Source organism: Lytechinus variegatus, chromosome 2, assembly GCF_018143015.1.
Source record: "Lytechinus variegatus isolate NC3 chromosome 2, Lvar_3.0, whole genome shotgun sequence".
Lineage (NCBI taxonomy): Eukaryota > Metazoa > Echinodermata > Echinoidea > Temnopleuroida > Toxopneustidae > Lytechinus > Lytechinus variegatus.
In genome coordinates, this window is record NC_054741.1 from 31743816 (window position 1) to 31887994 (window position 144179).

At 35.0% G+C, this 144179-nt stretch overlaps 5 protein-coding genes across 5 annotated transcripts in view; 3 read left to right on the plus strand and 2 right to left on the minus strand.

Annotated features, from left to right (window-relative positions):
- Window positions 1–1628: 1628 nt before the first annotated feature.
- LOC121409740 (multiple epidermal growth factor-like domains protein 10) lies at window positions 1629–27558 on the plus strand. The gene is made up of 16 exons (XM_041601647.1): window positions 1629–1676; window positions 5085–5190; window positions 6234–6350; window positions 6876–6905; window positions 7660–7755; window positions 8653–8757; window positions 9192–9221; window positions 9988–10086; window positions 11140–11274; window positions 18938–19066; window positions 19857–19973; window positions 21845–21877; window positions 23805–23921; window positions 25309–25406; window positions 25647–25715; window positions 27487–27558. Exons 1-16 carry the CDS (start codon window positions 1629–1631, stop codon window positions 27556–27558), a joined length of 1401 nt encoding a protein of 466 aa, XP_041457581.1.
- A 998-nt stretch (window positions 27559–28556) lies between these two features.
- On the plus strand, window positions 28557–31327 carry LOC121407858. The gene is made up of 3 exons (XM_041599090.1): window positions 28557–28743; window positions 29952–30118; window positions 30574–31327. The coding sequence occupies exons 1-3, from the start codon at window positions 28578–28580 to the stop codon at window positions 30691–30693; spliced, it is 453 nt and encodes a 150-aa protein (XP_041455024.1). The 5' UTR covers window positions 28557–28577; the 3' UTR covers window positions 30694–31327.
- An 8200-nt stretch (window positions 31328–39527) lies between these two features.
- LOC121407859 (zinc finger CCHC domain-containing protein 14-like) lies at window positions 39528–81806 on the minus strand. The gene is given in 16 exon segments (XM_041599091.1): window positions 39528–40244; window positions 41784–43316; window positions 43640–43893; window positions 44165–44253; window positions 46472–46733; window positions 47257–47317; window positions 47899–48229; window positions 48232–48722; window positions 49330–49469; window positions 50783–50837; window positions 50840–50860; window positions 56977–57043; window positions 58954–59025; window positions 61146–61219; window positions 79131–79272; window positions 81188–81806. Coding segments are annotated over 16 exon segments (4155 nt in total). The 5' UTR covers window positions 81686–81806; the 3' UTR covers window positions 39528–40179.
- A 9684-nt stretch (window positions 81807–91490) lies between these two features.
- LOC121407860 (syntaxin-16-like) lies at window positions 91491–104922 on the minus strand. The gene is made up of 9 exons (XM_041599092.1): window positions 104723–104922; window positions 102100–102191; window positions 101397–101449; window positions 100699–100805; window positions 98072–98234; window positions 97187–97302; window positions 96172–96315; window positions 94454–94534; window positions 91491–93759 (listed from the first exon to the last, which is right to left on the minus strand). Exons 1-9 carry the CDS (start codon window positions 104801–104803, stop codon window positions 93655–93657), a joined length of 942 nt encoding a protein of 313 aa, XP_041455026.1. The 5' UTR covers window positions 104804–104922; the 3' UTR covers window positions 91491–93654.
- Window positions 104923–107932: 3010 nt separating this feature from the next.
- LOC121407862 (putative phosphoenolpyruvate synthase) overlaps window positions 107933–144179 on the plus strand; it is a 46606-nt gene continuing 10359 nt past the window's right edge. The window contains exons 1-32 of the mRNA XM_041599093.1: window positions 107933–108010; window positions 114070–114410; window positions 115903–116159; window positions 116657–116725; window positions 117426–117539; window positions 118017–118126; window positions 118481–118536; window positions 118811–118863; window positions 119646–119776; window positions 121522–121669; window positions 122405–122466; window positions 123384–123517; window positions 123926–123982; window positions 124780–124868; window positions 125599–125726; window positions 126927–126997; window positions 127436–127500; window positions 128801–128871; window positions 131184–131260; window positions 131562–131679; window positions 132324–132424; window positions 133058–133129; window positions 134546–134652; window positions 135353–135425; window positions 136066–136158; window positions 136519–136593; window positions 137294–137389; window positions 138169–138297; window positions 139628–139712; window positions 140752–140840; window positions 141187–141345; window positions 142060–142119. Coding sequence (XP_041455027.1) covers window positions 114105–114410; window positions 115903–116159; window positions 116657–116725; window positions 117426–117539; window positions 118017–118126; window positions 118481–118536; window positions 118811–118863; window positions 119646–119776; window positions 121522–121669; window positions 122405–122466; window positions 123384–123517; window positions 123926–123982; window positions 124780–124868; window positions 125599–125726; window positions 126927–126997; window positions 127436–127500; window positions 128801–128871; window positions 131184–131260; window positions 131562–131679; window positions 132324–132424; window positions 133058–133129; window positions 134546–134652; window positions 135353–135425; window positions 136066–136158; window positions 136519–136593; window positions 137294–137389; window positions 138169–138297; window positions 139628–139712; window positions 140752–140840; window positions 141187–141345; window positions 142060–142119 — 3255 coding nt within the window. The 5' untranslated portion in view covers window positions 107933–108010; window positions 114070–114104. The remainder of the gene's footprint in view (window positions 108011–114069; window positions 114411–115902; window positions 116160–116656; window positions 116726–117425; window positions 117540–118016; window positions 118127–118480; window positions 118537–118810; window positions 118864–119645; window positions 119777–121521; window positions 121670–122404; window positions 122467–123383; window positions 123518–123925; window positions 123983–124779; window positions 124869–125598; window positions 125727–126926; window positions 126998–127435; window positions 127501–128800; window positions 128872–131183; window positions 131261–131561; window positions 131680–132323; window positions 132425–133057; window positions 133130–134545; window positions 134653–135352; window positions 135426–136065; window positions 136159–136518; window positions 136594–137293; window positions 137390–138168; window positions 138298–139627; window positions 139713–140751; window positions 140841–141186; window positions 141346–142059; window positions 142120–144179) is intronic.

The following is a 144179-nucleotide window of genomic DNA, read 5'->3' on the forward strand; positions in this document are numbered from 1 at the left end:
CTTTTCAATTTCCCCTTCTCCTGTATTAATATGATTTGCAGTTTTTTTTCTTTCTGTATCCTATTGTGCCAAAATGTTAAAGTTCATTATACAGATTTGTATATATTATTTTGTTTACGTATGCATGGTATGTGCATGGTTGTATGGGTGTTAAGGTGGTTGTGTGTATGTGTGGATGATTATGTAAAGTTATGTTGAAGATTGATTTAAAATGGGATACAATAATAATATATGTAGGTTGATTTATGTTTTCCTGCAAATCATTTATATAGCCATTTAATATTAATTATTATCAAAATACATAGAGAATTGGGGACTTTCTTTTTTCAGATGTAAAAGTATAATTTTATGGAGTTTCATTCCGTCCTTATTTGCTTCAGTTCTTGGTAAATATATATGTACTTTTTTTTCTTGCATATCCTTTTTGATATGAAATGAAGATTTGTACTTTGTATTTTTTTTTTGTATTTACCTGCATTTTATGTACATGTAATTCATTTGAATGAAATCCTAATAAAAACATGTTGAAAAAAAAATGTATAAGCATCTTGTTTTTCCACGTATTGGCAATAATAAGACATCAGAAATGCGAAACAAATGACATTCACGAGTAATGCAAGTTTGTAATGCCAACAAGGTCTTAATGCACTTTCCAAATTTTTGGTAGTCATCTACCTTCTTCGGGGAAGATTCGTGAATATATATGTATATTTATACATACATATTTGAAACTGAGCCCCTCTTAACCTTTTGCTTCTTTACGTCACTACTGAGAAAGTCAGAGAAATATTTAGGGGACAATGATGGCTCTAGCGGTCTAGCTTCACCGATGCATTACCGACATGATCAATAATTTGCATAGGTGTGAGGTATAAACTCAGAGGTATGAAACCTTTGTTTACCGTTTGAGATATCTCGATTACAATGAAGAGTCTATGGCAGTCACAATCCATTAGGAGGTTGGATTTCGAGAAAGTGGACGGGCCCCAAGGCAAGGTGTGATATTACACTTCAATTGCCACATGGGATATGAAGATCTGTAAGAGAGAAAGGGGAGGGAGAGAGAGAGAGTGAGATAAAGAGAAAAGACTGAAGGACTATGATAAAACCACTGCTCCCCTCCCTAGAAAAAATACATACATCTGTATTTTTTCTAGGGAGGGGAGCAAGTACCCAATCTGTACACCAGTAAATACTACTACTAATATTACTACTTCAACAACAACAACAACAACTACTACTACTAAAAACTACTACTACTACTACTTCTACTACTACTACTCATTGGCGGCGGAAGGCAAAATATTTAGGGGGTCCACCTAAAATTTTGGGATGGACATTGGTAAAAAAATTTGACAAGCAAAAAAAAAAAGGTTGTCAACAAAAAAATTTAGTGGGGACCGCCCCTCCCCACCTCCAACCACCCGCATACCACCACCTTTCCTACTACTGCCATTACTACCACAACTCATTTTTACTACTACACAGACCTATTCTGAAAGAGAAAATGATAATGAAGATCTAAATAATAGACAGAATAAGGAGAGAACATAAAAGGTACATGCAATGAAAACCAGAAATACGAGAAGAAGGCAAGAAAAGGCAATAAATTGAACCAAGGCGGTTAAATGCGGGCTGGTGGTGTGAAGCTGAAGGAGATATCGTACATTGTACTCGTAATTTTTAAGCATCTACACGAAAAGTTGTGTAAAACCCGTACTGAAAAGGATAAACAGATTAATTTTGTTAATAGACAGGAATTTAAGAAGAGGAAATAAGTAAATATGATATAGATAAATACATAATAGATTATTTACATCGATCATGCATAAAGATCGTGCGAATACAAATGGGGAAACTTTTCAGGCCTATTCTACCGGTTTTATATTTCAGCTTTAAAAAAAACTACTATGATAAAAGAAGTTATTTAACATGTTTGAGCTCAACTTCTGACTGTTATTTGTTGATATAATAAATTATAGTAAACTCGCTAAAAATATCCTGGTGTATCTTTTTCTCATGCTTTTTTTTTTCTCTCTCCCCTCCACAAAACCCTCTCTTCTCTTCTCGTCCTCTCTTTCTATCTCCCCCTCTCTAAATCTATATTAGCTCTCCCACTCAATTCCTCTCTTCTCTCCTCTGTCTCCTCTTTTCTATCTGTCTTATTCATTTTTTCTCTCTATCTATCGTATGCATCTATCTATCTTTATTTATCCCTTCTCTTCTCTGTATTTCTATTTTGTCATTTCTCTTTTGATTCTTTCCGCTTTGCACTCTTCTATCCCATCGCCATGCACACTCACACTGATTCCATTTTATGTTTTTAATTTTCTTTCTTCTAAGCTCCCCGACACCACAACCCACCCCTTCTCTCTCTCTCTCTAAACTGTCGTACTTTCTCATTCCTCTCGCAACCAACAACTCAAAATGTTTCGAACCTTCCGCTTCCAGAGAGATATTCCCGACCTTTCGTTTGAGGACGCGGACGCTAATTTACAACGGTAGTTGATTTTGGAAGAGACTTTAGGGCCCGTCGTAAAACTCTGGCCGGCAATGCAAATTGTGTGACATGAGATTTTTTTTTTCGTTTCGCATCTGCGACGGATACGTTCAATATGCGTTTCGTGTGCAAAATTCTGGTTGCTACTATGGTAACAGCGATATATCCGATTGAGGACGACTTTCCAAATCAACATTTGACTCCTCCTAGAGCTCGAGAGGCCGTCCGGGGGGCCCGCTTCCATTGATAGTGGATACTAAGAGCGACTACGCGTAAAAGGGGACAGAGTGGGCAAGTACATTACGTATAGACCTATGTAACGTTATAATTAAAGGTGTCAAAACGATGTTTAAATGCTGAAAAAAGGATACATATCCAATAATTGTAGGGTTTCACACTTGTTAAGAGATGCATTTTCATAATCTGGAAAATAATTAATTGCTTCCCTTGTTTAGCGGGGTACTGTTCGAAACCCCATGGTCGTGCCTGGTATCCACTCATCAATGGAAGTGGTCCCCCCGGAATTCGAATCTAATCCACATTTCTGCGGAAAGTAAAACATAATGCCCATTACATCGTGTGCTAGAGGCATATCGTTTGTGTAGAAGGGGTTAAACAAAAGAAACAAAAGAAACCCGCGAGGTCAACACGTCCCTGGTCAAACGTATTGCATGCTGTGTACATACGTGTATCAACGCATGCGAAATGAAATGTTCGGCTGGAGAGGTTAATCTAACCCATGAAATCAATTGCCAGTGATCCACCAATAATCCACATTAAATGCAATATCGATTCGATGGACTGTAATGATCTATATCTAAGCCTTCATTCAGTAAGTTTTTCCTCTCTCAATATGTAGTCGATTTTTTTGAAAAACCACTTCTTATCCATGTCATAATTTATTTTAGGTCCTGCATTTCGAATATCTCCAGCCATCAGTCGCAATATACATGCACATAATTATGGTGCGGGTGTCGCGGGAAAGGATTTTGCACACGAAAGGCAGATCTGTAGGGCCTTTAATCCCCCGGTAACACAAAGCTTAGCATTGATTGTAGAACAGTTTTCTACGTTTGATTCTATTGACTATAATGTACAATCAATCTTAAAAATCAAGTGTATGATTAAGCGTTAACATTTGTGTTAGGGGACCCTAATTTTAGCGTCGGTGAAGATTGCGAAAGGTCCCAATTAAACGACTCTACTGACACGCGATAAATCAAACATGCTGTCCACTAACAGCAACTTGTTTTTGTCAGCATAATTGCCTAATTAGTCTTTGCACACTCCCATTGCACAGCGGTCGAACCATGTTTCTCAAAGCTGTTGCATCTCTGGGATACATTTAATTTTAAAAAATAAACTCTATGGTCAAAGAGTCAATTTACGCTAACTCTCTTGAGGATTAGAAAAGAAATCACACAATCCAACGTCACTCTTTCTTGTCAGTTTATGTGACAGCTTGCTCGTTGGGCCAAGTTAAGTTTTTAACACCAAACAGCCCTGTATTAATTTAACTAGTTTTCTCTGTTGAGAGCTTGAGATAACTCCTTTATTTACGATTGTTGCCTAACATCTGCCTAAGTATCTTGGAGTCCCTCGTCTCAAGCCATCGAGCCATCATCATGGGTATCTTACGTACGTTCATCCTCGCCGTTTCTGTTTTGGCGTGTTTTTCTCCTCTCTGAGGTATGGTGTGTATAATTTACTTGATAAGGATGATAGATAACCTACACTGTTAAAAAAACTGATGCTACAGAAAAAAAGAAAGAAGAATTTGCAAAAAGCAATAACAGAATCATTCTGTATATTCATAAAACATGAATTTTTCTGCAATTTAACAGAACATGTCTGTTTAAAATGGGGAAAAGGGTGTTTTATTAAAGGAAATTTGTAAGGTTCCATACACCAAGTACCAATTTCCTTATAAGATTACGCAATCTGGTAAGATTACAGGTATTCTCGAGACTCTGCTGCAGGAACTTCTTTATTTTGAGGATAAATTTTCTAACAGTGTAACCCTTTATTATGCCAGTACAAAATGTTGGTATTTATAATTAATAAGTGAATGTGAATAATTTGCCATCTATATATCCATGATTCATAACACAATACATGTATAAAGAGCTGGCAGCCGTCTTTTTGGAGGAGTTTTCAAGCATTTTTGTGTGTACTTTCTGTAATTGGTGAGTGGAACCAACGGAGTCGGCTCCACTGCTCAAAAGTAATAGAGAACTTTGCTCTGAACACAATAACATTAATAAATACACTGCCAATGGTGTAGGAGAACAAGGATCCATTTTCATAAATACTTGTAATCATAACAAATGCACAATTTCTATATCAAATTTGCTATCAACCAATCAGATTGAAGGATTTCAGTTGCTCTTAACTGTTATTGTAAATTTGTTAATACAACAAGCGGTACGAAATGAATTTTCAGGTCTTTTAAGTCACGATGACGTTCACGATGAATCAATAGTGTGAATAATTTGTCAAAGAGTCGTTGTTTCAGCGATAGGATATTTTGTCCGACAAAGCAATAGCGTAATTTTCACGATTGTTTGACAAATATCATTGCCAGGCTTCTGTTATTTGCGATGACGATCTGGTGTGCGAGCACGGTGTCGTTGACGAGGAGAATTGTGGATGTAGTTGTAGCAGTGGATGGTGGGGAGATCGATGCGATGGTAAGAGAGAGAAAAAAACACAAACACTGATGAAAAATATCAATATTTCATCATTGACGCATCATTTATGTCCTATATCGACTTCATTGTGCGATGTGCCTCTTGTGGCGTTTTCCTTTCCAAATAAGTTTCGACTCATTTTTTTTTACAGAAACGTACTAAAAACAGTATTTGTATGGCCTATTGTGTATTAATGTTTCATTAAAACAAATTTTGTTACTTCACAAGTTCACATTCATTTGCATAGAATTTTTTTAACAGTGATATACTACTTGCCATTTTCACGATTGCTCTAAAAGTTTGGATTAACCCTTTTATTAAAACACACTGTAAAACTGTTGTGTTAAAACTGACACCAGTTGGTGTTAATAGAGGACACACCATGAGGTGTTAAGATTACACCCTAGAGATGGAACATAACACCAATTAGTGTAAATGTAACAACCCAAGATGTTGTGAATATACATGTATATAGGTGTAACTAACACCGGTGTAAAATACCTGGTGTGGTCCTCTATGTACACCGGTTAACTCCACAGTTTTTGCTGTGCAGGAACAGAGGTGAACAAACGTGGTAGATTTTTATACACTGTAAAAAATGAAGTGCTAATTCAGCACTTACAGTGCTTGTATAGTGACTGCACTGGGAGTGCTGATTTTCTAGTTCAAATTTAAACTCGAAAGTTAGCACTCTTAGTGCAGTCACTATACAAGCACTGTAAGTGCTTAATTAGCACTTCATCTTTTAAAGTGTAATTATATTCCTAATTATATGAGAAAATATACATGATTTAGATAAGTTTAAGACTTCCATTAAAAAGTATCTGTTTAACTTGTAATGAATTCAATGCTCTTTACTTACTTTCTAATTTATTTCCTTAATATCATACAAGTGCATAGGAACATGCCTAGCTATGTGTTATGCGTTATAAAAGAACTGATTATTATTATTAATTTGACATATATTAAAAGTGCATTTAGCACCTTTTGGAAGTAATAGTTCCTTCTCTCCTTATTTTTTCTCTCCATTTTTTATCTCTCAGATAAGTGTATAGATGATCGTGGTGAAAACGCGTGCAAAGGATATGCACATCTCTGCAACAACACGCAATATTCAAATTTTGTTCGGAAAAACTGCGCCGCCACGTGCGAGTTCTGTGGTAAGGAATTATTAAAATCAATGAATTCAATAATAAAAACAATCTTGATAATTTCTTTGTTTCTAATTGATTTAGTTTCTCTTTAAAACCGGAACTCATTATTACTTATAACGTTAGCGTCATGCTTTCATCACATACCGTTGCGTCAATAGGGGGAGGGGGGTGGCGACGGCCATCAATCAAAATATTTGGGGCACAAATATCGATTTACCCCCCCCCTATAATTAGAACGACTTGAAATATTCATCATATGTGATGCATATATATATATATATATATATATATATATATATATATATATATATATACATGTATATGTTTTAAAGAAGCATTGGAAATCACCATAAGCCGTTAAAATTGGCATAAAAATATTATTAAACATTCACAATTTTCATTTTTGACATTTTTTCTCTCACTTTTACCCTCCCATCCGAAACATGGATCGACGCCCCTGATCACACAATAATTATGAATTTATTTTAAAACTTTTACAATAACTGATTTTTATCTCGTATCGATTTACAGAAAAATTTGGGCCTGGCTCCGAAGGTTTCAGTAAGTACATAAGGAAGGGACATTAATAAATCTTAGTAAAATGATCATTTCTAAGGGTCATTTTTTACATCATGAATATTTACCTATGCAGTATTCTTTTTTGTAACAATCTATTTTCAACGACCATACCTTTGACCAAGCATATATTATTTTCATGTTTTAAAGTTGTAAATCAAGTTAACTGTCTACACACAAACACAGAAATATGATATTGAAAGTAGTTTGCGATTCATAGAACATTTAGTAAATAAAAACAAAATGTTGAAATTCAAGACAACTTTTCTAATTCATGGCCCTGGGAAGCGGGGTGCTAAAATTACCTGGGGTGCTGCCAATACACTTTAAAAATGAAGTGCTAATTTAGCACTTACAGTGCTTGCATAGTGACTGCACTACGAGTGCAGTTACTATACAAGCACTTTAAATGCTAAATTAGCACTTCATTTTTTACAGTGTAGTAAATAACACGCGCGAAAATGTGCAGCATGCTAAATAGCAATAATTTAACCAAAATAATCTTAATGTGATAGTGAAAACCCTTTAAAAAATGTATGGACCAAAATGACCTTCATTTTGTAGTGGAAACCCCCTTTTTTTTTTTGCTTTATAAATTGAATTCAGTACCTCCTATTAAAAAAATCGTTCCCAGGAGGCCCTGTTCTAAATTGCATGTATGTATAAACATTGAAATAAAAAAAAAATAGCATAACTTCGATTGAAATAAAAAGAATTGATTTTTTTTTGTTTCAAATAGTTTGTGATCTTCGATGCTCCGAACCGGGAGGAACGGTTAACGCAGTAACATGTACGTGTGAATGTGCGAGTGGCTGGTTTGGTGAATTCTGCGAGGGTAAGTTTGCTGATAATCAAATCATTGATCGTGCAGTGGTAGGCCTAATATTGCAGATGTATGATTTTTTTTTCTCCAAAACTACTAAATGCTGCATATGTTTTCCCTTGTACAAAAACTGTGATTTTTGTTTGAACTTTCTTTGTAGGTGCGATGATTTGTTCGGAATCATGATGACTTTTCTTTGAAAGAAAAATTTTGATTTGTAAAAAAAAATGTATTGATGAAAGTTTTGAAGATCAGAAAACCAGAAAGTAAAATAAAAATTCAATTCTTTATGTATATGCATGTCATGTGTAATTCATTGTGTAGATGTGAAAACAAGTGAGGATATATTTCACCAACTCTCTCCCCCGCCATTAACACATTCTTAACCAATTAGATTCATGCCCTTCACTCGGTGATTGGTGAGTTTAAGTGTGTACCTATAAAGTGTTAGATTGAAAATATCACTTTATAACTTATTCAATGCAGATCAAATCAGACCACAAATTAACAAAAGGCATGGCATTCCCATGATGCACTGCGCGTTTGTTGACAAATCCCCCCCAAAATAGGTCATATTCCCCGAACTTGATCGCGCACCGATGTTGCGCACCGGATATTTACTTGTACTACTAGCACGCCTGCATGCGCATCTTTTGTGACGTCAAAATGATTGTACACAATCACAGAGCCTCAATGACGTCACAACTTTGTACCGCACAAACCATTATGACGTCACAATGAGGAGTTACGAATATTCCAGCAATTAAGCATACAGTAATCCATTAATGGTCGGAACGGTTTTGAAGTATCATTGTACAGTCCATATAAACATTTGTTATGTTTTCTTTTTAAAAGTGTAGAAATATAAATTGTCATATAAAAGTAACTGGACTCTTTGATTTAAAACAGATAAGTGTGAGGATACGTCTTCAAACTGTCAGAAGTGGGGCGTGGAACAATGTGCTACGTCACAATCAGTTATTCGTCGTTGTCCCGCTATGTGCGGGGTTTGTGGTGAGTCCACGGTAGTGGTATTTTAGCCTTTGACTCCGGGATCCAAAGATAACTTGGGCATATATGATTTCCATGATTAGTTTATTTTTTCGTTAATAGTCTTATATCATATTTCTTTTAATTAAAGATAAAACCTTTCCCTGATAATCTCGAATTTATCGTAATGATCACTGATAAGTTTAATGTTCTTTGTACTTTAGGAAACTAGACGTTTAATACAAGAAAATAGATCCTACATTTATATCACTTTTGTATTTTCTTATTTATTCAATAGCTATCTACAGCAATTATGGTTTTATACTTTGATTTATCATTCATCTATTATTTATCTTTTCAGTTTGAATTATGCAACAACAAAATCACAAATGGACTGATCTTTACTTTTTCATGTTTATGTTTGTTATTTTCTAATTTTATATAAATATTCTCTGTAGAGGAATTCGGTCCTGGATCTCCAGGATTCGGTAAGTACTAGCATTCATGAGGACAACTCTTTCCCTTTCATAAACAATAACAAAGTAATGTTTTTTTAATCATTTATATTTTTATTGAGTACTCTGATTCACAAAGTACATTAGTTGATTATACAAGTTAGATGGCAAAACAAACTGTTGAAAGTGCTGCATGTGTATACACTCTAAAAACGAAGAGCTAATTTAGCTCTTATAGTGACTGCACTTCGGATTGCAGATTTGTCTAGTTCGAATTTAAACGAGCAAAATCAGCACTCTGAGCTGCAGTCAAGGCACACTTTAAGAGCTCAATGGGCTCTTGGTTTTTTTAGAGTGTAATCTTATCATGTTTTGCAGCAATAAGATATTTAGCTTTTTACTTCATCTTAATGAAGGAAAAAAGGGAATGGAAGTTAGGCTTTTGTTTTCTAAACTTATATAAAAGCGAATACAGAGAAGAAAAAAATAAACAAAATAATGTTATAATTCACTGATTGCAAAGATTTGAATTAGGCCTAAATTCAAAGAGTACTCCGAGGAGCATTTTAAGAATGGCGGCTTCAATCGGAGTTTTATCCGATTTTTATCTGATTACATCCCAAATTTATTAGATTGAATCAATCAAACTTGGTACAATAAGTCTCAAAATATTGTGAACGGGGACGAATCCAAATTTAGATTACGATATCCCCGTGTATGATATTGATTGCTTAATATGTTGGATAATTGTCTGAAGTAACATTTTAATAGTGAATCTTTCTTCTCTTTTCGTCGGTAGTTTGTTTAAAGGACTGTGTCAATGGTGGAACGTTAATCGATACAGAGCATGAATGTCGGTGCTTGTGCGCTAAGGGCTGGGAAGGAGATCAATGCGAAGGTAAAAACGATTAAATAAATCTCTCAAACTTTATAAGAATGTCGGGGGTCGCGGAAAACTAAAAAGAAAGTTTACCAAGACGTAAATATAACCATCTGAGTGTGATTTTTTTTGCATTTGCATGGTCAGCCCCCCCCCCCCCCACTTTCAAAACCGTTCCGCGTCCCCTGTATGTTAATAGCTTTTACTCCTTTCAGGTATCTGCAAATTTGTCAGAAAATATTTGTTCTAATAAATGACATTTTCATGTTTCGAAAATTGAAAATACACATGTTTGTCATTTATTCGTTGTGGCCATAGCGGCTCTGTCTAGTCAAAATTATTGATCTAGTGACGTTAAGGATAAACTAATACATGATTAGAGTCGATATCAATTTTTTGTCACTATCGATGGAAATGAAAAACTAAGTTTATGTTATATTTTGTTTTATTACAGACTAAGTAATTATCCAGTTGCAGACTCATTGAAATGTCATATTCTGTAACTTTTTTCTGTTATTCATGTATGCTTCTTCTCAACTTCCAATTAATATGTGATGTTATTTTCTGTAATATTTTATTAAGATTGTGTAAGTGTATGTTTTTTTTTGCATTGAATGATCAATATAGACTATCAAAAAATCTGAAATTATAAAGCAAAATTACGCACAGCCCATCACTATAAGCTTGTTATAAAAATAGAATGATGTTCTTGCCATTTTTAGTTGTTTTGGTAAGCCCAGAGAAGCCGGGTGGGTTCTAAAATAGTACAAAATAATGAATATGTTTTATGATGATAAATAATTGTAATGATGACATTTGGAAAGTGTTCAATACTCAATGTAAGTATATTATTGTCTTTTCACAAAATAATGATTGAAATCTGAAATAGAACGTTATTAAATTTTCTGTGCATATTGAACGTTTTCTCTTCGTTATGTTTTATACACTGAACAGCTCTTATGACATTTCACAATATTTTTAGCCGCCAGTTTATGATGTCACATTATTGATAACACAGTGGAACTGTAATCTAAAATATTTCTAATATCTTATTTTTTTCTCTCTTTACAGTCATGTGCAAGGACAGCGTCAAGAAATGTCAATATGACGTCAACAAGCTAAACGGAGGCTCATACTACCGATATGACCAGTGTTTCAGTGAACCCTATGTTTATGATAAATGTCACGAAATGTGCGGAAGATGTGGTAAAGTAAAATCGATGTCGTAAAGATTCAGTATTATGGAATTCAATAAAGTTGGTTTCTGTATTATCTGCGGTTATAATGTATGAGGCTATATCATTGCTGCCTTTAGTGGAAGCGTCGTGGTGTAGCGGTTCTGACTCTTGCCTTGTAATCAGAGGGTCGTGTGTTCGAATCCCATCATGGCCTAGCGTCCCTTGGTAAGGCGTTAATCCACACTTTGCCACTCTCCACCCAGGTGTTAAATGGGTAGGATGTGAAAGCCTATATGTAGTATGCCTAGCAATTGGGTCTTGTTGGAATGCTCCCCAGGGAGTGGAGAAGGTACATACATTGTATGCGGGCATGCAAGCATCCGATGACCGGGGTAATAATATGTCTGTAGAGCGCTTAGAGACGTCGTTCCGATGTATTAAGCGCTATATAAATGCGGAATATTATTATTATTTATTTTCATTTCCTTTGAATTCTTATCCACATGTTATATATCATTATTATCATCATAACCATTTACAAAAAATACGATGTTTATGTTTATGATTATTATCATAATAATTACCATTTTTGCTATCATTATTATTATTATTATTGATTAGTAGTAATAGTAGTGGTGGTGGTAGTAGTAGTAGTAGTAGTAGTAGTAGTAGTAGTAGTAGTAGTAGTAGTAGTAGTAGTAGTAGTAGTAGTAGTAGTAGTAGTAGTAGTAGTAGTAGTAGTAGTAGTAGAAGTAGCAGTAGTAGTAGTAGTAGTACTAGTAGTAGTAGTAGTAGTGGTGGTAGTGGTAGTAGTAATAGTAGTAGTAGTAGTAGTAGTAGTAGTAGTAGTAGTAGTAGAAGTAGCAGTAGTAGTAGTAGTAGTAGTAGTAGTAGTAGTAGTAGTAGTAGTAGTAGTAGTAGTAGTAGTAGTAGTAGTAGTAGCAGTAGTAGTAGTAGTAGTAGTAGTAGTAGTAGTAGTAGTAGTAGTAGTAGTAGTAGTAGTAGTAGTAGAAGTAGCAGTAGTAGTAGTAGTAGTAGTAGTAGTAGTAGTAGTAGTAGTAGTAGTAGTAGTAGTAGTAGTAGTAGTAGTAGTAGTAGTACTGGTGGTAGTGGTAGTAGTAGTAAATACCAGTCAAGAGGTTGAATTCAAACATGATAAATAACTTCTTTTATCATAATAAGTGAAGAAAACCTGAATAGTAGTAGTAGTAGTAGTAGTAGTAGTAGTAGTAGTAGTAGTAGTGGTGGTGGTAGTAGTGGTAGTAGTAGCATCAGCAGCAGTAGTAGTAGTAGTAGAAGTAGTAGTAGTAGTAGTAGTAATAGTTTTATCATTACAATTTTATCATTATACTTTTATCATCATATACGTACTTTAAACATATCATAATTGATATCATAAATGTATTTGCTTTTATCTGATCGTGGCAATTCAAAATTTCATCAGTATCATCATTACCCATATTGACTGTAAAAACTGGTGCAAAAATTGACACCAGTTTGAACAAACATAATTCTTTTAAAAAGAATATGGCAACTGGAAAAAAAAACAAGGTAATCCCCATTGCCTATCAGAAAGCACCTAGTTGCAAGACCCAAAGTTAGGATTATCGTTAAGGGTGTTTGCGTGCCTATGAACAGATGAAATGGGATAATTATCTCAATAGCATTTGTCAAAAACAGATTGAAAATGGATTGAAGCATAATCTTTAGAGAGGATCTTAAAGCTGATATATGGGGTAGAAACTTTTACATGCTCTATACTTTCATGAAGGAAACTTCAAATCATTTGAAGTCACCTGATTAATAGCAAAGGTTTATTATTTGAAACCTGTTTGTCATTTTATTATAGTTTGTTTGCATGAATTTTTGATTTATAGCGATCATATAAATATACCAATAAAGCCTACTATAAAGAATTAGCATTTATATAGGATTTGTGAAGAAGTATTTGTGTATTATCAATCAAAATAAGATCGACACTCAAAATTATATAAACTGATAGATATTTATATTTGTATATTGCTCAATAGTTGACTGCTTCAATAAAGCAGATATGAAATATTACCACATTGGGTTCAGACCCAGACCCATACACATGAATTGCAAAATAATGAATATCTAGTGGTAGAGCCGTGGTGTAGTGGTTCTGACTCTCGCCTTGTAAACAGAGGGTCGTGTGTTCGAATCCCACCGCGGTCTAGCGTCCTTTGGTAATCCACACTTTGCCACTCTCGACCCAGGTGCTAAATGGCTACCCGGTAAGATGCGAAAGATATTGTATGTTTGATTTTGCCAGCGCCATAATGTGGCTGCGATGAATGCAATGAATGCTCTCCAGGGAGTGGAAATTGTTCACTTTTCGTGCTTGATTGAAATGAATCCAATGACCGGGGTAATAATATGCTGTAACGCGCTTTGGGCCATTCTGGAAAAAGCGCTTTATAAAAATTGGCTATTATTATTATTATTATATCTAAAATTGTGTACATCAATAAGATTTGTTAAAGCACTCTATCAAAATCTTAAGAAATGAATAACCCAAAACACCTGTCGTTTATTTGTATAATATGGACGAAACTTAATGGAAAGTGGCTGGCAACATCCCGAAGCTAACTATTCTCATTTGGTTTGTTCATTCATTTTTGAGAACTGTCCCTCTGCGATCTTTCATGATATGCCTGTTATTCTTTTCCACTCTTGCCATGCTTACCGTTCGATTTCCCAAACGTATATTAACACAAATGCACTCGTTTTTGCGATAAAATCCGGTAAAGCAGCGCCTCATTTTCCCCGATCATTAAAACACCCTAAGCTTCCAGCAATTTATTTGGGCCAGCATTCTTATTTTTTTTTTACCAGAGCAATTGTCTAGCTGGGGATAAAGGAGAAGTACACCATCAAATTATTAATCCTTACAATTGTAATTGGAGGCTTATGTTACTTAAGATTGATAGGTAACTGGAAATTGGGACAGATTTCCCTCCCAAGTTATGCAATTACATCAACCTACCGTTCCCGTTTTCAAAGTGAGATACGCAACAACACAATACCCAATTACTAGGTATATAGGAGATTGTGTAATATTTTTAATAATGATTGTAAATGCGATTTATTAGGCGTTGAGAAAGTCTCGTTAGAGATAGTCAAGGCGCACAAGACAGTGAAGGGGAAAGCAAACAAAATATGGCGTTAATAATTTCATGATTTCATACACTGTAACAGTGGCGTAACTACGGGGGGGCATGGGGGGGCACGTGCCCCCCCAATCGGCTGGCCAAAAAAAAAAAAAAAAACGGGGAAAAGGAGAAAAAAGAGGGAGAAAGGAAGAGAAACGTAGTGGGGAAAGAAGAAATTATTGTTCATTATAATATGTTATATTACATTATGTTATGTTATATCACAAAAAAAACATTTTTTCATCACTTTATGAAACATTATTTGCTCAGGGCCTATGTCTTCATTGTTCGTGGTGCTCGCATAGACTGTTTAACGAGATCTATAACCCTGTTGTACTAAAACCTCCCGTTTTCATATCAATATACTGTACGCGAGTACGCCAAATATATTTCCTCGCAATTCGAGTTATTGTTTTATGTAGTGACATTTGCTTCTTTTCATGACCACTTAATGTGATTGCCCTATTTTAAGGTCTTAATATAAAACATTTCCTGTCCGTGCTAACGTTCACATTAGTTGATTGGTGAGATGTCTGCTCTTCATAAATTCCTAAAATCAGTCCTTAAAATGTCAACTTTTCTGATCTCAATATTAAAAATTTTCAGCTCGCGCTTCGCGCTCGCATCATTTGGTAAGTGAAATACGTACGGTCTTAGTGAATCCCTGCAAACAAGCCTCTTCAGGTTTCCTAAATTTTCAGCTCGCGCTTCGCGCTCGCAATTTTTATTTGTGAGATGCGTATGACTATGACAACAAAATGTGCTTCATGTATTTAGATGTAATTCTAACAAAATCAGCAAAGGACGGCATTATAGCACTAGATGACTATGATGAGATATGTATACTCTAAATGGATTCCTAAAATATAGTCCTTAAATGTCCCTGTTTTGGGTCAATATATAAAACAATTTCAGCTCGCGCTTCGCGCTCGCATTGTTTCTTTCTTTATTTATTTATTTAAAAATCTTTATACAGGATAAGCATGTTCAGATAATATATACACTGTTTTTCAACATGGTCCTGTAGACATAGTAAATATCTAACAATGTACAGAAAAGGTGCATTAAACAATTCAAATTCAGGCAGAGTAAATTATAGTAAAACAAAATTGAGTAACATAGGTATTAACAAACATAGATATATAAAAATAACAAAAGATATCATACATGTGCACTGGGTTATGAAAACCAAACTGAAAGTTGAAAACACAAACCGGCATAAAGAGAGCGGAGAGAGTGTTACGAGAAGTGTGTTTTCTTATATTTCCTTTTAAATGTATCAATTGAAGTTGCATTCTGGAGTTCCGAATCTAAACTATTCCATACATTTCCTCCTGCATATCTTAAGCTATTCTTAAAAAACTCAATGTTCGGTTTAGGTATAACTACGTTGAGCGAATTGGCAAATCTTGTATTCATTGGATGCCTATCAAAAACCATATCAATAGAATTACATAAACGTATCGGAGCATGTCCATAGACACAGTTATACATAATACATGGAAGGAAATAATTTCGTCTTTTTTCTAAAACCTGCCATTTCAATCTCTTAATAATGTCAATACCATTATGAGTATAATCAAAATTCTTTTCAACTATTCTTGCTGCTCTTTTTTGTAATCTAAACAAAATTTTCCTATTACTGACAGAACAGTTCCCCCATACCGAACAAGAGTAATCCAGTATGGGTTGAATTGTACAATTATATTTGATTTAGAACATTCGTATTAGTGAAATTACTGACCTTTTTCAAAGAAAATAACTTAAAAGCTAAAGATTTACTTAGGTTCTTTACATGAAAATTCCACGAAAGATTCTCATCAATTTCGATTCCTAGATACCTAATATGTTTTACTTGTTTTATAATGTTATTATCCAGATATATGTTTAATTCTTGAGAAGATTGTGTGTTTCGTTTTAATAACATAGTATACGTTTTGTCGACATTAACTTTTAATTTATTTCTCTTATACCACCTACTTATGTTTTCAAGATCAGACTGTAATTTAGAAGTAATGACTTCGGTACTTTTATCAGAAATATAAATAACAACATCATCTGCATATATATTGCATGAGCATGATAATAAACATTCACTTAGGTCATTAATAAAAACAAGAAAAAGTAGGGGACCCAGGGCACTACCCTGGGGAATTCCTACAGAAAGATTATTAAATTTAGACAATTTTCCATGACAATAAACAGTTTGTTTTCTACCTAATAAGTAATTAGTAAACCATATCAACTCATTATTTTTAACACCATATCTTTCAATTTTTTCCAATAGGATATTATTATCAATACAGTCAAAACATTTAGATATGTCCAAAAAACAAGTACCAACCATCTCACGTTCGTTGAAAGAATCATACCAATCATCTAATATCTTATGTAAACATGTAGTTGTCGAATGATTAGGTAAAAATGCATATTGGTCAATGTTTATGAAATTGCGTTCAAGATAGGAAAGAAACTGACTTTGTACCTCTTTTTCAAGTAATTTCGCCAAATGGCATACAACAGATATTGGCCTGTAGTTAGTCATATCATCCAAATCCCCTTTACCTTTATAAATTGGAGTGGTTCGAGCGATCTTCCAGTCATCTGGTATAGATCCGCTAGATAGGCTTTCATTAAAGATTACCCTCAATGATGCACTTATAAAAGGAGCCGCTATACGTAATAGTTTGGTATCTAAATTTAAAATGTCAAGATTAGAGTCACTCGGCAACTGTGAAAGGATCTTTGTTACCTTTTCACTAGTGACACACTGGAATGTAAAAGTATAAATGCTGTCAGGATGATTCCAAACAAAAGCATCGTTTTTAAAAGAGTCTGAAATTGTCTTGCCAACATTCATAAAAAAAATCGTTAAAATCATCCCCATTCAGGGAATTGGGTATATCATTATTTTTTTTTTTGTTTCTGTCCTGTAAATTTATTAATTTCTTTCCATAATTTCTTACTATTACCTTTAAACATTTCAGTTATATTATTAAAGTACTCTCGTTATTTAGTTTTAATCAATTTTGTGATTTAAGTGAGAGGTACGTATCATGATTACAAACAAATTGCTTATAATGTCCCTTTTTAGGTCTGAATATCAAAAATTTTCAGCTCGCGCTTGGCGCTCGCATTATTTAATCAGTGAGATACATATCCGTTTAATGGCACTGCATGTCCTTAAAATGTCTCTATTAGGTCAGAATACCTGGCAACTGAGCGCGCTTCGCGCGCTCCCTAAGTGACTCAAAAATTTTGCTGGTGCCCCCCCAATGCCGTGACCCACGGTACGCCACTGCACTGTAAGAAAATATTGGATAAAAATTATATTACCACGAGGGAAATTATGTGTCCAACCGATTTGGGGCAGTATTTTACCCAATGCAGGAAGCAGCTGCGTACCTAGGATTTTCCAAAAGGGGGGCAATTTTTGGGAGGATATTTCGTCCGCGAACAAATTTGACAAGCGAAAAAAAAGGTCTTCAACAGCAAATAAAGGCCATTTCGTCCCCCCCCCCAACAAAAAAATTTACAAGCAAAAAAAAAAGAGAAAAAAAGGTCTTCAATTTCAAAAGAGGGGGCTCAAAGGGAGGGGCACGTCCCCTGGATCTTGTGACTCGTCGGGGGGGGGGGAGGGGCAGGGGTACGTCCCCTGCCTGAGTTGTGACTCGTGCAGGGGGGCAGACTGCCCCCCCCCCCTTCCGACGAGTCACAACCTTAGGTACGCTAGCGGCGGGAAGCATATTGACCAGTATGGTTAAAAAATAAGCAGCAATTACTTTAGAATGGGTATAATTTTCATCACACCGGATAAATAAATATAAATGCCTAAAAGAAATGCCTAATGTTGGTTGGACACATTATTACCCTCATGGAGCATTTTTACCAAATATTTAAGAGTGCTTACCGAAAGTTGGATTATGGGGTTTTTGTTTTGTTTCGTTTTTATTTATTTATTTATTTTATTTTTTTTTTTTTTTGGGGGGGGTGCTTTCGTCAAACTTGGTAGAAAACGATAGGCTACATTGGATTTATTGTTTCTCTCTTTTTCAACGTGTTTACTATACTATTATGCTGATTATTGTTGCCAACTATCCTTGCATTTCTTTTGTCCATTTTCATGATCTAACTATAGTTTGCCAACATTAATTCTCGCTATATCGCAATTCATATTGAGAATGGGGAAAATGAATTAACGCAATCAAAGTTATGTGGAACATAGATGATACTTGAAATTATAGATTTCCATTTTAACTAACACCTTTGACACGGTTCCGCCACCATAAGATAAATGGATTGTTGCACATCATTCTACAACTTATGTTTATATTTGAGAACTCTTTTATTCCGGTTTCTTACTGATTTCCGTATAGCTCAACTTCAGTTTCCGTTCATGTTACAGCCTTTTCGTTGTTTTGTTGCCTGGAATGACTGGAAAGACAAGTTTGGTTAAAGTTGCAGAAAAATTTGTGTTTGACATTTTTAAAAATATATTTCTTTCGCATTTTCCAGAGAGTTTTGGGCCGGGGTCTCCTGGTTTTACATGCACGCTGTCCTGTCTCAACAACGGTACACTAATCAACAATGCAACTCATTGCTACTGCCAGTGTACAGACAATTACATCGGAGTTAGATGCGAAGGTAGGAATTAAAAGTACTTGTACTTTTCATTTTAAGATGCCAGAGAAATAATATGATCATTACTTCCAGTAATGGAGAAATTGTAATGTAAAGGAGGTCATCCCGATGGCAAGATGACCCGAATAAACTGTATAGGAAAATTACATAAATATGAAGGGTTATAGAGAAAATGACAGTGTAGGATTTTTAAAGATTCAATTTGCGATGTCGCATGCAAGCAGGCCGCCATGTGCAAGACAATGTCACCTCATACTAATTTCCATTTCTCAACTATTAACACAGGTTTTACATGTACATTAATTTCAATCGGGCATACACAGCAAAAACTGTGGTGTTAACATGGTTAACCGGTGTACATAGAGGACCACACCACTCATTTTACACCGATGTTAAATTTAGTTTAACACCATAGGTGTTATTACAACACCTATGGTAGTTTCATATACACTCTTTGGTGTCATGTCAAACTCTACTTTTCTCTAGGGTGTAATTTTAACACCTCAGGGTGTGGTCCTCTATTAACATCAACTGGTGTCAGTTTGAACACCACAGTTTTAACAGTGTACCATTTCATCTACGTTTTTAGGGAGAAACATTGCCACTGACGAACGATAATATCATTGATAAGACTTTATGGGATTTATTCATAACACATTGGACAGTTGCTGGTTTCTGACGTTGCAAACATTACTCATATCTTTCAATTCTGTTGTTCATGGATGGATTTTCGTCAAATCTGCAATTTACTGGTTAAAACATGTGTCTTGTATGCATGTTTTATGTTTTTTAGCTGAATGCAGAGATCTGAAGAAGCGTTGTGGACGGACTCGGGCTTCTGACTGCCACAACCCGGACTATATCCCTTACATGAAACAAAACTGCCCTGTCACATGCGGACTTTGTCATGGTAAATCAAAATGTTTTAAAAAAAAACCTTACACCCCCCATCTTGGACCTGTTGCATAAAACTTTTTACCTGAGAAAACTCAGGTTGTTTTTACCAGAGTTTTTGCCTTGTGTTAAAGTCAATGGCAGAAATCAGACTAACCTTGGTTTTCAGTTTTTACCAGAGTTTTCTCTGGTAAAATGTTTATGCAACAGGCCCCTGCATGACTGTTGCAAGCAGAAACTTCCCAGGAAATATTGTTATCTAAGGATAAATGTGTTCCTTACTCCAGAGACGTAAATCGTGTTCGCATTATTGTCAAGAATGGCATTGGAAGATAAGAAGCGTATTTAAAGATTATTCAATTAAAAAAATATGGAGAATTTGGTATCTGAATAAAGAGAATTACAAATGAAGTAAACAAAAATTGTATACTCTAAGCAATCATGTCAACAATGCCCTTTTAAATGGCGAGTGCCCTTTATCCTATTTTACAATTATTGCCCTTTTGTGATTAACATGAATTCTAGTTTTCTCATTTTTTGTTCATAGTGAAGGTTAAACCTGAGTGCCTTGAGCTCTATGATCAAGGCATTTAAGACTGTATCAAATTTAAATTGGCCCGTATTCTGAAGTCGGGTTTAACTTAAACTCAGGTTTAAAGTTGTGGTTTAAGTATGGGAAGCCAATTGTTACATAAATCACTTACAGTAGAGATATCATACTTCAGCTCATTTGGCTATCAAATCATTCATAATTGTCTTGAAAGTACAAATAGATGATTGTCTTCTCTATCGATGAATCAGGAAAGAGCACAGTAAACATAAGAAACATATAACTTAATGCAATTTTAATGCTTTTGGCTTCCAATACTAAATCTACAACTTTAAACCTGAGTTTAAGTTAAACCCTACTTCAGAATACGGGCCATTGAGTCCACTGATATCAGCAAATCCCACATGATTCGATGAAAAGGGGTGTCGTAAGGGAATCTGGACAATACACTAAATGTAATTAGTTGGAAACATAACCTCTTCAAAGCGCCACAGGGACATCTCAGAAGGTGTGAGACTCCATGGGAATGCTGGATGTCTGATATACATGTATAGAGTGTTAAGGCACGTCAGGGTACCGTCTTAAAAAGAGTTGCGATTGATCCGATCAACCGCAACTATGGAAAGCCAGCAAAGTCAACATTTAAAAAGCATGTTTGTTCAATTTTTTCTAGATATGAATATATATATCCATTAATTCATTGATTTCTTGACAAGTTGGTGTGTTCTCCTTTGTTTTTAACGGACATTTTGCAAATTTCCTGTAGAAAAAATTGTGACACTGATGGATTTCCTTTGTAAGACGGGCCCCCGGTGTTATACCTTACGTGCCTTTAATTGCAAGTGCCAAATCTCCTTCATTTGCACTAGACCTGACTTCTTAACTATAGTTTTACATTATATCCCACGAATCGTGTTCTTTTCCTATCGGCCAATAGCCGCAATTTGATGAGAAAAGTTTCCAATAATTTTCATTTTAGACGTTAGAGCCTTGTAAAAAAACATTCAGTTGCAATTGCTAGATTTGCCGTTTTAAGGGTGCCTTTATCGAGTTTCTAAATGGAGTAAAATACAATAAAAAGCAGAGAGCACAAATCACGAAAATATTCCTTTATATAATAAGCTATGGTACACCTCTTCCATTAATAAAAAATAGGGTGTGCATCGTACTTTCTATAAAGTAGAGGAATGTCCTGAATAATTATTTCCACATTTCCGCAAAAATAATTGATGTCATCGAATCTTTGAAAATAATCTGTTATAATGATTCTTTGATGCTGTGATATATGAATTTGGATTACGAAATTTGATCAATTATTTTGACATTTCCCCCCTTAGAATTGGACACAAGCTGGGGTGACTATTTTCTTGGTAAGTTATGGTAATTTTCCCCTATTGATGTGGGAACTGCCACGATATGAATATTGAATTATTCCCAAGACCATATTCAATACATATTCAGCCACTGATTTTCATGATGGTGATCGAATACATCAAATATATATTTATAGGCTTCCACTGCACTTAGGAAGAAGAGAGGGTGGTAAAACGAAAAAGAATCTTGCCATCCGTTGGAAAACGTTACGCTTTGCACGTGTTTCATTTATACGCTCTTTATCCATCGAGCATCCGTCCACTGTGTTATGTTCGCCCATTCTGGAGCGAATGAAAACGGATGGAGCCACCTCGAAATATTGCTCATCCCGCTGTATCCAATATAAATACGTTTTGTGTCCGTCGGCCAGTGGGAACAGGCCTTAAAATGTTCAATTAATGAAAGGATGTAAGCTTCAATCGACTTTTTATTATCGTGTTGTAACTTTTGCATTGTATGTGCTACGAACACGTGTTGAGAAGGGGTTGAATAAACGGTATATCTACCACCCCAAATAATGTTTGTTTGTATTCCATCATCATTATGAAATTTTCTTGTCTAGCAGATTTTAATACATCCATTATTGACAAGTATGCTTCTCTTTTAATATAGGTCGTTATTCTTGGACAACAATAACCCCTCCCTAAACAATTCCGCATGGTTTGACCATTCTCTTTTCCACATTTTGTCAGTCAAACAATATTTGTTGAAAGTCAAGGGTGTAGAGGCGGGGGTGCACCCTCCTGCTGAGGTAGAGGAGTTCTGACACTCGCTGGCAAGAAAAACAAAATTTGTACACCTTCTTCAGCTTTCAACAGCTGATTTTCCCAAACTCGAGTTCCACCTCCCCAGGTTGTACACCTCCCCATGCTCAAACCAGCCTATACGCTCTTGAAAGTAATAAGGTTAATATCATTAACCCTAAAAAGACTGGGGGATGGGCTGATTCAGCCCCCTCGATATTTTTCGCAATAAATCTGTAACGCGAAGAGTTGGTGCCGCGCCTTTCCATTACTTTTTTTTTTTAAGTCTTGCGCAAATTTTGAAACCAAATTTGCGACGCCCGGGTACGTGGTTCCGAAATTACGCAACATTTCGTAAGTGCATGTTGACCCAAAATTGCCCCAAAACGCGAATTGTGTACAAATCCAAGCATATTGTTTTTTTTAGCCAAAATTCATATATGTATAAATATTTTTAACTTTACTAATCGAAATCAATTAATTTCATCTTGTTAATGGTCAGAATAAAGTCGCCGACGATTTCTATTGAAAACACCCCAATAAAAAACAAAAAGTCGAAAAACACAGAAATAAAAATTTGAATAAAAAATTTGCAGTTTAGAGGCCTTATTTAGTTAATTAGAGCAAATCTTTGATTTTACGAATAAGTTAGCATAATTAAAGAATCATGAGATTTTGGGGGAAAATTTGATCTTACAGTCTTGGAGATTATGACATGGATAACGCACCTGCCAATTTTTGTCGCGAACGCGCGGTCGAAGGCCGAGATCATAGTCTTCTTAGGCATCAAAATAGCCCAGTCTATTTAGGGTTAAACAATGACAAAGAAAATCCATTACGATGTATGCTCGACGTAAACAAGGAATTTGTTTCGAAATTTAAAAAAAGAAAAAAACATTTTCCAAAAAATATTCTCGAGACATCGTATTGACTAATTTTTATAAGAAATAAAATAATAATAAAAACAAAAAAATATAAATAAAATAAAAATAAATGGGTTGATTTGACATTTGAATTTGGAATTGCTTCTACCGGGTTAAACGATAGAAATATTATCGATGGGGAAGCAGCTAAAATCCATGTGAAAGTTAGCAAATTAGAAAACTAATCTAACCGAAATTCTTTACTTTTGATGGCCCTCACGGACAAGAGATCAATTGGTATATTTCTTTTTCTTCAGCAAATGCCGAGACACCACGGAGCGCTGATGAACTCCTTGAGGAGAGAGCCCTCAACGGCAAATATCGCACTCATCTTGGTGAGGGCATCGAGGTGGTGTTTCTAATAGATAATTCAGGTATGAAAAAATTAAAAGCCTCAATACTACTTCTAGTTCTGATTACTTTTACTCCTAATTCTACATCTACTTGTACTTACAAATCTACGTCTTCTTCTTCTTCTGCATGTCCACATCTACTTCTACGTCTTCATCTACTATACTTCTACATCTACTTCTATATAAATCTATGTCTACTTCTTCTCTATACTTCTTCATCTATTTCTACTTTTACGTCTACTTCTACATCTACTTCTACATCTACGTCTACTTCTACTTCTGTATCTACATCTACTTCTACATCTACTTCTACATCTACTTCTACGTCTACTTCTACATCTACTTCTACATCTACTTCTACGTCTACTTCTACATCTACTTCTATATCTACATCTATTTCTACATCTACTTCTATATCTACATCTATTTCTACATCTACTTCTACATCTACGTCTAATTCTACATCTACATCCACGTCTACGTCTATTTCTGTATCTACTTTTACATCTATTTCTACATCTACGTCTACTTCTACATATACTTCTACATCTACTTCTACTTCTGTATCTACTTCTACATCTACTTCTGTATCTACTTCTACATCTACATCTATTTCTATACGTCTACTTCTACATCTACTTCTATTTCTGTATCTACTTCTACGTATACTTCTACTTCTACATCTACATCTCCTTCTGTAACTACTTCTACATCTACTTCTACATTTACATCTACTTCTACACCTACTTCTACATCTACTTCTACATCTACATCTACTTCTGTAACTACTTCTACACCTACTTCTACATCTACGTCTACTTCTACATCTACTTCTACATATACGTCTACTTCTACATCTACTTCTACATCAACGTCTACTTCTACATCTACTTCTACTTCAACGCTTGATTCCACATCTACTTCTATGTCTACTTCTACATCTACTTCTACATTTACATATACTTCTACACCTACTTCTACATCTACGTCTACTTCTACTTCTACGTCTACTTCTACATCTACTTCTACATCTACTTCTACATCTACATCTACTTCTATTTCTGTATCTACTTCTACTTTTACATCTATTTCTACATCAACGTCTACTTTTACATCTACGTCTACTTCTACTTCTACATCTACTTCTACATCTACTTCTACGTCTACTTCTACATCTACTTCTACATCTACTTCTACATCTACTTCTATTTCTGTATCTACTTCTATTTTTACATCTATTTCTACATCTACTTCTATTTCTGTATCTACTTCTATATCTACATCTACTTCTACATCTACGTCTACTTCTACATCTACGTCTACTTCTATTTCTGTATCTACTTCTTCTTTTACATCTATTTGTACATCTACGTCTACTTCTACATATACTTCTACATCTACTTCTACACCTACTTCTACATCTACTTCTGTAACTACTTCTACACCTACTTCTACATCTACGTCTACATCTACTTATACATATACGTCTACTTCTACATCTACTTCTACATCAACGTCTACTTCTACATCTACTTCTACTTCAACGCTTGATTCTACATCTACTTCTATGTCTACTTCTACATTTACTTCTGCGTCTACATCTACGTCTACTTCTATTTCTTTATCTCCTTCTACGTATACTTCTACTTCTACATCTACATCTACTTCTACTTCTGTAACTACTTCTACATTTACTTCTACATTTACATCTACTTCTACACCTACTTCTACATCTACGTCTACATCTACTTCTACTTTTACATCTACTTCTACATCTACGTCTACTTCTACATCTACGTCTACTTCTACATCTATGTCCACTTCTACATCTACTTCTACATTTACATCTACTTCTACACCTACTACTACATCTACGTCTACTTCTACATCTACTTCTACATCTACTTCTACGTCTATTTCTACATCTACTTCTACATCTACTTCTACATCTACTTCTACATCTACATCTACTTCTATTTCTGTATCTACTTCTACTTTTACATCTATTTCTACATCTACGTCTACTTCTACATCTACTTCTACTTCTGTAACTACTTCTACATTTACTTCTACATTTACATCTACTTCTACACCTACTTTTACATCTACGTCTACTTCTACATCTACATCTACTTCTACTTTTACATCTATTTCTACATCTACGTCTACTTCTACATCTACGTCTACTTCTACATCTACGTCTACTTCTACATCTACTTCTACATTTACATCTACTTCTACACCTACTACTACAACTACTTCTACTTCTACATCTACTTCTACATCTACTTCTACGTCTACTTCTAAATCTACTTCTACATCTACTTCTACATCTACTTCTACATCTACTTCTACTTCTACATCTACTTCTACATCTACGTCTACTTCTACATCTACGTCTACTTCTACTTCTGTATCTACTTCTACATCTACTTCTACATCTACGTCTACTTCTACATCTACTTCTACATCTACTTCTATATCTACATCTATTTCTACATCTACATCTACATGTACGTCTAATTCTACATCTTCATCCACGTCTACGTCTATTTCTGTATTTACTTCTACATCTCCTTCTACTTCTGTAACTACTTCTACATCTACTTCTACATTTACATCTACTTCTACACCTACTTCTACATCTACGTCTACTTCTACTTCTACATCTACATCTACTTCTACATCTACTTCTGTAACTACTTCTACATATACGTCTACTTCTACATCTACTTCTACATCAACGTCTACTTCTACATCTACTTCTACTTCAACGCTTGATTCTACATCTACTTCTACATCTACGTCTACTTCTACATCTACGTCTACTTCTACATCTACATCTACTTCTACATCTACTTCTACATCTACTTCTACATTTACATCTACTTCTACACCTACTTCTACATCTACGTCTACTTCTACTTCTACATCTACATCTACTTCTACGTCTACTTCTACATCTACTTCTACATCTACTTCTACATCAACATCTACTTCTATTTCTGTATCTACTTCTACTTTTACATCTATTTCTACATCTACGTCTACTTCTACATCTACGTCTACTTCTACATCTACATCTACGTCTACTTCTATTTCTGTATCTACTTCTACTTTTACATCTATTTCTACATCTACGTCTACTTCTATTTCTGTATCTACTTCTATATCTACATCTATTTCTACATCTACTTCTACATCCATGTCTACTTCTACATCTACGTCTACTTCTATTTCTGTATCTACTTCTACTTTTACATCTATTTCTACATCTACGTCTACTTCTACATATACTTCTACTTCTACATCTACTACTTCTGTATCTACTTCTACATCTACTTCTGTATCTACATCTACATCTATTTCTATACTTCTACTTCTACATCTACTTCTACTTCTGTATCTACTTCTACATCTACTTTTATTTCTGTATCTACTTCTACGTATACTTCTACTTCTGTAACTACTTCTACATCTACATCTACTTCTACATATACTTCTACTTCTACATCTATTTCTACATCTACGTCTACATCTACTTCTGTATCTACTTCTACATCTACTTCTACATCTACTTCTGTAGCTACTTCTACATCTACTTCTATATCTACATCTATTTCTACATCTACGTCTTCTTCTACATCTACTTCTGTAACTATTTCTACATCTACTTCTACATCTACTTCTACACCTATTTCTACATCTACGTCTACTTCTACATATACTTCTACATCTACTTCTGTATCTGCTTCTACATCTACTTCTATATCTACATCTATTTCTACATCTACGTCTACTTCTATATCTACTTCTACTTCTGTATCTACTTCTACATGTACTTCTATATCTACATCTATTTCTACGTCTACTTCTACATCTACTTCTACTTCTGTATCTACTTCTACATCTACGTCTACTTCTACATCTTCTTCTACATCTACTTCAATGCTTAATTCTTCATCTACTTCTACGTCTATATCTATGTCTACTTCTGTATCTACTACTAAGTATACTTCTACTTCTACATCTACTTCTACATCTACTTCTACACCTACTTCTACATCTACGTCTACTTCTACATCTAATTCTACAACTACTTTTACATCTACCTCTGTATCTACATCTACTTCCTGCTTATTTTTAATGTTAAAATCTACTTATACTTCAATTTCTTCCCATGTTTCTAGATCCAGAGTAAAAAAATTAGATGTATAATTAGATTGACATGCAGAAGATATAGATATGATCATGTAGAAACAAAAGTGGAAGCCCACATTGCATGTTGAAATAAAAGTGATAGCAAAAACGGCATGGGAAAATATAAGTGAAAGATGTAACTTCGGAAATGTATGAGGTGGGAGCAGAAGTATATCGTAGTAAAAGTAGAAGTATGCATAAAATACAGAAATAAGTAACATCAAAAATTAAAAGAACACATGAAAAAAAAATGATATAGGCCTACAAGTAGTAGAAATATTAAGAATAGATGATGTCTAAGAAAAGATTTAACGAGTCAAAAGAAACGTAAATATGTATCATCTCACTCCCTCCTTCACCCTAACCTATCTCCCCCTCTCTCTCTCTTACCCCACTCAACCCTCCTCTTTCCCCCTCCCCTCCCTCTCTCCCCCCACAGGTAGTGAAGGTGCCGATTATTTTGAAGTCAAGCGTGCAATGCTACGTCAGTTCATAGATCGACTTGACTTTGCCACAGAGGGAGGCATTCGCCTTCTCTTCACCACTTTCGCTTACACCATCCGAGTGAAGAATAATCTCTATGACATCATCGCGGGTTCAAAGGAGTCGGCTCTAGGTTCCCTCCAAGAGATTTCTTTCGAGGGTACGTATTGATAATAAAGCCCTATCTACGCCTGAAATCCCTTCATTAAATATAATTACTCTAATCGGGCTTTGATATTACGAACTCTGAAATCTCAACTAAAATCCACTCTAATTAATATTCTCAAACTCTTATCTACGCCTGAACTGAAATCCCTTCATTAAAATATTACTCTAATCGGGCTTTCATATCATGAACTCGGAAAACTCAACTAAAATCCACTCTAATCAACAATTAATATTCTCAAACTCTTATCACTCAATATACCATTTTTATCGGTTATTAGTACGGTCATTATTAGTATGTTTTAACCCTAACCCTAAATTCTCAGCTTAATTCCCCCTAATAAAACATTAGTATGGTATCAAATAGCTATCACATTACCCAAGTTTATTATTAAACTCAAATCCACTCTCATCAATTTTTTAGAGTATGGTCACGAACTCTAATCACTCTACTTGATTCTACTCTAATCAATAATTAGTATGTTTTCAATCACTACTCCTTCAAATCAGTCAATTCCAGTCACACCAATCAAAAGTATGGTCACAAATTCTGAAATTCAACTTCAGTCACTACCACTCTAACCAATAATTAGTGCCATCTTTAAAGGTCAAGTCCACCCCAGAAAAATGTTGATTTGAATAAATAGAGAAAAAATCAAAATAGCATTATGCTGAAAATTTCATCAAAATCGGATATAAAATAAGAAAGTTATGGTATTTTAAAGTTTCACTTATTTTTCACAAAAGAGTGATATGCACAACTCAGTGACATGCAATGAGTCAGTCGATGATGTCCATCACTCACTATTTCTTTTGTTTTTTATTATTTGAATTATACAATATTTTATTTTTTCACAAATTTGACGATTCGGACCAACTTGACTGAAGGGAGGAATTAATCGTTGTTTCACTTTACAATGAGGAGAAAATTAGAATATTTCATATTTCATATAATAAAATACAAAAAAAATAGTGAGTGGATGACATCATCAGTCTCCTCATTCGCATACCCACCAGGATGTGCATACAACTGTTTTGTGAAATTAAGCAAAACTTTAAAATGTCATAACTTTCTTATTTTACATCCGATTTTGATGAAATTTTCAGTGTTATGCTTGTTGGATTTTTCTCTTTTTATTCAAATCAATTTTTTGGTAGGGTGGACTTGTCCTTTAATCAGTCTTTTGTTCTGCATTGGTTCAGGTGGAGAAACTCGCCTTCGTTTGGCACTGCGGACTGTCATGAACAACATCTTCGCGCATTCCCGGACCAACGCACGTCAGGTTCTTTACGTCATGACAGACGGCCTGTTTGCTGATAACGACTTCCCAGAGTCCAGCGCCTCCAAGCTCCAAAAGAGGGGCATAGAGGTGATTTTTTTTAGTTTTGAGTTGCAGGATAAGAATGGGTTTTGTGATATTGTTCTTAAACATAAGCCTAATGAAAGAAGAAGACCTGCAAATTAATTAACAAATAATCCTATAATAATTATGCCCAGCTTGTAAAAAAGAAAATTTTGTGAAATGTCAATGATTGATATTTAAATGCAATTTACGAAGTTTTTATGTATATTAATGACTTTGCTGAAAATATCGGATATAAACATCATTGCTGAAATATTTTCTGTAATATTGTATCACATTTTTCTCTTTGCTCTCTCTCTTCTATTACGATGGCCATTCTGTTAGCATCACTTTTTTATTTGATTTCTCCAACTAATCATGTTCTTTTATGATGGTCACCATCATAATCATCACTATGGTTTTTTTGTTGGCAATATTACCATCACTATTTTATCAATTTCTATTAATCATGTTTCTCTTAGGTTTACGCATTGCCGACCAACGAGTACTATGATGACGATACTCTGGCAGCTCTCACAAGCTATGCTGTCAATCACGTTGTCTTTGTCAAAGATGCAGACGACATCCCATTGCCTTATTAACGTCATCCACCTCTTAAAGTTCGAGGGTTTACATGGTATCTACAAACAGATCTTATGATTTATCCTCTAAACTTTTCCATTAGCCATACTGTCCCACTAGAAATTGATTACAGTGGATTGTCTTATGAAGTCCTTGATCTACACATTCAAATTTCACTATGTTGTAATCAGCATTTTAAAAAAAGTAAGTAGTGTAATTACATGTATTTTGTGGAAGTGTCATTTGGTGGTAAGAGGATGTACGTCAACCACCTGTATAATTATTTTGTAGATAAAATTTTAGGTTATACATACTTTTGAACTGGATTCACATCAATGACAACAGTAAAGTGCATCATGCCACCAAAGGAAACCAATGATTTATTATTATTATCTAAAGCACTACAACAGTACATTTAACTCCATTTATGTAATATGAAATAAAAAGGTCAGTCATTAAAGAGCAATGAAGAGTTTGAAATTTCATTAGCAATGTCAAATATGCTGAATAATTAAAGATTGCATTACGATACGACGGCCCTGTTTTGAGTTCTATGTCCATTTCTTATGTTACTCATCAGGACCCCATCTGACAAAAAGTTGTGATTGATCCAATCAACCACAACTATGGATGGCAAGCAACGTCAAAATATCAAATGCAAATTTGTTCAAAATATTTTCTAGATATGATGTATATTCATACATAAATTGTTCTATTGAAGATTCAGTGTGATTCTCTTTGCTTACTATAGGATATTGCGCTAATTTCTTGCAGAAAAAAATCATGGTATGGATGGATTTGAATACAGTCGAGATTGATTGGATCAATCGCAACTCTTTGTAAAACTTGTCCAAGAGTGGGTAAAGGGTCACATATTAATTTTGTTTCTCATTGCTCATAACCTGCCGAGTGTGAATTTGATGTATTTAGGTAAAAAAAGGAAGTGAGATTCCACTCTCTATCAATGCTGAATTTAAAGTAAAACACATTGACTTTGATATGTATCAATAAGAGCTGTTCCCTTTCTTAGCCCACTGTCACATTTGTTCTACGATGTCCATACTGCGAGTCAAAAACAGCCATTATGATATTTTTTGTACCAGCTACATATATGTAGTTGTAATAAAAATGAATAAAACGGCTGTTTTCGACACGCAGTACCATCGTCCTTAGTAGCGCAAATGTGACCAAAGTATGGGGAATGCACTGAATTACTTAACCCAATGAGAGCAGGTACTGCTTTCATCCCTTCAATATCATGACATTGTACTTCTTAACATAGTGGCCCATATTCTGAAGTTGGGTTTAACTTAATCTCTGGTTCAAAGTTGTGGTTTAAGTATGGATAGCCAATTGTTACATAAATCACCAACGGTAGAGATATTATTATTATATTTCTGCTCATTTGGCTCTCAAATCATTCATGATTTTCTAGGAAGTATAAATCGATAATTTTCTTCACCATCGATGAATCAGGATAGAGCACAGTAAACATACAACTTGATAAAAATTGACACTTTTGGCCTCCCATAATTTTAGCACAGAGCTGGACCATGGTCTAAGTTAAACCTGACTTCAGTATACGGGCCATATTTATTCAAAATGGTGCATGATGTGAGAGACCAAATGTTTTATTTTCAAATAAAAAGGGTATAAAAGGGTATGTAGAATACATTTCAATAAGACATAAGGAAATTTTACAAAATGCATCATATACTTGCAAACCCATACTAGATTCATGCATCTACCAGTAACGACATGTATCATTTTGCTTACAAGTGGAATTCTCCCATGTGACTTTCGCTGTCATACTTCTTCTATTGCAGGACATCTAATAAAGAGACAGGAGGCTCACTGCGTAGTATTCTCATTATTTTATTTTTTTTGGTTTCATTTTTTTTCTCAATCAATAAACAAATACACTGTACAGGTACCTGGCAAAGATAAAATTATATATTTTTTTTCTTCATTTTGTCTGTTGCAAGATGAAATATAACCACCCTCTGAAAGTGATTGAGTGTTCTCTTTTTTTAAATCTTAAATCATCCACACTGTCATTATCAACAACAAAAATACTTCACAAATGTGGCATGACAACTTAAAATACTGCAACAAACAGAAAAATAAACAAGTCATAGAATATTCTCACTCGCTCTCAGTTTCTCACACACTTACTCTAGCACTCGCGACTTTTCAAGTTTTTTTTTCCTTTGAACTTCTTATATTCTATTTACAATGTACAATCTTGTGTTAAATTATAATACATGGAGCAAGTGTAAGTGCAATGAATATCAGTGATGTTGTAAACCTCACTTTCATCCACGGCCCCTTCATGTCGGAAGTACTGCCATTGTTATCCTTTTCAAGAAATGTTTTTGTTCGTTTTAAAACTCTTCACAAATATAAGCAACAACAAAAATATATATAGTTTTGTCTCTTTTTTTGTCTACTTTATCATCACAACACTTATCCTTTTTAAGTAATGATCACACAAATAAAATATTTGGCCAGAATACAGCTGTAATGAATCTTGAAATAAGAGTATGAGTGGTTGTTTTTGGCATATGATTGAGATGTTCTAGCTATATTCAGTTGTCTGCTATGTTGATGTGTCCTAGAGTGTGGCAAAAATCATATAAAGCTTCTATAAAACTCAAATAAATGAAAATGAATTAGATTTTAGTCAAATGGAAACATGGAAGTTACTTCCCATAAATTTTTAAAATGAAACGGTAACCTGGGATAAGACGAAGTGACAAATTAAATATAGCAATCCAAACTGTAGTTTGGATGTTCTAAAAAAAAAAGGAGATAAGTGTGAGGTAATGAACACAGAAAAAAGTGAGGACATGTTTGCCTTGGTTCATTATCTACAACTGAATACATGGGTACATTACAAAGTATACACGAACAACTAGTTAATAAAAATACTTTGATTAAAGCCAATATGCTGACAGAGAATCAAAATATTACCATGATTTTTGTCCATATTTTTTCCCTGCAGATGTTCACAAATATTTTGAAAAATAGTGACAGTATCCAGGTTACAATAGACACTATGCAAGTGGTAGTTATCACTTATACCTTGGTCACATTTGTTCTACGGCGACCGTACGGCGAGTCGAGAACAGTCGTTTTATTCATTTTTATTCAAACCACCTATATGTAGCTGGTACAAAAAAAAATGTCGAAACGGCTGTTTTCGACTCGCCGTACGGCCGCCGTAGAACAAATGTGACCAAGGTATTACTTATGGACAAAGATCCTCATTAGCAAAATGGGGGAAAATTAAATTACGTAATAAAACAAAAAATCAATCTGGTTCACCAAACAAATGATTGCTTAAGACATCGAATACATTGCTGTTCTTAGATCTGTCCCACAAACTGAAATAATATTTCACATTGACAGATTTAATACGTTAAAAGAATGCACTGAGCAAGATAAACTGCACAATATCAAATCTGTCAAGAGTGATGCATGGATATAAACTCTGTATTCAACAACATACTGTTCGTAAAGTGACGGCAAGAAGTAACAATATAATACATCAAGTATTCAGCTTTCAGATATCAATAAGCAAATTTGCACAAAGGTACTAAAACATATATATGATCAACTGAAGATTGCTTTGAAGGAGAAATCAATTCTCTCCAAAAGGAATGTCTTTAAATGAAAATAATTTTAAGAAGTTCCTATAATAAACATAAATGAAGAATACTAATTTTGGCACCCATCAGTTTCCGTCGGTATGAAAAATGTGCTACTGAATTCTTGGTTTACAAGTATAGGAGGCAGACAGTTGTAAAGGAATAGTTGAAATTAACACTTCAAAGACACCATAGCAGACATATTAATTCAGAACACAATATCAAGAAATGTTCCAGGAAATACTAAACGTCTTCTTAAACTTGCTCTCTCACACTCCACAAGTCTAACGCCTAAGGCCCATTTAAATGACGCGACGAACCAGCCCCATTATGTTAATGGACAGACAATAATCTGTGAAATCTCACTAAAAGAGAGACTTGTCCAAATCTATGTAGAAAACAGAAGTTACGTGATCCATAGCTTCTTGAAATGGGGAGGTGAAAATGCCCTCTATCTCTGCAACATCTCGTTCTTATCCAACTGATTTGCACACTCCAACCGTTGCGAATGTTTGTCGCGAAACATCAAACAAGCCATGACAAATATGATCATCCATTGCATACAAATTTATCTGTTATTGATATTCATCTTACATTTAACACAAATTCATACCTTTTCAAGTTTTTATGATATTTAAGGTGGATCCAAAATGTTATTTGTTAAAGATTCAATAATTTTAAAAAGTCAACATGGATTCTTATTGTCCATTAAAAAACTTACATAAATTACACTTTAATGATATAAAATTTGGTTGTTAGCTAGACATTACGAAGCACCATATATGTAACCACCTACTGTTGGGATATGTGCAGTAGCAATACAAGCCATAACATCTTGGTACAAGTCAAAATTTCTCTGATGTCATCAAAGCATTGACCAATCAAATGCTCAACTAAATGGTCATCAATATAGTGAGCAATCATGTCAGCAATTATGTCAATAGAGTAACCAATCAAATGCTGAGTTCTGTGGTCATTGATAGTGACCAATGCTTAGCTTTGAGGTAATTGATGGAGTGTTTAATGAAATGCTTAAATAGCTCTGTGGTCAAGGACTGACCAATCAAATGCTCAGCTCAATGATCGAGTGTCCATTGAAAGCTCGGCTCAATGGAGTGACCAATCAAATGCTCAATGATGGATTGTCCATTGAATGCTCAGCTCAATGATGGAGTGTCCATTGAATGCTCAGCTCAATGATGGAGTTTCCATTGAAAGCTCAGTCCAGTGGTCAATGATGGAGTGACCAATCAAATGCTCAGCTCAATGATGGAGTGTCCACTAAAAGCTCAGCTCAAAGGTCAACGATAGAGTGACCATCAAACGCTCAGCTGAATGGTTAATGATAGAGTGAACATCAAATGCTGAGCTCTATGGTCAACGATAGAGTGACCAATCAAATGCTCAGCTTAATGGTCAATGATAAGGACCAATCAAATGCTCATCTGAATGGTTAATGATAAGAGTGACCCATCAAATGCTCAGCTCAATGGTTAATGATAGAGTGAACATCAAATGCTCAGCTTAATGAGAGTGAACATCAAATGCTCAGCTTAATGATAGAGACCATCAAATGCTCAACTCAATGGTCAATGATGAAATGAAATGACCAATCAAATGCTTAGCTCAATCGTCAATATTGGAGTAACCGATCAAATGCTCAGCTACTACCCTTCATCCAAAACTAATCAATATCAAGTCACTTTGGAATAATTGATACTGAAATATCAGGGCATTTCAAAATGAACCCATTTGTAGACCTTTTTCACCATACATGAAAATTAAATCTTACAAAAAATATTTTCAATTTCCAAAGAACTCAAAACTACCTTCACTTAAGATGGTAACTCTTCATCCAAACCTGCCATTTAGACTAAATACAAACAAGAAAATGAATTACAAGAGCAAATGGAACAATCTTCTATACCCATCTTCCCATTTTGCATACATTTCAAAACAAATTACAAAGAAAAAAAATGTAGAAAAATTAGAGTGGTTACATATTCATAAGGCAGTGTCCAATACGGGTTTTAATCGAATAAATTGCAAAAACTTACTTTGACACAATACACCAGGGCCAACAATTGATTTCTTGGTGTTCTCCGCAGAGCAATTTTTTTCACAGACTCCAAACTTGCATTGAGTCTTGGGCAAGTTGTAGTAAGTTTACAAAAACCATGTGTCTTTTAAGTACCATTTGATATGGCTGAATGCACCAATCAGGGCCTTGTTTTATAACATTCGTACTCCATTACAAAAGCTGAAACTTGCTCTCCAGACTCCACCGATCAAACTTCATGATTTCAGTAGCTTGTAACAGAAGCTTGTAACTTGTACCTAAGTACAAGTTATAATGATATGGCTCCCAAATCAATATCATCATCATCATATGCTCATGGAAATGTGCAACAAACTACTTCATATAAAATTTCCTTTTGTCCATTTCATACTCATGTTCAACTTGACTTGACACACGGACAATCAATCACAAAGAGAACATATTTTTCTAAAATAAAAAGAAAAAAAATCTTTGTAAGAATTCACAAGAAAATGTTGTTTTAGTGCTTTAAGTTCTCTCCCTACTTTCAGCATATTGCATAATAAAATATACACACGAAAAAAAAATAGATCACATACTCTCAAAATGACATCAAGATTGTGCAGAGCCATGCCTGCCTTCATGCATAGCATGATTTGAATAAAATCACGTGATTTCCTCCAAGACTCTCTCAGGTATTCTGCCAGATAAAAACTTGCCTCAACATGGTATATATATATATAACAATACAAAGAGATGTAAAGAAATGAAAACACTACCAAAGAACTTAAGATTGATGATAAGCCAATTATTGTCTCTATGATACAAAGAGAATGTGAACGAATGATTCAAGTACAGTCATCCTAGCAAGGCACTTCTAATAACACAAAACAAAGAGTCTTATCCATCGTTTGAAAGAAGATTTGGGGCTTGTCGTTTATCAATCTCCTCTAAGGATAACATACATTTTCACAATCCGTTCCCTTAGTATCCCTGAAATAAAAAGAAAAAAAGTTACAAACTGGCCTATGTTTATTACAGTCAAATAATAGGGGCACTTGGAATGGAAATATCCCTAACACTAGAATTTAGTCTTCTGAAGGACCTTTTTTGTTTCTCTAAGATACCATTACACTTATATCAATTTATTAATTAGGTTAATATACGCCACAAAACAAAAAATGAAATTTACAATGAAACCCTGCTAACTGTAGTTTAATTTCTTTGTAAAACAATGGATCAAGGGAAAGCTTCTATAAAATATAACAGCCAAGGACTTTAACGAGCAAACAAAAGCAACTACACTGATTCTCTTTCAAATAATAGACTAAAGGAAAGCTTGAATAAAATAACAGTTCTGGACTTTACCTACAATTTTATTCCATTAATATGTTAAGAATTTGTGTAGCCGAGCGGTAACAATAATCCTGCCAGAACGTTTGTGGACCAAAAGTATTTACTCTATGATATTACTTGTGAATGTAATTGACACATTCGTATTACATCCCTCTGGCATTTGACATATCTTCTGAATTTTTGCATAAAAAATAACTTAATCCAAGATTCACATGTAGGTGGGTTATAGAATTCATTGTTTGAAATGGAGATAAATCATTGAACCCCCTAAACAGATTGCCTTTCCAATTCTGAAGCACTGTTGATGACTTTACAATTGCATCATCATCATGCACGGTTCAATATTTGGAATCATCAGCAAAGTAGTTTTGGTTTAGAATTGTAACAGAATACCATGGCTACCCCCAATGAAAGTGTGTAGGTATTGGCATTTGTATGATAACAGAGAAATGGAAAAACAGAGGGGGGTCAGGGTTTTTTTGGGTGGGGGGGGGGGTTGGGGAAGTGCGGTAGGGGAACGTGACACAGACTACAAAATTAAAGGAAAGAGATGAATAGAGACTGAAAGATCGATTATGACACATATTAAAGGTAGAGGTGTAGTAAAATGTCCTTTATCTGCCCCATATCTTCATAACCTATTAACTTTTTTTTAATCCCAATATATTTCATGAAAGTAAAAGACCATTGGATAGAAAATAGATTTGCTCTCAATGATTAAGACATGGCCTCAATAGAAAGCATCACCACAAGCACAAATACTGATGTAATGTGCAACTCTCACAAATATTACTCACTTTGAAAATTTGAATCAACCCCATAAATAGTCACATACAATTAAAGGGATAAACATTCAATTTGGTGTTGAAGTCATCATTTTTCAAATATTAGGCATGTCAGCACAGCAGCATAATTTGACAATGCCTCCTTTTTGTCGCAAATGCATCATTTCAATTATCATCAATTTGTATCTCAGATACACGAATACAGCCTCTTTCTTGTATAAGAAGACTATGAATACTGTTAACCTTTTTTTTCATTACGAAAAACGATTTTAAGATCAAAGGACATGTATTGGTATAAACATCTGAGATTCATTTTTATATAGTCATTACAATGTACAAGTGCTTCACCAAACTTCGCTCATTAGAAAAAATGTACAAACTGTATTGTCGAGCCGGGCATATTACAAAATATAAGAATTTTCCTGTGAAAGTTGCAAATATATATGACAATTGGCTTTCAGTAATGGATATTTCAATTGCATGAAAAGGTGTATGCAACATGCATGTTTTCAAGTGACACAGAACCGACACTGACACGTTGATTGGCGCCATCTACAGTTGAGATCAGGAGACAGAGCCATAATATCTACCCACAATGCATCATTTTCACAGGCACAAACTTATTCTGCTTCTGGCCCTGAAACTCAAAGTTAGTGATTGATCTTAGGATCGATTCTTAAACTAATTGAATGGATCATCATGTGCCATCAATCACACAAATCAAATGTAAATCGGTCGCTAAAGTTTGTGGTATGCGGTCCACGCTTTTCAAACTAACCCACCCCCTCTGAATGAAGCTGATGCATTGTGGGCAAAATGGCACAATTTCTCAATCTTATCAATAGAGGGCACACTTTAGTGTTTATACATAGTGTGGCATTTAAATGTGGAGATATGGTGAATTCCAAAAGAGCTGTCTTTATCATAATAAGGTATTTATAACAAACTTGTGATACATATAAAACTTTATTCATCAATTGAATATAATATTCTGATATATCTACAGTGATTTTTTTTTCAAAACAAATGTCTCAAAGAAAAAAACTGATGATTAGAAATAATAGTGGTTTGGTGTCTAGACCTTTCTTATGCAGTACCTCAAAATTCCACAATAGTGCAATGACAAATAACAATTCCCATTTCTGTTTATGGAAATTCATAAAGTAAAAACTATAAGTAAAACCAATATTCAACATAAAAAACAAGCTGATTAATCATGATTCTTATAAGATTTGTCCTGTTTGTAAAATGAAATTAACAATTCATAAAAAACACAAAAATTAAATTGCTATATCAAGTACCAACTTTGCATGAATCTCACAATTATTTGCACCTTTCAAGAAAAAAATATATAATGGCCACACTCAACACCATCTTTCAAACTGTCCAATCAAAGTCTTCACGTTTGAGGAACTTCTGGAGGAAAGTCAACGGAGTTACGCTGCTCTCACACTTACTGTGTGAAATACTGCACAGACGAATAATAAATATTACTGGCAAAAAACCCCAAACACTTTTAGTAGTCAACATCATGATAAACTAGCCTTGCTTCCAGCAAGATTTTTCCATGATAAAACAGTGGTTAGGAGAAATGCCAAGGATTATGAAAAGCACAAAGATGACCTATCCATTGGAAGGAATATAGAGCCCCTAGGGTTAGGGATGGTTGATCCTGTGTTAGCTATCAGATGTGCTCTCAGCCAAGTCTGACGTTGATGACTTGTAATTCAGCCGGTAGTGACCTGCAGATGGACGAATGAAATGAGAAATAAACATAAAGCTATTAAGCTCTTAATTCATGCGTAATTACAGATGAACTTGGTTGAACTTTTCTAATGACTTACAACACAATTTACAAATTTGAATAATAACAACTGTAATAGAGGTAACTTTGGCTAAGTTGAATCTGTTGGGACCACAGAAATATGCTGGCCTTAAGGTATATAACACAAGTATTACATTATCTGGGGTCCATTGCAGAAAGAGTTGCATTTAAACGTAAGCAAAAATCATTCGCAAGTCCCAAATGCATACTGTTGATTGGCTAAAAATCAAGTTGCGCATGATTTTTAGAGTTGTGATTGATTGCAACTCTTTCTGCAAGGGGCCCCAGGTGTATAAAATTGCTTTGACTTGAGCAAATAGTCAGCTTGTGCAAGTTTACCTGAATCTTTAATTGTTTATTTTTTTATATATTAAAAATACCAACGTGGGTCAAATTCTTTATGTATTTAATTGATTTATTGTACTTTTTTAAAGTTGTAGACCATTTTATTTGTTTCATACACCCAGAATTCATGAAGAACAAATGATATAAGAAATATTAAAAATGTAATTCAGGCATAATTGTGTCAGCATATTTTTACTCCATAACACAAGTGTTTCAATTCACTAACAATATTTAACCCTAAATCTCCCGGGGTATTTTGATTCTTGTCATTCCCGGGGAGGGGGCCATCATTATGGCCCCCCCCCTAAGATCTCGGCCGCCGATCGCGCGAGCCACGCAAAAATTTGCACGCTGGTAGTGTGCGATATAATCTACAAGGCTGTATGGTAAAATTTTCCAAAATAATGAGATTTTATTTTATATGAATTAATTATGCTAATTTATGCATAAATCATACTTTTTGCTCTAATTCACTAAATAAAGCTCCTAGAATGCTAATTTTTTGTAAAAATTTTCTTTGTAGCATTCTTAACAATCGTAATTCAAAAAAACTTTGGTTTGGAAATAAATTTCTTATGTATTTTATTGTTTTATGAATTTCTTATGTATTTCTTTGGTTTTTTTACTTTTTGTTTTTTATTGTTTTTTCAATGGAAATTGTTCCAGACATAATTCTGATCATAAACAAGGCAAAATTAATTAAGTTTAATCAGTAAAAGTAGAAATAATGATACATTTATGAATTTTGGCTAAATACGCAATTTGCTTTGGATTTGTACATGAAATCACGTTTATGAGCAATTTTGGGTCTGACATGCACTTGCATAATGTTGCGTAATGTCGTAACCGCGTACCCGGGCGTCACAAATTTGGTCTCAAAATTTGCGCGAGACTTGAATGTAAAAAGTCAGTGAGCTGCGAGGTGAAAAAATTTAGCGCAGCAGATATATCGCGAAAATTGTTGAGGGGGGGGGCCATTATGCCCCCCCACCCCCGGGAGAATTAGGGTTAATGGTACATTACATGATAAACTTAACTGTTAATAGAGTACTGTACCAAAGTAAGCTGCAATGTAATGTCAATGCAAGTAAGCTGCAAAGGTACTACTCACTATTATGAGTGATAGACTCCATGGTGGCTTCTCTGCATTCACTAGCTCTATGTCCCTGACCACCACAATTGAAGCATGTCATCTGTCCTTTCTTAGATCCACCTGCTCCCCCTCCACCATGGATCCCATGTCCTCTATGACCCATACCACCAAGTCCACTGAGATACATCTGAGCACCTGGAGGCATCATACCAAAGTGAGGGTTCCCTCCGTACATCATGTCCGGCAAGCCACCCTGGAGGGGCGAGGGAGGCATCGGAGGGGGGTAACGTGGGCCGTTGCTGTGGGGCATGCTCGGCGGAGGGGCATTCCTCATGCTGTTTGGGGTTCCCGGAGGAATCATGTTGCCCTGGTGGTAGTAGTTGGGGAAGTTGAGCTGGCCAGGACCGGCGATGTATGTTGTCGGCTGGTTGAAGTGGATCATGTGGGAAGAGGAAAGGTTGCTGCTGCTACTGCTGCTACTGTTGCCATTACTGTTGCTGCTGGGTGCACTGGTGGAAGGTTGATGGTTGGCTTGTCCACACTGGCCATTACAACCACATGATGTGCAACTGTTGTAACTGGACAGATTATTGTTACAAGGTGTGCTGTCAGAGCTGATTGCCAGGCTTTGCTTGGATGAAGTAACATAAGTAACCGATGTGGGTGCTATGTAGCCGTCTGTTGTGGGTAGTGCAAGGGAATGAAGATTTGGTAGCAGCTGAATAGTGCCAGAGTTGTGAACAGTCTTAGAGGTAGGGTTGACCTGTTCTTGGGGCTGTGCATGTTGCTGCATTACTGACATGGGGACATCGCTCCTTGACTGTAAGGTTCCTGCAGGTATAGGAGGGGACGGTGAAGCTATTGATCCCCTTGCACCAGGAACGGCCTGCTGCACTACAACTTTTGATGTCCTAAACCCTCCTCCTTCCCCATCACCTTGTATGTACTGCACCGTGTGAACACTCTTGTTGCCCTGCTTGATATGGAAAACATGTGGGGTGAAGGGTGCGCCAGCTATGACGGGACTGTCTAACTGATGAAGCTGTCCAGGGTTTCCATCAGGACTAACAACCTGTGGCAGCTGCTTACCGATCACCACCGTGTTGCCAGCTGGCAGAGGCTGCGATGGCATTGCATTCATCCTCTGTTGCATTTGATGAGGCGGTTGCTGATGCATGTGAGGTTTCTGTGGTGGAGGCTGCAGCTGAAGTTGTTGGGGTTGCTGGTCATTGTTTGCAGATTGTTGTTGCTGCTGCTGTTGCTGCATTGGGCTAACCGGAGTCCCTGCCTGAGGTTTGATAGCCACCTGTCTGGGTTCCCCTGGAGGGATAGGAGACCTGTCCCCTTGCCTGCCAGCATCCACACCTACGGACTTCACCACCTGACTGTAGGGTAGAGAGGTTGCTGATGGCTGACTGCGGTTCTTGGTGACTAGCTCCCTAGGGCTGGTTTGTTGAGGCGATGGCATACCAGCAGATGTTTCTTTCCTCTTGGCTTGGCTTTGGATTGTCTCAGCACACGATGTAGCAGAGCTTTCACTCTCTTCGGAATCTGGCAAAAAGGAATGGACGAATGTAAAATGTAGAATAGTTCCATAACACGGTACAGGGTGGGCGGGGATAAAGAATCTGAAACTATTACATCTGTTGGTTTTTTTTCATCTATGTTTTTGCTAAATTAAGACCTAATGCTGTATCAAATTTTCTCCACTTGACATATGTATGCATATTTTCTGTTTGTAAATGTCTAAACAAATGGAAGACAGATTTCAGGATGGCAGATGCTGATAGATTAAGTTCCATTTAAAATTTTATACAATGAAATGCAAAAACCGAATCAAATCAAAATCAGAGAAACATCAATGGACTACATACCACGATCATTCTCATCTGAGCTATCCCTGGGGCTTGACGGTGGTGAAGAGCACTCCGACCCGGTACCCTCACCGAGCTGCTGCTGTTGCTGCTGCTGTAGGCTTACAATGTGTGCGGCAGCCATGTGGGGCAAGAGGGTACCTGCCGATCCAGGGGGTGGAGGGGTCATGAAGAATCCAGGGGTGATACCCATGTTAGGGTGCATCCCCAAGGCTTGAGGGGTCAACCCATTAAACAGATGCAGATCATTTTTCCTACAGGAAATGAAAAGGAAATATCAAAGTTACATAATGAGGGGAAAGGTTCTGTGTAATGGGGGATGCAAAGGGCTTGAGGGGTGACAAAAATCCATGATCATAACATTAGTGGAGAAAGTGCATAGAAACTGAATCATAGTGTAGAACATGATAACTGGAGTTTGTAAGTTTCTCATTACAGTTTTAAAGCATAAGTATGCATATACTGGACTAAGATTTCTAAAGATTGCCTAGCTTTTTAATAATTGAAAAGAGAGGAAGATATTACCTCAGCTGTTCCAATTGGGTCTTGATACGTCCTTTTGCTCCTTTGACAATATTCCAACGATCAATCTGTTCATCAGAAAGTTTTAGCACCTAGAATCAGGCATGGTGAAAAAAAGAGGGTTCAATAAATACATCTGGATCCATTTCTTGATAAATGAAAATGTATGTCAGGAACATCTTTAAAAAGGTAATTTGATATTTCACTTTGGTAAAAGCAAGTAATAGAAAATTAAGAATAAAAATATATTAGGGATTAATTTTTATAATGATGGATATTAAGAAAATCCACTCTCAGTGAAGCTCTTCATAACCATCCAACAAACATCTGACGGCAGGGAAAGCAATGTAATTGACACTTCCCTATCCACATCTGATGCAGGCCAAGCAATAATATTGTGTATCCTTTCCAACTTCAAATGTCTGGTTTGTGTAATTGTTGTTTATAAGATTAATATCAAAGTTTTCTTAACCCTAAATAGACTGGGCTATTTCGACGCCTAAAAAGACTGGGGGGGGGGCTGATTCAGCCCCCCCTTATGATCTCGGCCGTTGATCGCGCGATCGCGACGAAAATTGGCACACGCATTACCCATGGCATTATCTACAAAACTATAACATCAAATTTGGCAAAAAATCTCATGTCTCATTAATTATGCTAATTTATGCGTAAAATCATAAGTTTGCTCTAATTAATAAAATAATGCCCCTGAAATGCTAATTTTTGTTTCACATACTCTAGAAAGGCATCTGATCAAATTGATTTTAAAAAAATTTCAAAATCAAAAAAATTTTCTTATGTATTCTATTGTTTTCTAAATTTCTTATGTATTTCTTTGTTTTTCGACTTTTTGTTTTTTATTGTTTTTTTCAATGGAAATTGTCGGGGACTTTATTTTGACCATAAACAAGATAAAATTAATTGATTTTAAGCAGTAAAAGGAAAAATAATGAAACATTTATGAATTTTGGCTAAGAACACTATTTGCATTGGATTTGTACACAAATTCACGTTTTTGAGTAATTTTGGGTCTGCATGCACTTACGAAATGTTGCGTAATTTTGGAACCGCATACCCGGGGTCACAATTTTGGTCTCAAAAGTTGCGCGAGACTTGAAAGTAAAAAGTCAGCGAGCGACGCGGTCAAAAAATTTTGCGCAGCGGATTTATCGCGAAAAATGTCGAGGGGGGGGGCTGATTCAGCCCCCCCTAGTCTTTTTAGGGTTTAGTCTTTTTTTATTTTAATTTTAATTGTTTATTTATTTATTTATTTTTTTTTTTTGGGGGGGGGGGGGCTGGGTTTCAGGTCCTTTTTGACAAATTGCTCTCAGTGCGTGCATAATGGTGAAGCCAAGTATGAAACTCCTCTTCTGACATAAGGTGTCCCCCAAGGGTCAGTATGTGGCCCCCTCCTCTTTTCTCTATATCTTCAACATATGGGCATCATCATTTCAACACTTCATTTAAACAATTACTTAAAATATCTTTTCATCTTGTAATTTTATCATTGACTTTTATTAAAATGCCGCAATCTTTATCAAAATGTTGTAATTAATCCATTTAAGTCAGTCTGAATTGAAATAGATCATAGAGGTGTTTATGTTGTATTAATTATTCATTTTTATTTTTTGACTACGAAAGAATTGTTTCTGGGATTCAAACAGTCATAGCTGTATGAAATTTCCTCTTTTTTTTGCTCTGTATCACTGAATTTGAATTTTTATACTTTAATATAAAATGTAACATATTTTTTATTTTTGTCCTAATGATTTTTATTATGATTGTACATAGCACCATGAGTGTCATGCTACCTGACGGAAAAGTGCGCTTTAGAAGAATCCACCATTATTGCTACTAATCATTTTTTTCATTTTCATTTATTTCATTTTCAACAAAATATAAATCAAATAAATACAATCATAACAAGTCAACATCATAAAAAATAGATCAATGTCATAAAATCAACTTGAGAAAGACATGTCATAAAACAGTTACATATAAAATAATCATGTGTAAAGAAATTGCGATTTATAATTTGTGAAAATGGAGGATCCCACTAAAAAGCTAGGCTTGTATATTGTGGGCTCCTCAAAATATGACAAACGAGAAATAAATTAATAAATAAATAAATTTTACATATACAAATCGATCCGCTTGAAAAAAAAAATGAAGCCTTCAGCAAATGGTAGATATAAACTCCATTTTTTTGTACAATGCACAGATTTAAGACAATGCAACTCAGATTTCATGAAACCTAGACAAAACAAATTATTTTTAATCTTCAGAAAGAGAGATGGTTGCCATGGTTACCTGATCAAAGCTCATCCCTTCAAAGAGGTAGGCATACTTGTGGAGTCGCTGCTTCTTGAGCCACTCATGGATGATGGGGGCAACCTCCCTGCTGGAGGAGGGTGCTAGACCGGTCTGGGGGGAGTTGAAGGGTACCGGACACCGGAAGATGGGGGATTGCAGGGGTGTCTGAGAGATGCACACATGGGTGGTGGACGGTGCCGAGGCGTAGAGCGATGCGGTATGGGTGGGAGGGTTCCCTGGAGTGGTGAATGACGGAGGCCTGGAAGTAGTGAAAAGCAGTTACAAGAATGTTATCTACACGTCTTAGTTATAATCACAAGTAATGAGCTTTCATGTGAAAGTGCATTGAATTGGTAGACCATGTGATACACATTACACTTTTTTCTTTTAATATCATATACTATACATGTATAATTAATGAAAAGCAGTTACAAGAATGTTATCTACACGTCTTAGTTATAATCACAAGTAATGAGCTTTCATGTGAAAGTGCATTGAATTGGTAGACCATGTGATACACATTACACTTTTTTCTTTTAATATCATATACTATACATGTATAATCAATGATGAAATATTTCCAGCAGGAAATAATATAAAAGCATGTAAAAACCAAGTAAACTTCACTGCTTGAATTCACACAAGTTTAATATAAACATCATATTACACACAATCTCCCCTATAAATATGTGGCAAATTCATGCTATTCACATAATTTCAAATCTTGCAATGAGCTTCTAAATTCATTTGGAATCTTTTTATTTATAAGATCTTTAACTTACCAATTTTGTGGAGGATTTGGTTGCACTGATTTATAGGACTGTTGTGACACAGAAACAGATTCTGCGAAATGAATGAAAAGAGAGAGAAATGGTATAGGAATACCAAATAAATATGGAGTTTGACATTGTATTATGATCTATGAGTATTAAACACTCGATACTAATAACTGATTCTTGGCTTAAAATCAAAAGCAATTTAGTATTTTTTGAGCAACTAGTATGACACTTTAAGATGATTATCATCTCCTGAACATCTTGGAGAATGTGAAAAAAAAATGACAGCACAACAACTCAAACCATCAAAATCTTATTGCTCTGGAAATTATATTTTAGAAAATAGTCGCCTTTTTAACTGCCTCCAAAAACACATGACATATTCTCAAAATTGCTTCCTTTTTCCCAATCTTAAATTAGATATAAGAAATCAGAGAGCAATGCATATGACATTGACTTGTGAATGATCTTGAGAAATCAGCATGTATTACAAGTACACTCAAACTTTTGAGTGGTGCTTAAAGAGTCCTCCTTATTTATTTCATGGAAGGTTACTTGTAAAGTACCATCATAATTTTTTTCCAATGGAGTGCATGAACTACTGCAGCTTCTACAATTTAAAGAATCAAGCCGCTGCTAGATATTTACCAGAAGTGCTTCCTGCATTTGTGTACTGCTCTGAAGGAGTAGGAATGAAGACCATACTAGACACAGTTTGATAGTACACAGAATTGTTGCCAGCACTGGTGGTTGTCACTGTCGCAGTTACCATTGAGTTGTTGTTTGAATGCATGGACACGTTGCCACCGTTGCTGCCACCACCACCACCACCATTGGTATTGTTGGTGCTGCCCTCACTGCCATTGCCATTATTGTGAGGTTGCACCGGTGCAGGAAGGTTGACTTGGTGGTGGTGTTGTGAGATGTGAAGTTGATTGACAGAGGCAGCTATGTTGTGAGTTGGTGTTCCAGGTGGTGGGGTGGCTGGTGTAGTTGCTGTTGAGGTGGGGGTGGCAGTTGTTGCTGCAACTGGGGGTTACCAGGGCTAAGCAACTGCTGGTGGTGGTGATGGTGCTGAGTATGTTGTTGGACTTGCTGCTGTTGCTGCAACTGTATATGGGCATGGGACTGCATCTGCATGTGCGGATGATGTGGCGGGAGGTGAGGGTGAGGGGAAACGTGGCCCTTGATTTGCTGTGATTGCTGATGCTGCTGCTGTTGTTGTTGTATGTGCACATTTGGGAACTGCTGTGGTTGTGGATGTCGTAAGTGGATGGACGGTTGTTGCTGATGTTGAAGCGCTTGTTGCATGGAGTGTGGTTGGATAGACTGCTGCATCTGAGCCAAGGCAGCTGGAAACACCTGGGTCTTGTTGACACCGGCTGCAAACTGCTCCAGCTGCTTGTTGAGTTCAGCTTGGTTGGTCACCAGGGCTGGAAGATGGACTGCTGGAAGTGGTGGCTTTGGTTTTTCTGTTTACAGAAAATAAATGAATGATTGAATAAATAAATAAATACATAAATACATAAATAAATAAATAAAATAAATAAATAAATTAAAATGGCATCAACAACAAAGGCCAATAATAAAACTGAGACAAAAATGGGAGACAAACTGTAATGAGAGAATTAAAAAAGGTCTATCCAAATCACTCAAATTAGGAAAAATATATCCAAAATATATAAATAGCAGGTTATTTCATGTCCTCATAAAAATACAATTCTTAATAACTAAAACTTCAAAAAAGGTGACAATTAAGTGATTGTTTATAATGGAGCAATGGAGGGGTAGTCCCTACACTACATCACAATGTCACTACATATGCATCAAAGAAATCCCATTAGGTACTATAGCGATTCAACTTTTCAAACTTAATTATTTTTATGCTTTGTATAACATTGAATAAACTTTCATCATTCTGCTTGTCTAATTTATCTTTTCCCCCTTTTCTTTTTCACATTTATTTCACTTTATAACAACTCTGTGTTGGAAGTCAGGTAGAAATAAGTTATTGTCATTTGATATATAATGTTTTGTTTGCGTTGGATTCCCTTCTACGAGCAAGTGCAAGATACTCACCAGCAGGTGGGGCTGAGGGAGATATACTGCTATGATGACCGGTGTCTTGTTGCATACCACTACCATCGCACACATTAGAGCAAAAGAACTGTATCACATGGTCACACTGGAGTATATGCTGAGGCAAGGCTGACAATTGTCTACAATACAAACAGGGCAAACACGAGTTTCGATAAATCAGAGAGGGCTTTCACGTCATCATAAACTCCATGGCTTAATACAGTAGGAGGTGAGTAAATTGGCATCATGCACTATTCATGCTGTCAAAGCTAATAATGGTTAACAAGAGTGTCGCTAAGGCGAGCACATAATACGCCCACCTGTAACACGGAAAATGGAATTATTGGTCAAGCAAGAAAAGTGGAAGGTGGCGACTTCACCTTTGACCTTCTGACCTCAAAATCAATAGAATTCATGGGATCCATGCTTGTATCATACACACCAAATTATATGAGCCTAGGTTATGTTAAACTTAAGTTATCGCATTTACAAGGATTATAGAAGGGTAAGATGGAAAGCATGTCACTGTGACCTTGACCTTTTGACCTCAAAATCAATAGGCTTCATGGCATTCATGCTAGTATCATACACACCAAATTATATGAGCCTAGGTTAAATCAAACTGAAGTTATCGCATTTACAAGGAAAAGTTAATGGACGGACGGACGGACACCAAGCATGATACCATAATACGTCCCGTCTAGGACAGGTGTATGAAAAATCTATCAAATCTAGATGTGGGACCCCACAAAAAAATAAGCTCTTTTGCATGTTGTCCTCTTCTTGATGTTGATCTGATATTCGGCTGAAGGTGGAAGATTGAGTTGAGGAACAGGAAAAGAGTTGAGGAACAGAATTAGGGAGTTACAAAATCTTCAGTGCTTGTTATTGATGTCTAATGGTAGCATTGGCACAAAAATGAATTAAAAATATAAAACGGGTTTTATTTTTTATAACTTGGATATGCACATGGAAATCCTGCTACACAAAATTCGGCACAAGTCCTAAGCCACGGGCAAAAATTTAAGAAGATGAAATTGAATTTGGTGATATGAAATGTCATTTCATATGTTCAATTACAAAAGTAATGTAGGATTTGCAATTTGAAATATCATAGTGAGATGTTGAAATGTCTTAAGCTCTTTATAATTTGCTTTGTTTTAGACTGGATGGATCAAGCTTACTTTATCATAGAAAATGTATCATTCTTTTGGACGTTAAAAATTACACTTATCATAAATAAACAAGATACCCCCCCTTATAAGATGGCATTGTGACTGATCAGTGGTTTAGAAATACCATAACCAGCAATGAAAACTTGAAATAACCAACTGACTCACTTTCCCTTTGTTCACTTTCATTTTCTTCCACTCTGTACCCTAGACAAAAACCTAAAAAAATAGACAAAAACCTTTAAAAAAAATGAAGGTATTGTGCAAATGGCAGTACTTACTTGGTATATTCCACTATTTCAGTTTGAGTCTTCTCTCCTTGTTCTCCTGGTGGGTCATGCTGAAAATCCTCTTTCCTGCTTAGGATAGAGAATTAAGTAGAAAAACAAGAGATTATCAGTATGCTTCAATGTGATTTCAGACAAAGAGAGCATGGACATGAAGAAGAGAGAATAATAGTTGGACCGTGGGAGGACTCTCGAGGTTTCAGTGAGAAAATCAAATCCTGATTGAAGACAAACATTTTATCTTCAGCTGTTACAATTACAAACGAAATATATGTTGATTTTAATAATCACAAATAGATTTCTCAATAATTTGTAATTCAGTTAAGTTGCAAGTCAGCTAATTGCATTTATACCTGAAGCTGAAATACTATGAAGAGTATTTCCCCTCAGTTATGCCATTCGCCACAATAGAAACAAAATCGTTCAAAACATCTAGTCAAACTTGTATAACCTGGAAGATATTTGGCACTCCAAATATCAGGGAAAAAGTAACATGGGGGTTTGGAGTGATTTCACATCCCCCCCCCCATGAAGAGTATTTCACCTCAGTTACATGTATGCCATTTGCCACAATAGAAACAAAATCATTCAAAACATCTAGTCAAACTTGTATAACCTGGAAGATATTTGGCACTCCAAACATCAGGGGAAAAAGTTACATGGGGACCTGGAAATTAAAACAGCCCCCTGATGCCCCATTCATTTCAATGTTAAAGATCATTCAATGTTGCAGATTTAGGCAATCAGTTGTGAAAAGTAGCCCCAAAAAAAAGTAATAATAAGAATAATAATTTTCAGCCTGCCATATGTCAGTTGTTTGTGAATCCATTTGTAACTGTACTATTTTGTTTTACGAAATGCATCACAACACAGTCACATTAATAGGCAAGATAAAATGAGCCTATGATAAAGGCCACTGCTTTCTCTTTTCCTACAAATTCATCCTTCAGTAACAACACGGACAAGTATATTTACACATTAAACGTGCTATGTAGAACCACTAGTAAACACATTTTCAACATCAACTCAAACAAATAGTTATCCTTGCACTTTGATAATAGGTGACAAAGGTTAGACAATAGGAGAAAAGCAAACATGTCAAATGGGTAAGGAAAGTAAACTGTATTGTACATATTTGCTTCATAAAATTGTGACAACTGAGATAATAATATCTAATAACTCTTTTAATGTACTATGTATAAATACAATTTTAAGATTTTTTAAATAAACAAACAATCAAATTGTGCACCCTTCAATTAGGATCACAAAACTGTCTGTTTACAGTTCTTTATCTTGTGAAATAGCTTCTGGTAATTCTCTGTGCCAAGTACTTTGACCTTTGTGTATGACAAACTTCCATGTAATGACAAAGCATTCCACCATTAACAGCAGTAACCATTGTACTTCTTGAAAACATAGATCCTTAGGCCAGAGACAACCCATGTTGGGGTCTATGGTAAATGTGTATTATTCATACTGAATTCATACCTTGATCAATGTGTTAGTGACAAGTATCGAAGTGTAAGAACTTTCTTTTTATTTCTAGAATAAATAACTTTCAGTATGAGCTTTTGGATTTTCCTTGTGGCATGTCTATACTTTTTGTGCATACACTTTTTGAATGTATATATATTACGGCCTATTCGTTGAAGCAATAATGAAAATTGAAATTCATAGTACGTAGATAAGTGTCATAAATATATCATCATTCATCAACACATAAAGGAAAAACTATCTGTGTTTACTAACAAACTTTTCTGTAATTAATATTAATGTTATCTGTCACTCATTTTTAGTTTATTTCATTTTATTTATTAGCTTTTTTGGGGGATGGGGGTGTAAATTTCATGTAGTGTTATTAGTACTTTAGAATATTTTCTATATTCATGAACTGGAGGAAAGGGCAATGAAAGTAAATTCCAAATATGAAAAAGGATCAATGTTCTATTGTCCATTCCAGTATCATGAACTGCACTGTATGAATGTTTTCACCTGTGTATTTGAGAGTGAGCTTTCCAAGATATATCAGAAATCAATGCCTCCTTATTTATTTTCTTTTAAATAAGACTCATGAATAATTCACAATTAGGCAATAAAACCTCAAACGTACATGTACTTCAAATCAAAATCAAATCTAACTATTGATTACTGCAATCGTGGTTTCCCTGTACAAAGTCTATGAGGATAAATGAATTCATTTGTCAATAGGCCACAACAATGCGCTATCTCTGTGTTGACATTTTAACTCAACCACTTGCAAACTGCAGAATGCACACAGTATGAGAGTAAATGCACATCGGTGAGAAAGTCTATCTATAGCTACTGTGCTGCTGTGTTCCATATGGTTGCACTGTCTCCTCAGAGGCTTTGACATCCAAATCATGTCTCTTTTTCTCTTCAACTCATAGTGTCAATTTTCACATTAGTTCTGCTTATTGATAACATCATCTGTTCTTGTGCATGTTCTACATCTGTAAATTTTGCAATAAGTTCAAAGAAGTCTATTGTGATAGAAATATTTGAAATAATTATATCTGGAAGGCTGGAAGAAGGTTATAATTGTTTCACGGTTGAGATGTGACATGAAAAGGAGGCTAATGTGTCTTGTCTCACACATTTAACATGTATGACCGATAGAGAATATCCTCAGGCACATGAATTGTGGATGGCTATCTCGACCATTTGGAAACAAGGTGTTTACTCTGAGTATGGAATCTAGGGCATATAGCACCTGCAAAATTATATATCGACAAAGCATGTGCTCTTACAGTGGTAAATCTTTAGGCCTATCTCATTCTTTTGAATTGAGAATTGTTAAACAATAACCAGAAATTTAATTACAATTTAAAGAACTCAGAAACCAAAGTATGAAGCGCTATATAAATGTAACTATCATCATTATCATTACTAAGAAGAACACAAAGTTCTGTCTCTTTGAAAAAATACTTGTATTTACACTATTTCATTGATCAAATGTGCGTTTTAATGGATCCTACTGTAGCTATGGCACAGTACCAAAAAAAAAAAAATAAATGCATGTCTGATCGTCAAAATAGTGTTGAATAAGTTTGACAGCCTGTCTGTAAAAGTTCTGTTTATGAAATTGTTGGAAATCAAGAATTACTTTAAGTACACAGAGCTTCGCTATTTACTTCAAGACCCTTTTCAATATAACTTAAAGGTCAAGTCCAACCCAGGAAGATGCTGACTTGAATAAATAGAGAAAAATCAAACTAATCAATCATAATGCTGAAAATTTCACTAAAATCGGATGTAAAATAATCTTGAAAGTTATGAAATTTTAAAGTTTCGCTTATTTTTCACAATACAGTGATATGCACAACTAGGTGAGTCAGTGGATGTCAACCACTCGCTATTTCTTTTGTTTTTATTGTTTGAATTATACTATATTTTATCTTTTATAGATTTCACAAGAAGGACCAACTTGACTGAACTATAAAGTATAAAACAATACAAATTCCACATGTTCAGGGAGGAATTATTTGTTGTATCACTTGACAATGAGGAGAAATTCAAATATTTCATATAATAAAATACAAAATAGTGGGTAGATGACGTCATAGTCTCCTCATTTGCATACCAGCCAGGATGTGCGTATAACTGTTTTGTGAAATTAAGCTAAACTTTAAAATGTCACAACTTTCCTATTTTGCATCTGATTTTGATGAAATTTTCAGTGTTATGCTTGTTAGATTTTTCTATTTTTATTCAAATCAACTCTTTGTTGGGGTGGACATGTCCTTTAAAGGTATCAAATTAACAAAAGAACAGATAATTGATGTTTTAGATCTGTAATTTTCATCTAAAGTGACCTTAGTAACTATCCCTTTTTTTCAAATTGTTTTTACTCACTCATGCATGGATAAGGAATCTTTTGAATTACAACATGTGAAAGATGCGACCTTAAGCTTTAAAATAATAGGTCATTGTATATTGTGATGAGGTTACAAATCATCAATAATCATCACTCACTGAGGAGCTACTGAACATATATGCTAGTTTTACATGCTGACATTTGTATAAAGTTCTTTAATCCATTAAGGAAGTGGAAAAATAAAGCATTCTTCTTTACTGCACATCAAAGCCAGCACACATTCTAACAATTTACCAGGTTGCAAAAGACATAATGACCAAGAATATTCCAGGGATAGATATTGAATGACCCTATTAAACTAGCTAAGTGCAAATACAGATTGCTACCATGGAAACAGTTCTTTACTTCTCTTTGCAACTTGGATTTCCATTATTCCTTTTCACTCCATCTAAACCAATCATTGCAAATGTGCTTTTTTAGTCCCTCCCCTTTAGCATGAGGGTAGTGAATCCTGCTACCAAATATGTAAGTCAAATTCACACCAGTTAAAGTTCTTGCATAATGTCTATAGGCAGACAATAGACTAGAGAATAATTACAGCAATTGAATTGCAATTATCTTTCATAGTTTTTGGCTCTCATTATTGAGGGAAACCTCAACAATAAGGTTTCAGAACTTGTTTATCTGTGCATGTGTATGTGCATTGTATTTGGGCCTTTGGTGTCATTATTCTTGTGTGAGATAAAGTTGTAAATGAGATATTTAGAGATGAAAAATATTTACAAAATAACCGGGAACAAATATGTAACTATTTCTTTGAATCACATGTTCCATGTAATGTGCAGTTTGGGCATCTGCACTGGAAACATTAGTGAGAGGTAAATGATCTCATGAATAGGAAACAACATGTGGATACATGTAGTTCACTACAGAGCTAATCATGATTTGTTCAAACCCCATCCTTTCCCCTAGAGCCAGATATTCTTGTGACGCTATGATGAAAACAGCTCTATACACAGTACTTGATGGGCCCAAATAAATACACTTAATGTCAAACCAAAGCCTCAAAGTATACCTTCATTCAACACAGAGATCTGTGTACAAATAATAGAACAAATGCATTCTGCATATATGTTAATGTTCAATTTCACTTGTTGGCTTATTCGCTCACTCAATCACTCATGCACTGATTTATCCAATCATTCATTCTTTCACATATATTTTCAATTAATTCATTCACACATTCATCAATCCATCCATCCATCCTTCCATCCATCCAAATTGGTCTGAACTCAACTTCTGACACAACAGTAATAGGCACCCATATGCACGAAGGATGCCATTGCTGCATGATCATGTTCATATGTACCAAAAATTTAACTGTTCCATCTTTACTAAACTTGTTGACATTTAAATAACAGACGAAATCCCATAGTAAAAACAAAAGAATCAGAGGGCAGGGAGGTAATGGTGCCTGTAGCTTTATAAACACAGGGGGTGCAACGAGCCTAATTACAACAGGAAGGCTAAAGATATTCATTCGACCCAACCCATTCGAATTTTTTTCCAATTTGATATTGCTGATTGACAAAAATGTATGAATATGATTCAAAATCTGACACTGATTCTAATGTTTTATGCGTGTGACACCAGGGGCCAGTATTCTGAAGTCAGGTTTAACTTAGACCATGGTCTGACTATGTGCTAAAATTATGGGAAGCCAAAAGTGTAAAAATATCTATTAAGTTGTATGTTTCTTATGTTTGCTGTGCTCTTTCCTGATTCATTGATGGGGAAAACAATCATCTATTCATACTTCATAGACAAATATGAATGATTTGAGAGCCAAATGAGCTGAAATATAATATATCTACCGTGATTTATGTAGCAATTGGCTTTCCATACTTTAACCACAACTTTAAACCTGAGTTTAAATTAAACCCGTCTTCAGAATACGGGCCAGGATGTTATATACTGCATATATGTTATGTTTTCCTTTATTGAAATATATTGTGATCATCAGCAAACAGGAGAGAAGTACAAAGGAAATCATTTCTAAAACCAAAATCACCTGTATGTAGGTGACACATGAAATTGATGTCACATGAGAAAATGAACAGACATCCGGATGTGGACTGACATCACAGAACTCATTTCCAAGTTTTCTGACATTGAGATTTTAGATTCCAACCAAAAGCTTATTTTCAATTTGCAGACAAAGTTTTATTATTTTTATATTTTAATCGTAATATTATTTTGCAAGAATACTAGTAGAACAGGAGTAAATTTGAAAAGATTAGTAAAAAAAATGAATAGGCAAATAAAATAATCAATCAAAACAAGGCAAAATTACCTGGAATATAAGGAATAACCCGATCTTGTTGCTCAGTGCTAGCTTCATCTGGAAACAGCTGAACAAGCTGAAATGCAAGAATAAACATAATAAATGAATACCTACTGTCACAATACATATTTATAAAATATCTATCCCAGACAATTGAACAAGAAATAAAAATGTGTATCTCAAAGGAATTAATGAACAATATACATTTATAGAGTAGAGAGTAATTGCTTCTAACAGAATGAGAGGAAAATTGTATATTTTCCTTATATTATGAAGTTTTAAACAAAATGGATGGTAAATTAAAGAATGAAAGAAAGTTTTCTATGTACTGAGACCCAGACCTTCATTTTTGAGGAGCGCGATCGCGCCGGCGCTCCTACCGCGCTCCTCAAAAAAAAAAAAAAAAAAATGCTAAAATTTCACATCGTTAAATCCATGAAATGGCCTTCTTTTTTCCATAATTCCTTGAAATTACTTTGATTTAGTTGAAATCTATCAGAAAAATGAAGAATATTCATCTCTTTCCCGACTTTTAATTTAATCTCGATTTTAATTTAATCTCGGTAAATATTGCAGTCCCATATGTTGATTTTCATGGCAACACCATGGAAGTCTACATGTGGGACTACAATATTTACCGAGGTAAGTTCAAATCAGAGTCGGGAAAGTGGTCAATATTTTTCATCTTTCTGATAGTTCTCAACTAAATCAAAGTAATTTCAAGGAATTATGGAAAAAGAAGGCCATTTCATGGATTTAAAGATGTAAAATGTGAAATTTAAGCAATTTTTTTTTCATTTTTTTTTTTAGCAAGAGCGCACGAATGCCTGTGAGCAAGCAACCAGGGGACCAACGGCTTAAGGTCCTCTCCGAGGGACCTGGTAATGAGGATCAATGCCTTACCAAAGGCACTAGCGCACCACTTGGGAATTGAACCCGGGTCACCGGAATCCGAACCCCCCCCCCGCTCTACCGACTGAGCTATCGCGCATTGACGTGGCCCAGGCCTAGTTTCACTACATATTAATTAATAGGTAACACAGCTATTGCATATATACAATGTTAAAGCCTGTGTATAGCTTTGGTGAAGGGTCAATAATGTGATTGATAATCGAATATCATCTAATATGACAGTCTTACTGAAGTGTAGAGACCGTTAGATATTTTTCCAACTGCTCTTCTCTGAGAAAATTTCAAATATTCAAATCTTGGATATATAGCGCCCTCTCTCGGCGATGCTTGTTTTAAATTAAAAAATGGGCATTCAAGCACTTATCTTATAAATTTAGTGATTAGATATCCAAAAGTTACAGACAAAGAACATATCTTGAAAGTTTCAGCCCATTCCATGATTTGGAATAGGATTTAATTGAAAGACAAAAACACACAGACATTTTAATTTGATCGGGTGACCGGATCAAGTTAAATTTCCATGTAAAATCGCAAAATTTATCCTGTAAAACACATTTTCATTTCATATCCTCCACATCATAACTGTTATAGGGCATATCCATTCATATTAGCTAGCAATTAATTGGAATAGTGATAGGTGCATTTTGGTGGATTTACCAAAACTATACACAAGCTTTAAGAAAAATCTACAATTTATCATACATGTATTGTAATGAATTGATTTGAGCTCCTCACGGAGAGCAATTCTGAAGAGCTCAATTGAGCTCCTCAAAAAAATAAGGAGAGCGATTTATTGAGCTCCACGAAATTATAAACGTGAAGGTCTGGAGACCACGAGTGGCCAGCGAACCTGTGTATTGGCTAGAGCAGCAGCTTGTGACACAGAGTGCTATGGTGATCGTGGCCTATTGAGATGCTTAGTCAGTAAAGCTCAGCCAATTCTTTACTGAACTATAGATTTGTGATTATGAATACAATACAATAGTAGCTAGAAATGTTATTTTGATTTTTTAATCTGGGACAAAGTTACTAAGTTCCACCTTTAATCAAACTGCAAAGTATAATTCAACATACCTTGCACTGGAAATCAAAGAGCTGAGCATGTGTTTTACTCACACATGATACCGTTGAATCAGACCAATGAACCTACAAAAGAAGCAAAATGTACATTATAGTTATAAACATGGTATCATCACCACAATTTTCATCCAGCATACAACAATTTATGAACATGAAAACAAAACCCATCATAAAAATGTAAACATACAAACATGCTGTCTAGAATAAAAATTAATGTGATAACTGTACATTCCAAATATAATTCATTACACACAAATTAAGTGAGCATAACAATGTATTTCTTTATAATGTATTTTTTTCAGGAATAAATAGAAAATTAAATGAATAGTACATTCTGCTATTTAATTCAAACATACATTTTCTGTGCTTTCCATGTATAAGATGCAGATCAATTACAGAAGGATGTATGTCACTAAGGGTGTGTTTATGCTTCCATTGCGAGGACAGAATCAGCGATTTCAAACGTCGATTCAAAACGCCGATCGTAAACGTGGTTCTGGGAGTGCTGTTTATGCTTAACTTTTCAGAGCAAATCATGATCTCCAGCTGGCTTCGCATCGTAAAGCGAGGTCGAATTGGGCGTGCCTTTTTTTTTCGATTGTTATTACGTGGAGATAACATGGAGCAATACGACTGTATTTGCCTGCGGATTTTCATCTCACCAGAAGCATGTACCAAATGATGTCATTTAAACACGTTTACGATCGTAGTTCTGTTTATACTTCCCCAGAAAGCCTGATTCTGGTTAAACGAGGTTTACAAACACACCTTTTTGTGAGTTTACGATCGGCTTTTGAAACAGCGTTTAAATGAAAGTAAGCATGGACGCAACCGTGTTTTGGACTAATCACGTTTGGAAACGCTGATTCTGGCCTGAAAAGTGGAAGCATAAACACGGCCTAAATCAAACAGAGTGCACATGTAAGAGAGGATATACTGTAGATAACATAAATAAGTAATCAGCATGACCTTTCTAATCCAGGTTAAATACTACCAGCTATCCCTCATCTCGGAAAAAAAATCTTCATTTATCATTCATTATGAATGCCACTGCAGACAGCACTGGGGCAATAGCGTGTAAATACGACTTGCAGATTTATGACACTTCTTTCAGTAGAAGCGATATTAATGTCATATGACTGGCAAAGTTCTGTTGACTTCATTGGTCTTCAGCATATATTGACACATTTTTCACTCTCTCTCATTTCTTGGGCCTGAGGAAATTGTGCATCTGATCAAATATTAAATGATACCATAGCTTGGGTAGCAGTATTAAACTGGTATTGATAATCATAGCACTGAAAGGTTGGAGGAATATAATTTGAGTTGGAAGAAAAAATGATTTATTCACAAATGCTTCAGAAAGTAATTCAAACTTGAGGATTAGAATAACATAATTCATAAACACCAGGAACAGATAGTCAATCTGTATCAGGCTGAAAATAATATGGTTTCGGTAGATGAAGAGAAATCAGACAAAGAAAACACTGAAAATATCAATAAAAAAACACTGAAAATATCATCAAAATCAGATAAGAAATAACAGTTATAACATTTTCAAACTTTGAAATATTTTGGTAAAACAGTTCTCGATGCAGGTCTTCATGAATATGAAATAAGCAAGCTGACTTCAGAGAACACTGGAGGACTATAATAACAGTTGGGGGGGGGGTGGGGGCAAAGGCACCTTTAATGGAATAGGTAATTGGCCGAATGGGTGTTTCATAAAGCTGTTTGTAAGTTAAGAGCGACATTAAGAACGACTGGTGGACCTTTCTTACATGTATGATGTATGTGCTAAAAATCACCCATGAACATTTAATGGTGAATATCATTTACCACAAGAAAGGGTCACCAGTCGTTCTTAAGCTCTATATAACACCCACCAGGGTCCCGTAACACAAAGGTTAGAGATTAATCGTACGCTTGATTTTCATAATTGATTGTACATTGTAGTCAATGGAATCAATCGTAGAAAAATGTTCTACGATCATTGCTAAGCTTTGTGTTACGGGCCCAAGGTGTGTTGCTATGTCAGTGCATAAATCATCTTTTGTTAAACATACTTGAAGCCCCCAGTTTGAAAATTATCATAAAAACAGCACCTGAACCAAACTGGTCCATTCATCTACACATATACTCATATAGAATAAACATAATATGAAAATGATAAAAAGAAAAGTTACCTGGAAAGTATACTCAAGACGCTTGTCACTTTGGCGATTTATGAGTCCCTTGACCTCAATGGCTTTTATATGAACTGAATAGAAGAAAAAGAAAATAGGGAAAGAATGCTCAAGTAAAATATGTTCCATTCATGTGTTTCAAAGATTGCCTGTAGTAAAAAAAATATACAAATAGGTAAGGTTGCAGCAAATTACATTCTGATACATTAGAAGTGGAGACCAGTCACTCATTTATGCTACAACATGGTTCAAATCCATAAAATGTACTTGTATTAATCTGAAATCTGACCCAATTCCTAGTAATTAGGTGGTCTGTCTATGACAGATCACCTATTGATTTCGTCAGAATTTTCTTTATTTCTTTCTTCCTATCTTTATTCATTGTACCTATTTTTTGTCGCCAACTTTTCTCGAAATTGGCTGAATCAATTTTGCTGATTTTCTCGTCATATATAGAATCTATCATAGAGACGGCAAAATAAGCTTTTGAAGGTCATATGGTCATGATGACGTCATCTACGCGCCATTTTGTAAAATTCTTCATTTGATCATATCTTCATTATCAATTATCAAAAATTAACAATATTTACATGACATTAACTTCATGTCAAGGATCAAATGTCAATGTCATCAAAGGTCATGTAGAGGTCATGACGCGCGCGTACGCGCGCGTCAAAGGTAAAAAAATCGTCCAAATGACCTATAAAATTTTTTGGGTACGTTTCAGGTCATTTTAAGCATTTCGAAAATTTGCGCGCGCGCACATATGCGCGCGCGTTTCCGCGCGTTACACCTTAACGCAACGCAGAAAAACCGTTTCTTTTAATATCATTGCATTGCTAATAAAATTCTGAGCAATTTGATACCTTGATCAACCTTCTACAACCATTAATAACGAAATTAACACCCGTTAAACTTTGCAGCACGTGTGCGCGCGAGCTCTCACTATAGGCCATATATGGGCAAAAACATGCCTATTGCAAATTCACTGTAGCTCTTTAAATAGTCCGTTGACCCCCAATTTTTTTTTCATATATCGATAGATTATGAGTTGTAGATTTGATATCATGTCACCATTGTCCCTAAATTATCTCGTGACGTCATCAAATAGGCGCCCAAACTAAAAATTTCATTTATTCAAAAATGACGTCATCAAATTTATGCAAATTTGGCTGTAACTTCTCGAATATAGATCATTTTTCGCCCAGATTTCGATATGTCTTAGTTTAGAAGGTACTCTTTCTCCTCAGTTAACATGGATATTCGTTTTGAGAAACGCATCATTGCGTAAAACAGCGATGAAAAGAGGCATGTCATTTGTCCTCATTTTGCGTGTAATCTCTATGGGACATGACTTTTTCCGAAAAACTAGATTCGACATTCCTCTATTTCGTGAGCCATATCTCCATTTTTTCTTGTCAGCTTTCCTTGAGCTTTAGACATGTTGTAGCTGAGATTCTGGGCTATCGGAAGTGTGCCCTTCATTTTTTGATCTGATGCCGGGATCATGCCCGTATTTCACTTGCAAAATTGGAATTGTAATTTTCAAAATTGCTTACGTGTAATCTCTATGGGGAATATCGTGGCTCAATGGATAACGCATTTGACTTGCTTTCTCGAGGGCGCGGCGGAGGTTCGATTCCTGGGGTAGAAAAGATGATTTTTTTTTTCATTTTTTTTTCTTTTTGCCACCTCTTACATGATCCTTTATGATCATTAAAAGGTATGAAAGTTAAAATTTAGCAAGATAAAACAGATTATAATTGTTTTTTTCATATCACATATATTTTGTGTGTAATCTCTATGGGACATGACTTTTTCTCAAAACTAGATTCGACATTCCTCTATTTCGTGAGCCATATCTCCATTTCTTCTAGTCAGTTTTGCCGGAGCTTTTAATATGTTATAGCTGAGATTCTGTGCTTTCGGTAATGTGCACTCCACTTTTTGATCAGATGCCGGGATCATGCCCGTTTTTCACTTGCAATATTGGAATTGTAATTCTCAAAATTGCTTACGTGTAAAGTCTATGGGAAACATTAATAATCACATTGAGCAATGGTCAAAATTTATTCTTAGGATGTCTAGAATCAAGATTATCAATCATATCTAAATTATTCATTTTATACATTAGCCGACTCTGAATGAAAAATCATGACAGACCACCTAATTCGTCCGCATGACGAATTAAATTCTAGTTTTCCTATTCTCTATGTTACCACTGCTACTGTACATAACAAAAAAACCACTAACTACCATCAAATCAGCATGTGGTAAAATCTACATTATGAATAAGGAATATTTTGCAGATGAAATGAATAACTTTTGGACCATCATTTAATGACCATAATGAAATGTATAGACCTGCTATTTCCCATGTCACAGAAATAAGTAGATGCCAGATGCTTGTGATATTATTCACTATAAACACACATCCACAACCGCTACATCAGTTGCACATCTACCCAATGTTAATGTGACGTATTGATATTTGCTATTCTACTGGTAAAATTTATCTGGCAGTCTATTTACCAAACTGCGCATTCATTCATCCACTTCCTTTTTATAACCAACTGAGACCAAATAAGATGAACCTCTTATACACAAGTAACAAGCAATGATAGGATGAAAGCATATGGAAAGTTTATATTCTATAGAAAATTGATCTGTGGATCCAACTTCTACTCATTTGCAATTAAATGGTTAATATAATCACATATTCCCAACTGCAGCTGAAATATATACAATTCAAATTTTAATGGTGAATCTGGGATAGGGAAGAAGAGGATGATGTAAAAATGAAGAACTTGGTCTACAAAAAAAGACTCAAGTTGAAACTACTCAAAATGCCATTAAATCTTAACAAGCCTAATATATAAAGAATACCATCCACAGTCTGCAGACACAGAAAGATAATAACATACATGTACAGACGTTGGTAATAGACACTTTATTTAGCTTTCTACTGGTCTTGAGAGAAATCTGACATAGGGGCAGAATAGCTGTGGTTTATTTCCAATTTGTCTAACACCAATTCGTCCAATTGCCAACTCGTCTACAACCATTTGGTCTATCATCAGTTGGCTACTCACCACATGGTCTACTTTCATTTAGTCTAATGCTATTTCATCTAATAACCAGTTGGTCCAATAGCCATTTAGTCCTTACACCATTTGGTCTAATTAAAACTAAAGTGTTAATTGTGCAAAATAAATGAAAAGAAAATGGGGTTTAGACCAACTGGTTATTAGACGAAATGGTGATTAGACAAAGTGATGATTGGACCAAATGGTTGTTAGACAAAATGTTGATGGATGGAATGGCATTAGACTAAATGAAGGTAGACCATGTGGTGAGTAGACGAGTTGGCAGTGGACGAATTGGCAATTTACCATACATGTAGCTGTGAGGTGTGGAGGGGCTATAAATTCTCCATTCACCTCTTGTAGTCTACTATTTACACAGTGCACTAGGAAAGATGCCTGCCAACTTTAAAGGACAAGTCAACCCCAACAAAAAGTTGTTTTGAATAAACAGAGAAAAATCCAAAAAGCATAACATTGAAAATGTCATCAAAATTGGATGTAAAATAAGAAAGTTATGACATTTTCAGATTTTGCTCTATTTCACTGTTATATGCAGATCCTGGTCCGTTCTATGCAAATGAGAGAACTGATAACGTCACCCACTCACTATTTTTTTTGGGTATTTTATTGTAAGAAATATGAAATATAGTAATTTTTCCCTCATTGTCATGTGAAAGAAAGTTTTATTCCTGAACATATGATATTACCCTTGTTTTAACATCTTATGGTTCAATCAAGTTGGTCCCTATTGTCAAATTTGTAAAATTGATATATTTGTATAATAACAATAAAAAAAAGAAATGAGGGACATCATTAACTCTCTCATTTGCATGTCACCCACTTGTTCATATTTAACTATTTTGTGATAAATAGGCGAATTTTAAAATGTCATTACCTTTTTTACTTTACATCCAATTTTGACAATATTTACAGCATTATGCTTGTTGGATTTTTCTTTATTGATTCAAATCAACATTTTTCAGGGGTGGACTTGACCTTTAATAAGCCAGTCATGGGTGCAGTCTTAGCAGATCAGACCCACAAAGTTAGAATAGAACACAATTTGTGTCTGCGATCCCGTGACTGGGTATCTGGCCGGTCGGGTAGGCAGTGGAGCATTGATTACCTGTCTGATGCGTCAGTGATGCGTGAATGGCTTGCAGAAGACAGTACTGACTCCTCAGGAATGCCCATTTGTATATACCCACTTCTAATGTCCTAATTCACCTACAGTAGTCTATATCATCAGACATACACATGGAATTCATCTGCATACATGTATTGAACAATGTGTTTATCAATAAAGCATGGAGATACTGTAATTTCATCTCCATGCATGCATCTGTAGCATTGTAATTCATACAATTGTTTTTTCAAACGAGGATGTTTTCATCAAATATCAGTGAGGCTCAATTTCTTTCACAGGAAAAACCAGTATAACATAATATTTAAAGGTGAAGTCCATCCCCCCCAAAAAAGAAAAAAAGTTGAACACATGTTTTTAATTGACCATTTACAGTGAAGATGAGATTAGTTTAAAAAAAAATTGACACATTCCTTTTTTGTTCTAACAGAAACCATGATTCACTGACACAATTATGGCTATCTACCTGCCACACAATACCCCTAGAAATGCCAGTCATCCATCTTGCATGGATAAATAAATAATTTAAATACATGTACGTAAAATGAAAACAGACAATATTCCATCATACAGCAGCTCAAATTCAAACTATTTCTGATTGGTGTTGTGTAGAATGCAGGCTTGAAAATTAGTGTATACAACTATCCATGTCAGGCATTTTGGGTCTTGTCTAGCTTTGATGTTCTCTCCGGTATTCATAGTCAACCTATATCCTATTTTCCTTTGATACTGGGAAACACGGAAACTTGTAAACTTCCTGTACTGTAGCACTGAAAAAGTAAGTACAATTAGAAGTCCACTTGCATGGGATCAAGTGCATTAATACCATTACCAAGATTATGATAAATATATAAAATTTTTAATAAAAAATAATCAAGGCTCCTAGTAATGAATACTTGCTTTTTTTAAAGGAAGTTTACAAGAAAATTTAAATTTTGAGACACTGACTCAGAAAATCTGAAATGCAATTTTATTCAAACTTCAATAGTGTAATAATTAGTTTATTTAAACTGGTGAAAGTCTAGGGAATTAACAGATGTAATGTTTTTAGAATAATAGGGGCCTATATATATGTACATGTATGAAATGTACAAATATTGAAAATATAGCATGGTTTAAATACGCAACATATTCAGCTGAACTTGTCCAGAGATCCTTAAAAAGCAAAGGCTGTCAACTAAAATAGAGTGCTATGCTTTAACAGAGATGCATGTAGGCCTACAATCATGTGTGTATGGAGAGCTTCATCCATTTGCAGGCTTCTCAATCTATTCCAGGTGACAAAAATCTCTCATATACCTTCCTTTGTAACATTTTGTATTATCCCTTGCACATCTCATTGTCTTTGTACACGAAATGAAACGCTGCCAAATTTTTTTTTGGCTATGTCTGAACAAGCCTTTAGCAGTTATTATATGTTAATAAACATGACTCTCCTCTTTTAGCCGGAAGGAAAACCAAAGGGAACTACACAGTGCTGAGCTGAACAGACTGCGCGAATGATGAACCCGGTTGTAACTCACTGCGAGGTCAGCTCCCGAAGGACTTGCCTAAGGACACCCCTGATGAAGCCAACCCACTTCCTCACATTCACCTTCCCAGTCAGGAACACTTGTCCTTCCCTGCAATTGATTGCTACTATTCAACAACTCAGGGCAAAGAAAACCTGCGTGTGTTGTACATTTTCATGTAGGCATAACACTGTAGGCCTATTGTTTTCTTCATTGGACAAAATCTTAATCAAATGCACATTACGGACATGCACATACATTACAGAATTGAAATAATTCATATGTATTCAAGCAAAGAAAAACAATTTACTTCAGTATTCAAGGCATTTCTTCTTGCTTTTCTGTTCATTCCAAATTATGTTTTTAACCCGATGGTAATTTCATGTACATGTATAGGGGCTATTTTGCAACTTCCTCCTAAATTCATAGGGACATATAGGGCTATCTCTGCCATTTATCCATTTGCTGCTGGTTAAAGGTGTCTTAAAGGTAATAAAGTAGTTGTCGCAAATGATTATTTCATGAGAAAGTCTTTTAAATCAAGGTTAATCCAGATCTGGTACATTGATTTAAACTTATATTTGTGATATCATGAAATCTCAGCTCAATATCGATAATTCTTATGATCAATAACACAGAAAAACATATGTGGGACAGTGCAATAATATTGCTTGAAAAATACCAGACATTTGATGGAATTCCGTGCTTATTTTGCTCATATCTCAGCAACTACGCATTTTCTTCCAGAGCAATTTGGCGCATATTTCAAACACTTGGGTGGTAATTTTATTGGATTCTGTTCAAACTCATTTTTAGATCCTTGCCACCACTGGTATTTATCTTTAAACAATGTCTGTTCCAGACTAGCGCAATAAAGGCTTCCATCATAAATCTTTTTTTGAGAGATTTTAGTGCAACTGATGCAACTCTCGATGCAATATAGGCCTACTACATGTAAACATGAAGGGCCTACATGAAGGCTTATTAATATGGTATTTGATAGCTTACCAAAATTAAGATCAAGGGGGCCTACATGTACATTATACAAGCTCTGCTTTTCAGTTGGCCCTCCCTTTCAATTATTTATATTTCAATTTGATAATTTTCTATTGTAATGTTATTAATTTTTGTATATACTTCAAATGTGATTATACATGTACATGTATATTACTATGTCAATTGTATCACAATTAAAAATTATTGGGTGCAGCACAGTTTTTAAGTGTAAAATAATCAAAGTTGGCTGAAGGATAAACTTCTTTAAAGTTGCAACTTGTATGTCTACATGTGTAGCTTCATTTCCCTTATCTTCATGAAAAGACAATCTTACTCTATTCCCCTATACAGAGACTAATACTGGTAATACATGTACATCAATAACTTCAACCTTACCTTTAAGTTGAACAATAAATGAAATAAACCATTCATCACATTCCTGTTATTCAATATCAAAAAGAAAACTAGAAAGCAAAATTGAGTCGAAAATAAAACCATACATTAAATTAATTCAAGCAATTAGAGAGTAACGACAAGCCATTTGAATCGATTGAAAGCACACGATGCAGATTTGGTATTATCATGAAATAATTATGAAGGTGTGTCTACTTCTAATCTTTCTGTACATTGCTGCGCAGTATGCCTGTGCGTGTGAGGGAATAGGGCAATCTACTTCAAGTGGATCGGATGATTTCACTAAAAGTGTGTAGAAAATATAGGTATTGAATGTCAGTGAATCACTGCATGTTTGACATGGACTTAAGTTAAGGTCATCATCCTGTTTATGTGATTATTTGGTTTCTGCCCAGCATGTCTTCTCTGCATTCTACCGTGTATGCCATCATGATGTAAATTGAAGTGAGGAGGTAGGCCTACATGTATTGTCCTTCATTTTATTTGAAGTTGACGGTTTAACATTTGCACCAAAGGAGTCCTAATAAAAGGTTCTCTATTTCAACACGATTCTGACGGCCTTTCCACCTTTCTTTCCAATAAAATACAGGATAAAAAAACAACAAGAATATCAACGACAATTAGAACGAACTTCTTATCTACTGTAAAAGCAAATCAGAATTATTAAAAGCTGAACAACAACATGTACCCTTTTCTGATCATGAGCCAAACTGGGCAAAGTAGTGGTTCAGGTCCGACCCCCAAAGCTAAGGTTACACTTGCATGTGTGGGAAACTGGGGGGGGGGTAAGACGATGAGAAGCCTTTGGCTGGTCAAAATCTTGGGAATATATGAAAGACTTGCGCCGGACAAAACTTTGATCTAGATAAGAAATTTTGTTGGCCATGTACATGTAGCCTAAATGAAAATGTTTCAAAATACAAACTTGAAACACTGAAAAAAAGGTGTCTATTTAAAAGGCAATTCTACAGACCCATGGATTTACAATGAAAGTCCATGATTGAACCATAGAGCTATTTTGATTGAACAGAACACACCGTCCATTTTACAGTCCATGTACATTTACTAATGTCTCTTTGTAAGAGTCTTGGATGCCCCATAAAGTGAACAATGCCTTCCCTATCCTTTAATTTAGTACATTACCATTAAAAGAGGCCTTGCACCTTTAAATTCTCTATTTGTGCTCTGTTATGAGAAACATGCACACTCCATGATTGACCTTTGCATGTACAATGTAATTCCTGGGTCAAACTCACTGATCAGTGATCTACGATATTTTATGTGGTGAGTTGATTTAAAGGGAAAGTTCACCCTGACAATGAGTTTATTGTAAAATTACATGTAGCCAGGAAAAAAATATCAGTGAAGGATTCAGTAAAATCCTATAAAAGTTATTAGAATTTCAAGTTATTGATTTCAACGTCATGTATCCAGGCAGCTGCCCCATAATAATAATGATAGGCATTTATATAGCGCCACCTATCTATAAATATTCTATTCCGAGGCGCGATGTTATTATTATCACCCTGGCTTCAGCTCGAGCTGCCTTTCAGCGCTCATGCATTCAAGGAATTAATCCTGCTCGGTACCCATTCACCTCACCTGGGTTGACTGTGCACAGCACAATGTGAATAAATTTCTTGCTGAAGGAAATTATGCCATGGCTGCGATTCAAACCCACGACCCTCTGTTTCAGAGTACTTAAGAAGACTAATCCACTGGGCCACAACGCTCCACATACATGTATGTTATGAACAAATATAAACCCACGACCCTTTGCTTCAAAGTCAGAAGACTAATCCACTGGGCCACAACGCTCCCATACATTACATGTATGTATAAATATAAGTTGCAGAAATTTCACTTATTTATTGTTCATGATGAAAAATCAATATTTTGAGAAAATGCACTTTATCCTTTTTAATTCATGATACATGGGAGGCTTCTTGCATACATGTATGATGTTACAAATCAATAACTTAAAGTTCTATAACTTTTTAAATTTTGACAATAAACCTTTTGTCAAAGTGAACTTCCCCTTTAAAAGAGCAAGAAAATGGCGCAATTACATGTAAATGATCTCCAGAATTAACTGAGTTTTGATTAATTACGTTTGTGATTCTACATGTGGCCTATGGAACTCGATTGAACACATCCTTGGGAAATTTTTTATTGAAGAAAACTAGAAAATGCATTCTATTCATCAGTGCGTAAAGTAAACTTGTATCATATGTACCATGCTCAAGAAAGAGATTAAAGATAACAAAAAATGCCAGTAATCATTACAATACATCTGCAATGTTATGCAGTAAAAGACATGATCAACCTGGAGACACCAACAGTGCATCTGTTGTCAACAGTACCAAATAGCTGGGTCAATTATTCAAAACATTGCAAAGTTGCATCAAAACAACCCACTGAAGATATGCGCAGTACACATAAGAAGCATGGTTTGAACCGCATGCTGAGTTTATCGGTTTCTGGCAGCTACAGGTTACAAACTGAAACCTGTCAGGTCACAGAAGTGACCCTTTGAATACTGGAATTTGAAGGTGGAAAAAAAAGAATGAAAAATAAATCTGGTTTTCATTCACACTTGTACTTTGAAAAATAATCTTTGTACTTTGTTGAGAAAAATCACAGCAATTGGCAGTAAAGATCAAAGAACTACATGTATTTGGCAAAACAAAGAGATGATTCAAGAAGATACTCATGTTCATATAGGCCTACATGTACGTGTGTCATTGGATTGGGATGGACATGTCAGCCTATAGTATCTGCACTACATGTACATGTAATTACAAGGCAGAGGTTGACATTTCCTGAAATAAACAAGCATGAACAAGGTTATTGAGCAAATTTCATTAATTACATGTAATTGCCAGATATCAATTTTCTGTAAAAAAAATCTTGAGCATATAAACTTTAGTATCTAGGCCTACTGGCCTCTAACATACAAGATCTTCCAATATTTTGCACTGGTCAGTCTGAAATCATTGAAAATACACATAGGTCCTACATGTACATACTGTACATGTCATCTCTTCAAACTACAAGCAGTGTACATGTACACCGTACATTGTATTTTCTACCCTGACTACAATTCTACAACACTGTCCTTAAGAAATCATCATCTCTAAAGATACATGTAAGATTAATAGTGCACATTGCATATGATTTCATGTATTTACGGGCCTAAAATGTACATGACGTGCATCGTAGGCCTACATGTACATGTAGGACATTGTACAGTGCAGGCCTACATGTACATGTCCAGATGGACTATTTATTGGACTTCTTCCACTTTGCGCTACACCATTCCCATCAACCCTCCTATATGTATGACGTATGTGTGACTATCATAAAGAATATTGTACTGAGTTACTTCATGAGTCAAATACATTTTTCTTTTCCAATGCAAGCAAGGGGAATCCTGGAGCTGGACATTGGCCAAGAATACCAGATGCATTTGATACACTTGAAATTTGATGCTGGTAAAAGTAGAGCAGAAATTAACAACCTGAATCTATATTTAGACTAAAGCCAGAATAGGTTCAAGGTCAGCAACAATGCCATCTACTTTCAGTTTCTGAGCAACATTGAATACCATACATATATGTAGGCCTACATATAGGGCCTACTCTATAAACTTTGTAGATAGCCCATAGGCATCCCAATCCCATCATTTTTAAAAGATTTTTTTCAAAGGTTTTGCAGTCTTGGTTTGATTATTTTTTAAAACAGAAACCCAACAGAATAACGTACCGGTTCCTAAGTCAGCATCAAAAGTGTGGATTGGCACATCAGCGCCTGGTGCTCATGCATAACTCGGTACCTTAACTTCAAAAGGCCTCACGACTTAAATGTCGCCTATAAAAAGTATTCTTATAATGGTATGCTATACAAATATGTTGCTCTTGAGACATGAATGTCTTAAAAAAGAATGGCCATAATAATACATGTACAGTAGTCTGTAATGCATACGTGATTTCTGTCTGACCAAACATTTGCAATTAGGCCTAAAATTACAACGGTAGGCCAACTGAGCTGGAAAGGGGATTTTGAAATTTGAATCCTTGACAAGCGAATCGCGTTGAATGCAATTCACAAAATCCTCAAATGAATTCGACAGGATAGCAATTTGCATGAGATAGGAATCAACTGCATAAGAACAGAAAAAATCTCTTTTTTTCTGAAAATGTTTACAAATGCAAAATAAAGTTGGATAGAACAAAGTGGAAGCTTTTTTACTCCAGTTAGCAACCAATGAACCAGGCATAACTTAAAACTGTGAAGAGGAACCATATGTATGAATGGGGGCTCTGCATCACTTCTGCCATTGTGCCGAGATCCATGTTACAGTATGATATTTTCATATCACAGAGATGGAATCCAGCCAGAGTAATCTGTCATCTTTGGGGGTTACTAACTGGCAAATGTGGACAAGGTCAGAGATAGGTTAGGGATAACAGCGCCAGCAATACAAGTAACATTCTGTCTATCACATTTATCTTCCCCTCACACACAAACAAGGTGAACATGCGATGCGGCGCATAGATAGTGCCCCCATATACACTGTGGGTCTGGCCTGGCAGAGTGCGCTGGATAATACTGCTGTTATCAGGGTTGCGGTAGCTCATATCTGCCCAGTAGACATGCACTCGCCCTATTAGAGCAAAGGAACAATCTTATCAAACATGAATGATAGTTTGCCTGGACTGCCTTCAACAGTGTTTGTCCAACTGCACACTCAGCAAGAGAACAAAAGTGTAGGCCTATTACATTATGGTACATGTATGCGGCAAGCATTAGGGGTTATCAAACAAGAAGGGTTATTTCAATGGCTTGCACAGACTGCTTATAAATATCACATTACAATAGCTCATTTAGTCTAGAGAAATAGATATGGATATGGAATGCAATTAAAGGTGCAACCTGAAAATAACCTGAGAACATACATGTACTACATACATACATGTAAGAGTGCTTTTGGACAGACAGTCACATGAAATTGATTTATCGTTTAAACATGTATTTAAATGTAATTTGTTTTTGTTAATGTTCTGCTCTGAAGCGCTTTGGGCATCTAATCAAGATGGAAAGTGTGCTATACCATTATCACAAATACAACATAATGAGACACACAACTTGTGACATTCTTCAATCTTCACATACATGTAGGCCTACATGTATGTCATCATACTGCATGGAGGTACATGTAGGCCTATAAGCCGACACTATGAAGTCAATAATGATGGAATAAAATTGGAAAGAAAAATAATCTAATCAAATGTCACATTTGATATTGCTGATAAAATTAGACTTTTATGATGTAAGCAGCGTGATGTAGGCCTACCTGCAATTTAATGGCACATACATGTACATGTAGATAGGGTTTATTTCTCTTCTATTAAAAATCTTGTCGACCATTTGAAAATCAAATATTTTTATGCACCTAACAACCCTAAATTCACAATAGAGTAACATCAACAAAGAAAATTTGATCCTATTTCTAGATCTACATGTACAATGTACTTGAATGGGTCTACATGTACACCTTGATGAGCAGCAACTAGAGAGTTTTATCCTGGCAATGCCTCTGCTTAATCTGAAATGATCCCTTGATATTTGGTCTTGAAACTTTATCTGTCAGTGATCAGACAATGTGGTATACAGATGCAGCAGGGAGGATACCTCACACACCATGGTGATATCAAAGATCATATCTCGTGTCTTTCCTACATGTACACTCTCTAAGTACAGTACCATGCATACATGTAACTTGAGGTGATTTGTCATTGATGTTGTAAGGCCTTGGACTACAATGTACCCTAAATCTACAAATTGGCCTTGGTCATAGTGTAACAGTTGATCCTACAGGCCTATACTTTTGGGGGAGACATACATGTTTCATGGAAATACGTACTAAATAATATAATAATCTATATGTATACATGATTTTTCCGCCTTTTCACAGGATAGAGAAACCTTCTATTGGAGGGTAGGACTTCGGGGTGTATAATGTACATGTACATTTGGTATACATGTATCTGACTAAGCCTATTTCTCATGAAGGGAGAATTAAAAGAAAGCACAACCAAACATAAAAAACAAACAAAAAACTTGGACTCATAAAGCATTCTTGAAATTGAAACAGTAATAAGTTTTATAATAGGTCAACAATTGACAGAAACAACATTATTTCTTGATAAAGTGTCATCAAGAGTAAATAGACAGTCATATCTCTGAAAATATATTTGTTCAAAACAAATGTGTATCTGCATTTTAGAGAGGCATGTCACCTGTGAAATTAGATAAGGGTGTGTACGAATTTCCATTAAATTCAATACAAAATGGTACTGGTCCACTGACTATAAACATGGATATTTGTGACTCAATATAAATCATAAACTAAAAGGAGAAAATTATCAATGTTCACTGCACTTTCTAAAATGAATATATGACAAATTCCTATGTTTATCTAAAAAAAATTATTCAAATACATGTACACGTAAGTGAGCAAGGCTGAAGGACATTAGTATTTTAAAAGTCTTGATGCTGTTGCAGTCATCAATCTACAGTGTACATGTAAACGCACTGAAACACATGAAACACACTAAAAAACATATATATGTACATGTATACAGATAACAAGTAAGCCTACAACATTCTGTATGTACAGTATGCAAAGTGCCACTGCTACAATTATATAAATGATGTGAATGTTCAATTAAAATTATAGGCCTACTTTGTCAAATTACATGTACATGTATGTGCTGTCCTGACGAATGAAACAATCTATTGCCAGATGTCTGAAGAGATCATGTTGGAGTACTGCCTCCATTCAAACAAACATTAGCCATACATCATAACAGATAGAAAGGACAGGAAGGTCATTGTTAGTTGTCTCATCACTCAATCAGACCTGGGAATTACATGCATATCCACAGCCAAACAGAAGGAGAAGCACGACCAAGTTTCTGCAGTTTCTCCTGATCCAAACTGTCATGAAACTTTTAACAGGTGAACCCGAACGGAGGGGAAAATGGGTTATTGACAAAATACAGCTGAGTGAGCAATACAAATTGATGTTTATCCTGCTCAATATTGCTGTGCTTGAGTAATGGACCATTTTGTATCAACAGACAGGGATTTGAGTTTGTACTAATGGGCACAAAATAATGGTGTCTGTATGTCAAGGCAACACCTTCTCTTGTGGAAGGCATGAATCACCGAAAAACCACAAATCTAAATCAGGTCACAACACCCACCAGATTAGCATGTACATGTAGGCCTACATTTCAATCATACTTTTGTAATCTGTACACTGTACGTCTTCAGGAGTTACTACGGTACAGTAGAGGAAAGAATTCAGACAGTGACCAACACAGACTCATCCTGTAAACATGGAGTACACACACTAAACTATATTTCCATAAAGTACACACAAGAGGCATGTATTGAGCACTGTAAGAGCAAGCCTGCAACTTAAGTTTATAATGGAAAATGGAAATTATAAAACGTCAGTCCAGTTTGGCATGTAGGCCTACATGTACATAGGCCTTATGGACCCTTCGAATAGATAATTTTCACAAGGGCACAGTGATCTACAGTATATTGAAAATGACGCTGAACATGTCATCATAATCAATGTTGTATAAGTTATTACATCTTAAATTTCGCTTATTTAAAAAAAATACTTATACATGTATGCACAGCTCAGTGACATTAAAATGAGAGTCGATAATGTCCCTCACTATTTCTTTTGTTTTATTTATTCATTGTTTGAATAGTACATTTCAATTTTTACGGATTCAATAATACAGACCAACCTGACTGAATCCCAAAATATTATCATTGTAATTCATCATGTTAAAGGGGAAGTTCATCCTCAAGAAAAGTTTGTTGTACATGTAAAAATAAAAGAAAAAAAATAAGAAAAATTGGTGAAGGTAGGTATTCAAGAAAAATTCATCAAAAAATTCATTAGAATTGTAACTTAAACGGGAAGCTCACCCTAACAAAATTTTTATTGTAAAAATGGCAGAAAAAAATAATTTACAAAAATATTGCAGAAGGTTTGAGAAAATTTGTAACATCATAAACCACCAGCTGCCCCATACAATGTATGTTAATGTACTATAAAATGCATAAATTTCAATTTTGTAATGGTTCATGGTGACTTATTTTTTGTTTTTCTTTTGAGGAAAGGGTTTGAAATTATTTGTCTATTAATATACTGGAGATATTTTCTGAGAAAATGAAATTTCATTGATTATTCTTTCCATATGATAGATAGGAATTAGGGAAGCTGCTGGCATATGACGTCGCGAATCAAATAATTAAAATTCTAATAACTTTTTTATTGTTTGATGGATTTTCTCAAACCTTTGGCAATATCTTTAATTATTTTGAATGCTATTTTTATAATGAAAATTTTGTTAGGGTGAGCTTCCCGTTTAACAGGTGAGTACAGTAACTTCCCACCTGTAGAACTCACAAATGTGTAATATTTTCTTATTACAATAAATTTATAATCGACTTCGTTAACAAATTTTTAACATTACTTTTACAATTGTGGGCGATTCCAGACGAGAAATTGATGTTGAAATGTCCCATACGACACATATGGAGCATTTCAACATCAATTTCTAGTCTCTTAGCTGAATGCTTGAGTAATAAAATAAAATTTTGTCTTTTGGCAATGATAAAGTTATAATGGGTAGTCATGTGAAAAATTGATAACCAACAACAAAATGATTGATGATGGGTGAATTAAAGCTGAAAATGTTGTGTGTCGTACAGGACTCAGAAATGTCCCGTACCACACCCAACATTCTCCCCTCTAATTCACCCATGGATAACATATTTTCTTCATGACTACCCAGTAGTACATGTACATGTAGGCCTATATACTTTAATATTACCACAGAACAAAATGAAGTTCATTTATTTGGACAGCAGGTTGAAAAGTGTTGGAATCGCCCTTGTAATTATAAAAAGGAAAATGAATTACTAAAAGTCTGCACTTCAAACAGTTGGATAAAAACCTGAATGGAAAGTTGAACAATCAGTGAAACCGAAGCAACTACATATACATGAAAGTTTGAATAAACTCGAACAATAACTTGTTAATTTATACTTGAAAAAACATACAAAAACAAAACTGTGGTCTATGGAGATGTCAACTAGGCCAAAAAGATGATAGGGTAAGCACTTCATTTGCTCAATACACATGTGCTTTCTTCTTGAGGACGCATACATGTATATATTATCTACATACGCTTTATTTGATTACTGCCCTGTGGGAAAGGGGTTCAGAGGGAAATCACTACTTCCTGATAAAACAATTGGAAGAATGTCCTCATGTACACATGAATTTACCTAATTGTCAATTAGAATTTACAAAGTCTGCGTGATCTCAATTTTCAAACAGCCACAACTTTCTCAATTATTGTCCATTTTTTCAATGCTTCACATCAAACATTTTGTTTGTACCAAGGTTGTATTCCCCTTTCAAGTTTGTATTACACTTACATGTAGTTTGTACCATCTCTATGCTTACAGCAGGTAATTTGAAATACTTAATAGAACAATGGCACAATGTAACAGTGGTGAATAAATACACATGATCCAGAATCTTGAAGTTTGTCATTGCTATGAGCTTCACAAGATCAACAACTTGATACATTTACTTCTTACTTATGTAGAATGCATTCTTGGAGGACAATACAAGGAGTGCTCCATCAATCACTAATCAGAAGCAATCTATAGGGTCAGTTTGGTGAGAGTTGAAATGAGGATTGGGACATGCACATCTAGGGACAGTGATTTTCCGCGATCGCGGAAAACGGACGGAATTCACGGAAAGGGCCTTTTGAAACGGAAAGTGGCATTTCAAACAGAAAATCACAGAAAACTATTTCCCTCAACATACACAGAATAGCAACAGAAATTACTCCAAAATCACAACAAAATGAGAATATTAAATGGCCACAAAATCCCAGAAAACACGATCTCACTTCACTACAATCATGACAATTCACACATCGTGACTGCACCCTTCATCAGCACACTCGATTGTACCCTGTGCCCATATCCGGCCGGCCGGGTTGGGCTTCACTGTACACATATTATATCGTTCCAACTACACGGTCGTGTGTTGCTGCCCTCTAAGTTTGAAGATGTAACAACACGATATCATGGTCTTAAAATCCAAGATGGCGGATTGGCAAAAGCCGTTGACTGATGATAACGATGTAAAAAAAACCCCAAAATTATCGATGAAATATTAAACCGTGAAATAATGCTAATGTGAAAGGTGAGATGTATGCATGCTAAATGTTTTTGTAAAATATACACCCGCATAGATCCCATTAGAACGGATTCTATTGTGTTGTTCAGGTTGGTACAGTAGCAGATACAAATTTTGACCAGTGCGAGTGTACATGTATGTGTGATTTTGCTATTCAATGTGTAAACGGAATTGTCACTTTTCCGTGTGTACAAAGTCTATGGGGAAACAGAATTTCCATTTTCTGACATGCTGAAACGGAATTTGAGATTTTCTGAAACGGAAAAGGCAATTTTTTTTAACGGAAAATCACTGTCCCTATACATCATGGATAGCAGACTAGAGTTTTCAAACTCGTTACCATGGTTATGTACCATCATGGGAGCATTTAGTGAAGCATCCCGACCCGTCAGTGGTTTTCAATTTGCTCTGAGCCAATCAGATACGATTTTGGTAGCTTATAACAAGTATTCAGTGATAAACTGTACTTGTTTCAAGTACTGCTCCATCAGACAAGGGGACAGGGCAATTTTAACTCACCTGGTGGAGAATCTTGGCTATGATTCACTTTATCAATCTCCCTGTTATCAGGATTTGAAGTCGAGGCACTCACAAGCTGCTCCTTGGTTTCTTTGGAAGTCACATTGTCAGTAGTATTTGGATTGTCTTCTACCTCGTCCATCTGCACATTCAATAATAAAGATATTAAAATGACTTATAAAGTGCAAAATCCACTATGTAGTCTGTAAAGTACTCAAGGTACAAAGAGAAATGTACGTAAAAAGTTTTTGAGAAGATTTTTCAAGAGTCCCAGATGGAAAATTTTGATGAAATCACAGGTCAATAATGACATCACTTCTTCATAGAAAACAGAACATTTGATGAGAAAAAAATGAAAATAATGGAATGGATTTTATGAAGATAAGAAAACCTAATTTCAAATATAATAAAGTCAGCAAGTTGACTCTGCATTAAACCTGAGCCATGTTTAAAGTATTGTGTCAGATCTGTCTGATGGTTCTTGGGCTCACTGCAGAAAGTTTTGCAGTTGAATTTGAATCAAATGCAAGTCTAATGGAATTTTGGTTGCCCTTGGTTGAGTTAACTGAATCAAATTGATATTATGTTCGAATTGGCCTTAAAAGGAAAATATGCTAATGAGCAACATTTTTCATACAATAGATTTCTTTTTAATAAATGGCAGAAGCCAACATGAGTACATGACAGATGATTAAACTACAGATACTTCTGATTAAAACAATGAACCAATACAACATAAACAAGCAAATAGCAATAAATAATTCAGTATCCAATCCATCATGTGTAAACCATATATCTGAGACCCCCCCTCCAGTTCCCTTTGAAAAATGAAAATATCCCAAATCTTGCATATCAACAGGAATATCGCCTAAAATAAATCACTAATTCAAATTTTATGAACCAGGGGCAGCAGATCAAAATGAAATCAATTACTATTTTGAAAAAGTACATTAGAATTTCCACAGTGAATTTAAACTGAAATCGCCCATTTCTTACTTCTTGTGTGAAATTGTACCTGATATCATTGGCGGCAGAGCGGAGGATTATCTGTGTTTGGGGGGATGGCTATTGTTGCGTCCCCCCCAACACAAAAGATAATCCTCCGCTCCGCCGCCTATGCCTGATATATGAACCTACATATACTAAGAAACAAATTTATACCTTTAAAATATCGCAAATCTAATTGAAAGACGCCATGAACATATTCTATTAGAAGATTGTTGTTTCATTGTCCACATGGGAATTTGTTGTTTGTTTTCGTTTTATACATAAGGAGGTATTATTTGAAGTGATGAAAAATTTGATGTGTCAAAGTAATGCACGACTGCAATGATACCACATCAATCATTCATAATCCAGCATGAGTTACAGTAAACCAGTGCAAATACATTTTCAATGAAACTAACACAATTATTCAATAAACACTTTAGGTACTATGTTAATCTGAACTAAGAAGGTAGGCCTCCATGTAGGGGCCTATACCTAATCATTCACATCTCACAAATTTAATTCAGGCTTCACCATCTCATCTTTATCTTTTTCCACAACCATTGCTTTAGTTTTAATAGCACACTTTTGTTTGGATGAAACTTCTTAAAAATTATTCTACATGTTGGATGCGCAAGACATGAACATCAAGTTTTTTTTCCTTGCTGTAGAATGGGGGGTCAAATGTCTCTCCACTGTCTTAAGCAGATACTAGTAGTTTATTTATCCTTCGCTCTGGATATAAAAAATGTGCATAAATTAGCAAAAACTGAATATTTGTGCTATGACCCCAATTGTCTGATATTCCTTTTGATTAATCTGAATTAATGAAATACGTCTTGTAATACTACTGCCAACATAATAAGGGATATAGCTATTGCCTATAGGTCTATATTAAAAAAAAATACAGAACAAAACAACCTTGCAAAAAAATACAGTTCAACAAACTAGGCAGAAGAAGACCAGATGACTTGCCATTTGGCATGTTTTTTTTTTAAACCTAGGCCTAATTAAAATTTGTATGATTTTGAATCTCCCCTATTTTTATGTGCGATTATGTAACCATTTACCTCAGGCACAATTTTACTCTCAACAGCCTGGAGTAGAGCATATAGTTGGGACCTAAGTGCCTGCTTTTGACTGAATGTGAACGCGGGGTGATTGACTGCAATGACGGCGAGAAGAACGACCTTCTCGTCCGTCTCTGTGTGGTGTCTAGTTCTGAAACCATTCGATAAGATGGCGTCTGTATGTTCTTTTAACGTTCGATAAAGCACTGAAGCACCGTCTGTACATCTTGAATTCATTAAAGCAAGACTTGTTAGTACTTTATCAAGAATCCTGATGTCAGTAATATTTGTGAGTTTTGACAGATAGGACACATCGTTTGCATGAAGTTCAGATTCCCGAAGTCGATCATAGTCCCGTCTCCCCAGGCTCTCAACGTATGTTCCAAGGAATCGCAATTCCAGAGGACTGCAACAATCCATAAGCGCACAAAGAAAGTCTATTCGGCGGGATGCAGTTAAATCACAAAACCAAGCTATGACTTCCTTTTTGCAGACCATGGTGATGGTTTTTGTCTCCTCCTACGATTTAAAACAGGTAAAAATCCGTACTTTATTCCAGAAACTACGGCCTGCTTCTGACAGTCGCCATTACTGCTGAACTGAGATAATAGAATCCGGGCATTTTTGTGGAATGGAATATTCCATTGTAGGGGGATGCAAATATAACTTTTTAATTATTTTAACATTTGAAGGCTTAAGATTTCAATGTTTAGTTTAAAAACTCGTAAAGAGAGTCAAACTATTAAATTTATTTATCTAATGCATCACATTTATATTCATAAGACGTGATATCAGTGGGATATCATTATCTCAAGATATGTGTTCTCGAAAAGATTAGTGGTAGCAACCTCTGTCAGTGATCGTGAACAAACATTTTTTACTGTCTCACACCGTTTCCTGAAGTGTTACTTTATTTGAAATCAATGGAAATTATAATGTATTTGCATTTTCAAAGACAACGAATTAGCATTCGTTTTAGTTTACATACAGGTGATGATAGTGTTCAAGTTACATTTTCATGATTATGTCAGCTCGTTACGCATGTCTCATGCCTCGATTTCTGTTATGAGTTAGGCTTAGACAAGTATCTTTGATGAAAATTTTTGGCAAACGTATTCCCTCAGTTCGGATGCGTAGTCGACGGTAATCTTCAACCAACTGGTGTACAAGACTAATCCGCTATGTCTGGTATCCCAACTTTTCAATTGAATTGCTTCAAGAACGCGCGGAATATGAAATAAGAGATTAATGAATTGGGGAAAATTGAAATGAGCGATGTCCAGAGAATTTATAGAGTATGTACCATGGTATAGGCATAGACCCACGTATTAGACTTGAACCACATTTTGTTTTGTTTTTTTACTCACACTTCCAGTTTCGAGTATCCAAAGGGATCCAAAGTTCCTGACATGATCACTATATCCATTACCTAACTACTGTATTCGTGCGACCGACGGGTGATTTGTCGAATAACATCTTAATTTTCCTCCTAATATAATCGGTTTGTAGATTTGGGGTATAAATTTATTACCCTCAACAAGTTTGCACCACTGATCTCAAACCTGCCCCTGTAATCACAGAGTAGCAGACCAATAAGAAGAAAGAATATGGGCCTACCTCCGCTAATGCGAGTGTATACAGTTTCTTTGTTTTTCCTCATCTTCTCATCTTCAATCTTTTTGTTGGACACCTTAAACCGCACCACGCGCTCATCACGTCTCAGTCGATCATTAATCATGTAGCCTATGTTTAAATGAATACAGTATCATTGTATTTTTATATGAGCATGCCGATATCAAAACATCAAAAGACAAATGATATAAGCAAAGCGAGCTATTATATCTTCCATGATTATAATGATTATATAAGTGTATTTTATGTCACTCATCTCCCCCTTCTTCACCTTGAACTCACAGAGGCCTATAGGCTTATATAATTGATTTAGGCATATAATGTTGGAGAGGAATTGAATAGGGGAGTGTTATCTATCTGTTAAAAAAAGAAAATGAAGATATAAAATAAACAAAGGCCTGGAATGGGTGTGTTCAGAAAAACTTTTAATTCGATTTCTAACCAATTTCTCAAGAAAAAGCCTGATTTGAAACAATTAAGCTAATGGTGATCGACACACCTCCCTCGTCCCCTCCACCCTACTATTTTATTTAAAAAAGCCTTCGGGAATTTTGCAAGATTATACTATCTCTTCTATATAATGGTTACCCACTCATATGAATTAATTACATTTCGAATTGCTTTGATGTCTGCTTGTTCTCACTGCTTCTGTTTTTTCATGATCAAATGCCTTTAACAGGAGCGGATCCAGCTTTCGCCAATACCGGGGGGGGGGGGCACGGTGTAAAAATGGCAGAGGTAAAAATGGCAAAGGTAAAAATGGCAGAGGTAAAAATGGCATAGGTAAAAATTGCAGAGGTAAAAATGGAAGAGGGTAAATGGCAGAGGTAAAAATGGCAGAGGTAAAATCTCTGCCATATACGTCTGCCATTTTTACCTCTGCATACTCGGCACCTACGGGGGGGGGCGATATTTTCACATTATTCCCCATCGGTAATTAAAAGCTGATTTTATTTGTTCGCTTCTTTGAAGGGGTAGTCCTAACAGTGATTTCTTAGCTTTCTTATAAACAAGATAATCGTAGTCATGATACGATGGAATAATGCCAGCACGAATAGCGAGCTGAAATATTTGATAAACTTGCCTGAAAAGGGCTCTATCAAGGACTGTTTTGCAGTGACTCATGAAGACGATCCGTATCTCAACAATCAAATCATGCGCGCGAGGCGCGAATTAAGCGCAAACTAAAAATTTTCGACATCCGAACTGAAAACTGGATGTGCGAGCGGGAGAATCTTATAAGCATATTTCAAAATAAGCCGCCTTTCTCAATTTTCTCAACAATTTTCAATCGCCTTTCTCAACAATGCAAGCGCGAACTGTTTTTCTTTTTTATCTTTGTATCTTTTTTTAGACAGACCTATAGACGGTAACAGACGGGGGCATTGTTAGCTCCATGGTCCTAGGAAGCGGGCCCATGTCCATTTTGCAAATTACCTCCAATTTGTACTACCCCACCTTTTTAACTTTTCTAATTTCTCAGGATCAAAAAGACCTCCATTTTGTAGTGAAAACTTTTTTTTTTTTGCTTTTCAAATTTACTTTAGCACCCCCAGTAAAAAAAATCGTTCCCATGGCCCTGAAAACGGGACATTCTATGTTATCAAGAGAAAGATGGGTATCTTCAAATTTAAAGTATGTGAGCTCGAAGCGCGAGCTGAAAATGATATGCAAATCTGAAAAAAGAATGCAATTTTAGGTTTTGCAGGAGGTCATGAAAAGAATATGTATCTCATTCAAGAAATAGGCGTAATAAGAGAACGAAGTGTTATTTTATTCAGGTCTGAAAACAGGACATAATAGGCACTTTTTAAAATCATGAACAGGATGCTTGTGTCAAATTATTTATAACAATCAATGCGAGCCGAATATTTTGATAAAACTGTCATTAAATCAACGGATGAAAACATGATTTTAGTAGTTTGTTAGAATTTATATAGAAGTATACATGTGATATCCCACTAATCAAAATGTGAGCGTGCAGCGCTAGTTGATAAATTTGTCAATCAGAACTGAAAAGGGGTATTTTCGAGAACTTTATGGTACGCACGAAGATCAAAGGTACTTCACAATTTAAAAAATGCGAGTGTGTAGCGCGAACTGAAAAATTTTATATTCAAACATTAAAACGGAACATTTTTTTCTTTAAAAAAATTACTGAAAGCTTGGTGCCCGAGCTGAAATATGTTTTTATATTGACTTCAAAAGTAAACTAGATATTCTAAACTGCAGTGAAAATATGACATGAAATAATTAATATTTTCTAAGTTTTCCCCTCACCATATTTTATCAACTAGTTTTCCTCCTCTTAGTTTACGTCTTCTCTTTTTCTCCTCTTCTCTCCTTTTTTTCTTTTCTTTTGCGCTACCAATAGGGAGGCCGCGCCCCCTTTGGCTCCTAGATCCGTCTATGTTTAACTGAAAATTACGTTTCTAAAAATTACTTTGACATGTTTGAAAAAGAATATTTTTGAAAAATTTGATTAAAAAAATTGCTTTTCTTCAATTCTAAAATAACAAGATAACAACTTTTGTCCCCCCCCTTCCCTTCGTCCTCTTCCTCTTAGCTAATTCTACCCTTCTTCCTTTTCATCTCATCTAATTCTTCTCCTTCCTCCTCTACCTCTTCCAATCCTCTCCCATTTCCTCCTCCTCCCTCTTCTTCTTCTTTCTCTTTTTCTTCCCCCTTCTTCCTTTACTTCTATTTTCTTTTTTTTTTTCTCTTGTTCTACATCTTTTTTCTCCTTCGCATTCTCAGTTCCTTACCTTTCTTCTTCATATTCGAAGGCATTGTCTGTTACACCAAGGTTTGGGGTATATCAATTTTGTGAAAACTAGTTGTTGTCTAACGTGTTTAGACTTACTCGATGAAAGCAGAATGAAACTCTTTGAGAATTTTTTTTGTATACTGATTATTCGATTAACCCTACACATTTCTGTTTCATTCTCTCACTATATCTTCTAGCCTGCTCCTCTCTTCAATTATTTCACATTCACGTCAAGCTTCCAAAACAAACAATGAACATAGCAAGCTGTAGGATATTGGTATTAATTTAGTTTCTCCTTTATTCTATACTATGACAGTAATTTTCTTCATAACTTTCCATTTAACTTAATGGCATACCAGTTCCCCAAACTCAGTGTATAAATAACCTGTCAACCGTAATTAAAGCCAATGCACTATTAATCACATTTTCCAATATCCTTTAACTGTTATACACCTTACAAAATAATAATTTTTCAATTGTACTAATCTATGCACCCTCTTAAATCCCCAATTATTATAAGTTTTGCCTTTTAAGGAGGTAGGTCACAATATCACATAAAAAATTCTTTACTTTCCTCTCAATTACGTTTTTCTACTTCTTTTTCAGAAATGGTGTTCCTGAAGGTGCATAATATATTGTACTTATTCATCTAAAAAAATGTGCAAAGCTACAAATACATGATCTATAATCTACAGATGATGACCATTTAAAGGCAGGACTAGGATTATTCACCATTATTGACAAAGAGCGCTTAATATTGGTGATAACAATTGCAACTTTGCATGCTTTGAATATTGGTAATAGATGCTTTTATTTGCAACTTTGCACATTCTCATATGAATATCATTGCACGTTCAGAACCATCATATTTCGAGAGTGACCTTCAAAATTTGTGATGTGATATAAAAGTATAAAATGGAAATAATCAGATGAATCATGGACAGTTTATGATGAGGGGATACAACTTGCAGTGACCCTAATTTAGAAAAAATATGCCTTACAGAACCCGGGGCAGAGGACCATATTGACACTTCTTTTAGAAAGAAAAATCTCAGTTTTTTAGCAATCCCTTCACTGTAAAAATGCTGTTTAAAATTTTAACCGTCACTTTAACAACTATTGCTTAAACTTTTAAACAAGTTGTTTGAAAGAGATTAAACAATTATTTAAAAGTTTAAACAATTGATAAAGTGACAGGCTTCTTTGAAAAAGATTAAACAAGTTGTTTAAATGTGAAAGTGAAGGGCTTCAACAACAGGCTTAAAATTTGAAACATCGTTTTTACGGTGTAATACTACCCCAAGACAATGGATCATGACAGGGTGAAATGAGTTGACCCTCTCCCACATGCCACTGTACAATATCCACCATTCAAGACAGTCTATAGTTAATTATTCCATCCTGCATAAATCAAACAGAGTGGTTCAGACAGTAGTAGTTATCAATGAACAAGATCATGGATGATTGATAATGAGAAAGCAACCTGCAGAGGACCGGGTAGAATCCCCAGTTTTCCATGATTGAAAAAAACTAAGAACATATAGCATTGGGGGGAGAATGCAAGGAGTTATAATTTGTGGGGGCAAAAAAAAATAAACAAAGCAATATATCCAATAAAACAAAACCCTGCATTGACAGTATACCTAAATCAATTTTTTTTCCAGTTATTTAACTCATGTTTTGTATTTATATATGTCATTATCTCACTGAAGAAAACAGAATTTTAATGTTAAATTACTAAAGAATTCAGACATTGGTTCTTTAATTTAAAAGAAAATAAAAAAAAATGGGAACTATATCTAAAGGCTCCTCTAATGGACAGTATTATGCTGAACACTAACTCCTTACCAAAGGACTATAGAACATCTTCTTTGTTTTAAACCCAGGTTGAGGGGTTACAGACCACTTCTTTACCAACCAAACTATCATTACTCCTCTATTTAATGTATTTGGAAGTTCATCTGAACGTTGTATATTTAAGCTATTTCATTACATTCTTGACATACACATGGTTTTACATGCAACACAGTATTGCTAGATACAAAAAAAACTTACTTAAATTTCACATATTGTCATGCACATTAGATGTTCACATATTTGGATAAAGAATTCTTTCCTGAAATCAAAATGACACTTAGAATATGTTATTAATTGCATTCAGTTAATTTTTCAACGTTGAAGGCAATGTGATTTGTAATATTTGTTAGAATCCATTAAAAATCATATATTGTGGAAAGGACCTGAAATTTATGTCTTTGAAACAAAACATTAATCCTGTTAAAAATCAATTTTATACTGCATAAAATCAATAATGAATCTTATAATTTACATTGCAGATACATAACATTTAGAAATAATAATCAATTGACTGTTAACAATTTTGACTGGTTCTTAATCTATTTCTCATTCATTGTTTCTTGAAGAAATTTCAGGAAAATATCTTCATCTGATAAATTACCTTTACTACAGTACTTTTACCGCCAAAACGGAAAGCCCCCTTTTTATTTCAAGCTGTAGGTACTGACCGCAATAACGAACTAAAACATTTAACTGATCGCGCATCAATAAACATTTAGTATGTTCAACTTTCGTTCCATTTCACAGACAGACAATTAGTTCTTGAACTCTTCTTCAATTAAAAAGGAATGTCTCCATCATATTCATATAATTTAAATATTGAAACATAGAATATATGCATATAATAATTTACATAAATATACATAGTATATACAAACCGTTCACGAATTAAGTCAATCAAATAACCAGCGAAAGATAAAGAGACATTTCACAAAATTTATCATCATAAACAGATTTAACACACTACCTTCACAAAGAATCAAAGGCAAGATACATTAAATGAGCAATAACATTGTAATTATTAACTATCGATAATATTTAATCATGCAGTAATGTTATCATTTTTAATCACATTTCCAGACACCTTGTCTATACAAGGAATATATCAGCATTCACCTAATTAAAAAAAATGTGATTACCTACGTGATTAAAATTACATTTGGTCAATTTTCAAATATGAACTACTTTGAGGTAAAAGAAAAGTTCACCTGGACATAACAGGGTTTTAACCAGTTGACTACTAAATTTTGTAATTCCAATATATGTTTTGTACAAGTGCCAAGTGGTTCCAGTAGGCCATGGGTTAATAAAATCAATACCAGATACTTGATAATCATCAACTGAGTTTCACTGCCTCAACACAATCAACATCAACATACAATACAAAAAAGAGGGGGAAAAATATTCAATTCAGTATCAATTAAGTGAAAAGCACCTTTCAAACAATATCAACACAAGTAGGCATTTAGATTGAAGATTACCATGTCCTCAATCGAAAGAAGAAAATCAGTGATCATCATTTTTCTTAGAGCACAAACTTCAAACTGTGGAATAACAATCCTGTTTTTATCATGATTTAAGCAAGTTATTTTCATTATCAAATTAAGAAAATAAACTACCAAGTACTTATAATAAAACCCCCACACAAAACGCCTGCAAATAATATAAAAGAAATCTTAAAGGGACAGTTCTATTTTTAATTCAATGACCTATTCTAGAACTGAAAAGATAATTTTGCGATGGTAAACACTTATATATTTTTTGCTTATGACCATGATGAAGGCATATTTTTAACAAATGCAGTGATTTATGTTGAAGCACTGCTGCATAACTAAGAAAGAATCCCTTGAAAACTGAAATTTATGGCTTCTTTTCTTATTTTGTATAGAGTTGCTCACATTGCTCAAAAGATAATCAACTGTAGTTTACTAATTGGGTCTTAAAAATGATGTTCATTATGACTTAATTACATGAAAGTGAAAACAATCACGGTCTTGTTATGTAAAAAAAACAGGTTTCTTTCTTAAGCCTCCCACACACTTCACAATTTTCAAGCGAAACTCATGTTTTCGCATTAAATATGAAAGTTAGGCCATGGTCTGTGTCTGAACTAAAATTATGGGAAGCCGAAAATGATTAGAATTTGTTTACATGTACATTTCTCATGTTTTCTATGTTATTTATTAAAATAGTAGTCATGGTTTAAATGCTGTATGTGCTGATAAATTGACTCTACTGTTGAGATATATCAGACCTGCCAACCACTGGGAATGAAAAATTGAATTCTGTGATGAAAACCCCAGTATTTTTCCCGCCAAAAGTGTATTTCATTCAAAGTGCATGGCACACTCGCTCATCCCAACGTTCAAGCTGCATGCAAGCTAAAATGCACACTGCTCTTGCAGATGAAAAAAAAAACACATTGAAACATGATTCAGCCCCCCTTATGATCTCGGCCATCGATCGCGACGTAAATTGGCAAACCCGTTACCCATGGCATTATCTACAAAACTATAACATCAAATTCTGCAAAAAATCTCATGTCTCATTAATTATGCTAATTCATGCATAAAATCATAAGTTTGCTCTAATTAATAAAATAATGCCCCTGAAATGCTAATTTTTGTTTCACATACTCTAGATAGGCATCTGATCAAATTGATTTTAAAAAAATTTCAAAATCACATTTATTTTCTTATGTATTCTATTGTTTTCTAATTTTTTTATGTATTTCTTTGTTTTTTTACTTTTTGTTTTTTATTGTTTTTTTCAATGGAAATTGTCAGGGAATTTATTTTGACCATAAAAAAGATAAAATTGATTGATTTTAAGCAGTAAAAGGAAAAATAATGATACATTTATGAATTTTGGCTAAGAACACTATTTGCATTGGATTTGTACACAAATTCACGTTTTTGAGTAATTTTTGGTCTGCATGCACTTACGAAATGTTGCGTAATTTTGGAACCGCGTACCCGGGGGTCACAATTTTGGTCTCAAAAGTTGCGCGAGACTTGAAAGTAAAATGTCAGCGAGCGACGCGGTCAAAAAATTTCGCGCGGCGGATTTATCGCGAAAAATGTCGAGGGGGGGCTGAATCAGCCCCCCAGTCTTTTTAGGGTTAACAAAATTATTGAAATAACAAAATTATTGAAATTACAATGATCTAATAACCATATTTGTGTAATTTATATGAAATAGAGACATATAGGGATGATTTTTCTTCAAAAATTACGATTTCGTAAAAAAAGAAAAAAAAATTTAAAAAGAAAAAACATACTGCCGTATTTTGGTTGCAAAAATATACTAAAATACGCCCAGTACGTACTGTTGGCAGGTCTGATATATGTGTCACATTTTGCCGCTCATAGTTTAACCATAACTTTAGACCAGAGTTTAAAACAAACCTTAGTGTGACAGCGGAATACGACCATAGTATATAAATGGACACACTAAAAGTCATAGAAATACAATGAACATCATTTTGAGAGATCCACCATGTGTTGATGAACAATATCTCGACTGTGAATTCAAACTTTGTTTGTCTAGTAACCTTGTTTACTTGTATTAATATCATTTGAAAATCATATCACTCCTCTAGACTCACTGTTAAAAAGAAATATTGTAATATAAGATCATATTCTTATCTTCATAATCCCTTCATATTCAAGTATTTATTCACGTTTAAACTACAAAATATCCCTAAATTGCTGTTCCCTAGATTTAAGCTGTGGACATTCTGTTGTTTCTGAATTATAATGTTCTATCAAATAATAAACTGGTGAATACAAATGGCAATTGAAGATGAGAATACAAAATAACTCATTTTTTGTTATTTGAATCAAACAAAACCTCTTATTCTAGCACACCAAACTGTGGGTTTACATTCACTGTATCTACCAGTAGTCTCAGAGAGTCTATGTAATCAGTTAAAACACTTAGGGGTGTTGCAAGAAAATATTTGCAATCAATTGGAAATATTCTGCTGCAATTTTACAATTGATAGATCAATTAAAACTGTAGCAAATCAGATTACACTCCTTGTTTCAAGAAGCAGATGAGCAATCAATCACAAATTTGCAATTAATTGCAAGACCAATGATTGATTTCAGGAACCTAAAATTGATCAAAAGTTTCTTGCAACACCCCAGTAGTCTAATTCCCAGATAGACAAATTTTCACTTTATGTAACAGTTATTTTGCACTCTGTCAAATGAAAGTATTGATTCATTAAGAGTTCATCTGATATAGACAAACGGTGTTAGACCCAGTGATTAGACAAAATGGTAAAGCCCAAGTGGAAATTAGACAGAAAGGTAAATGAGCTGATTAGACCAATTGATTAGTAGACTGGCTGTAGACAGAGTTGGATTAGACCAAATGGAAAGTAGGCGAAATAGGTGTAGACCAATTGGCAGTTTAACAAGAAAAAAAAAATACTTTTCATAACTGGATATAACAAACAGCCTTCGTGTCTTGCAATTACAAAAAATGACCTTTTCTTTGTTGCCTCATGTCTACTAATCTTGTTTCCTTGTATGAATATATCAATGGAAAATCTTAAGGCTCATCTCGATACTTTGGTAATAAGAAAGATTGCAATAAAGAAACAATCTATAATTTCCATGGCCTATATAAAGGGAGCATGCTGTTGTAGAGGTGGGCATTACAGAATAAATCTACAGAATTTGGTCATTTTTAATTTCAGGGAGAAGTATTTATTGTGACTACAGATGAGGGAAAACTATCACTTTCATAGTTCAGATATTACAATGATGGTTACAAAACATCAATACCTATTCACTTGATTATATTAGTATCATTTCAGATAGATTGCTACACTGTAAAAAAATCTAATTTCTATATCATATTATTATGAAACAAGTTAGACATGCCATTCTCACTTGGGACCCAGATAACACTATGTCTTGTAGGTAAGTCAACCTGCCATATAATTGTGATTACTTGATGATTGATATAAATGAACCCACTTTTTTTTACAATTTAAGTGCTGATGATGACAAAAAGACAAGTACAACATTAATACCAACTTATTTGCTATTAAGGCAAACAAGTGTCGAAACCACATCAACTTTGGTTGCTATGGTGATAATACAAATATTTTGCCCTACTTCTTCCACTGATAATGATGAATTATGATGGGTAATGATTGCATCTAATTTCAGTTCCCATCATTCTGAGAAGACATAGTAACTCGGCAAGTTGATTGCTATGACAACGATATGACGAATGCCAAAAAAATTCTGAAGTCACCTCAACTTTGTAGTTATGTGATGACACTAGTATATTATCTCAACTAAGTTGCTATGGTAAAAAGTGATGTAACTGAACTGTAACAACTTAGTTGTTACAATGGTAGCATGTCATCTCTACTTTGTTATGATAGAAAGAAATGTTGTCTCAACTTGGTTGCCAAGATGACACAAGTAGGATAGCTTGTTGGCTCAACATAGATACCATTGTCAAAAGTTATGTTGCGCCAACTAAAATTAATTAAATTAATTAAATTCAATTAAGATAATAAAAATTTAGAAATGTGTCATCTAATAGTTGTTACAATTTCATTCAATGTTGTCTAAACCTGGTTGAATGAGAAGCAGGGTAGGATATAATTTTTATATTTTAGGGCTATCTTTTTCTTGACATTGGGGCATTTGCAGAATTTTTGGGGCTATTTCTTTCATTTTCAGGGCTAGGTTTAAGGGGTGACAAGCAATTATGCAGTAAAAGCAAATATCATTATTCTGCCATCGTTAGAATAACGATTTTCTAAATAATCTTGTGTGTGACAGATCTTGGGTTAACTCCCAAAGATTGGTCGCCCCAAAGCAGGTATTTTTGAGGAATTTTAGGGATGATTCGGGGTAACAAGAGGGCAAAATCTTCCGCCCCCCTCATGTATTACCTATGCTGATAAGTAGGCCTACTGATAAGAAGAGATGCCATTTCTTCAAGTTCACAGTTTTGACGATATATGAAGTGATGTAATCTTGATTTGGCTGGCTTCTTTGAGAATAAAATAAGATCTCAAGTTGGTCCTAATATGACTACAACATCGATTTCATCTCATTGTAGTTATTTTGGCAATACAATGAAACAAACTTTCATCTCTACTCTGTCGCCATGGTGATGCACAGATTAGCGATGTCATCTTAATTTGGTTGCTATGGTGATACTATAATCAGCGATGTCATCTTAACTTGGTTGCTATGAAGATGATGATTAGAATGATAACAATGACAAAGAGGATGACGATTACAAGCATTTTCCTGTTCTTCTTTTGATACTTCTCAGCCTGTAAAGATAGAATAAAAGGACAATTCTAAGGTGGTACTCCATTTGAATTTAAACAATGGACGATCAACATCAATAAGCTTCTTTTACCAAGCATATAGGACAAACATACATCCTATAAAACGAACCTTTTTAGGGAAATTTCAGTTTGGTTTGAGTGAAGATTTAAGCATCCTTTCAGAATTAAACATTTTCAGATCATCAAAAGAGTTATTATTACACGGTTTTCAGATATAACGTCAGAATAAATTATCAAATTATAAAGTCACAAAGTTTCAAAGTCCAATCTCTTGGGATAACAGAAATCTATTGAAATTATAAAAGGTAAAGACACATATTTTGCATAATCTTAATTTATAAATTAATACAGTTTAGTGCAAAGTAAATGTTATTACAGCTAAGTTAAGAAAATCAATTTCAGTAGGAAAATAACCACAGCAATTGTATGTGTACTAATACATTTTTTTAATGAGAAAATGATTTGTTGCCCTTTTTTTAAATATATAATTTTTTTTTCAACTCTTGAAAATAATTCTGCAGTTTTTTAATTATATATTTTCAGAATTATTATTTTCTAATTTTAAAAATGTTTTTGTAAAAACTTGTAAACAATGCAATTGTGCAAAAAATATACTCTCTTCTAATGAAATTGAACTATTTTAGAAGTTCGAGAATAGTTATGGTTAAAATCTTACCTTTTGTAGTTGTTTGAGACCTTCTTCCACTTTAACAGTTGATTTCTCTATGTTATAATCTATCCTGTCCAAGACTGTGCCCTGATAAATGGAAAAATAGCAATGTTGTGAATATTTACTGATGTATCATTATGATTATGCAAATACTAGCAATATCTCTATTTTCTACATCTTTATCAAGATTCACTTCAAAGAGTTGGAAGCTAGGTTTAGGTTGTGATGTTTTGCTGAACTTCAAAACCATTTCAAACACTGATAAGATTCCAAACCCTTTGATCAGATATCAATCTTCATTATTCAGCTTCCAAGAAGATCCAAGATCAGATCATATCAAAATGGATCACATGACTTTCTATGTGGATACTAACAAGACTATATAGAACAACATATCCATGTATATTCACATTGGTCATCAATTGATATATAACTATTCTACTATTACTATTCTTTGTCATTTGCATTGTTGCACATCTCCCTATAAATGGTAATGAATATACAGATGTCAGATTTCACCTTAACTACATATAAAGAGAGGTAGAAAAACAAAAGGTGGTTAAAACAACCAATCGACATCAGTTTAATTCACATAAATATCTTAATTTGATTAAAAGGCTGATTTTTTATAGGAATCTTATTCATCTATTTGCTAACTTATGCTGAGGGGATTTTGCCTAAAATTATATTTTATAATAACCAGAACATAAAATATGCTAATGGAATCTACTGAATTCATAAAGTGGGGGTGTCATACTGCATATAACAGGAACACTTGAAGGCATATATCATGAAAAAGAAAAAAAACAAAGTTTGGTAAAATAAAAGCCAATAAATTAATAATACCTTAACAGCTTATGTGAATGAATAACCTTCCACAGATGAAAGAATTATTCTTGCAGATTTCTCTGATAATTTCATTAACATTTAAGATGGATTTATGATTTGACCAATTCATGGTAATCACATACTAGTATATCCTAGGGTGACTCACATCAAAGTCAGTGAGGGCCATCTCCACTCACAATCTTAACCAGCATTTACTACAGTAAATCTAAGCAATTTCACGGGACTTTATTGCGAGATAGAAGTCTCATCAAACAACTTTGAAACCAAAGTTGAGAACACCATACAAGCATCTACCATAATTTGTAAACAAATTTTCCGGCATTACTCCTATGTGTTTAAGATCGCATGCTCGATCTGTAATGAAAATCGTAAGTCAGAAAAAAATTGGAACCAGTGGTATTCAATCCTGCCATCTAATGCTTGCCGGGCAGCGACTCAACCACCAGGCTAATCTGGTTCACGACTAAGTCACGATGAACTGACTTATGATTTTCATTACAGATTGAGCATGCAATCTTCAACACATAGGAGTAATGCCAGAAAATTTGTTTACAAATTTCAATTTCTTCCTATTGAAGCCTCTTTATTTACTAAGTATCTACCATCTAGAGCATTTTTAGACATCGTTTCATGAGACAAAGTCCTGCAAACATGGATAGTTTTTGTGGTAATTTGTACACAGATTCAAAGAAAGGAATGTGGCTTTAGTCATGAATTCCTATAGGAATGGGGTTTCCTATGGTTATAGCCACTATCACAATTTACATCGATCATCCACCATACAAGTGGCATCTTCAACAATTCTTTTTTTACTGATCTTAAGAAAGAGGTTGACAATTTTGAAATGTGGTAACTTTCTGTCATTCTTTCCTTACTTGTTCCACCACCATATTAGCCAAATCTCTGAAGATTTCATTAAGGTCTGATATCGACTGGACTATATGCGACACTTCCTTCTCTCTCTGCTCGATAAGCTGTGTGTTCTGTTCCACTTCCTGCATTTGGGCATCTGTGAAACCCTGTTATAAATAAAATGGAAACAAAGGAATAGTAAAAGCAAGGGATGCCTTGGATAATCAAGATCAAATATAAATGAGATGAACTGTGTAATGTATATGGTGAAAACACAGTATTAGCAGACAATAATAAAGCATTATCATTATTAGAATCATCATTATCATCATTGATAGTAGTATCACTATCACTGATAACAATTTTTTAATAATAATAATAATAACAATAATACACAGTTCTTGTATAGCGCATATCACAATTAATGTCTCTATGCGCTTCCAAAGGACTTGGATATTATTATCCCAGCTGTAGCTTGGCAGCCATAAATACAGCACACACGCATTTCAAGGAATAAATTCCTGCCAGGTACCCATTCACCTCACCTGGGTTGAGTGCAGCACAATGTGGGTAAATTTCTTGCCGAAGGAAATTACGCCAAGGCTTGGATTCAAACCCACAACCCTCTGTTTCAATGTCCGTAGACTAATCCACTGGGATTCAAACCCACAACGCTCCACATTTTTTAATAACTTTTTTTTTCCATTTCATTTATTATCTAACAATTCTTATATTAGTAATAGCAGTAGAGGTAGCAACAATTGTGGTAGTATTAGAAGTATAAGTAGCAGCAGCAGTAAAAGTAGTAATATTGACAAAAGAATGATTTCTTTCTTACAAGTCTACCAATTAAGTGCAAATCAGTAACATGTTTATTATAGCAGATATAAGAAAAAAAAAGGGGGAACATCTGTTTTTAAACACCCAAATGATATTCAAAAGGCACACTGGTATAATTTAAACTCTGAATGTATTACCATATCAACATATAGCCGTTGATAATGAAACCCAAATGGACTGTATATATATATTACTAACCCTGTCATATAGTAAATCATCCTCCATGTCCTCTTCAATCATGATTGCACTGCTGGAATTTAAATTGATGTTGCTCTCAAAGAATTCTTTAGACCGCTCTTCTCTTCCTTTCAATCCTATCAAGACAAGTGAACAAGGAGAATGGTATAAAAGATGAGAAATATTCGTTAACGATACAAGAATAATCTTCATCCTCTCTCTTCATATCAGTTTTGCATACATTCATTAGCAAATCAATAAGTGTGATCACACGCAAAGAGTGAGTAAGAGGAAAGTGACCAAAAAGAATCTGTTGAGTCTTCAATAACAGTCATAGGACTATTTCTTCTATCATACATGAAGGTTCTTCAAGAGGCTCTTGATTATCCACACTGAAGACATGATTGAGGATAACAGAACTACCTCACCTTTTAACATGATAATGATTATTAGAGTAAACAAATATTTCAAAAATCACTCATTAAGAGATTTGTTATACATGTAACCAAATTCAACTTGAAAATGAATTCTTCTCCAAAGGTGAATTCTGGAAAAAAAAATGGCTAGTAGACAAAGAACAATCTCATCTGGGGCCTGTCTTACAAAGAGTTGCGAGTTGGGCAATTCCATAAAATGATAAACTTTATTGTACATCCAACCCCCTTTTATCTCCATTCTACTTTACTTCCTCATAGAAGGGCACATAGGCACCCTGATTGACATGGCAAAAATAGTTAGGCCATTTTCCTCTTTCTTTCAGAATTCAAATTGAAATTAAAGCATGGTGCTTACGGTCCAGTCATTCTCATTTAATTTATTTTGCCTGAGAACGAGCTGTATGTCTTCTGCCTATACTTTGCTCATCAAGGGAAAATTATTGTTAGCAGGGCTGACAGTGTTACTTACGTTTTAAATACGCAGACTGGCTTTTCCTGAATTGAATAGAAAGGTCTTGAAGACTGCCAGCAAGCGAATTGACAATATTCTGTGTGACTTTTCTCTCTTGTCTCGATGATAACCTAGCTTTGGCCGTTATGGATTGGATAGACCTTTGGCATCTGTGAAACATCTAAGGATTTTTTATAATCCGGGAAAAGACAGAAATACATCGGAATAGTTTGTTAGTTTGACTAAAATTCTAATGACAAGTGTATAATCAATGTCAGAAGTGGTTTACGGTATGCCATGTAGTGAGTAATAATAATAATGATATATACTGATTTATATAGCACAGAAACTATGTGCATATAGTCTACTGCGCTGCAATTAAGAGCTGGTGAAATGCTTGAGAACAAAATTAGAAAAGGGGGTAAAGAAATGTATGGGAATTATTTGAACAGGTTTTCAATTTAAGTTTGAATGTTTCTACTGATGGACAGGATCTTGTTACATACGGCAAACCATTCCATAATTTTTCATAGTACTAGAAGAACTATGAAAAGAGGATAGAGATTAAAGTGAAATGGAGAGGCAAGATGTGGAAGGATGGAAAATAGAATTTTCTTTTTCTGAAATGAGGGTAGTTCTCTATGGACTGTAAACCATGAAAGGTGAGAGGCTTGAATAGATGGAGAAATAAGAGAAAGCTGGCTTGAGTGGACGACTGGAAATGCAGAGCAGAAGACTCTACGTTCTTGGCAGGCCGGCTGTCCGTCTTCAGGAGTCCACTCCTCAACAAGACCAAATTTGTATATATATGGAACCAACTTCCCCTTGCAATTAGAATGGCCTAATCTGTACCTGCTTTCCAAACACTATACTACTGAGGATATATCTGTGAAGGGAAAGAAGCATGCAGACCTTAATTTGGGTGTGTACTATAAGAGACAGGAGTAACCAAAACGCAGTAGAGAATATCTATATAGTGGCTGCGCTATACAAATTTATCATACTATCATTGTTATTAATAAAATTGAAAGAAACACAGAACAGTAGGGGAAGGTGGGGTAAGTTGTGACAGTTTTTGCTTTTTGCATGTTAGAATTGATATGATTAATAATCTTGTCGAAATAAGTACCTTGCCTTGAAATTTGATTCTTCTGAAATATTTTCCACCTATATATAACTTTCTATCCCCACACTGAAAGTCATCGTGACCTTTGAAAAAAACGATGTCAAATGGCTCAACTTGCCCCATATATGGGGTAAGTTTGAGCCATCTTCTGGGGTAAGTTGAGCCACAAAAACTATGTACAAAATGTATGAGGGGAGAACCAGCATGTCAATTTTTTGTTTAAAGTCTTTTCACTTGCTAATTCTCTATAAATACTAACATCCTTTAAAAGGAAAAGAGCAGTCATGTAAATTTGCTCCTTTCAGCCAGCATTTCAATCGATTTTTATGGTTTGTTTGTTTTTTAAGATACATTACCACAGGAATTACCATGGCTCAACTTGCCCCATGCTGTTTGGCTCAACTTACCCCAGTCCGAACTTAGTGCAATAATTTTGTATCCACACATTTATTATGCATCCATCATATAAAAGACTATGACAAGAATGAAGATCCATACCTGGACTAATAATGTTGTTATCATGTCTTTATTATATTTAAAGACGTGTGTGTTTATAAAGCACTTATCTATTTCACACTCTTTTTTACTTTTTTGGCTGAAATTCATATTTTTCCCTCTAAAAAACTACTTTTTGTTTCAAAGTTGAAAACAATATGGTGGAGTTAGGGGTTATGCTATGGGTCATCAATACATGACACCACCACAATGTCTGACTCATTCATTATTGGCCTGGGGCTGGTGGCTCAACTTGCCCCTATGCTCAACTTACCCCACCTTCCCCTAATTAATGACATTAAAGGGGAATGAAACCTTTGGAACAAATAGGCTTGTGTAGAAACAGAAAAATCAAAGAATAAGAATAAAGAAAGTTTGAGAAAAATCGGACAAATAGTGAGAAAGTTATGAGCATTTGAATATTGCAATCACTAATGCTATGGAGATCCTCACATTGGCAATGCGACAAGGATATGTGATGTCACTGATGAACAACTTTCCCTTTGGTGGACTATAAAATACCCTCAAAATGTCTCTTTTTGCTTTTTCTTATGATGATACAAACTCTTTATCCATGATGTATTCTTAAAAAAATATGTATTACATTCCCTCATGTAGACAGAACACATGATTTATGGATAGATGTGATAAAAGAGGCAATTCTAGTGAAATATATACTAAAGTAATGGGAGAGTTGTTCACAAGTGACATCACACATCTTTGTCACATTGCCAATTTGCTATCTCCATAGCATTAGTGATCGCAATATTCAAATGCTCATAACTTTCTCATTATTTGTCCGATTTTTCTCAAACTTTCGTTGATCTGTTTCTTTGATTTTTCTGTTTTCACACAAGCTATCTTGTTCCAATGGTTTCATTCTCCTTTAAGGTATATAACCTGAAAGGCCCTGAGTTTTAAAATGCACACTTCCCCTTCACTTGTACTAAACAAAAGAAGAAGGGGGGGAGAACATAAAAAATTAAAAGAGATGGTGAGAAAGAGTGTGGTACAGTATTCTTACTTGAGTAATTTCTTGAGTGGCAATTTCAATGGCGTGTTCCTCTTCCATGTTATCATCTAATGTAGGTCTGTTCAGGTATCTATCATGTAATGATGATAATTCCTTCACTGCAATACATGGTTGAAAACACACATATATGGTTAGTTGATATGCCATATTCAGTGGATGTAAAAAGAAAGAAAAACACAAACAATATCACAGTACAGTAACTGGTTTCTGGATTGTAAAAATATAGACTGGAAAATACTGGAACAGATGAAGCAAACATTTACAACAAAAAATCAAGGCAAAGAATATCCAATCGTATCAGTAACAGGCATAATCAGCTTTGACATCAAGGAATATATATATATATTTTTTCCAGAATACTTTTTCTTTCCTCGTTATTCCCTTTTACTGGGAGATAGAGAATTCTGAATAGAACTTAAACATAAAGGGTGATGGTGGGGGGGGGGGTAAAACTCGGCATCTTCGCTACATCACGCTAGCGTCCCTACACCTCCCCCACTTGTGTACTTTAATTATCTCTAATGGGATGGAAATGACACCGTATGAATTGCATTTATTATTAACATTTACTATCACCATACATTAATATGAAAGAAAAAGGCATTTATTTATCTGTACCCTTGATGATTCAAGTAAATCTATTCCCTATACCTCTGATTGAGTATGTCCTATTCCTATTCAATACTCACTTTTTTGCTGTATTCTCGTGATGTCATATTGAATTTCTTCTGTACTATTAACCCTGCATAGGAAATATAAAAAAAAATAGGAAAATTACATGCATTCACATAAAAAGATATACATTTCTTACAGGAAAGCTCACAAATCATCAAGCCTCCCTCAAATGCTGCCGAGTTTCCAAAGTCATCTTTCTAGGCCTTCAACTCAAATCTTCCATTGATACTCTGAAATCTCAGCGCATCCTTCATGTAGCCGGTATATCCCTCACCTGCGAACGCATCGTGTACACCCGCCGACAACTCATGTTGTATGGAGTTTACAACTCCTAACCCCCCCCAAGTAAACTTTTTTCATTCTACATCATTTTGAACAACAAAAAATAAACACATAGATTCTATGAATAAATAAATAAATAATAAACTAGCTCAACAATGACGCTGATAAGAATAATAATGATAAAAATGAAAATTGCAAGTGTTGATGACCATAACAATGATGATAATGATATAATTTCACAAATGCATAACAAATACACATGTATACTATTGTATAATCATGATTTTAATGCTTTGTTATATTTGGCAATTTCTTGAGTTTGTATGCTTTTAATGGAAGTGATGTAAATACCAATAAATCTGTAATGACGATGATTATCTTTTGTTACTTTTGGATAACATCTTTATACCTTACAAGGTAATGTATGTGGCTTACCATTCTGGTGGAATGTTGAGTTTAGTAGCACCTACGCTTGCATCAGGATCAGTTGATATACTGTTCACCAGTGCCATCCTATCATCATGAACCTGGAGCAATCAAACAAAAATAAAATGCAACGGTCAAAATTCAACTACAGTCTAGTTTACTAATTTAATAACAAGAGTGTATCTAAGGTGAGCACATAATATGCCCGCCTGTAATGCAGAATCATATATTGGATAATGTATGACTGCAAAAAATATCTAGCATTTATTCAATAGATGAAGAGAAAATGAGCAAAAAAAAAATCCAAACATCTCGACGTTTCGATCTCAGTTGCAGGTGTGCGATAACTAAATAAACCTAAACCTGGTGAGTCTTTATTTCTTTTTATAAAACGGGTTCAAGGATGTAGCCAATGGAGAGTGCGTATTCAAGTCACGTGTTCATGCTTTAATTACGCGCAACCTTCCAGTCGTGCATTTTTCGTGCAGCACTGTGCATTTTTTGTGCAGCACTGTGCAATTTTTGTGCAGCATTAGTTCCAATAGCACGTAAAAACTGATACGCGTTCAGTAAAGAGGCTGGCTAGGATTTTGATGCGCTTACTTAGGCGCGCATAGTAGATACGCCTGTGATGTCATAATTGACAGTCTTGTGATCTCTTCGTCTGTGCGATCGTACACAAGTTGGAGGGATTTGAACAAGATTTCCATGAAAAATTCATTTTGCCGACCCGTTTTATAAAACAATTAATGCACATTTTAAGATTCGTGATGTTAGTGACGATGCGAGCAACTCTCGGGCATTCACAATATTATGCAAAAGCACTCGGCGCAAGCGCCTCTTGCTTTCGCATAATTGTAAATACCCTCGAGTGTGCTGCATCGTCATAACACGCTCATAAATGTGCATTAATTGTATAATATCAATCACATTTTTATATTGGACCCGAATCTCTTCCCCAATTTTCTGTGATTTTCTCCAGCTATAATATGCTGCAAAAGAGAAAACATAATGCATACTCTAGATTTTAGGATTCAAAGAGGAAGAAAGGAAAAATCATTGTTTAATATCTGGGTTTGTTATGCATAATTTAGTTACTTTACAATTATGAGTGTGTGTCTATTTGTTGTAGATCAAAGTAAAAAAGTCCACACAATGCGGGAATAATACAATTCATTTATCCTCTTTCAATCATTTCATATTAACAATGATAGTACAATATATATTTTACCACAAATCAATTTGCAAGGTATAATAACAGCAAACAAGGTTTACTAACAAGATGTACAAAGTAAAAGTAACTTAGTGGTAGTGGCTGCAGAATTAATATTTTAGAAGTTGTTTCATTCATTGACATTAGTGCTGTTGTAGGGAACACAAATCCATGTCGACATGTCGCATAAAAATTAATACCGACGTCGACAATGATTGTCGACATGGAAAAGGGACCATAATTTAGGCTCCCTAACAGTAACATTCATTCGATCTTGGCACATAACAATCTCTCAAATGTATTCACCTTGACACGAGTGATATCCCCACACTAGACCTATACAGGCTCAGTTCAGGAAAACATATTTTGACTAAGCTAGAGTGAATTTACTTCCAAAATTGCTGATTTAATCTACATTTATTCTGGAGAATCAAGTTTTTGTACCACGATCTGGTCTCGAAAGCATTGCGCAATCACACTCAGAGTCAATTTGAGAATCACCAATTGCAACAGTGATAGTTGCATATTTAATACTGGTACACATGTGCTGCAAACGCAAGCTCCTCAAATTGACAATAAAAATAATAAAAATCGATCAATAATTTCAGTACCACTTCTGCCGCAATCCAAACGAAGGAAGGACGTTTTCTGTGACTTTGTGAAATGAAGTAAGCACTCAATTACAGCAGTCACAACTTCAAAGAAAATATTTGTTCGCTGTTGCTCACGTCTATGTGAAAAGTAATGCATTGAGGAGCAGCGTATTATCAATGCATCGATAATTGCATGGGTATGGTGAATGTGAATGCTGCTCGCTGGCACGAAGCAGAGATCAGATGATCGTCGGGCTAGGGCCCCGCACCGACATATTTTCTGCTGTCGCGCAGCTCACAGGCATTCTTTAATGCGCTGCTAAAATTGCGCCAATTTAAGGATAAATGTTTCTAACTTTTACAGGTAAACTTTACATTTGTAACTTAGGCTAGACCCCTTTTTATTTCATGTTTACACGTCGATGTGGGTGCGTGCATGTCGACATGTCGGAAACATTGAAAATCCTTTGTATGTCGACATCGATCAATGTCGAATATGAGTCCTATCGACAAGAGCACTATTAATTCAATGACATTCATTGATGTTTTTCTTTTTGGCAAATTTAGGGCCACCAAGTCAACTGTCAAGTTAATATGTGGAGCCTTGAATTGAAATAACAATTTAGAGATATGTTTTTTATAGGAGCGTGTCGAAGCAGGAAGATAACAAGTCTTAAAGACAAATGCGATTTTCACAATACCGGCCGTGCAGCTGGAGAGCCAGCCACCGCACCGGTCACCTTCGCGACTGATCCTACCCGACAGGCCCGGGCAATTTATGATTGTGAGCGTTCGGTAAAACATTTGGGTATCTACCGGTACTTACATGGTCCGAATATATGTGTCTACTCTGCGCTGCATTGTTTCTCATTAGTATGAAAACTTCTGTTAGACTTCTGGAAGCCATTGTGATGTGTTTCCTCTCTCAAAATTTGATCAGACCTGTTCAAAAGAAGAAAAATTTATGGATTTATTGTTGTTCCACGTAAACCATATTGACAGGTTTCAAGTAATTGTACTTTCATCAACGTAGAGGGCGGGTGACGTTAAAGGGGAAGTTCACCCTGCCCTGACAAAAATAGGAGAAAAATAATATTAAGAAATAATAATTTTAAAAAAATTTGAGAAAAATCAATCAAAGAATAAAAAAGTAATTAGAATTTTCATCGTTGGATCATATGCGAGCAGCTTTCCTACATATCGTATGGTAAAAAATCAAAGAAATGTCATTTTTTCAAAATACTGTACCTTTGGTATATATCAATATTGTTAAATCATTTCACACCCATAGGCGGATCCAATGGGGGGGGGGGGGGTGAGGCCACCCTCCCTATTGGAGGAGTAAAAAAGACAAAAGATGCGAAGAAAGAAAGAAAAAAAGGGAAGAGGGGAGGGGAAAAGAGGAAAAATAAGAAGAGGAAGACGAATGAATTAAAATAAGGTGACAGGAAGACTTGGAAAATAAAAATTTCGCGCTCGCATTAATATATATCAACCTCTGCATCCTATTCATGATTACAAAAGTGCTTAAAATAACCAGTTTTCAGGCCCTAATATCAATTAAGTTCTCGCTCTCAATAGGCTTATTAGATTAATAAATAAGATAATGACACTGAATCCCTATAAATTGTCCCCCTTTTCAGAAAGGAATATGTTCGACCAAGTTTCATCTTCTGCATAGGAAGAGGAATAGGTATTAAGATAGCCATCATTTTCATATGACGACAAAATATCCTTAGAATGTCCTGGTCCTAGGTCAAAATAATAATAAAATAATATCATCTCACGATTCGTGCTTGGCATCATTTATTAAGCTATTTATGAAGTGCAATCCACATCCACTTCACAATTTTCATACACGTACAAAGCATGAAATTATAGTATTAAACCTTTTCAGATCAGAATATCAAATATTTTAAGAATTCCACGATGTTATTTTATTTTAATGCCCTTTCAGTTAATGATTGTTTGCAAAAATAATGTACTGATACATAGATACTGTTACGAACTTATTATTTTTTTGTATGTGTGTATGAATTAGGTAGAGAAATAATTTTATGCTTAGGGGCTTACCTCCCCCTCCATTTTACTAAAAAAACATCTGATGCAGCTTAACTTTTTTTATTATGTTTATCAAATCGATCTATAGGCCTAATCATCATTATGACATTATGTCTTGTTATTATGTTATGTTTATTATTATGTACCACATTGTGAAATGAAAATCGATAAATGTAATGAAATGATGAAAAAATGTATTTAGATTTTAGAATGCCCAGATTCTTGGTTTAAATCTAAAAAAGCATTGTTTAAAGAAATAATCAGCTTGTTCTTTAGTGAGTTAAATGACTGTTCCATGCTGAAAATAGTATGATTTGAAAAGATAAAGAAAAATCGGACAAACAAAACACTGGGAATTTGATCAAAATGAGACAAAGAATAACAAAGTTATGGTATTCTAAAGATTTTCATTATTCCAGTGAATGATTTCTCGGCATGTCTTCTTGAATTTATCCCCACTTGTTCATGATTAGCTTTATTCCATCTTTTTTTGCCTCCAAGAATAAACAAATATTGGATTGACAACTGATTCAGTGCATATTTATTGCTGCAAACTATATCACAATAACGGATACATAACATCCAGACATCAAACAATTATGATTTCATGCAATAACATATAACAAAAAGAAAAGTGGGTATGTGACATTATCAGCCCACCTAATAAATATTCATGACGATGTGCAAATAATATTGCTAAACTTTAAAATTCAATAACTTTGCCCTTTTTATCAGATTATGATAGAATTTTCTGCGTTTTGCTCATTGTGAATTTTGCTTTATCTATTTACATATTGATATATTTATCCCGGAGTATCCCTTTAAAACATGCTTAAACTATCCAGTTTCAAATCCGAATATCATTTTCTGCTCGCGCTATTAAGGAAGGAAGATACCCAATTGCCCATCCTTTTTATGATTTACAAACATGAATAGAGTGTTCCTTTTTAGGTCTGAAATCTTATATTAGGACCTATTTTCCGCTCATGCTTTGTCGCGCTGGCGTAAATTGTTATATCCGTGCTTATCTACTACTGAGAACATCCATTTTTTTAGGTCGGAATGTCGAAAAAATTTTAGCATGTGCTTTGCGCGTGCATTAGGCCTATATAGTATTGAAATATTTATTGTCATTATGGCTAACTGCAAAAAGTCATTTTCGATCAGTCCTGAACGTACATAGAAAATGTCTGCTTCTCGCTCACAGTAATTATCTAGTTACCTACGCATTAATTTATTGTTCAGGATAGTACAAACATCTCTCAGAATGTTCAATTTTCAGGACAAATAATATTTTCCATAAATTTTGTATAGCGCAACTACTATAACTGCATATACTCTACTGCTCTTGATACTTGGTACATTATTAAATACATGAAATTTATTTAAACAAATTAGCTCGCGCTTCGCACTCGCAATATTTCAACAGGGCTTATTATGAGATTATTAGATATTTATGTTGTTTTAAAAGAATATAAAGATAAGAAGTGACTGTTAGGATTACCCCCTTTAAAAAAATTAAAAATCAACTTTGAGCGGCCGATCGGAGAAATATTTTTTTGCCCCCCCCAGCATTGGTGAAAGCTGGATCCGCCCCTGAAGAGGTTAACAAAAGTGGGTAAATTCAAGATCACATCTTTTTAAAATATTATCGTTTATAGGTGTTGCAAGAAAATATTTGCAATCAATTGCTAATATTCATGTGCAAGCTAACAATTGTTTCACGAAACAGATAAGAAATCAATTGCAAAGTCACAATTAATTTCACACCTTATGATTCATTTAGAGACCAAATAATTAGGGCTTGCAATTGATCGCAAATTTCTTGCAACGCCCCATTAGAGCCCTAAACTAACAAGCATCGCGAACTCATCAGCTCGCGCTCCGATGCATCCTCCAATCGATAATCTCTTCTTCCCAAAATCTTCCGCACAGAGCAAGGAGGCGGGGCATTTGTTGATCAGCTGGTAGATCAGCGCCGTTTTTGGCAAAGGAAAGAGGGGAAAAGAGCTGAGCCAGCGCGCCGACACTGAGTCTTGTCGACTGGCAGTAGGTAAGTATACGTTAATTTACTTCTTATGCATAATTTGAAAACTGATGTTGTTTTGTTAACCAAAACCCTTAACTCAAAAGTCGAGATTTGGCATCATCTTTGACTTCAAACTGAAACAAGACTGATGGGTCAGTACTGTCTTCAGTCCCATATGTTTGTAATTGTGAGAGTTGGGTTTTACTTTATAGCCTGCTGAGGACACTCTAGGCGACACCGCAATACTTACCCGTGTTAAGAAACTGAGACTCCACTCACGCGCATTTGGGCAGCCCTAGCTTAGAACTAAGCTTTCTTTCCGTAAAAAATCTTTATTCTTATGATTCAATAAATGTTAATGAATATATAATTACTCTTAAATCGGTACTCACCGGTTCTTTTCTTGAATTTTCTGCCAAATTCCCACGCTTCTGGCTTCAATTCTGCGATGGATTCTGTTGCCATAGACAGCTACACATGCAACTCTATTTATAAATGGAGCGCCCCTTACGAGAGTTGTTAATGCCGCGGAAAAATTGTTAGGCATTTTGGCCTGTGGTCAAGGCGTTCTTTTGTTCTATTTTTTTATAGGTATGAGATCGAAATCACAGCGACTATTCACACTGTTCCATAATGATTCCGAAAGGAGGTGCAGCACCCCCCACCCACATGGGCGCAAATCCCAGGGGGACACTTCCCCCTAACCCAAAATAGTAGGGGCACATTATCAAATGTCCCCCTACTATTTTTGTTCTTTTATATATGATGGAAAGAAATAGGCCTACATCATTTAAATCGAAGTAAAACATGTATTTTGGACGAGACGACCTTCTTTTGGGGGTGATAAACCTTCCTTTTTTTTTTTGTTAGTTTGTTTTTGTTTTTTTTGCCTGTTTTCCAGCCCCTGGTCCCCTACCTTAGATTTCCACCCTTGCCTCCCACTACTCTTGATATTGTTTGCGAATCTGTTTTGTAAATTAAAGGGGAATTTCACCCTGATAAAAAGATGATGAAAATATGAGAAAAATCATTTCAAAATATCGATGAAGGTGTTATTTGACAAAAAATGGAGTTGATAGAATTTAGAATGCTTGATTTATTGTGACGTCTATAACGAGCAGTTGCTCTATCCTAAATATAAAATGCCCAAATTTCCCATTTTTAATGGTCCGTAACGACCCACTTTTTTCTTTTTGATAACAAGTATGAATTGATATAGGCCTACTAAAATGTACCATAAAAATCATTATCATGTATTTCTTGACATTTCATTTACTTTTTTACCATAATAATAGCTGCTTGCAAAGGCCTACGCCGTCACAAAAAAACCCGGGGGGGGGGCACTTACATTGACGAGTGGATACCATGCGCGACCAAAAAAAAACGTAAAAAGGATGTCCTTTTCACGATAGGGCACGTTACCTACGTAACGTGATAAGGGTGTCAAAAACACAAAAATAACGAAAAAAGGGTATCTATTAATTCGCTAGGAAAACCGTCGTGTTTAGGGTCTAATTTGCGGGGATGATAAAACAAAATCAAAATGTTTTATAAAGGATGTCCTTTTTGCTCCAACACTTCGTGTTTAGAGTCCGATTTGCGCGAGGTGTAGAAGGTGGGGTCGTACTAAACCAAATAAGGTAAAGCCGACGACCGAAGGACCCGTAACAATAAAACATTCCTGTACTTGTTTAGGGGTTCATTTCAGGGAATATTTGCCAAGAGTATCGTTTTGTTTCCAATACTTGTTAAGGGTAGGGTTTCACACGCCAATACTTGTTAAGGGGTGCATTTTCAGAATATGGAAATTACGTGTTTAGGGTGCTTTTCGAGACCCCATGGTCGCGCATGGTATCCACTCGTGAATGGAAGTGGCCCCCCCGGGCAAAAAAAAAATCTTACCTTTGAAAAAGATTGGTGGGGGATGGATTTTCCTCGAACGCATACCAATTTTTTTCTGCTATTTTCATAATAAACTTTAAATGAATTCAACTTTGCACTACTTAATTTTTTCAAAGACAAAATAACAAAATTACATCTCGTCATCATCATCATCACCACTATCATTAGCATCACCATCATCATCACCACAACCGTCACCACAACCATCATCATCACCAAGATAATTTTCATCATCGTCATTGCCATCATCATCTTTTTTTTTCTTTATTTTTTCCCCATCCCTTCTTCTTTTTTTTTTCTTCCAATATTCCTCCTTTTTTTTAGAGCGGCACACCGTCATGCTCCCTCACTGATTATCCGCCTCTATATGCTTGGTGTTGTATAAATTGGCGGATACCTGAATGAAATACTGAAGAGAAAATAAGGAAAGGGAAAAAGTAAGAAGAAAAAGAAGATGAGGAGAAGAAAAAAAGAAAGCCAAACAAATGAAACAAAACAATGTCAAAATTTCGTAATAAAGTCTTCTACATGTACGTCAGTTTAATAATGATGTTTTCATTGAAATGAGAACAAAAAAAGAATTGAAACCATAGGCGGCGGAAGCGGGGACGTTCCCCCCTAAATTTGTTGTTGACCTTTTTTTTTTTGCTTGTCAATTTATTTTCCTACGTCCCCCCTAAAATGTTTGGGTTGAGAGCCTTTTTTTTTGCTTGTCAAAATTTGTTAGGTTGTCCCCTCCTAAAATTTGGGGCTTCCGCCGCCAATGATTGAAACAGGACTACATTATAATATAGTGTAAAGAAATAGAGGGAAGCTCCGAGACAATAAAAAGGTTGAAAAAGAAAAAAATGTGAAAACACAAAGCTCTCACAACATGAGCATAATAACAAATAATAACAAATAAGCGAGGACAAGTAGCTGAGGGACCCCCCCAACTCTCTCTCTCTAGTTATCTATCTATCTATCCGACTCGATTATATAAGAGAAGAATTTACTAATCAAAATATTATGAGCAAAAAGCACGAGCTGATATTTTTTATGAATATTCAAAACTGATAGAGAGACGCAATCGAATTATTCGATTGCGACAAAATTGATGATCTGAGAATTTATTGTTTTTAGGAATTCATTAAAAGCATAAAGTTGATCAGCATTAAAATATGGCAGGCGCAACGCATGAGCTAAAGCTTTATAGGCATACACCGATAAAAAATTTTAAGTATTTTTGGTAATCATGAAAAAAATTGATATTTCATGAAAGAAAGCTCAAATCCCGAGGAGGAATATTCTTATGAATTGACTTTAAAAAAAACTGTGGTAAGCCCCATTTAATATTTGATTATAAGTCGAATAAAACAGTAAAAGCTGACAAACGTTCGCGTGATATTTGGCAACCTCCCCCCCCAAAAAAAAAAATAAATAAATAAATAAAAAATAAAAAAAAGTTTTTAACTATAATAATGATCGAAGGTAATTTTGTCTCGCGTAGAACTGGACAAATGAAAAAAAGATTGTCACTAAAAAAATGAAGGTAATTTTGACCCACGTAAAATTTGGCGAGCCCCCCCCCCAAAAAAAAAAGGAAAAAAGGTTTTAACAAGCAAAAAAAGGCTAAAAAGGAGAAAGAAGAGACAAGAATAATTATGAACGAAATATCCCCATTACAAATAATGCTGTGATCATCATAAAGGAAGGGTCGCATAACTAGTATGAACAACGTATTTAATTCCAAAATATTTACTACAAATCTCAATAGGGGGATCGGGCAGAAATGCTCACCCCCACCCCCACCCCCCCCTGATCCGCCACTGATTCCAATCAATAATGACATTTATCTGCAATACTGATACTTTGGAATCAAGATACTGAAGATTGATACGCTTTACATAAATTATGAACGTCTGACAAAAAGATAATCTACCGATCACCTGACCGATCAGCTGACCAGTTCGCGTATCACTTCGGAGTTGATCACTCGTCGCAGCTGTGTGGAACGCTCACCGAAAATCAACAAAAAGGGCCTGAAATGTAAGTTTAATGATAATATATTTTAATTTGAACTACTTAATTAATACTTTTAATGTCTCCCCAACAAATGAAAGTCATATCACGTAACTCCAATTTGTATTAAGGCGTACATTTACCAAAGTCTTGGGTTGGAAATCAGAACAGCATTGTCTAACCCATATTTTTGGGTAATTTCGCCTATGAGGTCCATACATGTTAATGTTTGGACCTCATTGGTACTAGGAGTGGCTGAGGACTGCATTGACACATAATCTCAGAATTTCACAATGTTAAGTTAGAATTTAAGAAGTACTGCTAAGAAAGCACAAATGACACATTCAGAGATGGTGTTGTTTCCATGCAGCATTTACTATCAGATGGATTGGCTAGGTTTCTTTTCAATCCAAGTCGTACAAATTTATGAAATTAGAATTTAGATTAACCTGAATGAGTGGTCAGACCTCTAATCTAGATTGAGTGATTTAACTAAGATCGATGTCATTTATTTCCTTGCTTTATTTCTTTTTATTGAAGGTGCAATACTTTATTAAACTATCTTTTTTTAATACATTTATTCACTATTGTTTTAAGAGATTTCTTAATGATTTAGATAGTTTCTTTGCTTTATAATGGATTGATTATTTATCATGTTTATGGAGGCAATTTGCAGGCAATAGCATTTGCAAAATATGTGCAACTTCTGTTATGGTATCTGAATACATAGACACATATTTGAATAACACTGGCTACAACTGTGTAAGGCTTAAGACTTGCGATAAACTTTAAACTCGCAACAAAAAACAACTAGAATATTTATGTAATTGATTTCTGAATTTCATGAGTATGTAAAGGGCCTCAAATAATATGCTCAAAATTGCAGAATTTTAGCCCTGTGAGTCTGGTGAATGAGAATAAAAAATAATAGCAAAGGTTAATGAAACAAACATCATATATGAACATGGTTAATTAATGAAGTGTGTTTTGTTACAATTATAATTTTTTAAAGGTCAAGTCCACCCCAGGTAAATGTTGATTTGAATAAATAGAGAAAATCAAATCAGCATATAAATGAAAATTTCATCAAAATCGGATGTGAAATGAGAAAGTTATGACATTTTTAAGGTTCGCTTATTTTTCACAAAACAGTGATATGCACCACTAGGTGACATGCAAATGAGTGAGTTGATGATGTCCATCACTCACTATTTCTTTTGCTTTTTCAGGGCCGTCGACAGGGGGGGTGCGGAGGGTACGAACGCACCCCCCTTCAGAACCAAAAAAAATAAATAAATAAAAAAAAAAAAAAAAAAAAAAAAAAACGGAGGGGGGGGGGGTGACATCTAGCAGTGGTAAGCCAATATCCTTCACAGACACCGAAACTGCATTGAGGAACAATAGGCATGTTGACCAGTATGTACTTTCTATATCCATTCTGGCCGGCGGGCTATATAACTGCATGAAATTGAGTTAATACGTTGTTTTTTGTGTTTTTGTTTTTTTTTTCATAAAAAGCACCCCCCCCCTAGAAAAAAGCTGGTGACGGCCCTGTTTTTATTATCTAAATTATACATTATTTCATTTTTGACAACAGATTTAACAATAAGGACCAGCTTGACTGAGCCATATGGTATTAAAACAATGCTAATTCCACATGTTCAGGGAGGAATCATCGTTTCACTTGACAATGAGGAGAAAATTAGAATATTTCATACTTCATACAATAAAATACAAAGGAAATAGTGCGTAGATGACGTCATCAGTCTCCTCATTTGCTTACCAGCCAGTAAGTGCATATAACTGTTTTGTGAAATGAAGCAAAACTTTATAATGTCATAACTTTCTTATTTTACATCTGATTTTGATGAAATTTTCAGTGTTATGCTTGTTGGATTTTCCTCTTTTATTCAAATAAACTTTTTGTTGGGTTGGACTTGTCCATTAAAGACATTCAGGAGCTAGGAGTCTGTCTTGACATTGACAGGATGGTTGAAGACTGTCATCGGGTGCCATATACTTTGGTTTATAGGCTAGCCCATATTGTGTTCATTATGTATGACAGATTTGTTAAGAATATTCATGTCTAGTAAAAATAAATTAATGTCATCTTGAGTAAAGGAAAAACAAATCAATATTTGTTTCCATAATTTTCATCTAATCTCATATCACATTCACAGGGCCAAACAAGAAGTAAATAGCAACACTGATCACCATGGAGCTGAGTGAAGACACTGGATGGTTAGCTCCGGTCCCTTTCATGGTGGTTTGTGTGTGTTCTTTCATCGCAGTCCTACTAGGGAATGCACTTTTTCTCACACCTGATCTTATAGATGGTATCTATGCTCAGCCAGGTCAGTGGTACTTCCTGAAAAGAATATTCATCTATTTTTCCATCTTGCTGAGGAAATGGAAAAGTAAACAGAGTTACAAAGGACGGGCAGGAGCCGGCTATGGGCAGCTATCAACAGAGATAGAAGAAGACTTAGAATTTGTGACAGAAGTTGCCGACAAACCTCATGTGAGCATATTTTTTTTAACCCTCTTACATAAAAAGAATATAAGCAAAATTTGTAATTTTTGTCTCACCTGCGAAGCGAAGTGAGACTATAGGCGCCGCTTTTCCGACGGCGGCGGCGGCGTCAACATCAAATCTTAACCTGAGGTTAAGTTTTTGAAATGACGTCATAACTTAGAAAGTATATGGACCTAGTTAATAAAACTTGGCCATAAGGTTAATCAAGTATTACTGAACATCCTATTAGAGTTTCATGTCACATGACCAAGGTCAAAGGTCATTTAGGGTCAATGAACTTAGACCATGTTGGAGGAATCAACATCGAAATCTTAACCTGAGGTTAAGTTTTTGAAATGTCATCATAACTTAGAAAATATATGGACCTAGTTCATGAAACTTGGACATTAGGTTAATCAAGTATCACTGAACATCCTACATGAGTTTCACGTCACATGACCAAGGTCAAAGGTCATTTAGGGTCAATGAACTTTGGCCGAATTGGGGATAGCTGTTGAATTCCCATCATAACTTTGAAAATTTATGGATCTGATTCATGAAACTTGGACACAATAGTAATCAAGCATCACTGAAAATTTTGTGCAAGTTTCAGGTCTCATGATTAAGGTCAAAGGTCATTTAGGGTCAATGAACTTTTGCCGAATCGGGGGTATCTGTTGAATTACCATCATAACTTTGAAAGTTTATTGGTCTAGTTCATTAAACTTGTACATTAGAGTAATCAAGTATCACTGAACATCCTGTGCGCGTTTCAGGTCACATGACCAAGGTCAAAGGTCAATGAACTTTGGCCGAATTGGGTGTATCTGTTGAATTACCATCATAACTTTGAAAGTTTATGGATCTGATTCATGAAACTTGTACATAAGAGTAATCAAGTATCACTGAATATTCTGTTCGAGTTTCAGGTCACATGATCAAGGTCGAAGGTCATGTAAGGTCAATGAACTTTGGCCATGTTGGGGTTTTTTGTTGAATAACCATCATATCTCTGTAAGTTTATTGGTCTAGTTCATAAAAAGTGGACATAAGAGTAACCATGTATCACTGAACATCTTGTGCGAGTTAGAGTAGTATTCAAAGTCAGCACTGCTGCTATATTGAACCGCGTGATGCAGGTGAGACGGCCAGAGGTATTCCACTTGTTATTTATAATTCATTATTCATTGTCATATTGATGCACAGTATATTCTTGCTTTAAATATCATTTGATAGGTCTTTCCTTGTAATTTGACAATCTATATAAATACTCAAGAATTTTTTTTTTAAGAGTGAGTGAAAAGCAAGAGAGAAATAGAGAGTGAGATAGATACAGAGAAGGGGTAGAAAAAAGGGAGTAAGGGGATGTGAAAGAAAGTTTTAACTTGTATCCTGCCACTGTCGTCATTGGTACCAAATTTTACCTATCATTCTCATAGAGCTGTAATTCAGGTATGTAATATTTTTCCTTTTTTGTCTTTTAAAAATTGTCATCTAGGCTTTCAACTCTGTTTACACTTTCGGTGTCAGTGCAACTGGGGAATGGCTTGTTGCCAGGATTGGACTGAGACCCAACGGCGAGCAGAGTTGCTGGTTTGTTCTTGGTCTACCTGGCATCGGGGACCTGGTCCATGCTCAGTACCCAGACTGCGTGGTCCAAGGGGACCTGTCTTTGGGGTTCAAGGCTGGTGGGCTCACGATGGAGGTCGTTGAACCCATGAAGCTTTGGAGGATCTCTTATAATGGTCTCTGCAAGTATGTCTTTTTATCTGTTCCTACCAAGAAAACCCCATAGGCTGAAACTATCCTTGTGATGAAAAATCGAACTAGGTTAAACGCTTTACCTTTGTGTGTGTGCATCTGGCCATTCACCATATTACTTGGTGTTAATTCAGCAAGAATGATGTCTCTTGACTAGCATAGAAAGTGAAAAATGTGTAGTAGGGTTTTATCAGCTATTGAGTGCAGGGATGTCTGTCTTGTGGTCAAGTTTCTTATATTTCCTGAGAAAAAAATCAACCCTTCAGGTGTATTAAAGTTAGAACTAAGCACCAGTGGAACTATTTACTTCAAATCAATTACTAGTGGTGCAAAAAAACATTTTTCCAATTGGGTTGGGTAAGGCCTTGTAGTAAACGGCCATCTACATTTTATATGCTGAAGAATATTTGCTTCAGAGTTTTGGAGTATGATTGCTGGTTCGGGTGACCTTAATTTGACTTTTAATTTTCTTTTCCTTGTTATCTATGTAGAGCTGGTTTCCAAGAAAATATAAAGAGTAAAGATGAAAGGCCTCTCATTCATGTTCGATGCTCATTCATGTGAGTATTCTCGGGTTACAGGTGTTTCTGAAAAAGCAGATTGTATGTGAATACCTCCTGTTGATATTTCTCATATTGGAGTTCCAATGGCCGTTGTTGCTTGTTCAGTCTTTGCTAACAAGTAGAAAATCTTTTTTTAGGTGAAGAAGTTGTAAGTAGGGTGTTGTTTATGAATTTAGATCTCCCTAGTGGAAAAAAGTACCACTATCGGTTCTATAACATATTTTTCTTTAATATGTGTCAAAGGAGAAGAAAATACAATTCAACAGTTAAAAATGCAACACTTAAACATGTTCCATAACATTTATGACTTGTGGAGGCATTATTCAATTTTCCTTTCTTTGTAAAGATGTGGCATGCAAAATGGGTTTGACTTCACACATTATACCAATTTTTTTCTTCTGTTTTTAAAATACCATATAAGTGATGTGTCTATGTGTCTTGGCAGAAGTCGAGCAAAAGTTCCATCTTTTGCCATTTTAAGGTTTGGAGAAGCTACTGTACACAGTTCCCATTCAGATCCAGTAGTCTGTAAATTCAGACCACTCGGCTCAAGTTATTAGTCAAGTCAGTGGATTGAGATTGCATACTAGGTGATGTCATGCACGTACCCCAGAAGCCAAATTCCCAGAAATTTTTGGGTCTGTGATGATCAGATAAATTAACTTGTAGGACTAACTAATACACTCTCTCCTTGCAGGTGGTCAGCCTTTACCCCTATCTTCAACTTTGACACAGATTTGAATTCTTGGCATAACAGCGGGAATGTTGCAAGGGAGCCTTGGAATAGGGAGTTCTTCAAGAAGTTGAGGGGGTAATACTTTGTAATACTACTAACAAGCTATATGATGTTTGTGTTTACCATCGATCCATTTTTTGTATTTGATTTCTACAGCACAAAATCAAGAAATTCTTAAAAACAAATATAAGTATAGCAGTGTTACCAAACAATTGAAATTTTACTTAATCAAGTTTAAAGGTTCTGCCTATAAACTACACAGATACTTATATTAAGGTTTGATCATCACAAATTTAACAGTGATCATCATCAAATCCTGCCAGATTTATCTGATACAATGGATAAATGATAGAAACTAGAATTAATTCAAAATACTTTAAATGACTGAAAACAATTGGAATCATGGATTCTCTTGTTTATGTTTTAGTCTCAACCAGTCACTTGACTTCTACCAATGTAAATGTCAGCAAGACAAATTTCTTCTTTGATTATGAAACTGATTGAAGTCAAAGAAAACCCAATAAAAGTGATTTTTTAAAAATTCATTTACAGTATGCATCAGACCCACTATGAGCAGTACGGCATGTTGAGGGGTGTGGTCAAGGTCGAAGGTCATGATGAGATGACCCTTGTCATGAGGGGCATAAGAGATCATTCTTATGGTATGTAATGAAAATGTGGTAATGTGTACCGGTACATTCCTTGTGTTTGGGGGGAATTATGCATTGATATAATGGATATGAAGCTGGACTCTGATAAATACACCAATAACTGATAAGAGTCTCAAAGAATTACTTTATGGAACATCCTAAAATAACATATTACAGTAGAGGTTGAATTGCAAAGTTTGGCAGTAAAGGGCCATTCCATGTATTAAAAAGTTGTTTAAAAGATACTGTCTGGGGAAAGTTGCATTACTTTTCAAATGGATAAGTTTCCAATATTTGATAGACGTTTTAAAGCAGTGATCATTTTGTGTGCTGATATAAGATAATATTTACTATAATCTTTCATAGGTGTTCGTGACTGGGCAGCTTTCTATCGCTATGCTCTTCACTTTGGTGTCCTCGAGGTAATGTTGAATCATTAAATTTAAAATCACATTTCATTCATAGCAGGATAAAAAAAAACACATTCAACACAGGAGCAGAGAGAGAGAAGGAGTGAAAGAGGGCTGTAGGAAGGGGGATGGGCTACCTTCAATATAATCCATGAAAATAGCTTCAGAGTTGAAATTTGCTAAAACTTGCAGCGATTAGAGCTCTCTCTCCCCCTCTCTTTATATTGAAATCGAGGTGATGTATGGATGAATTTCTCCATATTATATTTGTTTTTGTCTTTTTTAGGATGGCTCTTCTTTTCAAGTTGGAGTATTCTCTATCCCTGGATACCTCTCTCAGTAAGTCAAACTTCTGGAAATATTTACAATAGACCATTTTTTTTAAGCATCTTTAATAGAAGCACATTTTAAAAGTATCTTTAGAGTCCAATTTGATTTGCCCAGAGAAATACCAGTAAACAATTTGTAGAATTATGCTTTCTTAAACTTCAGTAATTTAAGTGTGCCTCACAAGCCTTTATTTTCTGAACACGTCCTTATATTTTAATAATTAGTCAACATGTATTGTATTTTACCACAATGCCTTATGGAACATTTATATATCCTGCGATGAGCTACTTTTCATTGTTATATTTTTATCTTTGAACTGTTTATACTGTATGTATGTTGTTTTTAAAAAGAACCTTTTTACTGGCTTGTGAAATAAAGATGAATTGAGTAATTGGATTATGCAACCATTCAAATTATACATGAAATGTATATGTATTAATTTATTTATGTAAGAACATGCTGATAAGTTACTCTCTTCATGTTCAGTATTGCCATTGTACATGTTTTCATTTCATACCTTGCCTAAGGATGCGAGTGCTGCGTTAGGATTCAAACCACAGACCTTGTGGTTCAGAGTCTGGAGACTTATCCACTGAGCCACTAGACCTCTACAAACCTCTACTATGAACTGAGAATTGACAAACATTTCAATTTTTTGTTCAGATGGAATTGATGAGCATGGAAACAATAGCACCAGAAGTGAGGATATAATGATTCGCGGCTGTGCTGAGGATCTGAAAAAGTTTTGACGATATCTTTATGTAAAAAAATTTGTTTTTATCCCTTATCAGCTTGTCAATAGGATACTTATTCATGCCGAATGGAGTAAAATATGCCCTGACATCGACTGACATATCACTTCCTAAACTGCTATGTGGGAACCAACCCCCTGACAAGTACAGTTTCACATTTAGCATTGAAGGTATATCAAATGTTTTCACTCTATTAACAATATCTAAGTTGATTGTAAGATAGAAGTTGTGACTGTACCTGTTGGTTCTGTACCTGGGGGTGTTTCACAAAGATTTAAGTATGACATAAATCACACTTAATTGCCAACACGTATCTGAAATACAACGCGCAATCTTATTGATAAATATGCAGTAGTGCGCGTTCTCTTTGCATGATCTGACCAATGCGGTTATGCCTTTTAGTGAGACTCTAAATCATACTTAAATTCTTGTGAACCCCCCCTGGTGTGCTGTTACTCAGTTATGTATGATTGTTTAGTTTGTATTATATTTTATGTAAGAGGGCCCAGGTAACATAAACATATGAATCAGAAATGAAATCAGGGACATATAAAATTATTGATAATTTGTATAAATGTGTAGCAATCCTCAACATTATAATCAATTAAAGTAACATCTTTGCAGTTTGGCAATGGCATTTTCATGCTACAAAATCAAATTAGCCAAAAACCATCTGGGATTTTACTTGAAACTGTTCTCTTGAGATTGTATCTTAAATATAGGTGTCATGTTTTGAATTGTTATTTTTCAATATGTGTTCAATTACGCTGTATTCTGGATGTCAGTCAAAAATTATTTTGAAAGATTCATATATTTTGTAGAACTGTGCCTAAATTAGCTATTCAGTGTAAGTTCAAAGGCATTCATATCGCAGTTGTATGATATTGCAATAATGAGTGTAAGAATTATGTAAAGTTGATAACCTTTTAATTAGCTTGCTCTGTAAATTATCTAAGATAAGATATTGGCTCAGAAGGTTAAACTATCAATAGGAAGGCTAAGCCCAAGAACGAAGTTGAAACATTGCTCTAGATATAACCTTCATCATCTGATGTAATCTTCACTGGACTTCAGACTTGGGCATAAGTATCTTGTGTATTTATAGGCCTATGCACTGCTCTAGAACTGGTAGTCTTTAAAAATCATAATTCAGTTTGAATGTATGATGAAGGTCTCTAAGGTGTTGTCAAAATCAAATTTGAATTATTGGAAAGAAAAGGCTGTTTCATCTTATATGTTACTTGTATTATTGGGCCCTTACCGTATGAGGATGCTGGTGTGATGATTTTAATATATAATGTATATGGTACAATACCTCAAATCCTCTCTGCAGAGAGTGCCTATGGTACAATGAAAGAAAGAAGAGAGAGAAACTCAATGAAATATAGGAAGCTCTGAATAGACATGTCTTCAGGTAATTTTTAATTGTGTCAAGAGGAGTGCATTATTTGAAAACCAGAGGAAGGTCAGTCCAGAGAACTGGACCAGTGTGTGCACTGCGCAAAGCCATGTCCCCGACCCATGCCTTAGTACATGTAGATTTGGGAATAACTAGGGAACAGAACCACAGTTGAATGAAAGTCCGAATCTGACAGGAGAGTATTTGTTAACTAGATCAACTTTTTATTGTGTACAAAGCACATGATTTTTCATGTAAAGAGCTGATAAAGAGCAATATCTACATGTATAACAAATTCAATGCTAATAAAACACACATTGTTAGATATCTTTGTCACATTGGACTATCCACAGGTAGATATTGAATTTGACTGATGGTTAAGTAAAATTAGTTGGGTCAAATTTGATTCAGGGTTTGTATATGATCAATCTCCTTTCCCCGAAATGCATTATAGTCATTGTTTGATCAGGAAGTGAAAATGTTGACATTCTCTCTCTCCACATTCCTGTGTTACAGACGGACGAAAACTGTGGGTCAAGGTTGAGGTGGAGTCTAGTCCCATCTTCTACATGGGTCCAAACTGGGAGGTCAAAGTTCATGAGAGGAAGGCAAAGTTCACAGTCAGTGGGGTCAAAGGTTGGGGCATCAGTGAGTTCCTTTACAGGTAAAAAAACAATTGATGTACTTGGTAATTAAATTTATATGCAAGCAAGGCCTACAGGACTTAATTTGCTCCAGGATGAATGAAAAAAATATACTCAAACTTGTATTGCTCCATGTTAGTATAAAATTATGTTTGTCATTCTTTGTGATTATATGATAATTTGAACAATTTTTCAAGCATTCAATATTCTTTTGGCAATTTTCAATTCATTCATAGTCAATTGTACATGAAGATTTGCCAGCTTATAAAGATCATCTGTGGAAAATCATAAAAATATTTCATGAAATACACCAAAGTTCTTCTTAAACAGACACATAGTCTGTCAAAAATCATATTTACATATTCAGAGTATTAAGTATAATATATAGTGGGATTTTGTAAGAAAAAGTAAGAAGTGGGAGACAAAATGGAAGTTTAGACGAATAAAAGTGGACAAAACACAGAGAGCAAATAACATGAAATGCAACACTGCCAAATACCAAAAGTTAAATGAAAGGTTGTGTTGTGGCAGTCCCCAGATGAATGTAAGAGTTATATGCCAGTTTTTTTTTCTGATTTATGAAATAAAAATGCTAAAAGGTGAGATGGATAAATTAGTTTTCTTGAATTCCCTCAGTTTGGATTTTTTTTAAAGAATTGAATGCTTAGTTCATATATAGCAACAATATATAGACATTCATTGATCTTTTGCAACCATCCATGTCCAGTAATACATTTTTTTTCATTTCATCTTAGGAATGATGGCGGACGACCCAGTCACTTCGATCAGAAGAAGGTTCCTCTTGTCATTGAACCAGGTAAGTGTTAGTACTCTTGCAGTAATATCAATTTGAATAGAGGTATTACTCTTTTTCTGAGTTGACCAGTTAGTAAAGTCATTCAGAATTTGTTTACAGATGTCACTTGGTATAAATTCTTGTGAAAAGGTATGACAGGTTCAATACAAGTCCAAGCTTTTTGTTGTCTAGCTTGAACAAAGTTCGGCAGAGACCTGGGGCCTGTTGCAGAAAGAGTAGTGATCAAACGCAACTCAAAAAAATCTTGCGCAACTTGATTTTCAGCCAATGAAGCATCCGTATTCAGGACTTGCGATTTAAACGCAACTCTTTCTGCAACAGGCTCCAGGACCCCGCCTTAGATAGAGTTACGATTGATCCAATCAATCGTAACTGTGGAAATCCATCAGTGATAGTCTGTTATAAAAATTTTAAGGTGTTACAATCAATTTTTGAAAATAAGCCTGAAGTAGGATTGAACCCAGCACCCTCTGTTTGAAAGGTAAGAGTCAGAACCACTCCATAAGCATAAGCATTTTGGTAAGCAGTATCTTGGTCGGGTTCAGTAGGGTTATTGACCTCTGCGCGCCATTCCGGAGACTGCTACATTACAGAAATAAGATTTGTGCTACTTTGTAAAATGAGTATGAGTCATTTTGTGCGAAGTTTAAATATGTTCTTATTCTTTAATCTTATTTCTGTAATGTAGCAGTCTCCGGAATGGCGCGCAGAGGTCAATAACCCTACTGAACCTGAACTAGATGTTGCTTACCTTGACGCTTATGCTTATTGGGTGGTTCTGACTTTCACATTTCAACCAGAGTTTGCTGGGTTCGATTCTACTTCAGGCTTATTTTTAAAGATTGATTGTAAATTCCACAATATACCTTTACTTTCCCTTCTGTTGCACAAGCTTCTTATTTTTCTCTATGCTCCAGAACCCAGTCAAGAGGCCCTCAATCAGTTTGTACTTCCATTCACAAACCCAGCATGTCAATCAACCAAGCTAGTAGGAGGCAAAGGGGCTCAGCTTGCAATATTAACCCATCTCAGGAATCGATTAACACCTAAGGTAAAGCAGGGTGGAATTTTGTAAAGTTATTGTTATTGTTTTTTTTTATATTGTTGTTGTTATTATCATTGTGGTTGTCACCGTTGTCATTATTATTGTGCCATATTTTTATTTGTATTATTGTTATTATTAATAATATTAATATTGTTATCCTTATTTTCATTATTATCAATATTATTTGACTAAATCATAAAAAACATACATGATGCAAACATGAGTCATTTTACTTCTTCATAAGCCCACCCTATCAGTCAGTCAGGCATACCTTTCTTTTATAGGAATTTAAAGACTGATTTGAAGAATAAATTCTCTCATCATATATCCAGCAATGAAGTTAGGAGTATATGTCACACAGCTAGGTGGTGATAGATGACTGTTTTTTGTTGTTGTTGTCTATTTTCATTGCAGTTTGATGTCCCACCGGGCTTTTGTGTGACCAGCAATGCATTCCAAGTTCAACTCAAAGTAAGATAATCCTTGATCATTATCAATTATCAATCCTTGATCATGTATCAATGAAATGAAAATCGATGGTGCAATGTTAACATTAAATGAGGTTAGATTATTCCATTTTGCAATGCTATTTTTTGCTTTGATCATTCAGTGTCATTTGCTTGCAACCAGTATTTTTCTTTCACATTACACTGGAAATAATACAGCATCTGCATCTCGGACACAACACTGATCACTACTTCCCCCCCCCCCAAGCCTTTTAGGTACCCTCTATTTTCAGGAGAAAAAATACAATACAATGTACAATGTCAAAGTTCTGTGCACCTTCTCCTAGCATAATTCCCACTCTCAAGGTGCTATTTTTTTTCCTGCATTCCTCATTACTTTGTCTCTGATGAAATGTGAGAATTGGTGATAAATTGCCACTTACGAGATTCCTGCATTAAAGATGCTGTGGTGGCTGTATCTGACGAGGTACCCACGATCAGCAATGTATCCTTGTCTTGGAGGACATTCCTGCATGAAAGACACGGTGGTGGCTGTCTTTGACAAGGTACCCACGATCAGCAATGTATCCTTGTCCTGGAGGACATGGACTCTTCAAACTACTGTAAACGCTTTTGCGCTGGGCTGATTAAAAACACATACGCGGGTTCTTGAATTTGCGCTGCACACTCGACAATCACAAAGTCACCTTCTTTTTTCCATTCGTTTTGAATTTGCTCAAGCCGATATCCGTGAAAAATAATGTACTGCAAATATTTATGAATTTACAGTACTTTTCTTTTTTCATTTGATTTATTTTTCAGTCATGTCCTAAACTCCAAGAAGCAGTCAAGGGATTATGTGAGGTATCCACAGACCTCCGATGTGCATCGCTGGAAGATACGTGTAACTGGTAAGTGCTCTCTCTTTCTCAGGGTGACGATAGAATCACCAATTGGTTCATGATCTTTTTTGTGTTCATTCAGTCGTTTTTATTGTTAATTCCAAAATCGAACTTTTATGCCTTTGTCCGCTGAAGTTGGTTGTCAAATACATAACATTATTTTGGGCTGTCTGTTCCCCTGTCACATTTCACCATTTTACAAAATGATTTATTTTTGTATACTCAATTTTTTTTTTACAAAGGGCAGGAATATCCATTTTGATCCTTTGCAAGTGTTTTTAAAGCCAGTTGAGACTCTGATTTAAAGGGACACTCATGGAAAATAGATGCCTGTAGTATGAGACTGGAATTTAATTATTTCCAATATCTTTTATTACCGTATGCTACCATTTCTCCTGGATTGTGTGTAATTGAGAATGGCATCCCTGATTTTTTCCCAGAAAATCTCAGATTGAAACCTTTCCTCATGCAATCTGTCAAAAGTCTGTGCTTTTAGCAGGAATGCTGCTATGAGGGCGCTCTTCGTCTCTTTAGTACAGCTTTCTCCGCATTCCTTACAACTTTGTGATGAATTACGAGGATTTGTAATGAAAAGCTCAATGCTGGATTCCTGCGGGGAAGATGTGAATCTTGACTTTTGCCAAGGTGCCTATCTATGGAGGGAGACATATTCTGATGGTTTGGATTTTTTCTGGGTCAGGTATTGATGATACCATGATCTTCACTTTTATTTTTGAAGGGTTGGTGAGCTGTTTAGCAACACTCCCGTATGCGCTGAGATCAGTTCTGACATTAAGAAGGAATTGGAGAGACTCTTTGGCAAAGACAACACCAAGAGGATGTTTGCTGTCAGGTCATCTGCTATAGGTTAGTTGCAGAAAATCAAGACCCTGTCTTACAAAGAGTTACGATTGATCCAATCAACGTAACTCTATGAAAATCCATCAGTGTCATAATTTTTTCTACAGGAAATTTGCAATATGTCCTTTGTAAATAAAGGAGAACACACCAAATTGTCAAGAAATCAATGAATTTATGGATATACATTTATATCTAGAATTTTTAAAAACAAATATGTATTTTATATGATGACTTTGCTGGCTTTCCATAGTTGCGATTGATTGGATCAATTACAACTCTTTGTAAGACGGAGCCCTGGAAATGTTTTATAGATCTATTAATGTTATTATTTACAGAATGACTTATTTAATTTGCTTATTCCTGAACAACAACTCTTCTTTTTTTTTGTCCAGAGTCACACTAGGACGGTCATGCGTTTCATTCTATTTTAAATCATTTTGATCATGGCTACCAAATATGGTATTTATGTTTTTTTTTTCAACAAAGAAATATGTGTAGCTGAGACTGCCTTTGATATCAAGCAGTTCACTCCTAATGACTTTCTACTGCATTCAAGATTATTTTGATAGTAAAAATGAGATTGAATTCCTTGAAACAGTCGTGTCAATACCTGATATTGTTACGTGAATGAATTAGTGGAGCGTTGTGGCCCAGTTGATTAATCTCCGGACTTTGAAAGAGAGGGATGAGGGTTCAATCCCAGCCATTGCGTAATTTATCTCAGCAAAAATTTGATCCAAAAAGTGCTTTACTCAAACCAGGGGAGGTAAATGGGTACTGGCAGGAAGTATATCTTCAAAAAGCTATGAGCACTGTAATTAGTTGCCGAACTTAGCTGGGGAAAAATTGGAGCGTGTTGAGCACCTGACAAGGTGGATACATGCATTATACAAATATCCTATATTATTATTATGTTCTTCTAGAGAAAAGATAAATAGAAACCAATACTCATGTTATTGTTTTTTTAATTTTAATATATGATAAGTTTTGAATACCGTGATATCCATTATCCAATTTACAATAATTGCATTACTAAATGCAGACCCCAAATTTAATCAATGAAGACTTCATATTGTTTTATTAATGGATTAATAATTATCTTTTGCATATGTCTAGTATTCACTTTCTCCATTTAATTTTGCCATTATGAATGTTTTAATTTCATTCCGATATATTTGTCCTGATTAATCTTTTCTTTTTTCAAAGGTGAAGATACAGCAGAAATGTCCGCAGCAGGTCAGCTGACTACCATCCTTGGGGTCAAAGGTTATGATAAGGTATTTTTCGAAAATATATATTGTAGCTATGGCAGTTTGATAAGTGTCACTTATAATTGCCTGGATACAAGCTCATTTGATTGTCAAATGGGTGTATCCCATGGTGAATATGATTGGAAAATTTTGATGACTTGTTGGTTTCTTTTTGTTGAGTTTATTTTTGTTTTGTTTATTTTTTTTGAGGGGGGGTAATTCAAACTTTTGTATAATCATTCTATCACTTTTCAAAATTATTTTGAGCTCATTCAGAATATAAACGTGTGTAAAGTTTATAAGACTAAAAAAGGGTTTATTGTAACTTTATTTTATTTGTAATGAACTCATTTCCCCGCATAGAGCATTGTAAGTGTTTCATTATTGAAGGAAACTAATTTTTGAACGTGAAATAGATTGGATGTGTATTATTTGAACTTCACATTTGTGGTCTTAATTTCCCAGGTATGCAAAGCTGTTCAAGAGTGCTGGGCATCTCTGTTCTCATTCCAGGCTGTGCAGTACAGAAGGTAAATGGATTGGTATTTAGACTTTTAGATATTGAGGAAAACATGAAGTTTACAATTGAAATTATAGTAAGAGTTTCCGCAGTGACGTGACTCAGAAATTACACACCCAAATTATACACCAAACTACATGCATTTGAATTATACACTCTTTGCACCCTCTCATTTTGCTCCCGTCATTTAGATATCCGATTGACCCAACCAAAATTTACTCCCAATTTATTCACCAAAAGTACACCCTGAAACTAAACATTCAAATTACACCCTATCTAGGCTGGTGGGGGGGGGAACCTTGGGGGCCCCCCTTCAATATTTTTGGAACGGGAAAAGCTCTTGCTGCGATGTTTCATGAATTTTTTCCTTCAAGTCTCCCACATCTTTTAAGACCTTATTTGTGACACCCGGTTGCATGTTTTTTTTTTACGTTTTGTATTATGTCAGACTCAAAATTACTCAAAAACATGATTTCTGTACAAAGTCAATGCAAATATATTTTCAACCAAGAATCATAAATGTATGATTATTTTGCTAGTTCAAGTGGATTTGTTTTATGCTGTTTATGATTGCAAAAAGAGTCCCCAACAAGGTTCATCTATACAATAGTGAAAAACAAATGGTCAAATATCAAAGAAAACCATACATTACATTTGCTAAGAACATGAAAAAGAGTTTGTATACTAAAATTAGGACATTTGGAGCTTCATTTAGGGTTCCAGGAAAAAGCGTGATTTTTCATACTAATTATACATGAATTAACATAATTATTTGATAGCAATTTTCATGAAGTGAATAACTATACAATTTTGAAGGCTATGTCCCAGGCAATGTGCTTGTCGATTTTCGCCACATTTACGTGGTCAGCGGCCGAGATCTCAAGGGGGAGCCTGCGAGACCCCACCCCCTCCCTCTGCCACCTGATCTCCCAAAATACCCCGGCCGAGATAGGGTTAAATTGTACACTTGTAGATAACAACCCCATATTGCACACTCAAATTGCATATTCAGAATTCCATACTCTTACTCACCCAGAATACATTTACATACTTACATTTACTAATAAGTTACTTGTACAAATTATAAGCTTTACTGCAGAGCTCATATGTATGCTTTATTTCAAACATGCCGAAGTTACGAGCGTTATATTTTCTTTAATGATGTTGATCAGATGAATGTTGTATAGAATGTGATTTATGAAATTCACTTACCATTGTGTTGCAGAGTTCATTATTACCTAAAAAAATGTCAATTATTTGATTCATATCCAGTAGTAACTATGACAGCTTGTGAATCATTGTGATTTCAGGCAAAGAGGACAGTCTGTAGAATCAACCATGGGTGTCGTCGTCATGGAAATGGTTCCTTCAGAAATATCAGGTCAGAGTCTGTAGAAGGTGAATTGAATGGGTATTTTAAAAAAGAAATCGTACTGGCCCTTTTCTGATAAAATATTTACAATATAATACTCAGTAGACCAAGAAAAAAAAAGAATAAACTAGGTACCTCATTTAATGGAATGTCCAAGTGTTGCCAGTTGATCACTTTGGTCACTTAAAGGGCAGTGGATATGACATATATAAGCATATTAATACATATTTTTACCAAAGACCTTTCAAAGTGCAGATATACATTAAATGACAACTTTTTGGTAGCTCTTAATATAGCCTCTTATATTTTTATTGCTGTCTCCTCAGTCTATTATTATTATTATTATTATTTATTTGGCCATAAAAACATACAAAAATTGTACAATGCAATTACATAAATACAATTTGAAATTGAATAATTAAATATAGATAAAGTAGAAATGAAAAAGAAAAGAGTAAGAAAACGGTTTTTCCGTGGGCCAGGGCTCGAAAAAGTAAAATTCAGTACTATTGCCCAGAGGCATGTGAGCCCTCATGGAAAAACCGTTGAGAGAATATTGCACATTCGATATATAAAATTGCACACTATTAAAATTCAAATAAAACACATTGACAAACATTCTAAAAAGTATGTAACGCCAGGCAAGATCTAGCTTTGCATTATTATCTTACTTTGTATATATTTTTACTGAAGGTTTCTGGAAATAGTTGAATAAATGAAATACATGTATGTATATACTGGAATAGAGTATATTTGCTAAAGTATTACTCTTAGCTTCCATAAATGATGCTTTTTATTTCAATAGAGATATCAACCACAAATATTGGGCTGGAGGAGGATTTTATGTTTGAGGTACTGTAAAAGTGGAAATATTCGCGGTGTGGAAATTTTCGCGCACTTCGCGGCAAGATCAGCGAGCGCGAATTTAAAAACACGCGAATTTATGAGCATCTATTTTAATGCAAGTTTTGAACCGCGGTTCACTTGCGTGTATCATTTTGGCAAAGAGATTGCATAATTTGATCTAAAGAGGGCGGCATTTACGCAAGCAAGCTTAAAGGTCAAGTCCACCTCAGAAAAATGTTGATTTGAATCAATAGAGAAAAATCAGACAAACACAATGCTGAAAATTTCATCAAAATCGGATGTAAAATAAGAAAGTTATGACATTTCAAAGTTTCACTTATTTTCAACAAAATAATTATATGAACGAGCCAGTTACTTCCAAATGAGAGAGTCGATGATGTCACTCACTATTTCTTTTGTTTTTTATTGTTTGAATTATACAATATTTTAATTTTTACGAATTTGACGATTAGGACTTCCTTGCCTGAAGCACAAAATGTTAAAATAATGGAATTCCACATGTTCAGGGAGGAATGAAACTTCATTTCACATGACAATGACGAGAAAATCAAAATATTTCATATTTCATATAATAAAATACAAAAGAAATAGTGAGTGAGTGATGTCATCAACTCTCTCATTTGGATGTAACTGGCTCGTTCATATAACTATTTTGTTGAAAATAAGCGAAACTTTAAAATGCCATAACTTTCTTACTTTACATCCGATTTTTCTCTTGTTATTCAAATCAAGTTTTTGTTAGGGTGGACTTGTCCTTTAAGCGCTTGACTTGAGTTCCAATATCATGTGCTCAGCGAGAATTTGTTTTAAAAGCAATGCGATTATTTTTTTTAACAGTCGCAGATTGGTATTTAAATTATGATTTTGGTTGAAATATATATTGCTTTTGCTGTTTGATTGGTGAGTGTTTACATCTGTTTAGTTTTTGAGAAGACGTTGGGTTGATCGCCCGTGTTTGTTGATTGATCCCATGCACTTCGAATATGATCCCATGCACTTCGAATAGCCGTAGTCCCCCCGATCCTTACCCGGTGCTCGGCCGTCTATCCCAGGCCAGCAGCTAGCAGCGCCTCCGTTTTGTCTTTCCCGATGTCCGCCCCCCCGTCCGCCCCGGAAAGAAAAGTTGCGCTAAATGTCACAAAGCTCATGAATAGATAAAAACAATGCTAAATTATGCGGCCCTAGGGGTAAAAATATGATCAGAAAATACAATTTCGTTGCTGAAATTTTAATTAAAACCATTCACAGATGGCAAGAAGGAAGTGACTTTGTGATTATGGAGTGTGCAGCGCGAATTTAAAAACCCGCGAATATGTTTGAAGCAGCCCGAGCGCGAAAAATTAATCCCGCGAAAATAACAGCATTTACAGTATGGCAATGTAGGATTTATCAATGAAAGGATGGTCTTTCTAACTTTTCTGCTTTTATTTTAAAATTATTTTCAATTTTAACAGGTGTACTTTTTAGTCGTGACCCAGTAGATGGTAACCCGGCAGTGGTCCTCATCAATGCCAACTATGGGTTAGGTGAGGTAAGTTATTTTTCAAATTTGATGTACTATGTTATTTTGTTTCTCCTTTTTGTTCATATGATATATGATGACCTCCTATGTGTTATCTTCAAAGAATCATAAATAGAATGGGATATTAACTTGTGATCATTTGGCTACAATTTAGTCTCTGTTTTTGTCTTGAAACATACTCCAACCCCTTTCTCCAAAAGTACTGATTCAGCTTCAACACCAAAGAATAGAGTGATTGTATTACACAATTTGACTATGATTTATTAGTTTTATGGAATAGATCTTGATTGCATTTGTGTTTGTTTACCAGTCTGTGGTATCGGGTGTAGCTGACCCTGACACCATCACTCTCAGGAGGAAGAGGAGGGATAAGTTTGAGATTACCAAGATTGAGGTTGGATCCAAGAAAAAGGCTATCATGCTTGAAGGTGAGATAGATGTTATAGGGGTGTGTATGAATGAAGTTAATTACCGCACATTTTTGAATAAAAAGGGTTTGTTTCAAAGTGATATTTGCACAATAATCCCTGCTGTAGTTGAAGATTTTTAAAATTATTTTGTTATTCTCTGTTTTGGTATTTTTATTTCATTTTCTTTTATTTAAGTTTATGATTTGTTTATTCATTCATTCACGTATTGATGGATGGATGGACGGACATCTTTCATGCAGGACTCCCACAAGTGACTGTTCATTACTAATCCTTACGTTTCATCATAGACAAAAACAATGGGGGAATGTGGTAAAGCTGATATGAAAGACGTAAAGTGCCATTATAGTGGGATTACATATCACAGATTATCGGTAAGGTGACTTTATAGGTAAATCCAGAAAAAGGCAGTTAACAGGGCTAGATATATACTGATAAGTAAATTCAATTCATACAACAATGCTGTTGAATGTGAAAAAAAAACAAAAAAAAAACCAGTCACTTGTTTCCCCTCTACTGCACAGTAGTCAGAAGCCATTTTTGTTAATGCACCACAACCGTTGACCAATCACAGACCTAGAATCCTAGTGCAAGGTATAATGAAAAGATGCAGTTAACACCTGTCTTATTTCCATCTTTGATAGAATCTGGTGGAACTCTAACAAAGGACTTGCCTGACATGGATTCACAGAAAGCTTGTATTTCTAATGAGGTGGCTTTTGATTTAGCAAGGTTATCAAACAAGGTAATAAATTTTCTTAGACATTATTGCCCGTATTCTGAAGTCGGGTTTGACTTGGTTTAACCATGGTCTAAGTCTGTACTAAAGTTATGGTAAGCCAAACATTTCAAAATTTTGTTTACAGTGAATGCTTCTCATGTTTACTGTGCTCTTTACTAATTCTTTATTGTGAAGACAACTGTCATACTTATCCTTCCCAGGCAGTTAATAATGTTTTGGGAGTCAAATGAGCTGATACATTGAACCTCTATTGTTATAGATTTATGTTACCACTGGCTTTCCATAGTAAATCACAACTTAAAAACCAGAGTTTAAATTAAACCCGACTTAGGCCTATGTCACTTATTCTCTCTTTATTACTTTGCAGTCCTCTTTGCAGGATTTTGTTGTGATGTGTACCTGTCTGTAAACTTTTGAAGTACATAATTTCATTCTCTATCTGGCATTTCCTTTGCTTGAATTATAAGGAGGAATATGTCATTTGAAATAGAATAAGTGAATAAAATACAATGCAAATTATTCTTTCATTGTTTTAGAAATATATTCATACAAACCGTTGGACCCCCCTCTTCAAATTGGCTTCATGAACTTATTCCCTTTATATTTGAAATGGTTCTCACTGTTTTCCCTTTGTAGCTAGAGGAGAGGTTTGGGGACCCCAGAGACATAGAATGGGCCTACAGCAATGGAGCCATATACTTGCTGCAGGTGAGTAGAGTATTTGTAGATTCTATGATGATGGTGATTGTTGGAGCATTATGATTGATTATATATCTTTATATGCCAATATTGTTGCTGCAGGTGCCAATACTGCTATTAACCCATGGATTCCTAGGTTATTATCTATATGGTTTGTGCAGGGACCATCTGGTTTTATCAGATATTGTGTTAATATGTGTACTGCTTCTTATGGTGTAGCCAAAACTACTTCCAATATTACAGATGTGACTAGCTGTTTGGACTACTACTACTACTTTAATATGTATCTTCTGCTATTATTACTACTACATAGATGACTAATATTACTACTATTCTAATTTCTGATACCACAACTTGAACTTCTATTAATTCTACCTCTGCCGCTACTTTTGCTTCTACTACTACTACTACTACTACTACTACTACTACTACTACTACTACTACTACTACTACTACTACTACTACTACTACTACTACTACTACTACTACTACTACTACTACTACTACTACTACTGCTACTGCTACTGCTACTGCTACTGCTACTACTACTACTACTACTACTACTACTACTACTACTACTACTACTACTTCTTCTTATGCTATTGCTCTTACTACTGGTAGTACTTATTTCACTACTACTTGAACCAACACTATACTACTGCAAGCAATATTTATTTATTTATCTATCTATATATCTGTGGCAAAAAGAAGCTGCTGTAAACTGCTTATCTAAAAAAAAGAGCCAATGGAGTAAATAAGAGTCAAAAGGGGCCTAAGCTTTCGATCCTAGCAGAATCTTCTTCGGAGGCAAAATGACCAATCTATATATCTATCTACTTCATTTTATTTCTAGCAAAAAGAATACAAGAAATTACAAATACAAGAAAATTGAATGACCCATCGAACGATGGCCAAGGATAGCCAAAAGGACGCTAGTTCCTATTAAAGGTTCTCCCATCACCGGTCAATAGTTTACAAACATAATTATAATTAGTATTTTTATTCAAGTGCTTTACTTCAACATTTACTCATAATCAATGTAATAAATTGCCAATGGAACTGATGAAATGCATCATATACATGTCTATAATTCTACATTGACAATAGTTGTAAAATAATATAATCATTTAATGCTAACAGCTAGTGCTGGGTGATATTTCAATATAAATTTATGTGATATTGAACAAATACGGAATATTCGATAAATGTTGATTAATTGCGGTAACAGGATGTGACCAAATGTTGTTGATCATGAATCGTTCATTACTATTTATTGACCAAATATCTGCGATGTTTTGCTCGCGCTAACATTGAAATCATATGTCAACCAGCACTACTAACGGCACTGCTTTTTTTTGCATTTGTCACATGGAGAACTAATTTCAGGGATTCTGGATTTCACTAACCTATAATTTGACCATTTAGGCACGTCCGATCACCACCATAGATATGATGACGGACTATGAATTGCTCCATGAGTTTGATTCAGGCATTGCTACGGATAGAGAGTGGTTAACTACTTGTAATATCCAGTAAGATCATTATCTAACTTTTCTTTTTTTAATGATCAAGTATGCTCTATTTATGTTTCTATCTCACATACAATATTTGTCCTCTGTTTCTGTCTGTTTATCTCCCCCTCTCTCTCTTTCTATCCGTATATAAATAAATCTCTATCCCACACTTAACCCCCCAAACACTCACAGTCTTTATATTTATAATGATAGTGGTATTGTCTCCTAATGCTATTCAACTAATACATTATTCATTTTTATCTTACGATTAACATATAAATTTTGTTGACCGTCTTCTGATTTTCCACTAAATCGGGTCAGAAAAAATTTGTTGTCAAAAGTCTTTATTTCAAAGTGAACTATATGTATCAGTGAAAAGCAATATTTGTACTTGTATATTTTCATGCATTCACCTTAGAGGTTGACATATTTTGGGTTTGTCATTTAGGGCTTATTATCTCAGTGGTCAAAGGGCTCATATATACATACATGTGTATTTCTCACTTGCCTAGTTTTGTATTTTGATTTGTTGGTATAATCAATGGCCTGTTGAAACAACTCAGAAAATCATATTCAAGTCTGAAATATGTGCTTCAATGTGATGCACTTGATTACAAATCTGTCATCATCAGGACCCTGTTCTGATAGATTACTCTGTCGAAGAAGAATCCCCCCCAATTTTTTTTTATATAGTATATATACTGTATTTTTTCTCCAGAGAGATGATGCCAGGTGCAGTAACACCTCTCACTTATAGTGTCTTTGTGTCAGCTATTGATTGGTGTTTACAGGTAAGAATATGTGGAATGACTTTTACCCATTTTGAATTTTGACCTAATGAACTTTAACTTAAATATAATGAACTTTGCCACCAATTTGTGTTTACAGTATTACTGTTATGAAAGGTATTACGGATAGTGCATTCATGTATTCTTTCCCGGTAAGGATGTTTGTAGAATGTCCTTTATCTATTTTGAACTCTGACCTTATGAACTTTAACCAGTAATAAACTTTGACCCTTTGCCTTTTGCCTAAGTGTCTGTGTGTCAACGATTGATTGTTGTTTTATGTGTGAAAATGCGTAGGAAAAGTTTGAACTTGCACCAAATGAACTTTGACCCTATCCAGACTTATTATTGATAATTCCATTCATATATAGCACATATCACATTATTTCTTATGTCTTCATGTGTTACCAAAACGTTTGATACTATTACCTTGCATTTTGGCCCCCCAACCATTTAAAGTGCATAAGATTTTCAAGGAATGAATTCTGGCCAGATACCTATTTACCTCCCCTGGGTCAAGTGTGGCATATTTAGATTGATGTCTTAGACATTAATGCTGTGGCTGGGATTATCATCTTCCATTTCTCAGTTGGCATTCGACTAGAAAAAAACTACACTCTCTCTCTTTTCTGTCCAAATTCAGAAATTCCTTACTGGTTTTGGAGGTCCACCTTCAGTTTGGCCCTGTTTGAAGTCATTAGCCTTCAGCTGTGGAAAGATCTTCATCAGTCTCACCGTAAGTTTCCTAAGAAAGATGTTTAACTAATATGTCATTAACATTCGATCTTATGTACATGTAGGTATAAATCATTTACTTTGATTCCGTTTTCCATGCTGTGACACTTATCTGATTAGCCATCTTGTTCTACTGAAAGAAAATGTCCTTTTGACGTGGGGGATTAGAAGTGAAGTGATGCTGAGTTTAGATCCTGGTGAAATGCATGACCAAAAGTGGCTTATTCATTTGTTAGCTGCTCAAATTATTATAAATATTTAATTGCCAATTTAAAAAAAAACACTAATAGTCAAACTTTGTACTACTCATGCTTGCATAAAGAGAGGTTTAATTCCATTCTTGGTTATTTTTTGTCTTCAGAAAGTTGGAGCATGCCATGAAGATTACACAGCAGGGGCTCGCAAGGATATGATGGAGATCGCACTGCTAGGTCAGGTATGGGATACAACAATTTAATCTCTCAATGGAGACAGGGTTAAAAATATGTAATTGGCAATTTCACTGGATGATACATGTTATCAGTCAAAAAGAATTACACATAATACCCTATGAAAACTTGTTTTCAGAAAATCTATAATTTTTATCCCCCTCTTTTTTTTTTAGGGTAAAAGGGCTAATTTTGACTTTGGATACATCACATATTTGTAATCCCTCATTCTGTGCAGACATATATACTCCAAGGGTTAAGTGGTTAAGATTTCCAAAGATGATGTTGATATTTTATAAGTATGTATTATGTTAAACATAGATATGGTGGATTACATTACTGGTATCATAAATAAAATTAGAATGTAATTTTAGGCTACTGAGTCAAGGTCAGAGGTTATTTCAGATCAATTAACTTGGATAAGAATTTCATTCATTATTCTAAATAAATTTTAATCAAATTAACTTGTATGAGATCGTAACTGAATATCAAAGATGATTTGAAATGAATAAAAAGTGTGTAAATAAAGGTCAAAAGTTTAAGATTTTATAACCAAATAAATTATTTTTCCTTTTTAAAAACAAATAATTCATTTTAGTTTCTCAGTTGTTTTTAAAGTCAGCATTGCTACTATATTGAATAATGTAAAGCAGGCGAGACTGCTAGAAGCATCCCAATTATTCTCCTTATATATCATTTTCAACACAGCTTCTTGAAGACTTCACAACAGCCGACATCCACTCCTACCATGGGCCCCCAAACCATCTCATCCACAGGATCTGGAATTGCTTTAAGATGATACGGGTAAAATGGCTATCTTCACCTCCCTCACAGTCTCGCGAATCCTTTCAGGGCAATTCCATGAAATAATTTTTTTTTGTCTGACCCACCCCCAATTTTCTCTGTTTTTAATCTAATTAAAAAATTGCTCAAGCCACAATGAATTGAGAGCATTCAAATATTTTCAAAAGAACTAGAAAACAGACACTTCAGTTTAGGGAGGTCCAACATTAATTTGTGTTGAACATACTGTGTATACTGGATGGAATCACCATCTAGTGTCTGTTGAAGGCATTCAGTTCCTACAAACACTTCCAAGAAGGTTTTACTCCATGTCAAGAAAAATTAGATTGGCTGGATGTCAAATTCAAATGTCTACACAAGAAAATGATGTGAACAAAGATACATATATATCTTGATTCTTCTATGCGCACCAAGAATATAAAACTTGATGCTTTTGGGGTTACGAATCCTCATTTTTCAAGAAATGTTTAATGTTCAGAGCAATGGAAAATTACGGCTTCCATAACACCATGCAATGTGATCATATTCTTCCCCTTGACATTGAGTAGTGGCTTGATTATTGGATATAGAGAAATGAGATTTCGTATTGTCATTTCAAATAGATATATGGTTGCTTCAATATTGAGGTACAAGTTTTTTTTCACTCCACCAGCATGATATTTATTCAACTAAAACTATTTATCTATTTTGGATGTTACAAATAAGAACAATATGCAATATTGTTATCTTTAATAATGTGTTATACATCTATTATGTGTATTCATGTATTTCATGTTTAGGTTGTTCTAAATGCCAAGAAGGATGTGGAGAAGTTGGAGAAGAAACTGGACACATTTAGGATCAAAGAGTGTCGTACCGCTTCCGGACTATACCAAGAAATAGACTCCAAGATACCGGATCTCTATGAGGTTAGTATGTTTGAAGTCAAATGCTGGAGATTATTTTATTATTATCAATGGTGTGAGGATTGCTTGGAATCTGTGAGGATTTATAAAGGATTGCATTTAGTTGTGTATAATGATAGTTGTCCTCATGAATGATGATCATTTTAAGTAGCAAGTTATGTAGATGCGGTTTCTTTGGGTGATTATTTGAGCTACTATTTATGAAGGATAGATACAGAGGACCGTATTCTCAAAAGAGGTTTCAATTGTTCCATGGTACAAAACCAGGGACTATGCAGATTTTTAAATATAATTACTCTTATATCATCGCGCACACAAAGTTAAATCCAATTAAATCTGTCCTTTCAGCAAAGTGCACTTAAAATATAGCACGTTAATGAAATGAATCTGCATAGTCCATGGTTTGTACCATGGTACAATTGAAACCTCTTTTGAGAATACGGGTCTTAATATTATTTTGAATGGTAGTTCATTCTTGTAGGATTTAATCATAGTGTGAGTTATTTATCAACTTCATTTTTTTTTCTTTTCACCAATTGGGGGGGTCCTTGTACAAAGCCTATTGGAATGACAGAATTCAGTTGGCAATGAGCACTGCCACTGGAGTGACAAGAGATCTAGGGCTCGTAATACAAAGATTAGCAATTATCGTACAACTTTTTTCTATGATTGATTCCATTGACTACAATGTACAATCAATTATGAAAATCAAGGGTACGATTAATTGCTATCCTTTGTGTTACAGTACCCTGGAAGGTACTTCATCAACATTTTCTTCCAACAAATTGTCAGATCTGACAATTTTCCTGATATTGATTGGCTAAAAAGCAATGTAACTATGGTAACTGTCAGATGAAATGAGACTTTGTCTGACAAATCCTTTCATGAAACGCTCCCCTGTTTCACCATGATTTCTCTTATAAGCATACTGAAATGCAATACACTGTTTAATGAGATTGCCTGAAACTGTTATTTTATCCTTGTATTTTGTGAATAAGGTATCTTAAATTTGAATTATGGAACTTATTTGAGCTACATCTTATAGATAATCTCCCTTTTACCCTGTAACACAAAGCCTAGTTATTGATTGTAAAGCTGATTTGTGTGATTGACTGCACATTTGATCAATGCATTCAATCAGAAAACACCCCTTCAATCAATTGTTACTTTTTATGTAACAGGACCTCTATGGGCCTCTATGTTTTGTATTACTTTTGTTCATAAGTTTATCAAACATAAAACAGATGATTTATTGATAAATGAGTCACAAATTCATTGAAAATGTAATAAAAATCCTCTTAATGAAATTATTGATGATTAATTTACTTTTTAGGCATGGAGAGCCTCGATGTTTCTGAGTTCAGCTTCCAGCTCATATAGCAATGTTCTCATGGCCGTCTTAACCAAAGGCTCAGCTAGTGAGTGTGAAAATTCTTTCATTTGATGAATATGATTTACATCATATGTATGGATCCGTTTTTATACAATCCTTTATAAATAAACCTTTTTAAATTGAATAAAAGACAAGGTTGAAGTAATTTTGTTCATACAGCTTATCCATTGAAAGCATGTGTTATTTGGCATTCTAAGTCAGAAATTTGTTCAGCTAGAAGAGATTTCTGTGCCCCTAGGAAGTTTGACACATATCTGTTTCTGCAAAATAGTACATTCTATAACAAGAAAATGTGCAGAAATAAATTTAGAATTTACAGATAATTTTTTTAAACATTTTGCATCAGATATTCAACAAATAGAATATAAAATGATTGAAACCCTATAAATCACATTTTATTTTTTTAATGATATTTAATGATAATAAATGATATTCCTATACAGTTGTTTGAATTAAGTATGAGTAAGGTCAATTCTTACTTTAGAAATCTCTTTGTAAATGCTATTTGTCATAACTGAAGAACACTATTATGGTGAGAGAGAGAGAGAGATAAGCACATGAAAGTTAATGAGTTTTCTGAACTCTGGCCAGAGCATTCCATTTATTGTTCAGCTTGTTAATTACACTGGATGGATATCTACACACATTCCAAAAACTAACATTGGAATTTGAAATGTACTCTCTGCCTTTGAAATTAACATGCTAATTATTTCTAACAGCCATGAAATGTACTCTGGTTTTGGTAAACAAGGAGGAATGTTGCACCTGTTTTAGTCTTCAATATTTGAAATTGGGTCAGGGGCCATGGGTTCATTCACCTGTCTTTAATTTCATGCCATGAACTTTTTAATTTGTCAAGAATTTGAAGATATACTGTTTTATATCCAGATATGATGAGTTATAATTTTAAGGAACAATAGAAACGCTCAAGGGGCAACCAATGGTTTATGAAAACTGTCGCTCACAACAAAGAAGTATGTATTAATTCATTATTGTTATTTAATTTTACAATGATATTGATTTATTATTTTTTTTATATGCCATTCAAAATTTTTCTTACTCAGAATGGGAGACAATTCACTACTCAGAAGTAGCCATGTTGCTTTCAACCTGCCCAAATGTTCCCAGTGCAGATGTTCCTATGGCTTTAGAGGTTTGTAAAAAATATTAATTGATGAAGTCACTCATCCTTTTGAGAGAAGTGTTGTGTTACCGACCTGCAGGATAAAATAGACATTATAAAGAAGAGAGAGGTGAAGAAAATACAAAGGACAAAAATACAAAGGAGAAAAGGCTAAATGATACAAAGGTGAAAGGAGAACAAGAATACAAAGAGGGAAGTGAAGATATGAGAATAAGAGATTTAAAGTGAAAGGATCTGTAAGATTGTGTGAATAATGAGTTGAAAATTAAAGGAGGAAAAGAAGAAGGGAGGAGGAAGTTTTCTCCTATTTTGTTTCTCAATAATTTGAATCCTTGGATTTATTCTCTTTTGATAGAACATTGTCAAGGCAGTGATGAATGAAGGCAAATCAGAAGCCTTTGTTAACTGGGAGCCTTCTAAAGCCTTGCAATGGCTACATGGAACAGAGAGCAAGTCTGCAGGAAAGATCTTCAAGAAGTTTCTACAGGAGCAGGGCCACAGATGCATACGAGAAGTAAGTATGTTTTTATTTACCTTCATTGGCATACTAATTAATATGGGGGATGCATGGGGCTTGGAATGCCCCCTATTTTTTTCTTTGGGGGGGGTGGGAGGGAGGGAGGGGGTATTTTTTACATAATTTACACATAATTTCCTTGAATTTCAGGTTACTACTATTTCACTTCTTTTTAAGAACCAAATATATGACAGAATATCTATCCCCCAGAGTTTGGTGTGGTTTTGATGATTGCAAACTCATTTTAAAAAGAAAGTTGACTTCCAGAAGTCCCATCGTAAAAGTTTCCCTAAATTTTGATTTAATATCAATTCTGAATGTGTCCTTGCTTGTAGTTATCACATTTGTGGTCTAGGCTTTGCACTCATGCCATGGCTCTTGGAATTGGCTTCATACCTCTTAAATCAAGATGAACCCTAGAGGATCAAAATATAACATACAGTATTATATATTACATTTTTTGTTGCAACTATAATAGTTGTTAAATACGGTATGTGCTTCTGTGAAATTGTAACCTAGTGAGTGGAGAATGCTTAGGCTCACATTATGGTGTTCATATTGGAAAGATCTCCCCAATACCTGCCACTTGAACACAGATCTAGTGCTTTCCAATTCACAGTAATATTTTATTATTATTATATTTGTTGTTATTATTATCATCATTATTATTATCATTGATATTATTTCATATTTTATTTTGTTGTCTGTCAGTCTGAGTTCAGGGAGCCATCGTGGAAGATGCAACCAGTGAAAGTCATTCCAGTCATACAGGTACGGTACATGTATGGAGAGAGAGAGAGAGAGAGAGAGGGGGTGCGAGGTAGACACAAAGCAGAAAGAGAGAGAAAGGGAGATGAGGATTATAAATAGTTGGGTTAGAAGAAAAGAGACAATTAGAGAAAGAGAGAGAAGGGTGGAGTTTAGAAAGTGGAGGGAGACAGACAGAGAGAGAGAGATCATCTGGAATTTAATAGTGAGATGATGAAAGGGCCTTGGGCACTTTTGGTATCCATCTGTTCATCTTATTGGCATTATGAGTTTGAAAATGATGCTTTTCATCCTGTTGATGGTTGATCTAAGGACATTAGCAGTTACTACAGCATTTTCTTGAAGGTAACTCCTAATATCTCTTAATGATGTTCGTATTGAATCACCTCTGTAAGTAGACATTAGTCATAAGTTGCACAAAGTTTGTATTGCGTTGACTTCAGGGGCAAAGTGTTGCGGTTGATCAGATCAATCGCAACTATGGAAAGCCAGCAAAGTCAACTTATAAAATACATGCTTGTTCAAAAAAATGTCTAGATACGAATGTATATTCATATATTCATTGGTTTCTTGACAATCCGGTGTGTTCTCCTTTGTTTACAAAGGACATTTTGCAAATTTCCTGTAGAAAAAAATTATGACACTGTTGGATTTCCATAGAGTTATGATTGATTGGATCAGTTGTAACTCTTTGTAAGATGAGGCCCAGGTCAACTTGTAAGTCAGTCCTTAATCACGTCAAGTGTTCTGAATGCTGGATGTCTAACTCAACTTCCTTACCATAGTTGAATCATAATCTCTTCAAACAGTAGAATAGAGGTATTTTGCAACGAGCATCACCAAATTATAAATTAAGCCAGACTCAAGGCACACTAAAATATTTTGGGTATATATAACCAGTGATTTTTGTTCACTGTAGAAAGATGAATGCTTAGAGAGTTACTGATCATATCTGTGTAGTTCCATTTTATATTTCAATCTATAAAAGCGTCGATGTCTTTGTATGTACGTATGTGTTGTTAAGACATAATTATGTGAAGAAATATATACATTTGCTGAATATACTTACCTGGCAAATTACGGTACATAAAAATAAATATATATACATATACCAACAAGAAAGACTATTTGGGCATGTATACACACACGAATACATAAATCGACATGCGAACAAGGAAGGGTATGGAGAAATTGGGTTGATACTTTTAATCATTAGAGGAGGTAATGTATGCATATGTATATCGTTACAGGCAGATATAAACATAAATGCAAAGGATATTACATACCGGTATGGATATTTAAACTCTTACTGGTATATACATACATGTATCACTACGCACATATATACACTACCATATCATCATGTAAATATTACATTATAATAGTTATAATGGTGTCATGGAGATGGTGGGGAATAAGCTGGGAAGAGGGATGGGGAGAGGCTTGGAATGGGGATATGTGTTAATACTGTGTGGGCATAAGGTTTGTAATTTGGAGATCCACTAGGACTTGTGCTTTCGTATGATGTGGGTTTCTTGTTTCTACTTTCTTGATAAGTTCTATGCCTGTGATTTGTCCATTGTTAGCAGAGTGATTGGGTAAATTCAAGTGTGTGGTATATGGCAGGGTCTTGAGGCTGGGTGAGTAGTGATTGATTATTTCTGAGGGGGTGTTTTGTAGGTGGGTGTAGAGGGATGTTTGGGTCTTTTCTATGTATTGCAGCCTGCATTCACTACATGTCATTCAATATATTACCCAGGAAGATTTACAGTCGATTTAGTCTATTATGAAATAAGTCTACTTTGTGCAAGTGCTCATGAACGTGTGGGTTTCTTTGATGTGTTGTTGTAAGATGCATTTTTTTATTTGCATCTGTGGAAGCCACGTTTTGCAGAGCCTGGCTGTGTGACTCGATTAGATGTTGTGTCTGGGGTGATGTGGGAATATTGATTGTTGCTTTGCAAGGCATCCTACTCGATTGGTTCTACCAGCATGGAGATTGTTTGGGTGTCTTCATTTTCTTATTGGTCTGTGTTGGAAGTATATGTGGGTGATTTTGAGTT

Bases quoted from the DNA above. Each gene is read 5' to 3' on its own strand.
- LOC121407860 (XM_041599092.1), bottom strand. From the start codon at position 104,803: ATGGCTTCCAGAAGTCTAACAGAAGTTTTCATACTAATGAGAAACAAT. The intron at 98,235-100,698 runs GTAAGAATACTG...AAAAATCCTTAG, and splicing joins CCACTCAAGAAATTACTCAA to ATGTTTCACAGATGCCAAAG. The intron at 96,316-97,186 runs GTTAGTAATATA...TATTTATAACAG, and splicing joins ATGATTTACTATATGACAGG to GGTTTCACAGATGCCCAAAT.
- LOC121409740 (XM_041601647.1), top strand. From the start codon at position 1,629: ATGCGGGCTGGTGGTGTGAAGCTGAAGGAGATATCGTACATTGTACTC. The intron at 6,906-7,659 runs GTAAGTACATAA...TGTTTCAAATAG, and splicing joins GCCTGGCTCCGAAGGTTTCA to TTTGTGATCTTCGATGCTCC. The intron at 7,756-8,652 runs GTAAGTTTGCTG...GATTTAAAACAG, and splicing joins GTTTGGTGAATTCTGCGAGG to ATAAGTGTGAGGATACGTCT.
- LOC121407858 (XM_041599090.1), top strand. From the start codon at position 28,578: ATGCTACGTCAGTTCATAGATCGACTTGACTTTGCCACAGAGGGAGGC. The intron at 28,744-29,951 runs GTACGTATTGAT...GCATTGGTTCAG, and splicing joins CCAAGAGATTTCTTTCGAGG to GTGGAGAAACTCGCCTTCGT. The intron at 30,119-30,573 runs GTGATTTTTTTT...TGTTTCTCTTAG, and splicing joins TCCAAAAGAGGGGCATAGAG to GTTTACGCATTGCCGACCAA.